The sequence below is a fragment of the Barbus barbus genome (genome assembly GCF_936440315.1).
Source record: "Barbus barbus genome assembly, chromosome: 50".
Classification (NCBI taxonomy): Eukaryota; Metazoa; Chordata; class Actinopteri; order Cypriniformes; family Cyprinidae; genus Barbus; species Barbus barbus.
The window spans coordinates 9,985,989-10,099,470 of record NC_136728.1 but is presented as its reverse complement, the minus strand read 5'-3'; the positions used below and the strand labels follow the sequence as shown (position 1 = coordinate 10,099,470).

Sequence of the window (113,482 nt, the reverse complement as noted above, 5' to 3'; positions counted from 1 at the left end):
TTAATGTTAAAATGCCTTATTGATGGATCTGTTTCTTAGAAACATGCAGCTTTTCATTTCACAAGATGTTAACTGATGGACTGGAGTCTTATGGATTACTTGTGGATTATTGTGATGTTTTTATCAGCTGTTTGGACTCTCATTCTGACGGCACCCATTCACTGCAGAGGATCCATTGGTGAGCAAGTGATGTAATGCTAAATTTCTCCAAATCTGTTCCGATAAAAAAAAAAAAAAACTCATTTTGGATGGCCTGAGGGTGATTAAAAATTGCATCAAAATTTTCATTTTTTGCCAAACTATTCCTTTAATATGAATTTACATAAATTGTATTATCGGTAATTAATCAATGTGCACATGGAAACAATCATATACTAACAAACAAGGACACTTACAAAACATTAAAAGCTAAAAATATACAAGCCTTGTGCAACTTACACAATGTTGCATTGTTTTTGAAAAAAAAAAGTACATACCATCTGCTTCAGTATTAACATCTTGGGGGTGTTTTAAAGGTTAAAAATCATCCTATCACAGGGTTGGCACTTTTATGCCTGCACCTAAAAGAAATATGTCTGTGCACCAGAGGGGGGCATTGCTGACCAATGCTGAAACTTCAGACCATCCAAACGTTTAATGTCTCTGGATGTTTGTCTACTCCCCCACCCTCTCAGTTTTCAGTTATAGACATTGCACCAAAAAGATCTGTGCAACAGTATTTGGATTTGAGCCATTTACATAAGTATTATCATCTACACTCATTATAAGCTGTTTCATTTAAAGCATGGTGTAAATATGCATTTTATTGCATTAATGTGGTTTATATAGTGCATTACTATAAAAAAGAACATTAATGTTCTGCCAGAAAGATGCAAGAGGAATTTTTAAGATCGAATTCATTAATATACTGCACACTATAAATCCATTGTATTACATGGTGAAATTGGCTGACTGAGTTGCAATGGTATTCAGACAGCAGGTTACCATATAACAGAAGGAAAGATTATATTTTCATACATACACACTCACAAAAATTGCATCCACACAGAATAATCTCACAGTTGTTTCTCCTCCATAGCCAGAGGGATGGAGGATTCCTGGAAAGGCAGTGTTTGTCACAATGCATTTTCTGCTGAAAAGGAAGAAAGCTGTCTTTGCCCAGGCGCTTACAGATTATAGTGCCATTATTCTCTCAGTATCTAGTTTCATCAGATCACTTGGTGCCCTGACTTCACCATCTGACATGTTATGTTGTATCCAGACACACAGTAAAAACCATGACATTAGATGAAGCACAGTTGTAGTAAAACAAGGCTGTGTGGTTTTTGAAAATCAAATATGCCATGGGTATATTCAAACTGAATGGCTTGAATATTTCACATCATTTTATTACTCAGAAAAATTGTCACATTTTGTGGTGAACATGATTACACAAGATAAAAACATAGCATAAATAATAAATTTAAAAAAACAAGCCCCATCTCTACTGAAATGGTTGTCTGTCAGCCATACAGCATCTGGGCTGTGAAACTCCACCAAACTAATTACCTGGATATGAATCACTTTCTTTTAAGGTGTTACGCATTTTCCATGTACTTACTGTTATAATAACACTTAATTATTAATAATAATTAACACATAATTACATGCAAGTAACCCTAAGACAAACCGTATAGTAAGTGCATGTAGTTTATTAAAATTATTCAGTACTTAAATGTATAATTACATTGTAACAAGGACACCTTAAAATAAAGTGTAACCGAATAATAAATTAGTCTACTAAGAAGCAGTGTGCGAATTATTAACTGACCTTCAGAAAGGCTAAAATTTCCGAACCAGGTATTTCGTTTCAAATCTCGCGCGACCCCAAATTCTGGCGTCCCAGATAACCTTCAATTACCATTTTAATTAGTTTATTTTATTGTGTTTTGTGAATAAAGTCACATGTTTTGCCGCTTTACTGATTCTAAATCTGATCAGCGTTCAAACTGCGAACTGTTGCTATGGTTACGTTCTCCAGCGAACGCGATTTCAACTTTTACGTTTACAGAAACGTTTGAGAACGCTGTTGAAATGCGTGAGTCCTTATGTAGAACGAATAGCATACATACTTGTATTTCTTTTGACTTCCTCGCACCCTGATAGTCTGAACCATGTCAAGCCAACTGATAAACAATACCCAGCTGTTATGGAACAATACCGATTCTTTTCCATAAGGCGTCATGACGTAATAGAACGAATGACGTAAACGCTACTTTTACCATTCAGGAATGTTTATGTTATTATTGGGCAAATCATTTGGTGAAAACAGGTAATGTCATGTCACATTTTTTTTTTTTTTTTTTTTTTTTTTTGCTACACCCCTAACAGTTGGTTTAGGTGGTGCGTGCTTATTTGCTGTCTGAGCTTCTATGGCAACGTAATAGATTATCCATCCCCACGCATGTTACCACAACTGATCTGGACATCTTTTGCACATTGGATTACTGATGTGTCAATGGCCGGGGGCTTCGTAAGTGCTGTTTGAGAGTAGTTTGGAAAGGAGGGTGCAATGATTTGTTATTGAGACACGCGTCAAATTGTTTCCCATTCAGACACGTCCCTCCGTCTTCCCGCATCCAGTGCGCGCGCTCGGTGTCTAGTATTACAGATGCATATTTGTGCATTCATATTTTTGACGACCTATTTTCCTGCCTGCGTCTCCTCTCAGATGATACCGACTGTCATTTGTTCCGTTAAGGTGGTCGATCACAATGGATAGGGTGCATTCTTCCATGCGCAAACGGCTCTATAGCTTGCCACATCAATTTGGACACAAGGGTGCTATGACTCGAGACGGCGAAGACAGCGACAAGGACACTCGGAGGAAAAGTGTCAAGATGAAGCATCTTCCCTCACCCTCCTCCACGGGGAGCTCTAAAGGTGTCAGCGAGGCCAAGAGCGGAGACGCGGAGACCGATGTGGGGAGACCCTTCAGAACCAACGTGAACGGCGACTGCCGGAGATTCAGAGGCAGCCTCTCTTCCATCACCAGTCGGCATGCCCCAGATGCGGATTTGGCGGAGCAGAGGTGCCTCATCGGGGATGCGAGCCCCGAGGACGACGGTCCCTTGGAGCAACCCGGACCTGGAGAGAGCCAGGGCGCGCAGGGCGACCGCGGCGACGGGGCACAACAGGCGCCCTCTGAAGAACAGTCGAGTTTCGTAAAGTTGGAAGGTATCGATCAAATCATGCCTGACGATGAACGGCTGTACCAGACGGGCTTTATGCACAGGCAGTTTGGCGCGATGCTTCAACCGGGGGTCAACAAGTTCTCGCTTCGAATGTTCGGGAGCGAGAAGGCGGTGGAGCGCGAGCAGGAACGGGTCAAATCTGCAGGCTTTTGGATCATTCACCCATACAGTGACTTCAGGTAATCCCATGTCTAATTATCGGCTATGCAAATGTTCCCACTGCCATCAGGCCTCCAGTAAGGAGCTCTCCAACATTAAATGATTCTATGCTTTGCTCACATGTCTGAGCAGATTAAGTACAGCCCATTTTTTTTCTTTTCATGGTTTTGTTTTTAAAAACGTTTTTTTCTCTGTGTCCTTGAGTTTGCTGAGGATATTAAAATCAGGCCCGTGCTGTTGCATTCCCTAACCTCACCTGGTCATATCACCTCTTTCCTATGTGAATGACATTGATACCATCCACAAATTGCAAGGGCAAACAGTGTCACCAACGCCAGCTGTCTAGGAGTTTCTGTGACTGTTTTACATTCATTGGTTGAAACTTTCACTGCACCAGCCACAAAAGTCAAGCGTAATCTCTCGCTTTACTGCATAGAAATAAGTCACACAATCATATTTAGCCCCTGTTCTCATGTTTTCACTCAAACAGAGCTGTCCGTTTTTGCACAGGCTGGGAAATAGGGTGATCAAAATGGGTTAACATGATGACGGGCATTATTGGGAGCAAACATCAGAGAGGATTACGACAACACAATTTATTTAATGGCACTCTGGTCCGAGTTGGAGGGGGCAGTACTAACAGTCAGGTAGCTGAAATGGACCACATGGCCTTCACACAGTCAGGACTATGTGCTTCTAATGAGAGATTGGCACATTGTTTTGGATATCAGTCGAAATAAATGATGTGAGATCAGGGTCATACAGTGCAAAGGAGGACAATGTTGAATCAACACCATTCTGTCATCATTCACTCACCCTCAGGTCACCTGTATGACTTTCTTTCTTCACAGAAGATATTTGAAATAACTGCATTTGTCCATTCAGTGAAAGTCAATGGGGTCCCAATGAAATCATTTTTGTGTTTTGTTTGGACCCCATTGACTTCCACTGTATTTGGCAAAAAAACAACCAAATATATTTTCAAAAGATCTTTTTTTTGTTTCTTTGTTTGTTTGTTCCACATATAAAATGAAGTCACACAGGTTTGAAATGACATAAGGATGAGTAAATGATGACAGAATTTTCTTTTTTGTTTTGTTTGTTTGTTTGTTTGTTTGTTTGAACTACACTGTTAAAAAATAAAAAAAAATAAAAATAAAAGTTGAGCCAACTTAAAATTTTAAGGAAACCAACTAGGGATGCACCGATACCGCTTTTTCAAGTACTTACCCGATATGATACTTTTATTTTTGGTACTTGCCGATACCGAGTACCGATACTGATATTTTCATTGCATTTGTACATTTTTAAAATATTGGGTACAGAAACCAAAAGAGTATGTATAATGTTAATTGGTTAACTTCATTTATCAAATAAATACAGTCAAACCAAAAAATTTTCAAACACCTTTAAAATTTCTCACATTATCACGGTTTATTCGCTATAGTTTAGAAAATGGTAATAAAATATGACAAGAACTCAGAGTAAAACTGTGTCTGAACAAATTCAGCTTGATAATGTCAGATAACTTTGATACATAATGGATTACAATCAACCAGAAATGATTCAGACAGCTGTTAGTATGACAATATTTACACTATCAATACTCTGTCGGGCCACCCTTAGCCTTAATGACAGCCTGTAGTCTCCTGGGCATGCTGGAAACCAGGTTCATGCAAACCTGAACTTCAGTTTTTTCCCAGACTCGGTCTGAATAATTTCAACGTGCGCACGTATTTGTACTGGTGCAGAATGAGAGGGACAAGTACAGAACATAGCGCATAAGCTGTTAGTTTCACTTTCGCCAGAATGTCGTGCATGCTTAAGCTTGAAAATAAATGATGGTTTATAGTGAATACCCCTATAAATGGTCTTATATTTACAATTTAGTTTTAAGCCAAATGATGCGTGTGCCAAGTGAGCCAACATCAATAAAGATTCAGTACCAACTTCAGTAGATTTTTGAGTTCTCTCAACTTATTTTTGTAGGCGTTTCTCAACTTTTTGTTGTTTAAACTTAAAACAACAAGTTGAGAAAACTCAAAAATCTGCTGAAGCTGGTTCAGAATTTCAGTCTTTCTTCTAATAATTTTAACATTTAATTCAGTGTCACTTGTTTAATTCTGTTTAATTATTTGTCATTATGTTTAATTACTTGTCAAATTTACTAGCTATTTCTTAGTGAAAATGTTTTTTTCCCCGGTGCACTTGAAAAAAATGGAACAATTTTCACTCAGAAATTGTTAGTAAATCACAATTAATTACAAAGAAAAGGCAGTGAATAAAACATGAAAATGTTCAACTAGAAAGAGTAAAATTGTATTTTTTATGCTCCAATAATATTTGTTTTGATAATCATTTTTACAGTGTAGAAAAATGGAAAAGATACTGCTAAATCTGCCAGCACATTATCTGTTGTATTTCATTCACCCCTAATATACAGGACAAATCAATATGTAATTCAAAATATGAGTAAAACTCATATAGAAAAAGATTAATACGGAAACTCATATTCATACAAACACAGTACGTTGGACCCTTTTTTTTTTCTTTTTTTTACAGATTTTCTTAGAATATTTCCCTTTAATATTTCCTGGCAAAAGTTTTACTAAAACCATCCAAAATGCTGGATCTGTTAACTCAAACTTCAGTTTTGTGACTATATATAAAATGAATGTTATTTCAGGAAGCATCTAGACCTGTTGAGTACCAAATGACCACAGCAGCAGGTGATTTGTAAAGTTTCACCTGTCACAAGAGTTACCATCCTTAGTCGTCTGGCATTTTCAGGTGTCATTTTCACATTTGCCCTTGTCTCCTTCCTCTTGCACTTGCTTCATCCCTCTCTCCCCGTGCTCTCTGACCTTCCTCCCCTCAGCACTGTTAGGGAAGGGGATGGGTGATGCAGGGACTTCCATTTGCTGATTGCATCACCTGGTTTGATGCAGAAAACGAGAAGAGAGTGTCAGAATGTGGATGAAGGCTGTTGAGAGGGGGGTGGAAGGTTAGCATCAGTGTTCAAGGGGTTCTGGAATAAGGGAAGCAAAGAGACGTGCTTTTTTTAATGAATCACCAAAGAGCAGCTCTGTTCTGCAGCGCATTTGGAAAGAGTAGGAAACATAATTTTCTGCTAAACAATATGGTGCATCACATCATTTCTCCATTAGCTGAACATGAAAGCAGTGCTCTCTCACAGAGCTAAACATTTCCGTCTATCATTTAGAGCAGTGGAGTCGCGTAAGCAAACATATCAGCCTGTTTATTAAATTATAGACTAAACGTATTACTTCAATGAATGTGAATTTCTGTGATATGCTTAATCAATAGGTGTTTCTTCAATGTTTTGCACTTTTGTGTCTTAGAGGTCAAGTTTTAGTCAAACTAATATATTTGTGTTTTAATTTATTTTAGCCATTTTATAACAACTTTTGAAGGATCATGAAACATAACAGCAGATGTTCTATTTTAAATATGTAACAAAATAATGTCACATATTTTTCTGAATATTAGGAGAAACGTGTTTATGGTTTATGATTTTTTTATCCATTTTGTTACAGTTTAAAAGTGTCTATATAAAATCTGAATTTTTATTAATAAAAAACAGCATCTTACAACAGCTTTGATAACAGTTACATAAAAGATATCTGAAGCTTTCATTTAGAAGAGAGAGAAAAAAAACTACGAAATCTGATAGTTATACTAAAATAAATATAACTTTAACAAATTATTAAAATGTCAGCCAACACACGCAAACATGCATTCATACAATATCATACAGACACAAATACACTAGAATATCACCTATTTACTGGGATTTGTTTGAAATATTTCTTCATAATATTATAAATAAATTGCTTTTGTCCTTCATAAAAATCTGAATTGTGACTGGTTGAGTTCTGGAGAAACGTATTACGTCATTAGATTCTCCACACTAGGAACACAATACGCGAGTGCAAAACAGAGAAAAATACAAAAACGCACAGCGTTCAGAATAGCGATTTCTGTGTACAACACTTCACATTGTTTGTTTTTTTCTGAACATATTTCACGTATATTATGACCCTCTATCACACAATAATAACAGTAAATTACCGTAAATCACTGGAACGATTTGACCGGTAAATACAAAAATGTGCTGTTCACACAGGCAACACTATTCTGTCTTTTCTACGGTACACACACATCCATTTAAAAATACTGGTAATTCTGTAACATCATTAATCAGAAATTACCTCTTAACGACTGTGCCTCCCGGCGTTGTTTCTGTAAACACGGAGGGGTATACGCGATCAGTGCTTTTGTTGATGTTTTCATTTTTGTGTCAAACGTACACATTCCTGCAGTGCTTTAGGTCCAGAGACATTGTATTACACGACTTCAAACTGAACTACACAGCGTGGAGTAAATGCGTCAAAATGTTATGATTGTCCCAGAGTAGACATCCTACATTAGCGCATTCTGATCTTGCTCATACCAGTAATCTCGTTCTGCGTTCACGCACAGCATCATTCCAGTAGTTTACAGGTAATGTTACAACTTAGCTTACTGGTAAATTACCAGAACAAATTTACAGGTATTTTTGAAAAGGTCCTGTTCACACATACAGTAATATCTTAACTGTAATTTACCACTAATTTACCAGTAAAGACTGTATGTGTGAAAGGGACTTATGTAATTGTATTGTAAATGGAAAACAGTGATGAAACCCAAAGATTGAAGAATAACGGAGTAACTACAGTAAAGTAACTACATGCTTTTATTCCCCATGCTTTAAACTGTGTGCTAGTCTGAGTAGTTCTGGTAAAAGTGATGAAGATGTTTTAAATGTTCTTCTTCAGTTTTTATTTTTACATTTTTTAATGAAAACTCATTTGATAGGTTCATAATAGCATTGTGTCTCATGATAAAGCGGATGTTTGAGAGTTTGTGGTCATACGGTGATATTTTTGAAATGCAGCAGAGGGCCCTGTTTCTTTCATCTCTATAGTTGTAGATCTTGGTTGAGTTCACTTTCTAAAGGCCAAAAATGCCAAAAGTGACAATAGTTAAAGAAACAGCATTAAGGCCTTCTGAATTGAGTTGATTCTTTTGCATGACGGCGGCATGACAGCCACCCAAGTGAATCATGGCAATAGTCTTGCATAAACCTATTATTATGTACCCAACACATTAGCTTTCTGCAGGGGACTCGAGCGGCCAGAGCGACTGGTTGAGCTGTGGTGCAGAGCGTTCGGATGATGGCTAGATCTGGTGAGTAGAGTTGACACAGATTCCACTGAGAGATCATCACAATTGGAGGGATGGGGATTGGGAAAGACAATTAGGACTCATAATATGCTAAGCAGCAACAGATAGAGAAGGAGAATAGAGAGTGTATTTTTGGCAGATTGTAACAGAAAGCTGATTATTGCAAAGGCTTTTGTTTGGATGAAATGTGTTCCCTCTGCTGTCATTTAACAGTGGCTCTCGTCTGTTAGTTGATTTTTAGCCTAAATAGGGTGGTTAAAGATCCACACAACTTCAAAATGAAGGGGAATCACAATTTACACACAAACCAGATACCTTTTTGCAGAACTATCTTCACTTTTCCAAGCTTTCTCAAGTTCTTACCCACTGGTGTCCATTTTATATTGCAAATGATATTGAATAATGCCTATTGTGGTTCCTAGTGTATGTTCTTATGATATATCATGTGAATTGAGAAGAGAATAATGTCTATAATGTGGTTACAGTGATACTATGGTTGATGTGATAGATATTGGCTATTCTCAATACAATTACTGCTCTGGTAACAGAGTGGGTTGACAGTTGCATATCCATATTGCATTTACAGTATAGACATTAATATAGATATGATGGAAGCTTACAGGCTATAATATAATCCGGAGATTAAGTGGACCAAGAAAATGCTGTGATGTGATGTGATGTGATATGATTAGATTACTAAATAATTGGTAGGCCCAGACAGAATCTGTTTTATTGTTGTTGTTTTCATTCATTTTCTGCACTGATTATTATATATATTGCTTAATTTATTTATTTTAATTATTCATTGAAATAATTCATTATTCACTACATTTATTTAGTTGTTGAACTTCTCTTGGTATCAGTGTGCCGCCTTTAGTCCTTGCATAAGAGTATGGTACAAACAGTTCAGCACATGTTGCTGTAAAATGTATTCTTTTGCCTGCTTTGACCACTGGAGCATCTGTCCAAGGGTAAATGTCAATGGCAAATCCTTTATAATCTGAAAACTGTCTGGAAATAATCTGGCAGATTTAGTGACACTTCCTATAGATGGTTTGTTCTTGTTTAATCTCCTCCAAAGCTCATTTCAAGCAATGTAAAATAGAGCGCTGCAATGCAGAAGTAGTATTTTTTCCATTTGGTTAAACCCAGATTTTATATTACATATAAAAGTAGTTATTTAACATATATGTGATTAGAGTATTAACTTGCCAGAAAAGAAGCAGATATAATATAATATTAGCATTATTTGGATTCTATTCCTGATGTATTACAGTAAGTTTGAGTGGGACATATCATAAGGCTCATCTTTCATTTATTTAATTTATTTTAAATTAGCTGGTTTTGCTAGTTTTAGCTATTTTGTATTAGTTAATAATAATCCAGTAATTGTAGCAATTTTGTAGAAATGGTCAAATGGCAATTTTCACCTGAGATTTGAAGCCAAATTACAGGGGGGTAAAAATGACTTTAGAAAGACCATGGCAGCATCATTATTGTATTTTTACACAGAGATTGACAGGTCTGTTAGTAAAATCAGTCAGAGTTTGTGCGCTTTAACTCAAAAAGTATTAAAGGTATGTCAATATTCCTTTAGATACTGGTTCTTAACCAATTTATCATTTGGACTCTTCATTTTTAAGGCCCTATATGGTTTAACAGAGAATTTTAACAGAGATGCCTTCATGAGTAAATGACATTTTTCACAAATTCAGTGGTCAAAAACCAAATGTGGGTCACTTTGCTTACAGTGAAGTCTTTTTAATGTTAAAGAGGAATGGCTGATGAAGAAATATTGTTTAAACTTGGAATGTATCTCGTTTCTCTCTATCAAAACAATTGCAAAGAACAGATGTTTGAGTGTCATAAATAGTCTTTTCCCAAAGTTTGCGTGCCTGTAACTTAAGAACTATTAAAGATACTGTCTCTCAATATCCTATGAGATTTTACTTCTTGAATTAGATTCTTGGATTCTGATGCAAAGCCATTTAATATTTTGGCTTTATTCTTCATTTATGCATTTCTTTGACCAGAAACAAAATATCAAAATGAAACTTTTTAGCCTCTGAGGACCTCTGGTTGATTTGACATGGAATGGCCCAGTTCTTTTCATATGTTTATGGTTGTTTATGCTAATATGATTGCAGATAACAGTAACCTTCAGTCATGATCCAATACTGTGTGAGATCATGGTTAATCTGCTTTTTATTATTTCTGCAGTCATTTCAGAAGCAATTTGTTAGTGAAGAAAACACAGTGACCTATTTATACACAAATATAAGGGCCTAAAATCGAATCGAGTGTTTTTTTCTTGTCTGTGGTGTCAAACAACACTTAATCCCACTGGACAACTCTGAAATGCTGAGAGCCTCGTTCTCTCTTTTCAATCCATACCGAGCTGGATGGTTTATCAACCCTCTGTGTGATCGATTTCTGCTTAATTACAACTCAGCAGCAAAGGACTGGAATCTAGTAACCAACAAGCTCTCTACCACGGTATAAATGAAGAAGGCTAATCCACAACTTCAGATTTTGGTGTAGCACGTGGGGAAAAGAGCCAGGCAAATACTGTAAAGCAGCATGAAATATTAGTAGCATTATTGAATGTTTCACACAACCAAAAAAGGCTCATTTTGGTATGTCAGGGCCAACGGGTAATTAATGCTGCGTTCAGCAATTATGGCGGCTTGTTTTTGTGTAAATGTTTCACCCAGCAGATCTTTTATTGATGAAATGGCGGTCTTGCCAGAGGTCTCCTGGATGTCTTCCAGCCCCTTTCATTTACATACGTACAACATATCCAATTACCAAACAGGGAACTCATCCATAAACGAGAAGTAATAGCCCAAACAGACAGGCGGCCATTTCCAGCGTCAGTCAGGGGCTGAGCTCATGAAGCGTTCTCAAGAATTAGTGTTTCTGATTACAGACTTCATAATACTTATTTTGAGGAAATGATGGAAGACGATTACATTCATGCATTTGGCAGACGCATTTATCCAAAGCTACTAACTGCTTGTAAGGCATGCATCTTATCAATTATATTTCCTGGGAATTGAACCCGTGACCTTGGTGTTGCTAGCGCATCAGTTTAGCTTCAGAACTGGTTGGTCTTAAATATGCCATTGTTTCTTTTTGAACCCTTACACAAATAGATTTAAAAGGTGTTTCAGGAAGTATAATAATGTGAATTTTAATTTGATATTTCTGTCATTTAAGTATTTTTTATTTATTAAGTATATTTTAGTATTATTTATATTCTATAATACCATTTTGTAATATTTTGAAATAGATTTATATCTTCAGCTTTCATTTTAGTTTAAGTTTTAGTCATTTTGTTATGTACATTTGTCATTGTTTCATTCACACACACACACACACACATATATTTAATTTTAATTTATTAAGTTTAAATTTTTGTCATTTTAGTACTTGAACTTATTTTAGTTAGTTAAAAGCAACACTTCATTTATGTTTTTCATTGTTATATTTTAAGTTTCTAATTTTATATATTTTATTTCATTTCAGCTTTATCTCAATTACTGAAAGTGATTTTAAATAGTCTTTGTTTTAGTTAAAAACAAGACATAATATGGTAAATAATTAATTTTAAAAAATATATTTAGTGATAATGTTAATTATTTACTATTGTTTTCATAAAATACAAATGTGTAATGTTTATGTATTTAATTATGTTAATTAATAATTGTAATTAATAATGATAATAATAATTATATTATGATATAAAAAATATATTTATAGTATTTATTACTATTATTAGTTAGTCATTAATAATTATTATTGATATTCATTATTTACTATTATTATATCTATAAATAAATGTATTATCCAGTTTTCTAACTGTTCAGCTAAAAATATTTCTGTACATGGGTCTCTGTAAAACAGAATTTTAAGAAGAAGCACCTCATTGTAATTTATCTTTAATTGCCTTTATTGGTTAATGGTTTCAAAGGTCATGCAGACTCTTCTGTTCCAAAGGCATTAAATAAACACTTTGTCCATTTTATGTCGTCCAGGTTCTACTGGGACCTGATCATGCTCCTGTTGATGGTGGGCAACCTGATCATCATCCCCGTAGGCATCACCTTCTTTAAAGACGAACACACCCCCGCCTGGATAGTCTTTAACGTGGTCTCTGACACGTTCTTCCTGGTTGACCTGGTGCTGAACTTCCGCACGGGGATCGTCAAAGAAGACAGCACAGAAATCATTCTGGACCCTCAGCAGATCAAGGTGAAGTATCTTCGGAGCTGGTTTGCTGTGGATTTCATCTCCTCCATCCCTGTGGATTACATCTTCCTCATTGTGGAGACACGCATCGACTCGGACTTCTACAAGACAGCACGAGCGTTGAGGATTGTGCGTTTCACTAAAATACTCAGTCTGCTTCGGCTGCTGAGATTGTCCAGACTCATTAGATACATCCACCAATGGGAGGAGGTAAGATGCACCTCTATAGACCGTTAGATTGTAATATGTGAATGTTGAAAAGGAAATGAACTGTGATATGAACCTTGTTTGATATTCCTGTACCAATAATGGAGCTGCCCATGGTTTCTTTTGGTGGTCCTGAAGCAATATTTCTGTCAAACAAATATACTCATTCCTCATAACCACATTTCTAACTGTAATATAAACCATATAAACCAGACTTAAAATGAAAATTCTGCCATCGTTTACTCACCCTTGTGTTGTTTCAGAAATTACTGAGGAATGGGGATTTGGGCTATTGTAGTCTAAAATGACAAAAAATATAAAAGCACCATAGAAGTAAGAAAAAATTGCTTATTTAATTGTATACACTAATGTTAAAAAGTTTGGGTCAGTAGAATTGTTTTTCTTGAAAGGAATTAAAGTTTTTATTCAGCAAGGATGCATTAAATTGACCAAAAGTGACATTAAAGACATTTATAATGTTACAAAAGACTTCTATTTCAAATAAATGCTGTTCATTTGAACTTTCTGTTAATCAAAGAATCCTGAAATAAATGAATCACGGTTAAACAGCAAAAACCATTTTCAAACTTGATAATATTAATGTTTCTTGAGCAGCAAATCTACTTAACAGAATGATTTCTGAAGGACACTGAAGACTGGAGTAATGATGCTTTGCAATCACAGGAATAAATTACATTTGAAAATGTATTCAAATAGAAACAATATTGCAGTTTTTACTGGTGAACATAAAAGACAATGTGGCACCTTTAGGTTTGAAACAAGCTAAAATAAATGCACACGTTGGCAGACATTTCATTTTGGATGGACTGTTCTTCTAATTACCTCTAAAATCATAGGGAAATGATTGGTAACAGATAACAGTGAGGATGTTCTAGGACCAACAATGGAGCTGATCCAAGAACACATCCTACTTGTTAAAATCAATTATAGACAGAAGGTCACATTAACTTCTCAGTCGTATCTGAAACTCAGCGACTGCTTTGCCATCACGTGGATTTAATTTGAGCTCTGCCAAAGAATAGCAGCTTCTAAATCAAGCAGCAATTAGCCACGATTACAGGCAGCAATGTGTTACTCAACCTAACCATTGTTTGTCCATGGCAAAGTTAAAAGCGTGCACCATGACCCTTTAATTGCTTCGATCCCTCAACCTTACGAGTTAACGGAAATCTATTGGATTCCGCACTTTAATTACTGCTATTTGGGAACGCCGCCTTTTTTTCCACTGAGAGGGGGGGGGGGGGGGGGGGGGGGGTACATCGGTGCCGTTATGGATTGTGGGTAACATCAGCCTCTTGTTTGGCCTCCCACTGATCTCCTAGGAACTATTAGTGACATTAGCAGAAGAGATACAGTACCTTATGTAATACTCCACAAGCCCAACGTTTTGCTACTAAAAACCAGCTTAAGGACAATGTGGCCTAGAACTGAGTGAGGATTAAATCTTAATTGTGACCCAAAGCGGCATATTCTAGTTCACATCTCTGACCTCTTTTCCTTTTAGATTTTTCACATGACCTATGACCTGGCTAGTGCCATGGTGCGCATTGTGAATCTCATTGGAATGATGTTGTTGCTGTGCCACTGGGACGGATGCTTGCAGTTTCTGGTGCCCATGCTGCAGGATTTCCCTTCAGACTGCTGGGTGGCCAAAAACAAAATGGTGGTAAGTTTGGAGGTCCGATCCGTGTCTGTTTTCTCTTTATTTTCCATTGGCACAGCTCCCAATGATTAATTAACCCCAACATCCACATTTTCAGGTTATTCTGAAAAAAAACCCCTGAAAATATAAATGCAGCAAGATAGAATAGCTGTTTATATTGCTACAAAACAGAATAAATGACCCAGATGGAACATTTTGAATTATAGCAAGCTGTTTCCACCTCAGAGTTCAAAAAAGTTATGAGATTAAGTTTACAGTAAGAATTAAAGAGTCATTTTGAGTCACAATTACAAGAAACAAAGGCACAATGGCAAGATAAAAGTTGCATTGTGATATAAAGTTGGTATTAAAAGAAATAGTCACAATTGTAAAATATAGTCCAATTGTAAGATATGAATCGCAATTATGACACCATGAAGTGGAAATTATGTGCTGTCAGATTTTGTGATATAAACCACATTGTAAATATAAAGTTGCAATTATAAGAATTACATTGAAGAGATATAAAGTCAGAGTTAAAGGAACTAGTTGCAGTTCTGAGATGTTAAGTCAAATTGCAGTATACAAAAAGACAGATTATGACATATAAAATCAGATTTTGCGATATAAATATAAATCACACTGTGAAATATAAAATTGTAAATACAAGAAACAAAAGTCACAATTACAAGTAACAAAGTTACAATGGCAAGCCACATTGTAAAGTATAGAATCACAATTGGGAGATATAAAGTCAGAGTTAAAAGAAATATATGTAATTTTGAGATCAAATTCCAAGTTATAAAGTCAAATTGTGAGATATAAAGTCACAATTACAAGTAACAAAGGCAGAAGATACAATTGGGAAATATAAAGTCAAATTTCAAGATAAAAAGCCGCATTATGGCATGAAGTCAGAAATTTGAGAAATTAAGTGGCAATTATCAGATAAAAAGTCAGATTATGCAATATAGGGTTACATTGCGAAATATAAAGTCACAATTATGAGAAGTTTAATTTACAGAAGCAAAAGTTATCGTTATGAGAAATATGAGTCGAAAAGTTATCGTTATGAGAAACACGACAGCAAGATAAAAAGTCATTATGAAATATAAAGTCACAACTGGGCAATGCAAAGTCGTAAATTAAAAGAAAAAAAAATTAAAAGAAAAAGTTGCAGTATTGAGATATAAAGTGACTTGTCACAGTATAAAGCTGCATTGTGAAATAGTTGAAATTACAACAAAGTCGAAATTATGAGAAACAAATTTGTGATCACAAGAAATTGTTGTAATTATGAAAAATAGTCCAATTGTGAGACAGAAAGCCACATTGTAATATATAAAGTCAGAATTATGACAAAAAAAGTCAATTACTATAAACAACGTTGCAATTGTGAGATACCAAGTTGTAATTACTTTTACATTTTTTTACTCTGAGGGTGAAACGGGCAAACCTATTGAACTGATATTGGTAAAAGTAATATTTTTGATTGAAATTAGGCCAGCTGCATCATATCCTGGACCTGCATGATAAGTATTTGGCCCAAAAGTGCCAGGCCGAGTGACTCATTTTACAAAAAGACGAACACTGTCCGTGACTATGCTTATTAGCATTTGTAAAACAGTACCTTCTGCTTTCCTCCATCTTCTCATATCAAGAAAGCGCATGCAGAGTTCGTAATGACCCTCCTGCTAAAGGACGTGATATTTCCCTTTCTCTCTCTCTCTGGCCTTTACTCCGGCTCCGTCTGAGTCCTGTCAGAAATATATAGAAACACTGTCACTTTTCTTCCAGTCTAACACTCTCTCGCACTCTTTCTCTCACATTCTGTCATTCGCGATGCTATTTTCTCTCCTCTCACTCTCATTGGTCCTTACCTTTGTCCCTTCACAACACGTTTTGTCCCTCTTTTACCGTCTCTTCTATTTCTTTTGCTCTCTATCACAATTGCCGTCTTTCATGCTCGTAATTATATTCATGCTTTAATTTGGGTTCTTTTTTATCTTTATCTTTTCCCCGCTTTCTCTTTCCATGTATCCCTCCCTTTCTCTCTGTCCTCACAGAATGACACATGGGGTCAGCAGTACTCTTACGCCCTGTTTAAGGCTATGAGCCACATGCTGTGTATCGGGTATGGCATGTACCCTCCTGTGGGCATGACGGATGTGTGGCTGACCATCCTCAGCATGATCGTGGGTGCAACCTGCTATGCCATGTTTGTGGGCCACGCCACCGCCCTCATTCAGTCACTGGACTCCTCACGCAGACAGTACCAGGAGAAGGTTAGTGAAAAAAGAGGAGGTGATGAAATCAGGCTAAAGTGTGGATATTCTCATGCATTGTGATGTTAAAATAAGTGTTTTGTGTTTTATTACAGAATAATCTAATGAGAGGGAGCTTGGGGAAATTTCTTCACTCATAATTAAGCTAATGATGATACATATTCTGCTCAGTAAAATGTGTGCTTTTATCATCAAATATTGAGGAATATTATTTGAGGATTTATTTTGGGATGTCTGAAATTTTAATGCCTTTGTAACCTACTTCCTATCAATCTTATCTGATGGTTAAAAGTTGCTAATGGTGTTACTGGAAATTACCATTTTATCATGGCTCTGAAGTCAGGGACCATTGTAACAGTATTTATAATTACTTAGTTCATAGTTATGAAGTAAAAAAAAAATATATATATAAAATTATTTAAAAAAGGAAAAATATATATGTAATATATATAATCTTAAAATATAATATTTAGTAATATTATATGTTGTTAAATAATTAATTGCTAAATAATATCCAGTTGCATAAATTATAATACATGAATATTAATTATATAATTTACATTTGTATATGTGCACATATTTACATATAAAAGTAGTATAATGTAATATATAAAGTACAATTGGGGGTCATAAAGTATTTCTGATAAAAAATATAGTAAGAACAGTAATATTGTGAAATATTATAATCATTTAAAGTAACTTATTTGTGATTGAAAATGTAAAAATTAAAAATGTGCAAAATTGACTTAAGTCTTCAATGTCGCATGATCCTTCAGAAATGATTATAATTTGAAACATTTCTTATTATTATTATCAATGTTAAAAATGTTTGTTTTGCCTAATATTTTTGTGGAAACCATAGTACATTTTTTTCAGGATTTTTTGATGAACAGAAAGTTCAGAAGAACAGCATTTATTTGAAATATAAATATTTAAATATTATAATTTACTGAACCTTGCTTAATAAAAGTACTAATTTATTGTAAAGATATCTTACTAACCTCAAACTTGTACATATTGTATTATTATATTATATTGATTTTGCATTTAAGTTTTAAATATATAACTGTTTATTAAACTAAATGATGACAGGTAGGTTAGTAGTAGTTAAAATGTTACAACTGTCTTCTATATTTCTTTTATAGTTGTAGAACGTATATACTAGTGGATAAACCCCAAAAATACAATCTTCACTGGCAAGCCAGCAATTAAGGCAAAGATCATTTTAATGAGGGTGGGCAGCTGCCGTTTCCCACTTTGTTGAGCATTGTAAAGATTTCCCAGCAGACGAAATTTGTTCACTCCGAGATCCGAGAACGCCTTTGAAGTCCTGTTTAAAAATAGAAAAACCAGGGTCGCATGCAGACGAGCGAAGAGAAAAAGGAAAACGATGAGGGTTCGTGAGTTTTGGGCGGTTTGCGAGTCGTGGAGGTTTCTGACCTCTGCAGTGATCGATACGTGGTTTTATCGTGTCTGTAAGTGTGCTTGAGTGGTAATTGAACTGTTGTCATTTTCTATGAGAAGAAAATACAAGTGCTTTGACCTCTGCTGTGTTAAAAAATTCAGCCCGACTGCGGTTGTCGTGGCAACTTGCATTGTTGATACAGAAGCGCGTATTGATGTGAGGTTTCCTCCTCTTTCCTCTAAAAACGATGCAGTGTTTGCAGCGAGTGTTTTGTTTTCTTGAAAGCTGAATGCATGAAGGCCAACGCTTTTGATTATGGTTTCACAGTACATAATTTACAGTTCCTCTCCACATCTGTTCGAGAGGGTTTTGAAGACACAAACACAAGGAGAGAGAGAGAGAAAGATTTGTTTAGGGAGAGTTCAACAGGGATAAAAATGTCTGAAGTTGTCAATTTGTCCTGTTAACTTAGCTGCCGATTTCATTACCTGCTGTATTTGGGCTTCCACACCACTCTCCTCAGTGTCAATGCGATTACCAGCATCCATTTCCAGCAAAAGGACGAATCCCAATGACACACTTTTTTTACCGACACCATGAGTCATGCTCGCCTTATGCTGGCATTTCGGCGAGCGACTTCACACCCTCGCCGGGCTCCGCAGTTGAAACCTAACTGTATAGCGTGACATTATTTCCTGTTGTTTGAACTCCTCCTGCTGGCTTTGTCCCCTGCCCTTGAATATGATAATAGAAGAGCCACTCAGAGAGACCGAGGAGATGTTCACAGCTGACATGGCAGGAACATTAGCATGTGGTGAAGGGCACATTGGAACCGGCTACCGTCGACAGCCGAGACAGGAGTCCATGGAAGCGGGAGAGAGAAAGCAAAATGGCTAGTGACAGAACAAAGTTTATTAGAAAGGACAGCAGAGGCATAACGTCGCCGAGCCGCAGTGCTGCAGACGCTCTCTGCCGGTTTCAGAGACACGAATGAAATAACAAAGAGACAGTACAGTAGGATCGTGGGTAAAATAAACCCCTATCAATACTGTACGTCCTTCCTTGAAGTGAAAGAGACAGGCTTGGAGAGCGGGACAAACAGAAAGACAATGATAAATGGGGAGATGGCCACTGATGTGAAAATCCTGCCGAGCTTTGCAAATGGAGCCTGGGAAGGCTGCTGTAAATATGGAGCCGGACAGATACACTGACCGAGCTATTGTTTTACAGGACATTTAGTCAATATTTATTTATCGGTAGCTGTGTAGTTAGACACAACACCTCAGGGTCTACGGACGGTTTAAAGCCTATTCACACCTAATTATAAAATCATACATGATTACTAAGAGCTTCTTTGTTCCAAGTACAAAAATAATGGAAAGTGATCCTTTAAAAAAGAAGAGACAGTTCCATTGTAAGGTGATGGTGTCATATATCATATAATATCACAGTACTTTGACATATACTACTACAGTAATGAATAATTACCCTATTTGTACCATTGTGCATATGCAAATTATGATGTTAGAAAGGTTCATTTAATTTATTTATTTTGTGATAATGAACACATTTTTTTATTTGGAAACTAGGTCATTCTTTATTTTTGCACAAGGGTCAGGTGACAATTAGATTCTTAGATTTGGTTTAGAAACAGTCTTTGATTTGGCATTAATCCTAAAATTCTACTGGATAATCTAAGAACAGGATAAACTGGAATTTCTCTGTTTGATCTATCTATCTATCTATCTATCTATCTATCTATCTATCTATCTATCTATCTATCTATCTATCTATCTATCTATCTATCTATCTATCTATCTATCTATCTATCTATCTATCTATCTATCTATCTATCTATCTATCTATCTATCTTCTTGATGTAATTTGGTTTCATATTTGATCCCCCCTAGGGTCTTTAAAAATGGTTTCAAATGATTATAGAAATCTCATGAACATTTCGGTCCACATTCCTCTGGAATTTTTTTGACTATTGTTGCTGAACATGTAGATTAATATGTAATATTCAGGTTGATAACAGTGTATATGTCATTTGTACAGTATAAGCAGGTGGAGCAGTACATGTCGTTCCACAAACTTCCTGCAGACATGCGGCAGAGGATTCATGATTACTATGAGCATCGCTATCAGGGGAAGATGTTCGACGAGGAGAGCATTCTGGGAGAACTGAACGAACCACTCAGAGAGGTTAGTGGTAACATATAAGCCAGTTAGTGTATACATTCATTGCGTAGCGAACAGTTCTGTCCACTTACAGTATGTTGACGTTTTTCGTTTACAGGAAATCATCAGTTTTAACTGTCGAAAGCTTGTGGCTACCATGCCGTTGTTCGCCAACGCGGATCCCAACTTTGTGACCTCCATGCTCACCAAGTTGCGTTTCGAGGTGTTCCAGCCAGGAGATTACATTATCAAAGAGGGGACCGTCGGCAAGAAGATGTATTTCATCCAACATGGTGTACTAACTGTTCTGACGAAAGGTAGCAAAGAGACAAAGATCTCAGATGGGTCTTACTTTGGAGGTAAGAAAACACTGATATTGTTGGATTGGATGGTTTGATGCAGCTTTCATTTGATTCTTTTTTTATTATTCTTTAAGGCAGATTCTTTTAGAAGCTAATGCGGATGAATTGGCATTTAAGTTGCAGCAAATAAGTTTGTGTTTTTATTAGAGAGGTTTTATGTGTTTAATGTTCAGGCTGGTACCGCCATGTTCTTCAGTGTTATCGGCTGGTTCTCCCAGGGAACCAAATCAGTGAATGGCCACGCTTTTGGAGCTTGGGGAAATTCCTCACCCAGCATAAGTTAACCATTCATGAAATTAATTTCCCTCACAAGATTGAGGAAGGAGGGGAAGATAACAGTTTGAGTTGAGCCTTGTCATCAGAGGTTGTTCACAGCAGTTTTTCTCATTACCATTGTACGAATCCACATAGATTTACTTTTCTTTTTTTTTTTTTTTGTCTTGTACATTTTCTGTTTTTAATTTTGCCATTTATGAAGGCATAATTTATATGTTGTCCATTATTAAATGCCTTTTAAATGGCAAAAATACAATTTATTCACATTATAGTTTACCTTGTATGCAAATAGTGAGACTACCAAACAAATCAACACGCTCAATTTTCTGAAGAAAATGAGGGTGATGCAAATATTTTGAAACAAATTATACACCACCTGGTCTCCGAATGCAAGGCTAGCTCTTTCCTGGCGTTCTTTGCCATTATAAACTCTATTACTGTCTCCTGTGTGATTCTGGGATCACAACTAAGTAGTTTGTGCTATCAGTGAGCTGCAGATTTAGTCAAGAGAAAAAATGCCATCATATTTTCCCCCAAAAAAAACCTTTCCTCCTGCCCAGGCTCGTTTGAGGTCATTACATGTTCAACAAGCCGCTCATAATCTCTTTTCTCATAAACCCTGTGTGAAAGTGCAGAAAGGAGGAGCAGGCTGGATTCTGGCCTAGTACTGAGCTCACCCAGTCCCCATATGTCATCTGTTCTTTCTCTTGTTAATCTGGTTAAGATGAGAAAACAATACTAGTACTACACACCGCAAAGTATATGCTGTATACTGTCCACTATTTTCCTATTTTAAAAAAAATAGAATGTGAAACAGTGCACAAAATTTTATATGCCATTCAAAATTTGAGGTCAGTGTGATTTATTTTTAAAGAAGCAAGGATGCATTCAATTGATCAAAATTTACAGCAAAGACAGTCATTTATATTTCAAATAAATGCTATTCTTGCCCTTCTTCTGAACTGTCTATTTACCAGAGAATCTTGAAAAAAAATTCACAGTTTCCACAAAAATATTAAGCAGAAAAACTGTTTTCAGCACTGATAAACAAAAAAAAAGTTTCTTGAGCTGCTAATCAGCATATCTGACTGATTTCTGAAGGATCGTGTGACAATGAAGACTGGAGTAATTCAGTTATTCCAATTACTAGGAAATCACAGCAGCTATATCATGGCATTATATGATTGCTATACTTTTATACACCATGAAATATGAATATGAGATTCATATTTAATGGTATATGAAAGAATAGCAATGGAAAGCCTCATAATAAAGTAAAAAAAAAAAAAAACAATTGGTATTACTATGGTAATGTGTTCAAAACCATGTTGTCTTTGAATTTTTATGCACCATGTCATTGATACTTTATTTGTATTTCTCCATCTTCCCCAACCCTCACGCCACCCTACTCCCCCCATTCCACCTCAGGATGTGTGCTAGTGAGTGTGTGTGCTCTGATGGAGTGGTTCTTGGCAGCATGTTCTTTATGACTCTGGCCATGACGACTAGACATAGAGAAAAAGAGAATGAGAATAATCTGTACAGCCTCCTCTACACCTCTGTCTTTCCCAAACAACACCACTTTATCTTTCAGATTCTTGAAGGTCCAAAAGTACCTTGTTTATCCCCATAGTGTTTTTATTTTTCAGTACCTATCATTAATATCAGCTGCACACATGCAAGCATGAAAAAATATCTTAGTAATTTCGAAAGCGTTATAACCTGTTATAATTGAAATATAACACTTAAAGACTGTCACACAACCAAAGTTCTACTGTTTAAGATGGCTATTACATTAATCGGTAGTAAGAAGGACTATTTTAAAAATGTCCTTACTACATTTCTGGGCCTTGAACGTATCAGTTGTGTTTCTGTCTATGGAGGGTCAGAAAGCCCTCGAATGTCATCAAAAATATCTTAATTTGTGTTATGAAGATGAAGGTATTACGGGTTTGGAACAACATGAGGGTGAGTAATTAATGGCAGAATTTTCATTTTTGGGTGAACTATCCCTTTAAATAAATGTTCTTACTACCTAACCAATCAATGAAATAGCTGTCTTGAGCAGTAAAACTTTGTTTCTGTGACAGTCTGACTGCCAAAATGAACCTGAGCACATGCTACATGTGTTATCCAATCAGAATTCAAATCAGAATATTTGAATTAGGTTTATTAATAAGTAAGTGTCATTGCTTGTTATAAGACATTACTAGATTTATGCTTAAAGCAAGAAAAAAGCAGCTTTAACTGTACAATTTCCATAAAGTTGTACAGAGAATCATGCAAATTCACTTCTTTAGCTGTTAAAATATGGTATGAACTAGTCAGTGAACTTTTGGGAAAACAGTAAAACTGTATTTCTTAGGTGCGAAGGCGAGATACTGACTGGGAACACCCAATTACCACATTAGTGTTGACAGTCCCCTGTGTCCTCTCCTCAGACCTCCTGCTTGTCTGTCGCTTAGAAATTTCCTCCGCATTTGAGATAGAGCTTTTACTCTGTGATCTGACTGGACAGATGATGGCTGAGCACAACTCTAAGCTGTCAAAATGGTATTTTAATGCTCTGGGTACAGATTAAAAAAAGACCATTCAAAAAAGCAACCTCAAAGTATATAAAGTCTAAGTCACTGCATTTACAACAAGTATATTTAATTCATGGTTCCCACTATTGTGAATTTATGCACATATTAATAGTGCTGGAGTGCTCTAAATTTAGGCTGAAGAAACATTTATGTTTAATGCTCAGTTAGGGGCTGGATACTAGGGTATACCCATTCATACATTCATTTATTTACGCTTCATTTTATTATTTATATACATAAACGTACATATATAAACTTGTAAAATTGTACATGTTCTTTCCGTATTGTTGCTCTTACAAGAAGAGTAAGATACATGTTCTTGCCATGTGGCTTTCACTTTGCTCATGTTGCAAAATGTCCACAGAGATCTGTTTGCTGACTCGAGGCAGAAGAACAGCCAGCGTAAGAGCAGACACATACTGTCGTCTGTACTCGCTCTCTGTGGACCATTTCAACGAGGTGTTGGAGGAGTACCCCATGATGCGACGCGCCTTTGAGACTGTAGCCCTCGATCGGCTTGACCGCATAGGTGAGAGCTGTCAGTTCAATAGGCTTATGTTTTTCACAGCTGCTCTGAGATGTCCTTGAAGAGTGGAGAGTTTAAGTTTATGTGGTCGCATCTTATCCTTTGCTTTTATTGTAATTTTTTAAAGTTTGAAATCAACATAAATTGCAGTTTGCAACTCTTTTTACTTTCATAATGTGATGTATTATAACTGAAACAGTATATTTAATGAGAAAATGTTGTCTATTAGTTAACTTAATCAAACAACGGCTGTGAAAATGTTTTAATTACCCCATGATTTGCTCACCCTCAAGCCATCGTAGGTGTATATGAATTTCTTCTTTCAGACAAATACAATCGGAGTTATATTAAAAAATGTCCTGGCTCTTCCAAGTTTTATAATGGCAGTGAATGAAGGTCGAGATTTTGAAGCTCAAAAAAGTGCATCAATCCTTCATAAGAAGTGCTCCACATGGCTCCAGGGGTTTAATAAAGGCCTTCTGAAGCAAATCTATGCATTTGTGTAAGAAAAACATCCATATTTAAAACTTTATAAACCATAATCTCTACCTTCCGCTAACTGTCGTACACGTTTTCACGAGAGAGTGATCTCACCAGATGACATAGGCGTAACATAGCTCCGGTGAGACGAATACGGAAACGAGTGAAAAACAAAACAGCAGTCACGAATTAGAAGTACAAAACCAGGATTTGTAAAGAAAAATGTCAGAAGATTCGATATAAACCAGGAGAATGGTTTTCCTTTGCTGTAAACAAAACTTGGTTCTTGCAAGACTATCATATTCGGAGTTTACACCTACGTCATCCGCTGGAACGTCACTCTCTTGTGAACGCGCGTACAACAGTTAGCGGAACAGTTACAGTTGATAAACTTTTAAATATGGATATTTTTCTTACACAAATGCATCGGTTTGCATTAGAAGGCCTTTATTAACCCCCCAAAGCCGTGTGGAGCACTTTTTATGATGGATGGTCGCACTTTATTTTGCTTCAAAATCTTGACCACCATTCACTGTCATCAAATGTATCTCCTAATTTTGTACGTTTGCCCACTAACAAAGAAATGATCAGTCTATAATGTTAATGGTAGGTTTATTTGAACAGTGAGAGACAGAATAACAACAAGAAAAATTCAGAAAACGCATTTAAAAAAAGTTATAAATTGATTTGCATTTTAATGAGTGAAAGAAGTATTTGACCCCTTCGCAAAACATGACTTAGTACTTGGTGGCAAAACCCTTGTTGGCAATCACAGAGGTCAGACGTTTCTTTTAGTTGGCCACCAGGTTTGCACACACCTCAGGAGGGATTTTGTCCCACTCCTCTTTGCAGATCCTCTCCAAGTCATTAAGGTTTTGAGGCTGATGTTTGGCAACTCGAACCTTCAGCTCCTTCCACAGATGTTCTATGGGATTAAGGTCTGGAGACCGACTAGGCCACTCCAGGACCTTAATGAGCTTCTTCTTGAGCCACTCCTTTGTTGCCTTGGCCGTGTGTTTTGGGTCATTTTCATGCTGGAATACCCATCCACGACACATTTTCAATGCCCTGGTTGACTTCAGCGCCCTGGCCCCGACGGTACATGGCCCCGTCCATCTTCCCTTTGATGCGGTGCAGTTGTTCTGTCCCCTTAGCAGAAAAACACCCCCAAAGCATAATGTTTCCACCTCCATGTTTGACAGTGGAGATTGTGTTCTTGGGGTCATAGGCAGCATTCCTCCTCCTCCAAACATGGTGAGTTGAGTTGATGCCAAAGAGCTCGATTTTGGTCTCATCTGACCACAACACTCTCAGCCAGTTCTCCTCTGAATCATTCAGATGTTCATTGGCAAACTTCAGACGATCCTGTACATGTGCTTTCTTGAGCAGGGGGACCTTGCAGGCGCTGCAGGATTTCAGTCCTTCACGGTGTAGTTTGTTACCAATTGTTTTCTTGGTGATTATGGTCCCAGCTGCCTTGAGATCATTGACAAGATCCTCCCGTGTAGTTCTGGGCTGATTCCTCACCGCTCTCATGATCATTGAAACTCCACAAGGTGAGATCTTGCATGGAGCACCAGACCGAGGGAGATTGACAGTTATTTTGTGTTTCTTCCATTTGAGAATAATCACACCAACTGTTGTCACCTTCTCACCAAGCTGCTTGGCGATGGTCTTGTAGCCGCACAACCTGATATTGCTGAGTGCGACATGTTCCTGGGTCAACATCTTTGTTGACCCTGGAACAACATTGTGATTAACCAATCAGATTTCAAGAACCAGTTTATAATTTTTGTGAAGTTTAGGATTACAATCAGTGTTTGGTGCCTGTGCATCAGTGTAATTCATCTATCAGTTCCTCTGATTTTAGGGATTACTCATGGGTAAGGTTAGGTTTAGGTGTAGGAATATGGTTAAGATTATATTTTTGGATTAAAATGTTGCTCCAGGGTCAACAAAATATGTTGACCCAGGAACACGTCTAACTCGGCAATATCAGGACGTGCCTTGTAGCCCATTCCAGCCTTGTGTAGGTCTACAATCTTGTCCCTGACATCCTTGGACAGCTCTTTGGTCTTGGCCATGGTGGAGAGTTTGGAATCTGATTGATTGATTGCTTCTGTGGACAGGTGTCTTTTATACAGGTAACAAACTGAGATTAGGAGCACTCCCTTTAAGAGAGTGCTCCTAATCTCAGCTCGTTACCTGTATAAAAGACACCTGGGAGCCAGAAATCTTGCTGATTGATAGGGGATCAAATACTTATTTCACTCATTAAAATGCAAATCAATTTTTAACTTTTTTAAATACGTTTTTCTGGATTTTTTTGCTGTTATTCTGGCTCTCACTGTTCAAATAAACCAACCATTAAAATTATAGACTGATCATTTCTTTGTCAGTGGGCAAACGTACAAAATCAGCAGGGGATCAAATATTTTTCCCCCACTCTATGTAGTTCACAATAAGATATAGAGTTCACAATAAGACAGTAAATTTGGTCAGTTTTGATTTTAATGTTGATAAGGCATGTAAGGTTAATATTTTAATAATTTAAATAATATTTGTTTAATAGCATCATTTAAAATCAAACAAACATGTTAATTTTCCCAGCCTTACGTGTTGACATGTTTAAAGCTTAAATCAAAATACATTCTTGAGTTTATTATCCATGCATTCCTGTCTTCCTTTTATGTCCTCACAGGAAAACGGAACTCTGTACTCCAGCACAAGGTCCAACGGGATCTCAATTCCGGAGTTCTGAATTACCAAGAAAATGAGATCATCCAGCAGATTGTACAGCATGACAGGGATATGGCTCATTGTGCCCACCTCATGCAGACATCTTCTTCAGCTCCTCACCCAGCACCGACTCCATCTTCTCACACCCCCGTCATATGGGCACCTCTTATTCAGGCTCCTCTACAAGCTGCGGCAGCCACCACTTCAGTCGCCATTGCCCTAACTCGCCACCCCCATTTGCCCCATACCCTCTTCCGACCCCCTGTCCCGCTGCTTGGCTCTCTAAAAGACCAACCAGGATATGTAAAAAGGTTCCCAACTGCACTTTCGAGTGCTGCTGCATTTGGTGGCTCCTCCTCAACCAGCTCGCAGTTCAGCTCTTGTATAGAGACCCCAATTCTGGACACACTCAGGGCCGAGAGGTCATCTACCTCCACACCTCCGCCACCATCCTCCAGCTCTCTGCCATCCACCATCACAACAACAGTCACCACCACCACCTCCAACATCACAGAGTCTTCCTTCTACCCCCATAGACCCCTTGCCTCCCATGGGTCCAAAGACTTCAGTATTGCCCAGCTTCATTCTCAACCACAACTTCCTCAGGCCTCTTTCCCCAGCATTGCCGCATCACTTCCTGGGTTCTTCCAACAAGGAGCAATTGGAGGAGAGGCTGTCCAGCTTGCAGTTCCCCCTGCGTCCACCCTTACTCCTTTGATTGCGCATTCAATAAGTCCCATCCTGACCCAACTGCATTCAGCTAAGCCAAATCCTCAACAAACAAAACCAATTCAAGATTTGAATAAAGTTGCAAGGACAGCCTCTCAGTCTCCTATAACAGAGTCCCCTGTCCGCCCCAGGAGCATAATTGAACAAGTCCAGAGTCCAACAAGTGTCCTGTCTCAACACGCTCAGATTGGTCTACAGTCTGATGTTCTTTCCCACCTTTCCCAAGAACCATCTGCTCTTGCTTCCCTTGCACAATATGGGTCCGGAAATGCATCCCCATGTAGCACACCTTCAGCCTGGAGCCCAACATGCCAGAGTCCTACAGTGGAGAAGATGAGAATGTCCGTGCACAGCCACCCTGCTAGCATCTCTGGATCTCAAAGCTCACTCCTAACCCCTCAGACACTCTTGCCACCGCCACCTCAACCAAGAGAAAGGGGTGGATCTCTAGTTGACCTACCTTCCCAAGACTTAAGCAACATTTCCATGTCTCTCCCCACCCCAGGACTACCTGAAAAGTCCAAGCCGGTTGGAAGAGGACCACAACCACCGGACTTATCCCATCACAGAGGATCTGCTTCAGGTTACTCACCGCTCCCGTCGCCCCCTCCCCTTATGAAACCATTTAGCTCAATACCCGGTCACTTTGTCCTATCAAGACAAACTTCCAAGTTGTCTATAACTCAGACTGGATCCTCAGGTGGGTCACCAGCCCATGGATCTAGTAACAGGTCCACCCCTGGGACTCCAAGCTTGCACCCCAAACTCCCATCGAACTTGTGAGAATGGATTGCACCCTCCTACAATGAGTGAGCAACGTTTTTAATACGTCAAAGACACTGACATTTCTCACCAGAGAAGGAGGGTGTATGTTCATCGACTTGGATTTCTATCGGTCCAATGACTTCCCTATTTGTAATGCCAAAAGAAGGAATGGACTAACAAAACTGACAGAAGAATGAAGGTGTGACTTAAATTTGTCTTCCAAGTTCTGTCAGTATTTTTTGCAATATTATTATCTGATGATAAGACTGTATAGGGATATGCAAATTATGACTTCCAAAAAAACAAACAAAAAAAACAAAAAAGTTACTTCAAAGTAATAATTCTAAAGGATGTATGTATGTTTGTGATTGTGTGTGTGTGTGTGTGTGTGTGCGAGCGATTGCTATTGTCATGTTATAATAGTGTGCTCTTTTTAAAGGAGGGAATTATGCTGGGTCAGGGAAGCAAAGCTACATTCGTCGCACTTCATCAGTCGGGCATCATCTGTCACTGTGAAAGAACACGCCGTACAGGTCTCTCTGGGCAGGTGGCACAGATACTATATACACACAGGTGCACAGAAACATTCACACATGCACAAACAAACCTAGCCCTCAACATCCCAATTATCTAGACCTAATATGATCTTTCCGCTAGACCTTGACCCCATACATACCTCCTTGCTGACGAAGAGGTACTGCTCAGTATCTATGGCCTTTCCTTTTTGTAACAATACTGCCTTAGTGTCTGGACACCAGGGAACAACACCCTCACTTCCACAAGAGAACCGAGAATATTAAGAATGTTTTGCAATCATTTTGTATGTGCTTTGTATGTTAACTTGTGCAGTACTTAAGCAATAAAACTGTATGCTTGGATTTTGTATACATGCACGGAGGTTGAACTGTAAATTGCAGCTTTCTTCCTGTCAAACAAAAGATACTGGGTGATTGTGACAATGGCAACGACACTACTAATATGACGCAGTTAAAAAAAAGCCCACTGCAGTTACCAAAGCTTATGAGTTAAAACCTGTAATTACAAAGTCACATTTGAATTTGGGTTTGTATGTTTCATTTCTGTTTTGCATCTGTTCAAATGCACATTTTGTATAATGCAGTAAGCCTATACACCACAATTTGCATGAGGTTATATATGCTTTCTGGTTGTGCAATACATGTTTTGGTTAGTATGTATTATATTTCATATCTGTGAAATTAAACATTTTTAACCATTTAAAATGTATTTCAGCAGAGGTACAGCAGACTAGAATAATAAAAACAACTCTGCTAACACAATAGTTAGCCTAGCACATGCTATGATATGCCATATGTGGCTGGTGGTAAAAGGAGGAATAGTATATTTCTAAGTGTCCTTCCTTTTGAGCAAAGCTTACACAGGTGGATCATGAAAATTCCCTGCTTTGTCCCAGGTTATTATATATTGTATAATTTATATGATTTTATATTACATGTCTATGTATATATCTATTTATTGTGTATGTGTTTGTTTTGTTAATATATATTCATAATTTAAACTATATACTGTCATCATCAGTCTACAGATACTGTCATTATGCATCACTCTGTCCTTCCACTCTCAATTCTCTTCCATTCTTGCAATATGCATTTGATTATCACATCATTATTTTCATTTTCAGACCCTGATTTTTTCCAAGTTAACATCATTCCCTGCGTTGAAGTCGGATAAATTGCAAGGCAAAATGCAAATGAGAGTGTTATACGTGATGTTGAATATTAATAAGTTAAATATCAAAGCATCAAAGAGCTTTTCGTTAGTATTACAGAGCACACAATACATTACACTGTAATATTTCTCTTTTTCAGGTCTGAGTGTGTGTGTGTGTGTGTGTGTGTGTGTGTGTGTGTGTGTGTGTGTGTGTGTGCGTGTTTTACTGTGTATTTATGTTGTAGCATTTTATAATATTCTGTGCATTTATTATTTATCATAACCAAAGTGGGGTATCATTAATGATTGTTATACAGTAGCATTTTTTAACCCCATCAACATAATTACAGAGAAGTATTGGTGGCCTGTGTTCATAAAGGATGCTCATTCCTTTTTGGTGTTTGAGAATTGTAATAATCCAAAACAGAATTTATGGTCACTGTATGGCAAAATGGTTAAGCCATATATGGCATATCCACGATGGACAAGTTACGTCATTATGCATCAGTCTACAGTGCACTTTTACTTCATCAAAAAAATGAAAAATTGTTCTTCCATCCTAACCAAAGTCCTGGAATATGTCCCCTTCAGAACTCATAGACATATTAGTGCAATATTTTCACATGGAATATGAACAACTGCCATCAGTTATTATTTGTTTATTTTTTTGAGTTGGAAGATGACCAGACTTGCCATATTTGGTCAGTGTTTCACTGTATCATGATTATAATGAGGATAATTATGGTAACAATATGTGATATGACTAACATGCTTCAGATTCAAAATATTACGGAATATAATGTTCATCATGAATACTGAATAATCATGTATGTACGAATATTCACGAGTATAGCTATATTATATTTCATTTGAACTATGTTAATCGATAAATGTAAAAATTATCTTTGTTAAGTCTGTTATGTCATTTATTTCTCTCTGACCATGAAGCATACCCATATTTTATTAGATTTCTATTAGTGTTGTTACCACATTATTATTATTTTTTACTGATATTAAATACAACAAACACTACCCAAAAATGAAAATGGGATAAAAATTAGCTCACCCATTAACCATCCAAGAGAATGGTTTTTGGAGAAATTTACATCACTTGCTCTCCAATGGATCATCTGCAGTGTATGGGTGCCGTCAAAATTATAGTCCTAACAGCTGATAAAAACATTTCAGTATTTCACAAATGACCTATGATTCCAGTCCAATTAACATCTTGTGTTTGTAAAACAATAAATAAAAAATCCATCATTAAGGCATTTTAACTCTTTAGAGCTGCTTTGGGCTGTTTTGGCTTGTTTCTGCATATTTTTCTCCTGATTCAGACCAGATAACATTTTCCATTGGAGAATATTACGGATAGAGGATACATTTGAATTTGAAAATGCCTTTTTAGAGATGAAGCATTTCACTTCACAAGACATTAACTGATGAACTGGAGTCCTGTGGATTACTGTGATGTTTTTATCAGCTGCTTGGACGGCACCCATTCACTCCATTGGTGAGCAAGTGCTGTAATGCTAAATTTCTCAAAATTACTATGTTACTACAAAGACTAACTAATCTATATCAAGGATGGCCTGAGGGCAAGTAAATTTTCAGCAGATTTTCATATTGGATGAACTGATGCTTTAATGTAAGATCACGCATGGACATATTTGTTATTGTATTATATAATTGACTACCATTAGGCTGTAATAAACATATTGATTTGCAGCACAAATAGTTTTATATTAGGTATTCTCCCACTTGTTTACCTACAAATAAATCGGAAGTCTCGCATACTCGCAGGAAATGGCTTACTTCTGCATTGCAAAATAAGGTGAATATTGATATATTTCATTACACGTAATTATTGGGACTCTATTAAAATGTTAAATCGTTTGACAGCCCTATTTTGCATTTCTAGCATTCATACATAATCTCGAGCACATGGCTTCTGTAACACTGCCACAGAAGGTCGCGTCCTTGAAAATCCAATGCACTCAGTCCTGTTTATTGAGCCTTGATTCCAGCGCTTCTGTAGCTCCAGTGAGGAACTGAGATAGCATCGTTCACTTCCCTGAGACAGGAGTGGATCACTGTCCTGCTCTCATTCCCCACTAAACTGCACTGTTTAACCTCTATCAGTATAATCGCGAAACAGAGCATCTAATCTGTGTTTCGCTCAGATCTAGCGCTCACCAGAGAAGTAAAGGGGAAGTCGAAGTCGTGGCCTAATGGTTAGAGAGTCGGACTCGTAATCGAAAGGTTGCGAGTTCGAGCCCCCGGCCGGCAGGAATTGTAGGTGGGGGGAGGGAATGTCCAGCGCTCTCTCCACCCTCAATACCACGACTGAGGTGCCCTTGAGCAAGGCACCGAACCCCCAATTGCTCCCCGGGCGCTGCGGGTGTGTGTGTGTGTGTGTGTGTGTGTGTGTGTGTGTGTGTGTGGATTTGTTCACTACTCACTGCTGTGTGTGTGCACTTGGATGGGTTAAACGCAGAGCACCAATTTCGAGTATGGGTCACCATACTTGACAATACGTCACGACTTTACTTTTTTTTTTACTTTACTTATTCTCCTTGCGGTGGATCCAAGCAGAGATTTCTTGTGAAGGACTGCTGACAGAATACACACCCAAGGCTGAAATGATGTTTATGGCAGCTATTATACTTTGTCTCCGCACTGAAGCTGGTGCTTCGTAAGAATTGATGTCAGCGAGCCCTGCTGGCGAATCAAAGCCTGGCTAAGCCTCACCCTATTTGCATACAAATTGACCAGCTGATCCCTGTCACTCTGACAATACAGCCAAGGTACACCCAGACTGCAAGCCCTGCTAATTACAGCGTGATCCCGTTATATTAATGCCAAATGGATCCCTAGTCTGGAATGAAACCTGATGCTCTGAAGTTTCCCCTTATGAATGCACTTTGAAAAGTTACCCAGTATGTTATGAATTTTAATTGCGCATCAGGACTTGCTGACTCACTCTGCATCCAAGCGGCTCCTGCACAGAAGATAAGAAGTTTTTATTTAGTTTTTTTCTTTTCTTCTTCTTCATTTTCTCTCAGTACCCTCCTCCCGGAGGAATATTCCGGACTACAGACCTTGAAGGCAAATCAGAGCTTTCTAATTCAAGCCATTAAATGTGTGAAATGCCAAGCACGTAGCATACATTCAGTATAATTTTTCTAAAAATATTGGATATTTCTTAGCATCAGAAGTTATTTAGAAGTTTAAACAGAGCAATGACATTGGACTGACCTACTTATCGAGATTCTGTATTTTCAATATAGTCCACAGGGTGGCGTTATATTTGCCTTTGACAATATATGAATAAAACTTTATGCTGTTTAATCGTTCTCAACAATAAAAACAAAGATTAAAACGTACAGGGAAAAATAATGTAATTCCATAATATCTCAGGATACAAAAAGTTACTGTAAACACATACAGTACAGTGCTGATGAAAATAATTTTCCAGTGGGATGAAAAGGGATTGATGGGAGAGGCATCACACGTCTATTTTTGGGACTTAAATATCTTCATTGGAGGCTGAACAGCTGACAAAATGTTTGCATGTGAAAACACACTGGGGGTTGGGGGTGTGGGGTACAGTTCATGAGGTTGAGCTCAAGGCACCACAACAATGCGCATGGTGTTGGTGTAGCCAGATCCTGGACGCCAGCCTGTGACAACGATGATAACGTCACCAGGCTTGAAGTACTTCCGGGCTTTGCCTGAAAATCAAAATGGAGGATGTAAATAAGGACTCAAGTACAAAGCTGAATGGTTTTAGGGCCTGATATATGATTGTCAAACAGTCTTGATCACATCTAAACCCATATTTACATTAAAAGCAGGGTAGGTGATTTGGTTTAAAAACTTTTTTTTTATGCTGGTTGAAGGTCTCTTCACTTCCCGACAGCAATCACTAAGTTAGTAGTCTACATGTATTTATATTGTCTGTGGAAGGCATTGGATGGTTGTCCAATCATAGCCCACGGTACGAGGAGTGGCTTTAGAGAGTGATTTGCAGGGAGGGTGAGATCTTATGCTTTCAAAGCTAGCTTACTATTGCTAGCCTCTCCGAAATCACCTACCCTACCTTTAACTTGATATTAAATTGCAGTTTGTGACTTTTAATACACACGTAAGCTTTTAGCTTTAGCTTTAAATGTCCTTGCACACCGAGTCTGAAATTTTCGCATGAGTTTTTTCGTATTCGTCATCCTAAAAATTCATCACGCACAGAAACCTTGCACACTGAGTCCGATGCATATTAATTTTAGTTTCGGAGGCAGTGTGTAAACAAAATAATTGACACAACGTGAGGTCGTATTTATTTTTCAACGTGCAAAAAAGACTCAGTGTGCAATGGCCTTAAAGCCGTTCACACCAAGAATGATAACTAAACAGATAACAACGATAACTATATTAGCGCACACTGCAGTTATGATGTAAAGTTAGTGGATTCTGATTGGCTGTCAAAGCTTTATCACCTGGAAAAAATCATTCTGAAAGTGATTCCAATTATATCATCCTTCGGTGTCGTTATCGTTATAGTTGTGGTGTGGAATTCACTTTGTATAGAATTAGAATTATTCTTAAAACTTTATAGTTAAAGTTGTGGTTGTAGTTATCATCCTTGGAGTGAATAATCCCATTTACACCAAAAACGATAAAGACAATTGTATTAGCATCCAAACCAACTTTCTGTTTATTATAAGCGTGCGCAACTACTGATATGTAAACTACTGATTATTGGCTACTGATAATTTTTTTTTAAATGGACTAAGTAAAGTGATCAAGTGGTTTTCTGTAGCAGCCACCAGCATCCTTTTAAAAAGTAACCTGCTCTGAATTATTTTAACTAAATCAATGTGCATCTGTTAGTGTCACACCAAATGAAGTGCTAGTTTTCTCTGGATGTCTCATTACCGATCTCCAGGGCGAAGCTGACACGTAGATCCACATCCTCAGCCCATACATCATTAGCAGGTTTGGTGTAGAGGATGGGGATGATGCCGCGATACAGGTGCAGCTGCCGGGCTGTCTGGCCGTTACGGGTCACGGCCATGATAGGAGCACGTGGCTTGTATCTGGACAGCAGCTGGGCAGACCTGAGGAGACAAAGACAGGGTGACACAAAATATTAAGACAGAATTATTATAGGTCGACACAAAATAGTAATACTTAATTATTATAGAAATAATAATAATAACAATAATAGTTAATTGATTCTTAATAATAATAAATATATTAATAATCATAATTAGTCATGGATAAGATGAGAACTAATGTTACCTAGGATTTTCATTGCTAATAAAACATGATTGTGTTTTATTGTTTTCGTGAAGCATATATTGTAATAGTTTAATATGTAACAATATATATTTATAAATACATTCAAAAGCAACCACAATATTAATAGTAGTAATAATTATTATTGTTAGAAAATATTAGGTAATAATAATAAAAATAATTATTGTTATTATTATTAACAATATTCTAATTAGTTATATTAATACTCCATTGCCAATAAAACAGTTTTATTGTTTTCACAAAGCATGTAATAAACATTTTATATAGCTAGTAGAACATGACTGTGTTTTATTGTTTTCATGAAGCATGCATTGTTTATGCATTAATTTAATATGCAACACATTATAAAATATATATGTAAAATAATTAAAGTAATTAACAATAACTGTTAATTATATTAATAATTATTATAGCTAGAAAATATCAAATAATAATAATAATCAACAACATTAATAACAATATTCTAAATAATGTTATATTCATATTTTATTGCTAGTGTATATATATACACACACAAACAAAATGTTAATTATAAATATTCATGTATTTTAAAAGTTACCAATTTAATTTAAAATTATATCAATAATAATTTATTTTAATTTGGAATTTTATTTACATGTCTAAAACAACACAGACCATAATTTTGAAAATAGACAACAAAGAAAAATGTTTATTTCTATAATAAATATATATCATTTATAATATAATTATAATATTTATTACAAAATTTGAAAATGTTGTTACATCCTGAAGAGTTTTATTTTGCAATAATGTTTGACTCACTGTGCATTATCCCCCTTAATCTGGCTTCCTACCAAATAAATAAACTTAAAAAGTTGGAATTGGAGTGGCAATTACTTTATTAAGTGACTGAGGTTTGTAAGAGGCATAAAACCAGCATAAGTATACAAAAACATCAATTATATAATTTAGTTGTCATTATACAAAATACTTGACAAGATAATGATGCAACTGACCAATCAGAATCAAGTATTCCAGACATACATGCAATAAATAGATAAAATGCAAATGCTGGGTATGAAATTGTATCTGCTCTGGTTGGAGTCAGCCGGAAAACGCACTCCTGCATACAAGCCCCAGTAAGGGTGCACTTTTGCCTCTCTGCAACCTACTGTGGGACAAGTGAATAAGGAGTTTAAATTAGCCTATGAAATGTCAAGGTTCAGGCCTGCAAAGGTCAGACTGTCTCGCTCCGGCGCAGTGACATGCATTTCGATCAGCCACAGGGCAAAACGGATAATATTTGAGAGCGAACGAGAGACAGCAAGGAAACTTAACTCAACACAAATTATAAAAATTAAGTGTTAAATATATTCTTAACTGGCAAATGAACATGTGCATCTTACAATGCATGCATATGTTTTGTCTGCTAAATGACAAAAGTAAAAAGTAAAGTAAAGTAAGTAAGTAAGTATATGTTTTACAATGTCATGTGCACGACACTGAGTAGAGGTCACTGTATCTAATATTAGAACCGTGTGTGTGTGTGTGTGTCAATGCCACTGTAAGCCTTTAGGGTTATTGAGAGTGTCTCTGACCTGCCACTCTTGGTGAGCACAATGATGGCACTGGCACAGCACTTGAAGGAAGCTTCCACTGCACCAATGGCCACGGACTCAGTGGGGTCACGAGTCAGATGGGTGGTACGACGAAGCTCTTCAAATAACTGCCTATGGAACATAGCGGCCTCGGCTTCACGGGCGATCTGATGCAACGTGAAGAAATGACACAAATGAGGAGACAAGAACCTTATTATTGTATTGCCATTGTATATATCACAGTATTACCATCTAATACCATCACTGGTATCCTGGTACCACCAGAGCACTTATTTTGATGGAGCTCTATTCAGTTTGACAATGATAAAAAACCTTTGCAGATAAATTAAGAAACCTTTGGTAGTGAGAGTAGTGCTGCATTTCCTCAAAAGCATGTGAGAAATCGTCACAACACCAGCCCAACAGACAATCTTAACTACAAATGGCTAAAAATGAACGAAAATTTACTCACCCTCAGGCCATCTAAGATGTAGATGAGTTTTAGTTCTTCATTGGAACCGTTTGAGAAATTTAGCATCACTTGCTCACCAATGGATCCTCTGCAGTGAATGGGTGCCGTCAGAATGAGAGTCCAAACAGCTGATAAAAACATCACAATAATCCACAAGTAATCCACATGACTCCAGTACATCAATTAATGTTTTATAAAGTTAAAAGCTGCATGTTAGTTGAAGAAAAATAATAAAAATCAAGGCTTTTTAATTAAAACCATTGTTTCTGGCCAAAATACTAGTCCATATTTCATAATCACGCTTCCTCCAGTGAAAATGTTCATCCCCTGTCATCCTCTCGCATCAAAATTAACAGATATATTCGCTTAAAAACTGTTTTGGACTATTTTCACTTGCAAACAATGCTTGATCTGTGCATATTTCTCTCCTGATTCAGACGAGATGACTTTTCACTGGAGAAAGTAATGTTATGAAAAGAGGACTCTTTTAACCAAAAGCAACGGTTTGAAATAAAAAAATGCATTAATGATGGATTTGGACAACTTTTCATTTCACAAGACTTTAATTCACTGGAGTCATGTGGATTACTTGTGGATTTTTGTGACGATTTTATCAACTGTTTGGACTCTAATTCTGACGGCACCCATTCACTGCAGAGGATCCATTGGTGAGCAAGAGATGTAATGCTAAACTTCTCCAAATCTGTATATTATTAACTATTGAGTATATATTAAGTGTATTATTTCCATAATAAATGTATGCTAAAGTATACTTTTTCACAAGGGTTACAGGTCATTGCACCTGTGCACAGTACCGTTACAGCTACAGCATTAGCATTTAGATAGTGTTTAGTTTTGCTAGATTTGCTTTTGGAGTTAAGAGGTTTAGGGTGAGATTACATGAATGTTCTGCTAAGCAAGCTAAACTTACAGTGTATTATTAATATATTATCATTAGTATACTTATTAGGCACCGGTCAGATAAAGCCAGAAGGTGGCGCTCTTGATGGTACAGTACCTGGTGCTGCGTGCGCACAGACTCTAGAGGGTATTCACCCTTTGCGGTCTCTCCGCTCAGCATGATACAGTCGGCGCCATCGAGCACGGCATTGGCCACGTCGTTGCTCTCGGCACGGGTGGGGCGGGGCTTCTTGATCATGCTCTCCAGCATCTGTCAGTCAAAGAGACAGTCAGATTGTGCTGGCTGAACTGAGCCGGCTCACTCGCTTCTGCATGGTGTCTGTCCTAACCTGTGTGGCGCAGATGATTGGTTTGCCAATCCTGTTGCAGCGACCAATCATCATCTTCTGAGCCAGGAACACCTTCTCAGTTGGGATCTCTATACCCAGATCTCCACGGGCAACCATGATACCATCGCTAGCCTCCAGGATCTCATCAAACCTACACAAATAAAGAAATAAAGAAATGCAAATAAAGAAGTAATCAGAGCAACAAACTCAATCTACAAACACACAGTAAGGAATGCCCACTTAAATAAATTCCAATTAATATACTGTATACATACAATATATTATGTTGCATTATATATTATACATACAAAAGGCACACATTTTTCATGTTTTTTAACGAAGTCTCTTATGCTATCCAAGGCGGCATTTATTTGATCAAAAAACAGTAAAAACTGTAATATTGTGAAATTATTACTATTTAAAATAACTGTTCAATTTTAAAATGTTTACATATATATAATTTTCAAGCTGAAATTTTAACAGCCATTCTTCAGTGTCACATGATCCTTTTGAAATTTGGTACTCAAGAAACATTTCTTATTATCATCAGTTAAGTTGAAAACAGTTATGTTTCAACTTAATATTTTAGTGGAAACTGTGATATTTTCTTTCAGGATTCTTTGATGAATAGAACGTTTATTTTACATAGAAATCTTTTGTAACATTATAAATGTCTTTGTCACTTTTGAATGAAAATTGAATGCATTCTTGCTGAAAAAAAAAATCTTACTGACCACAAACTTTTGAAAGGATATTTCTACATTGAAAATATTTTTTTAATAAATTTTTAATGTATATTTTTCAATATTTTAATTTGTTGGGGTTTTTTACTTATGAAATTTAATGATTATATAATCACTTTATATTAACAAATATTTAAATTTTATTTAATGTTTATTTATATTATCACTCACTTGCGCACACCCTCATGGTTCTCCAGCTTGCTGATGATCTTGATGTCTTTGCCTTTCTCTCCGAGCACCTTCCTGACAGCATGCACGTCAGCAGCTTTGCGGATAAAGGAGGCAAAAACCATGTCAACACCCTGCTCCACACCAAACTGAAGGTCCTGAATGTCCTTCTCAGACACTGCGGGTAGGTCAACATTGGTCCCGGGCAGGTTCACGCCTTTCTTGCTGCCCAACACGCCTCCGTTCTCAATCTCGCAGTTCAGGAAATCAGAACCTGGAACATTCAACAATGTTAAAACAACACAGTCCTGCTGTGATGTTTCAAAGGCTTGAAAATGCTATGTGGTTATGATAGGAGAGATTCATTGAACTTGAAACTCACCAATTTCCTTAACCTTGAGTGAAATAAGACCGTCGTCTACGTAAACATGGCTGCCCTGCTGCACCACCTTTGTGATGTTCTTGTAGTCCAGCCACAGAATCTTGTCATCGCAGTTGTCCTTGAAGCTGTCATCTAGAGTGAGCTTGATTATGTTACCCTTGACTAGCTTGACCTCCTCAGTGCCACTCTGAAGAAACCGCATACATACATGAGGTCTGAAACAAGAGTTTCAAATATTGAGAAGAACATCAGAAACCGAGATGCTATACTTACGCCCTTAATAAGTCCAGTCCTGATCTCAGGGCCTTTAGTATCCAGAGCAATGGCCACTGGTCGGTACTCAATGCTACCAGCTCCAAAACTCTCAATGGCTTCACGAACACTCTTGATGGTGTCAGCATGGTACTGCATTAAAAAGGTTATTTACAGTAAAGTGTCAGATGTTTGAAATATTAACTGTAAGTGAGCAGAAAATGTAATCTAAGAGTACAAATAGGGAAAATAAGTATTAACAAGAAGTAAATAGACAGTGACCAATACTGATAAGCTAAATTAGCACGTTAACACAGGCCATTAATTTAACGGTGTTAAAAATATTTAATGCAGTTAACTCAGGGGCGGGGCTAGGTTTGGCCACCCCAATCACAACTAATTTTCCTGTCCTGTTGTAATGTGCTCGTAGCACATGCTCTTCAATTGCACGCACAAATACAGCAGTGTGCTCTGCCTGTCACCTGTATCATTTCATAATAAAATGCAAATGAAACAATGAGCAATGACTGCCAGATCCACGGCACATTCAGCAGCAGCAGCTCTTAAAGTAATAGCAGTCAAATAACTTAATAACCAGCTGCTGTGATGTTTGTTCATCAAAGAACAGAAGAAAAAAAAGAGGTAATCAATAACTTTTGTAGCTTTAAGGATTCAACCATGTTTAAATTTCAATTTCAATTGATGATGAGTCTGGGCAAGGGATTAAGGGAGTCCGGGGTGACTGGTAAAGGGTATATATATATAAGATATATATATATGTTTATATCTTATATATAAGATATAAACTCTAAACTGACATTTTTTCTCAGAATTACAAGTTTATACCTTGCAATCCTGAGGTTATATCTCAATTCTGGATTTATTATCTCTTATATTGCTAAGAAATGCAAGATATATAGTCTGAATTGTGAGATGCGAAATATAATGTCAGAATTACAAAATATACAAGCAGAAACAAGCTTCCACTATATTATATTATATTATATTATATTATATTATATTATATGTGACCCTGGACCACAAAACTAGTCATAAGGGTAACTTTTTTTTAAAATTGAGATTTACACATCATCTGCAACCTAAATAAATAAGTTTTCCATTGATGTGTGGTTTGTTAGGATAGGACAATATTTGGCTGAGATACAACTATTTGAAAATCTGGAATCTGAGGGTGCCAAAAAAATCAAAATATTGAGAAAATCGCCTTTAAAGTTGTCCAAATGAAGTTCTTAGCAATGCATATTACTAATCAAAAATTAAGTTTTGATGTGTTTACAGTATGAAATTTACAAAATGTCTTCATGGAACATGATTTTTACTTAATACCTAAAGATTTGTTGTTTAAAAAAAAATCAATCATTTTGACACATACAATGTATTGTTGGCTATTGCTCCAAATATATCTGTGCTACTTAAGACTGGTTCTATATTATATTATATTATATTATATTGGCTCAACCCAACTTCATCATGTCATTTTTATATGGCACCATTTTTGTCCTTCAGAAACATTAAAAACTCTTTTTAGACTATTTTTTCTTCTTTGTTCTGCTTGTAGGCTGATTCTTGTCTGCAGAAGGAAGTTTTATCGATTGGCAGCGTGAGCTCTGAGTCCTGTAAAACTCTACTGAACATGATGTTACAAAATAAAAAGAACAAAGCGAACATGTCTTTTTTGCTGTAAAGTCTACAGCTCAGTCAGTGTCTCTGTCCTGTGTGTTCAATCACAGGCATGAGGCAGAGACAGAGGTATATATATAGAATCAGGGAGAGACAGGTTATGTTTCCAGTGACCCACAGAAACATTTGACTGCTTCTGATCTCAAACTGTTAGTTTCAGTGTATTATATGACTGGTCTGACAGCTTTACTGATAGTTAAGTCAAATTTTGGTTGTCGTCTCTGTGATTACAGACTGTGTGTAAGCAAATAACAAGACAACGTGTATTAGTGTCAATAATATAACAATGCCATATTAACAATAGAAAATTATTTCAAATTCATAAGTAACAAATACAATTTAGAGTGAAATGATACAAAAGGATAGTGTTGTATTGTGACTGTATAATGAATTTCAGATTAAAATGGATAAATATAAAATTAAAAAATGAAATCTCAGGTTAAATATGGTACATTTACAGTGATTCCAGGTCCAAGTATGATATTAGTATTAACAAATGTTAAAATAAAAACTAATATTAATGTTAGTATTAACATTTAATAATTATTAAGATAATAAATAGGATGATAAAATAAAGAAATATTTTAATGTAAATAAAAGTAAAAAAATATATGCTATATAGTTATAGCATGCATAGTATATATTAAAATAAAGTAAAATATAAATTTAGTAGAAATAGATAGTAGAATAGATCAATTAAGTTTGGTTAAACTAACAAGATTAAGAATTCCGTGAATTTTTAATAAATACCTTGCAATGTGCAAACTGTAATCGGCATATTTTTTATGTAAATAAAGGTGAAAATAAAATATAAGATTTAAACACACAATATAGTAAATTATTTGTAAGTCTTTAAATTACGTTTACATTTTTTACAAATATTTAATATTTTAATCATGATTTTCTATTTTTAAAATGGATTTAAAAAGAAGTTACCACATGAAGATGCTTAGTAATGCTCACTAGAACTCTCAATGAACTCTGTGCTAATATTTACTCGTCATATACTAGTAGCAACTTTATTAAAGACGAACATGAGCTATTGACCTTCTCAATCCCCCAGCCACAAATATCTACTGCCTCACTTCATGATAGCATGCTTAATGTAGTAATCTGTGGCAATGGTGCCATGCAAAAAAGGTAAAAAGCCATGACTTTTAAAGGGGAGAGGTCAGCACAGTCTAAACTCACCCTCTGGCTTGAGCCCAAGATGACTCTACTCAATGTATCGACTAGACAGATCAGTGCGGCTAACAAGATCAGCTTACAACTTCTGACATTTGAAGAGGCACGAGGGAAATACCACAATAATCGAGGATCTACGATTGTACGAAAGTCAAGGCTGGCTAAGAGGATGAAGACTTTTTGAACAACTCTTATTACAATATTATTAGACTGCTTGATGAAATAACAGTACATGTGTGGATCATTCCAGTGGAGGCTAACGGAAAATGTTGCATAATGGAGGAGATCATGTACCTCGTGAGTTCCATGGGAGAAGTTCATACGTGCAATGTTCATGCCGGACTTGATCATCTCCTTCAGGGTCTCCACAGATCGGGAGGCAGGTCCTGCATTAAGATAAAACATAACATTGAAAACATTTTGAGGGACAATTTGCAATAAAGGAATAATTCACCCAAAAATGAAAATTTGCTGAAAATTTACTCACCCTCAGGCCATCCAAGATGTAATTGAGTTTGTTTCTTCATTGGAACAGATATGGAGAAATCACTTGTTCACCAGTGGATCCTCTGCAGTGAATGGGTGCCGTCAGAATGAGAGTCCAAACAGCTGATAAAACATCACAATAATTCACAAGTAATTCACACAACTCCAGTCCATCAGTTAATGTCTTGTGAACTGATAAGTTGTTTTTAATAAACAAATCCATCAAGACGTTTTTAACTTCAAACTGTTGCTTCCAGTTAAAATACGAGTCCTTTATTTATAATAATGCTTTCTTCAGTGAACAAGCCTGAAATCAGCCGAGAAATTTAAAGTTCATTTGTTTTTACAAACACACAGTTTGTCACTTTACAAGACATTAACTGAGGGACTGGAGTTATGTGAATTACTTGTAGATTGCTGTGATGTATTTATCAGCTGTTTGGGCTCTCATTCTGACGGCACCCATTCACTGCAGAGGATCCATTGGTGAGCAAGTGATGTTATGCTAAATTTCTATAAATCTTTTACAAATTCATCTACAAAACAAACCAAAGAAACTCATCTACATCTTGGTCTGAGGATGAGTAAATGTTCAGCAAATTTTTGGGTGAACTATTCCTTTAAGTTCCTTAAATGGTTCACTGACCGATCGTGCAGACGATGCCTGTGTTGCGAGACACTGTAGGCTCAGAGTCGATGTCCAGCAGACACAGGTGCTCCAGGAAGGTTTCTGCCATAGCAGCATGCATCTGCTGCGCCTGAATGACGGCAGAGCCCGTAGTCTTCGTCTGAGACATGGCTGGAGCTGGGTCCGCGGCTGCTAGAAAAGTCCTGGAAGAAAAAGAGACAAAGCAGATATAGATGACTTATGCAAGGACAGTGATTATTTTGAGAGATTTTTTTTTTATCCTCAGGCCTTTGGAAACACCTTTCTTTTCTGTACACAAAAGGACAGGATATCAAAGATGCTAAAATTTTGACCTTCCTTGTGAAAAAGAAGTACACTTTACCATACTTTTAAAAAAAGAGTATTTATTATGGAAACAATATACTTTAAAAGAATATACTTAAGTGCAAACTGAATTTAATGTTTTTCGACACTTAACTGCATGATAGTTGCAATTAAATGAAAACGTATTATAGTTTAAATTTATTTTAAATGCAAGTGATTTAACTTAGCGCTTTTTAGACCCTCTTAAGCAGGACTTAAGTACATATCTTCAAGCAATTTCTTTTGCATTTGAAATATGGTTAAAGTGAACTGCTGAATATACTGACAAGCATTTAAAAAAGTGAAGTGACATACTTCCAAGTATGGTGACCCATACTCGGAATTCGTGCTCTGCATTTGACCCATCCAACTTGCACACACACAGCAGTGAACACACACACACCGTGAACACACACCCGGAGCAGTAGGCAGCCATTTATGCTGCGGCGCCCGGGGAGCAGTTGGGGGTTCGGTGCCTTGCTCAAGGGCACCTCAGTCGTGGTATTGAGGGTGGAGAGAGCGCTGGACATTCACTCCCCCCGCCTACAATCCCTACCGGCCCGAGACTCGAACCCGCAACCTTTGGATTACGAGTCCGACTCTCTAACCATTAGGCCACGACTTCCCCTGACTTTATTGTCAACTTATCATTTCATTTATATTAAATCTTGTATGTAATAAATTTTAACACATTTTGTAATTACACATTTGTAATGATAAATTAACACTTAAGTACATTTAATACATATGAACTTTAAATATAAAATCAAATAACACACTATAGTTAAAATCATCAAGTATTACAGGTGTTTAGTATGTTAGTCAGTGAATCAAAATTAGTTTACCTCTTTAAAGCACAATAAAATGATCAAAAAATACTTTGACGCAAAACTAAAATTAATGCAAAGTACATTTTTTAAAGTCTACTTGTGTTTAGAAGCAGTCATGAAAGTGCTATATCTTTTAGTACACTTAAGTGGCCTTTTCATTCATTTTATATTATCTGCAAGTACATTTTTAATATACTTTTAGGATTTAAAGTACCCTACAAGTGCAATTCATATGCAATTAAGCACAGTTCCTTTTCACAAGGCTGAACAAAGCAAGATATTCACAGAATAATGACTTAAATTTCATTCAGATGCTTGCACAAAGTTATGATATGGTTTAACGTGGTTCAAGAGAGTAAATGAGAGCCAGTGGCAGCACTGCCTGATTCAGAAAGGAAGAGTGTGTTTAAATGCATGACTGCACACACACATTCCAGCAAACTGTGATCTCAGGGTAAAAACACAACTTGTCAAAGTAATAAAATATAGTGTATAAATATAATAATTATTATAAATATCATGTCAATAAACACCAAAACATGTTAAAGTTTTAACCAAACTGATTTAAGTCAATGAATTAATATGTAAATTATTAATAACTTTTAGCTCCAATTTTCACCAGAAAATGGCAGGTTCACTTTTTTAAAATATTTATTTCTAATCATATTTAAGGTCCAAATATACGTTTATTTTATTAGCAAAAATGTCTCCAAACATCTAAAGCGTGCTTTCAGTTCATAATAGGTATCTATTTTGATCTGCACTGTTTAAATGATCTGCTAAGTTCAGTGCCTCTCCTACCTCAGAAGATGAACGCCTGCGGGAACTTCTGATCTCTTCCTCCGCCACTGTCTGAACTTATCCAGCCTGAACTGACCGGCACTACTTCCCACAGCTCAGCGTGTTCCTCCGACAGGTCTGTATAGTTCAATATTTTGAATTGAGTGAAAATTATTACATTAATAATATTAATACTACGATATATTGATATATTAATATATTTATGATATATATTGGGGACTATTTCACTTGGCGCGAACTCAGATTAATAGGAACTTGATACAGAGTGTCATCGTTTCATTTTGGGATTCAGTGAACAAAAAACACGTTACAAACATTTTCTTGTATGAATTCAGATTTCCATATAATATTTTAATTTGCTATTCTATTTGATTTTTATTGCTAATTAAAGTATTTTACGATTCTATTTCACTCCACACTGTTTACAGAAGGCCTACATAAGACTTTACTCCGAACCCTCGCCACTCCTTCATGTCATTTCATAAATACCAGCCATTACAGGCATCTGGAGTACTAATAATAGCTCAAGGCCTACAGCTGAAACTTTGATGCCCATGATAGAAGAGCTGCTTGTTTGATTTGTTGCCTATTCTGTATGCCATTTCCACAGAGTAGGAAAGGTCAGTTCATCTGACGCTTTGCATATATATCCAAATAATGTTTGTCACAATTAATCTGTCATTAAATTCACTACACATACTTACCCTTCAGTGTGTAAACTAGAAAGTCATTGCTAGTGTTGCAGACATGATGATTGATGGGTAACAGTATGGGTGACCTTTAAAAATGCATAGCTTCCTGTCTAACATTAGGCCATACAGTTTTGCCCGCTAACAGTCATGTTTTGAAATGTTGAATGAAAAATGTTGGTTTCTATGCAAAATCATAATGTTTCTTTTTGATTAACTTCTAGGGAGGCCATAGCCTACCTCCATTTCCATCCTCTGGTACAGTATGTTTTCCACGTCAAATGGCACGTCTCAAGGAAACCCTTGACAAGTGAAACACGAAAAATACATCTGGCAGGAATGGACACCTTATAGGTATGGGTTTGCTTTATCATATCACACATTGATCTGAATTACAGGTTTGCGGTTTCATACATACTTCACAAGCAGCATGTACTGGTAATGAAGTAAGTATTATAAGTAATAAGTCATTAGAAAGCATCTGCTATTAACATGAATATTACTTAATGTATTTTTAATGTCAGTCTCTTTGATGCATTCATGTAATAATATAGTCATCTAGCACACCATTTTTACCTGATTTAATTTTAAGAGAGATAACTACCTAAAGATTTGTTGTCACCCTTTTCACTTAAAAATGTTAAATATTTAAATGATTAATCATTTAAATTAAATTATTATATGACTATTAATAACAATAATAATAGTGTTGTTGTTCTGCTATGTTTAGACTTGAAAAATGTATAGGTAAATTAATATGAAAAAAAAAGAATTAAATTCTTAAAAAATAGAAGGGATACAGAAAATAAATATGATTATTATTGTTTAAATATTAATATATACTAATTGGCAGCAAGATTTGAATTCTTTGAGAATATTCTGTGGTGAAATTTTATTTTATTTTATTTTATTAACTTTTAAATATGCAAAATGAGCCCCAACATTTATTTCTAAAGTCTTTTACCTCTTCTGTTGATGTTTCTATGAGTAAGACAACCACTATCTCCCTCTAGTGGACAATAGATAATACTGAAAACATCAGGTTAACTTGGACAGCTTGTGTCTGTAAGTGTATCCTGTCTCTATATGCAGAGGTTATATTTAAACACCCTGAGCTCAAGGCACACCCTACTTTTAATCTACATCTGCAGTAGCCAGCATTCTTGTCAAACAGTAGATATTTTCCCTATACTCTGTTTAACACATCCTCTATACATTCATATCTCCAGACATTGGGAGATAAGGTTTGTCGTGCTAAATTTAGATCCATTTGCTTTTAACTGAGGTTCAGCTGTCTCTGGTGCATATGCAGGAACAAATGTGCCGTTTCATACATTCCACAAAGAACTGATTGTATTGTATAGTATTGTCGAGGCATTTAAGATAATTATTTTATTTAATTATTTATGCATAGAGTTTATTGCTTAATAATTACATAATAATTTAGTAAAACATTGTATTATTTAAATGTATTTTTAGAATTTTAACTAGTATTACTGCTTCTTTATCCCATTGTCAGTTATGTAATAGAATGACAGACAGCACATTTTCTAACCAGAGAGAGTCTTAATTAAACATTTAACATTTTAATTGTGACATTTTGAACCGTCTGTAATGTACACAGTGACTTTATGCAGTTTTAGGTGGGTGCTAGTGCTACATCTTCAGTACCTGCATTAGTGTAGGACCAAACATTACCAGGTGCCTGAGACCTGGATAATTACAGGTGAAGGCTAGGATGTTGTGTCTGAGATCACACAAATTACTTAACTTGCATATTGTAAAAGCTGATTTTGGTACTGATTTTTGTACTGGAAAGATGTATGTCTAAAAAAAAATGTGAACATGATAAAAATGGGACGGTTTGGGCCATTGGGAGGTTAAATTCTTGTGTGTTCATGATCTCCTCTGCTTTGTACCTTTCTGACAGTTAAATGGGCTGCACTCGCACAGTCTCCACCACCATCCATCTCTTTCAGATCTCCTGTGTTGTTCCCCACCCACTAGAATGACTAAATGATGAGGTACTGTCACAAAGCAACCTATTTTTATCCACTCAAAGTTCTTGTTAAAATTATAAATTATGAAAATGACTTTGTTGAAAGCTTAACATACCTGAAACAGGATGTTTTTGTTGAGGACTGAGGCCTGTCAGGGCAAGTCATATGAATATTTATAATCTTTATAATTATCATTAAGTACCAGACATTAAGTGGAGCACCAATGCTTATTGATTTGCTATAAGGAACAGAACAAAATAGAATTGAACAGAATACAACAGGACAAAAAACAAAGCAGAACATAATAGAAAAACTGAACAGAACACAACTCAGCAGATCCAAATATGATATAATACAACAGTAGTATAGAATAGAACAAAAAATAACAGAACAGAACACAACAGAATAAAATAGAGCTCAACACACCACAGAAGAGCCGAATAGAATAGAAAGCAGAATAAAATTCAGCTCACCACAGAAAAACTAAATACAATAAAACACAACTCAAAATAGAATAGAATTTAACACATCACCGAAGAGCAGAAAACCACACCACACAACTCAGTAGAGCAGGACAGATAGAATTGAAATTCAAACAGAGCACTGAATGGAATTAAACTACAAAAAGATCATAACAGAATACCACCATAAAACAGAATAGAATAAAACATTGGAACAGAACTCAACACACCACACCAGAATAGAACAAAATAAAACAGCACAGCATAAAATTAAACTTTAAACAAAAGAATAGCATAGAACAAAACAAAACTCAACACAATAGGCTAAAACACCACAGAACAGAACTTAACACACCATAAAAGAACAGAAATTTAATAAAACAGTAGATTAGAACTCAGCATGAAACAGAAAAACAAAATAGATGAGAACACATAATAGAATTCAACTCACCACAATAGAGTAGAATAGAACAGCATAAAAGGACTGAATAAAATAAAACAATCAAATAGAAAACAAAATAGTATAAACAAAAATAAATAGAATGAATTAGAGCAGAATATAGAATAGAAAACAAAACTCAACACAATAGACTAGAACACAACAGAACAGAACTTAACACACCATAAAAGAACACATTCGAATAAAAGATAGAATAGAATAGAACACACCATAAAATAACGTAAATGAAAAAATCTAATAAAATAGAACACAGCACTGCACAGACAAATAGAATAGAATGTAGAATAGAAAACATGACTCAACACAATAGAAGAGAGCAACAGATCCACCCTTTATTAAATGAATGACACACACAGTGTCAGGGAGTGTATAACACAGCATCCATTAAGAGATGAAAATATCAGGTCATGGACACGCAGGGGGTTGCTTTTGATCTTCTGTTCCATGATCTACCAGGCATGTCTCTTCTACTCACCCCTCCTCCCCTCTTGCTACTAGCACACTGGCTGTCAGCTGCCGGTCTCATGACCCGGACGGCACGCACTGAGCATGCCCAAGCTGTTGTGTGTTGTCAGGGAGAAAGCAGACAACGGAGACAGTGAGAAATGCAACCCATAAGAGGAGCCAGACGAGAAACAGGGACGGCTAGACAATAGGGGTATACATTTCTAATTAAGATTATTTGTGTCAGCTGACTCACTTTACATATATATGCTTCCTGGTGTGGGGCATTTTGGGATGTTTTGTTAAGGTTATGACAAACAGACCTCCTTCAAAGCATCTGCCTTGTCTTCAAGAGGTAAGACTGGAATTTTCTATTATAGTGCAGAACTAATGCAATTGAACTAGTTTAATATTTGATGGATTCTTATGCTCATATTCTGTTTTATTCATTCATATTTTTGTTCATTTATTGTTTAAAGAAATTATCAGAGCATCCAACAGGTGTATTATAGGAAAAATGACGTCTGTCAACATTTAATTATTAAATTTAAATCTATATATAAAAATACTGTATTTAATATAAAGTATATATATTAATAAATTGCTGTACTTAAAATGAAATTTAATTCACCACATCAAATACATACAAGCAGTAATTTAAAGTACATTATAAGTGTTTTTTAATGTATGCCACATGCGGAGTCAATATGTGGTGACACAAATGAACTCTAAATGGACGTGTAATGAATTGCCTCTCTTGCATTGTGTTGTCCCAGGGTTCCATGGAGATGACTTTGCTAATGGACCCCAGAAAATGAGCGCAGCCCTTCCTTCGTCTTTGTTCAACCTGTGTTGACTTCCCAAACCAGCCTAGCCTAACCACACTTAGCTGGAATGGATAAATGTGGCCGTGGAAACTCACTAGAGCAGCATCTATGAACAGCATGGTATGAAAGTCACACATGCTAACCATTATCTAATCCACTTAAAGCAAATAAAGTGCCTTGATGGACAGTATAGCCAGTCCAAGCTGATGATCTAAGATGTAGGCTGCCCTACTGACACAGTCACCCCGTTGAGTAGATTACAGACTGACTGATAAAGGCTATTCAGTGTCTAATGAATGGGGGATGGGTCATGAATTAGCGCATCACAGAAGAAATTAGCTGTGATTGACCTGTGATAACTTTTTCAGAGCATCGGTGAGCAATTCTGGAGCGACGAGGACTCGGATGGCGACAGCGATGGTGAGGATTTCTTCTACGCAGCCCAGGTTAGCATATTATCAAACAATCTACTTGAAATACATGCTAAACAAAGCTCATTTTGTTCATTCATTCTTGTATTTTATCCATCTATCTAGGTGTATTTTATCTATTATCTGTTTGTTTTGTCTATCTACATACTACAGTGGCTGATTATAGAATACATTGGGGTTACCAAAGTGCATTGTGGGGTTTTCAGGGGATTAGTGTAGGTTTATGGGCGGCTCCCTATTATGAGGAGCAGCAGATGGCTCCAGTTTTTCAGATTACCTGAACTTGCTTCAGATTTGCCTGTTAATGATTAACAAATGAACCAATAATTCAGGACATTATTTTTGCTTGGTTAAGCCCATAAAATGGGGCTTTCTCAGTAAAAGAACATAAAAGGTCAAATTTGGATAAAAAAAAAAAAACTATGGCAAACAATTTATCATCTTCAGTAAATACAGTGTAGTCAAGATGACTATGTTATCCAAGAACTGGCTTAGTTTAACTTGACAGGTCGACAGTTTCACCATTTCTATCATTTTAATCGCAGGCCTTGTATGGTCAACCACATTATATTCTTGATCAGGTTAACCTCAAATTTGAAAATATATTTGAATTGAAATCATAAAAATATTGGAAACCAATGTACTCAGTGTACTTGATGGTCAGTTAATATAGTCTTTGAAAACAGGTTCTTGTAAATAAAAAAATTGAGAGGGCACTTACAGTAGTGTTCAATGAGATTTTTAATTTAGTAAAGTGTTATTATCATTATATTATCATTAACTAAAACTAAAACTTAAAAATGAGTCAGTAATGTCATTACTTGAAATAAATATTAACTGAAATAAAACATAGAGAAACTAGCTGTATGTAGTACTAAAATGACTGAAACTAAATAAACTAAATGACAAAAAAACATGACACAATTACTAAAACTTTTAATTAAAATGGAGGGTGAGAGAGAATCAATTTAGTATTATATATTAATGATACTAAAATTAATTATAATTTAAAATAATTGAATTTAAATGCAGTCTAAACAATTTACAGAAGTTATAATTTAGAAATACATTTAAAATAGATATAGTTTTATGTAAAGCTCAAGACTCACTTCAAAAACAGGCACTGAAAAAAAAACTGGGAAATCAAGATAACATATGCACAAAATATTTGTGTAAGATTATAATTGGCTTTCACTAAGTGAATAAAAAAAAGTGTTGGAAAAAGTTTAATTATCATCAATGGACATGAAATGTTCCCTGAATTGACTCTTATAGTAAAGCCTGTTTCTTTGCAGGGTCATCATACCACTGACCTGAGTCGACATCCACAGTTGGACATTGATGTTGGTGCAGTGAGGGACATCTATTCTGAAAGTGCCATTTCTGTCAGGTACATTTAGAGCCACAAATCTTCTACAAGCCCCATGAAATGCTAATACAGTGTGTGAATTAAAGGAAATCAGTTGAGCTTGCGTATTTGTCATTTGTTAAGGTCATTGTTAATGTAATGATTATTTTATTATTTTTATTATTGTCCCAAAAACTTCTATAACTTCTCAGACTTTGTGCCTACTGTCTATATTTCAGGGAGTATGAGACCATTGATGATGTCGATATTGATCTACACATTAACGTCAGCTTCCTGGATGTAAGAGATCCACAGATACTGTAATATATTTAGCTAGATCCTACCTGCCACTGAAAATACATAAGCTGATATGCATATTTACATAGCAAAAAGTTCACATGCCCTACGTATGTTTGCAGGAGGAGGTGGCGTCAGCATGGAAGGTCACGAGGACAGAGCCAATCATTCTACGCCTTCGTTTCTCACTGTCCCAGTATCTAGATGGACCAGGTGAGTAATAAATGTCAGTTACAAAAGACAGGAAGTGACTCAACTGAAGCATCTCAACCTCTTCCAGAACCCACTGTGGAGGTGTTCCAGCCAACTTGTAAAGATGGTTTCTGCCTTGGGGTTCAGCTTAAAAGGTAAATAGTCTTTCTGTTCTGTTTCCTACACCGTGACATACTGCATATGCCTCAGTAATGATTACACCAACAAATATTGATGTCTTCTCCCAGAATTCTCAGCACATTTATAACTAATCAATGGAAACATCTAAGCAATGAGTTCCTGAACGCACAACAGAGGAAGAGACACAGCTGGTTTAAGGCTGGAGGAACCATCAAGAAGTTCAGAGCTGGACTTAGCATCTTCTCACCGATAACCAAGTAAGACTCAAAACACTCCAGAGAGTAAATGAGCCAGATATGCTAATAATAAAAATATTAATGATTTAATGTAATAAGGGACCAAATTTAGATATATAATATGTATATAATATGTTTTGCTCCTCAGGTGCTCCAGTGTTCCTCTGATTCAGGGCCCTGGGGTGAAGATAAGGCCAGCAGGACAGGAGTTGAGAGTGACCCGCTCCATGTCCTGCACCAAAGGAGAACTGCACACCCCCAGCCCAATTGGACAAGTGTGTTTGAACATGCCTATATATAATGATGCATATACTGTATGTATTGTTTAGACTTTGGGGTCGGTAAGACTTTTTATTGTTGTTAAAAGAAGTCATTATGCATATTAAGGCTGCATTTATTTAGTCGAAAACTAAAGTAAAATCAGTAATATTGTGAAAAATCATTGCAATTTAAAATAACTGTTTTTGATTTGAGTATATTTTAAAATGTCATTTATTCCTGTGATGCAAAGCTGAATTTTCAGTATCATTACTCCAGTCTTCAGTGTCACATGATCCTTCAGAAATCATTCTAATATGCTGTTTTTGGTAATCAAGAAACATTTCTTTTGGTTGAAAATATGCTTGTGGAAAACATTATTTTTATTTATTAATATATTAAGCAATTTATGTCAAATGATTGCTGTTTCAAAAGACTGTGGCCGTCCCAGGCTCGAGCTCCACCGTGCACATCACCACCAGGCAGCTCATTCAGCTCTTCTTCTCCTCACAAGCTCTCATTCACTGCAAGAGCATCCCAACCCTAGAGTACGGCTTCCTCGTACAGGTAAACCTCAACAGAGTTAAATGTAAAACACTTATATGAATCGCAATTAGTCTTCTTTCTTGCATTTATTTGCATACTTGATTGTGATTGGCTGTTTCAGTCGTACATCTCTTGAGCTTTCGTATAACTATAAATCTCTTTTTCTCTACATCCTTTCCTTTTAATGATATTACAATCCATCTTTTGTCCTCCAGGTTATGAAGTACTCAGAGCAGAGGATCCCCACTTTGAACGATTATTGTGTTGTCTGTGATGAACAGCATGTTTTTCAGAATGGTTCCATGCTCAAGGTACAACATATTCTTGGAAAACTACATTAAAATACACCAGTAAATCCATAAAACTATCATCTCGGTTTCTTTTGTGTACGTGTATTGTTCAGCCTGCTGTTTGTACGAGAGAACTGTGCGTGTTCTCCTTCAACACTCTGGGTGTCATGTCAGGAGCTGCAGACGACGTAGCTACTGGAGCTGAGGTATCACACACACATTTATATTGCTAAATGAAGATATACCAGAGACTTCTATTGTTTGTGTATGACCTTTATATAGGATTAGTATTTTATATAATATTTTATGTTTTTGTACAGGTAGTGGACCTGCTGGTGGCAATGTGTCGTGCTGCTCTTGAATCTGCCCGTAAAAGCATCATCTTTGACCCTTACCCCTCTGTTGTTGACCCTCATGACCCCAAGTCTCTGGCCTTCAATCCGAAGGTAGATACTTTATCAAATCAAATGAATAAATATCAGTTTTAGAATTTTCACATTTCATCTGTGACCTTCTTCATTAATTTTCCACTTATAGAAAAGAAGTTACGAGCGGCTACAGAGAGCATTAGACAGCATCACATCAATCCGTGAAATAACACAAGTGAGTAATTCAAAGTGCACTCAGATTTAAAGTAAACTCAGAATTCTGAGAAAAAAAGCATGAATTGTGAGATGTAAACTCACAGTTGCTAGTTAATAATTTGCTAATTATTAGAAAAAGGTCAAAACCAATAGATGTAAACTCTGAATTCTAAGAAAAAAGTCTCAGTTGCAAGATGTTAACTTACAGTTGCCAGTTAATAACTTGCAATTCTGAGGGAAAAAGTAAAAATTGCGAGATTTAAATTGAGAATTCTAAGAAAATGTTCAAAATGGTGAGATGTAAACTCAGAATTCTAAGAAAAAAGTCCAAATTGCGAGATGTAAACTTACAGTTGCCTGTTAATAGCTCGCAATTCTGAGGAAAAAAGTCAAAATTGCTAAATGTAAACTTACAGTTGCCAGTTAATAGCTCGCAATTCTGAGGGAAAATGTCAAAATTGCAAGATGTAAATTGAGAATTCTAAGAAAATGTACAAAAAAATTGCAAGATGTAAACTTACAGTTGCCAGTTAATAACTTGCAATTCCGAGGGAAAAAGTCAAAATTGCGAGATGTAAAGATGTAAATTTTGAGAATTCTAAGAAAATGTTCAAAATTGTGAGACGTAAACTCAGAATTCTAAGAAAAAAGTCTCAATTGCAAGATGTAAACTTACAGTTGCCAGTTAACAACTCGCAATTCTGAGGAAAAAATTCTAAATTGCGAGATGTAAATTGAGAATTCTAATAAAATGTTCAAAATTGCAAAATGTAAATTTAGAATTCTAAGAAAAAAGTCTCAATTGCAAGATGTAAACTTGCAATAGTGAGTTAATAACACAATTCTGAGGAAAAAAGTCAAAATTGCAAGATGTAACCTCGCAATTCTAAGAAAAAGGTCTGAATTGCGAGATGTAAACTAGAAGAAATAAACTCATAATTCTAGGAAAAAAGGCTATATTGTATGATATAAAATTGCAATTGTGAGAAAAAAATCTGAATTGTGTGTTTTTTTTCACAGTTTGCTATTTTTTATATTTTTACTCCATTGTGAAAATAAGCTTCCATATAAAATAGCTTCACATTTTATAGACGCAGCACTATTTGAGATATCTGCAATCCTTTTATTGTCCTTTACATTATTGTCACCAAGTTTGAAGCAATCCTGGTAAAAATAAGAGGCTGATTTCATAGCCTGTTGTAAGTGACACACTTCCTGTTTCCAGTTGGTGGCACTATGAATTCAACTCAAAATAGCTACATCAATGTAACACACATAGTCCTAGTCAAGGGAATGTGTGACACTTAAACTCATATTTTACAGGGCCCTTATGTTGAAATAAAGAAACAGATGGACAAATTGGACCCGCTTGCACATCCTCTGCTGCAGTGGTGAGGGAAACTCTGTTTCCTTTAATGGAATTCTCAGGTTTTCATTATGTTATCTGTTATCATAATGACCCTTAATCTTCTTTTTCTTCTCAGGATTATATCCAGCAACAGGTCTCACATTGTCAAGCTCCCCTCCAGCAGGGTAAGGGCGTTTGATCACATTATCTCTCAAATAACAGCGTGACTAAACCTTTATTTCCTCTGTTTCACTCCTCCGTTTTTTGCTAACAGCAACTGAAGTTCATGCACACCTCCCATCAGTTCCTGCTCCTCAGCAGTCCTCCTGCTAAAGAAGCCCGCTTTCGCACCGCTAGAAAACTCCACGGCAGCACGTTCGCTTTTCAGTGAGTTTCAGTTTAGTACAAGATCATTTGATAATCACCGGTTTATGATTACTGACTAATCACTGGTTCTCTGTCTTCAGTGGTTCTCATATTGAAAACTGGCACTCTATTCTACGAAATGGACTTGTAAACGCCTCCTACACGAAACTGCAGGTACCACAGTTACTCTTATTGTAGTGAATGAAGAACTGTAGTGTGTTACCCACAGATTTTCTGCTTAGCGTATTGGATCTTGGCCAATCTGCCTTCTTGTTCTCTTTGACACAAGCTGCATGGGGCGGCCTATGGGAAGGGCATCTACCTCAGCCCCATCTCCAGCATCTCATTTGGATACTCAGGTACGAGTTTTTGGGCTCGCTTATTGAGTGCAACATTTTTTTTAAAACACGCATGCATGTTTAGAAATTTTGGACACACTTTGGGCAGATGCCATGGTTCTATAATAGTAATAGCACTGGGCCTATTAAATATAAGTAACGGCATTTACACATGTTGTCTTTACAATATAACACATTATAAATGTATCTTTATGTATTAAAATAAACAGCTGCTTTAATATTTAAAAAGGAGGCCCCTTGCTTTTTTAAAATGTTTAAGGTATTAAACATTTTAAAAATCATTGTCTTGTAAATACCATCATATTTTGTATATGATAATCATTCTGTATGATATATATCCAAGTGCCATCAATACTGCCAGATTACTTTTATAAGGATACTTGAGCATTTGTAATAATTTATAATGTTTTACTGCAGTGTTCATTTCTATCCATACAGCACTGTTATATTAGTTTTCACTGTAGACTGTATTTGTGTGCAGGAATGGGAAAGGGACAGCACCACATGCCTACTAAAGAGGAATTAGTACAGCACTACAACCGGGTCAACACTGTCTTACAGGTATTAACTCCATCTGTAGAGACTGGACTGATATGGATGTATTACAGGTGCAATCTGTAGTTAATCAGACTAGGTGAGTCATCCTGATTGGAAACAATATAAGCAGAGTTATATGAAGCTTGCATTTGTGATTCCACTCGTTTCACTAATTTGTAAAAGAAGATACTTACCATCTTCTATTGTATGTATCACTGTTAAATGTGTCATTTTTCTTTTGCAGTGTCGACCCACACAGTCAAGGTTTCTTCAGAGTCGGAATCTGAATTGTGTTGCTCTGTGTGAGGGTACGGGGTTGTTCAATTATAACATTCAAACCAGAAATTAGCTTTTTTCTCATTCACCAAAAATGGATGTAGTCATTTTTTATGCACTATTCCTTTAAAGTTAACTAATTTTGTGTTTCTCTCAACAGTAATAACTTCCAAAGAACTACAGAAACATGGAAATATTTGGGTTTGCCCGAATTCTGATCACGTCTGCACGCGCTTCTTTTTTGTGTGAGTATTTTCACACTTTATTACATCGTCTTATTACAAATTCTTCCTCTTTTGGCTCACAATGTGTCCCACAATTGTCTGTTTTACCTCAGGTACGAGGACGGCCAGGTAGGAGATGCTAACATCAACACACAGGACGTCCGGGTACAGAAAGAGATATTGCGGGTGATCGGGGGACAATCGACCTGACTGACCCGCTTCACCACTGTGACGCTTTGAGACATTTTACAAGGGAACATATGAACTGAATATGGGAAAGATTTACCTCAAACTAGGTGTTTTTGATGATGCTAGACTCCAGTCAAGTTTGTCTTTACATGGAAAGAAGGGACACTCGTTTTGTAACTTTTTTGATAAATATTTTAGCAATTTATTTCTCATTTAGTCTGTTCATCATATTCGCTGCTTTATGGTTTTTTCTACATCTTGAGAAAAGTGTAATTCCCATTTTGCCCACTGGGGGGTCTCTATTGCCTAAAAGAATAAAAAACAGCATAAAATAACTTGGGAATGAAATATAAAAGGCTTATAATTCTGTAAACCTGCCATTTTTAAGTGTTTACATCAACCGTTATGGACAACTCCACATACTGTTTGATGTATGTGTACTAGTGTAATGCAGCCTATCCATAAGTTCATTCAGTTTATTTTCATGTGAGTGTTGTGATGCCAGTTACTTGTTATGGATCTTAAACCTCTTAACATGAAATGTTAATAAGTTTGGTGCTGTGCACTAGAAGGCATTGTGTTCAGAGACTCTTCAGAGCAGAAAAGACTGCCATTAAACGACACATTACAGAAGGAGGGTCATGGTTTCATACTGCCTATATTTGTAAGTCGGCAATTTTTCAATAAATTTGGAGCATGTTACGAATGAGTTCCTTTGTAAATGATGACCGAGGATGGAAGAAACGTGACCAAATGCTCCCACAATGATAGTAAAACTAAAATTACCTGCATTATGAAGACTTCATAACGGCCCTAACAATGGAAACAGCTTATATAGGGACTGAATAGTGTCTTAATTAAAATCTAAACTTGCCAAAACGTTTTGTATGAACGGCTGGTGTATTTCTAAGAAATATAATCAACTTTACATAAACAGTATACGTCAATGGAAAACGCCGCAAAAATGCGCGTGCCTGTTGTCATACTGTTATCTGTCACGACCCCTAAAGAAATTAATAGTGTGTTGCATCGCGCCGAAGTCCCAGAGGACATTTTGACTTCCCGGTTTAGCCAGCGGGTCTGTTTTCCTCTGAAGCAGAAACACATAATTAATAACAGTGCGCTACATCCACATGAGGCCCGCATCTGCTCCGAAACCCCTTACCCTCCCCTTTCTCATGTAAATTATGGACATATACATTGCTGTGAAAAGGTTTTTGCTCCCTTCATGTTTTTTTTTTTTTTTTTTTTTCATATTTGTCACACTTAAAATATTCAGATCGTAAAACAAATTTTAATATTACACAAAGATAACCCGGGTAAATACAAAATGCAGTTTTGAAATAATGATTTCATTTACTAAGGGAAAAAAGTTATCCAAACCTGCCTGGCCCTACATGAAAAAGTAATTGCCCCCTAAATCTAATAACTCAATCAAGCATTTGCGATAACTGGCTATGAGTCTTTCACATCGCTGTGGAGGAATTTTGGCTCACTGTTCTTTGCAGAATTGTTTTAATTCAGCCACATTGGAGGGTTTTCGAGCATGAAAGGACTGTTTAAGGTCATGCCACAGAATCTCAATCCGATTTAGGTCTGGACTTTGACTTGGCCACTCCAAAACCTTCATTTTGTTGTTCTTGAGCCATTCAGAGGTGGACTTGCTGGTGTGTTTGGGATCATTGTCCTGCTGTATAACTCAGGTGCGCTTGAGTTTGAGGTCAAGGTCACAAACTGACGGCTGGATATTGTCTTTCAGGATTTTCTGATAGAGTGCAGAATTCATGGGTCCATCAATTATGGCAATTCATCCAGGTCCTGAAGCTGCAATGCAGCCCCAGACCATCAAACTACCACCACCATGTTTGACTGTTGGTATGATGTGCTTTTTATGAAATGCTGTGTTGGATTTATACCAGTTGTAACGGGACACACACCTTCCAAAAAGTTCAACTTTTGTTGCATCAGTCCACAGAATATTTGCCCAAAACTGTTGGGCAAAACCTTTTTACAGCACTGCATATATATATATATAAATGCAACATAATTGTCACCGCTGGGGAAGCGGCACTGGCACACAAACACACACACATATCTCATTGGCTCTCCTGCCGTTTCTGCTGTCGGAGAAGCGGGTGCACATGCGATCCGACAGCACATGGACATGTTGAACATTTTTCCCCCTTTCTGTCAGTTTATGCATTCCCGAGCATGTCACACATACACAGCACACATTGTATGATGTTTTATCTTTATGTTTTTGTTTTATGTGAGCGTATGTTAGTCGGCCTCCTGGGTTGAGATCCTGAGATCTGAGAGTGTGCAGAGGTCGGCGAAACCATTGTTTGTTATTAATGGTGATTTTTGTGTATGCCAATATGTTGAAATTAAGTGTTAAATTGATTAGTTGATGAAGGTTATTTTTATTTATGAATTATATGTGGAGAGTATAAGTTGTTGTTGATTGATGGGGCATAATTATGGAAAGTATATGAAGTACTATAATATTTACCTGTCAATGGAATGGTCCTAGAATGGGGAGTAACCCGTCTTATAAAAGGGGGTACTGGACTTAAACATGTCGCTTGCCTACCAAGTCGTAGCGAGAGTGCAACAGCGGTGCCCCCCCCAACTTGGTATATTGTGGATACATGTTACCTGTGTATATAGATATTGGATTTTTCCTGTTTTGTTTTCCTCTTTTGTTGTTTCTTTGTTACTTTTGGGTTTTGGTTTTATTATTCACCTGTATATACTTCACTGTGGACCGTACATTTTTGGCACTGTAAATAAATTACACTGTGCTCGAAAGTGCTGTTGCGGGTTAGCCATCATTTTTTAACATCTTTACGGACACTTGTTACGTCCCCCAAGCGAGCTGGTGGTGCTCGCTTTATCACAATATATATATACACAGACACAGACACACACACACACACTCACATATATATATATATATATATATATATATATATAATATTCATAAAAAATATATGCAAATTAATGCAAATTATATTAATAAAAAATATTGATGCAACACACACATAAAACTGGTGCGCTTTAGAGTAAATGATGAATATATATATACCTAATTTATTATATTAATAAATAAAAATATGACAAAAAATACAGTATTTTAAATTTATTTCAGCTAATTGTAAATATTATATTAAAATGCATTTAGCAAAATTATAATGTGCAATTATAAAGCCATTAAAGCAATAATTATTGTAAGCATCATAGCACATTTTGTAAAGACATAATTTTACATTCTAAATACATTAATATGGTCCTATAGAAAATGAATATAGATCAGACTTAAATGTAACACTTGTTCATTGTTCTTGTTTAAGAATAAGAAAATAAGGTTTTTAGAAAAGCAGTGTGATATTTTGTTTTTGTCACCTACTTTAATTTGTCGATTATCCACTTGAACTAAATAGCCTCTTCCTAGGCTAAATGTTGTTTTGACTTCGGAAAGTGGTTTTGTATGATAATTTGCGTGTGATTTTTCTTCATCATTTACTCTAAAGCGCACCAGTTTTCTTCTAGTCGACGGGAAATGTGCAAATTGGATTTATGCTCAGCACATCTTTCATTAATGTAGACATAAATGGTCCACTTTCTCCTCCTTTTTCCTTGACTCTCTCTCTACCCTTGGCTGAGTGTGGTTATTATCTTTCTCTGGAAACGTTTGAATGCTTTGACCCTCACAAATGTTTTACAAGTGCAGATCACGGCTGAGCACACCTCAATCCAGCCCGGCTCGAGTCGTTCTAACACCCTCAGCAGAAAGTGTTCAAAGAGCACTCGGACCGAGCCGTGAGGGAGAACCGCTCCAGAATGCAAGTGAGGCATGAAGGAGCCCTTTTCCAATTTTTCATCAGCAAGAAAATTACCCGGGCAGTTTTCAAGCTTGCATATTTCTCGCTACAGAGGAACTTGCTGTTACAGTTTGTTTTTGAAATGCTCTTGACTGCAGCCCAATTTATCCTTCCACAGCAGCGTACGTGAAGGAAAAAAACAATCCTCTCATCCCTTTGTGAGCGAGATTGCCTCCTTAACCAAAGTTCTCAGTGAAGTCGTCCTCACACCATTAAACAAATTTCATTCTGACTTCATTTCCCTGTGGGTCTTGCAATCTGCAGTGCTCCTCTTTGAGACCTAATTTCCCTTTAATTAAATTAGTAAGACTTCCAAAGAAATCCGCCAGAGAGGCCCTGCGGCTGGGTTTCTGTTGTCGGGCAGATAACGGCTGTGAGTGTGTGTCGTCTATGGAGATTGATAAAGTAATTGAAACAGTAATTGTCAACATGTTGGCTTTTATCTGTTCTGGGAGCTTACTAAAATAAGAGCGTCTGGTTGGCAGTGCACTTGAAAGGCTATTTTACCAGCAGATCTGAAACCCTCCCTAACACCATTGAATGGTGTCCACTCTTCAGATAAATACACTTAAGATCATCTGCACACTGTAAAACAATGTAGAAAATGCTACAGAAAGAAATCCAAATATGGTAATATATATATATATATATATATATATATATATATATATATATATATATATATATATATATATATTATTATATATTTTCCTCTTCTTCTTAATATTTCCACTATTAATTATAAAGTAATATTATATAGCATTAATATTAATATTATACATTGCTTTTCTACAAGTACATAATTAGCAAAATGTAACATGTATATATTTTATTTTATTAATGTATTTCAATGTAGTATATTAACAATATTTTTTATTATTTTATGCATATTAAATTATTAGTAACAAAAGTTTGCAGTAATTTATACTTTGTAGTATAGATTCGTAATTTAAATATTGTTAAATTTGTTTAAATTGTTTCTTACAAGTAAACATTATGAATTATTATAAAAAAATACAAAATAAAATAAATGTATAAAAATAAAATAAAAACTATATGTATGTGTGTGTGTGTGTGTGTGTGTGTGTGTGTGTATATGCATATATATATATATATATATATATATATTAAAATATTTATAATTATTTTAAAACTAAATACACTTTTACAGTAAAATAATTTTGGAATTATAGTTTTTAAATTAAGAATTAAGAATCACCTTGTAATTATTTGTATTTAACTATTTTTTAATTTAAGGTATATTTCTTTTTATTTTTGTTATCAGTTATGTACACTGGAGAGTTTAATATAAATATATTAAGCATTAAACAGATATACTTTTAAAATGTATTATGTCATCTTTTACAGTAAGTTAGTTTTAATTTATTCAAATGATTATTTTATATGATTAAATATGGAGAAAAACGTACCTGCAAGAACCATCAAGTTACATATATATATATATATATATATATATAAATATATATACATATAAATTTAGTAATTTTACTATGCTGTGTTCTTAAAAAATAAATTCTTTATTATTAAAATATTTATTTTTAATTTATGTAATTTCAAATTATTAATACTTACACAGCAAACAAAAATTTAAATATTTTATTCTAATTATTTATATAAATATTTTATTATATTAATTAATTATATTATTTATTATATTAAATATATATTATTAATAAAATATTATATTAAATATTATAAATATTTATACAGGTACATTTAATTTTAATATTTTAATATTTTATTTTACATAAGATTTTAATATTACATAAGATCAATAAAAAAAGAATATTTTAAACAGAAATGTTAGGCTTCTGAAAAGTATGTTCATTTCTATGCACTCATGGTTGGGCCTCCTTTTGCATGAATTACTGCACCAATGCGGCGTGGCATGGAGACAATCAGCATGTGGCACTGCTCAGGTGTAATGGAAGCTCAGGTTGCTTTGATAGCGGCCTTCAGGTCATCTGCGTTGTTGGGTCTGGTGTCTCTCATCTTCCTCTTGACATAGATTCTCTATGGGGTTCAGGTCAGGCGAGTTTGCTGGCCAATCAAGCACAGTAACACCATAGTCATTGAACCAGCTTTTGGTACCTTTGGCAGTGTGGGCAGGTGCCCAGTCCTGCTGGAAAATGAAATCAGCATCTCCATAAAGCTTGTCAGCAGAAGGAAGCATGAAGTGCTCTAAAATTTCCTGGTAGATGGCTGCGTTGACTGTGGACTTCAGAAAACATAGTGGAACAACATCAGCAGATGAAATGGCAGCCCAAATCATCACTGACTGTGGAAACTTCACACTGGACTTCAAGCAGCTTGGATTCTGTGCCTCTTCACTCTTCCTCCAAACTCTGGGACCTTGATTTCCAAATGAAATGCAAAATTTACTTTCATCTGAAAAGAGGACTTTGGACCACTGAGCAAGAGTCCAGTTCTTTTTCTCCACAGCCCAGGTAAGACGCTTCTGACGTTGTTTCTGTTTCAGAAATGGCTTGGTAGCCCTTTTCCTGAAGACGTCTGAGCGTGGTGACTCTTGATGCCCTGACTCCAGCTTCAGTCCACTCCTTGTGAAGCTCTCACAAGTGTTTGAATCGGCTTTGATTGACAGTATTCTCAAGCTTGCAGTCATCCCTGTTGCTTGTGCACCTTTTCCTACCCAAATTCTTCCTTCCAGTCAACTTTGCATTTAATATGCTTTGATACAGCACTCTGTAAACAGCCACACCTTTCAGTAATGACCCTCTGTGACTTACACTCTTTGTGGAGGGCGTCAATGTTCGTCTTCTGGATCATTGCCAAGTCAGCAGTCTTCCCCATTATTGTGGTTTCAAAGAACAAGAGATACCCGGAATTTATACTGTGGGAATGGTCATTAATTGAAACTCAAATGTAAATATTCTAATATTTTGAGATACTGATTTTTGACTCTCATGAGCTGTAAGCTCTAATCATCAAAATTAAAACAAAAAAACTTTTGAAATGTTTTACTTTACATGTAATGAATCTAAAATATATGAAAGTTTCACTTTTTGAAATAAGTTACAAGAAAAAATGAACTTTTCACGATATTCAAATTTTTTTTAGATGTACCTGTATTTATTATAAATATTTTTTATCAAATCTAATTTTATCTAACATAATCTAATTTTTTTTATTATGAATCGCCTTTTAATTATGGAGAAACCATCACATTTATATTAAATTTTTTCTATATTTTTGTTGTCAGTTATGTGTATCATTGGAGTGTTTCATGTTGAATATGATATTATGTAATTAATATTCATGGAATTATTTTAGTGTTGTGTGTTACTGATGCTGTTTTGGTTTTGTGCTTTGTCTACATACTGACCACGGTTGCAGGAAAAGCAATTTATGAGGAACTTTAAAACATGTTGTGGCCCTCCGTTAATGGAACTGCATATAAAAAGCACATTACAGTACATTTTTACAGTGTATAATTGTGCTCTTCATCTCATTGAACAGAAAGCTTGCCTTGCCTTCTGTCATCCCAGTCTCTAGAATGTTGGATGCTCCCCTTCAGGATACAGACTGTGTATTTTGTCAAGCAGAACCGCATGGCCTTCTTCTCTGATTGAAATCACAGCCTCGGAGCTCTAACACTTCAAGAGCGTTCAGCAGCCACAGTGGGAGAAGATGCAGAAATAGACCTGAAGAAACAGCCACCTTTGGACAACAATGAATTCCTGCTCCGTAAATGGCAGTTTCTTGACCTACATTTATGTGTGCTGTATCAATTCAGCATGCAAGTTTTATATGTAAACACAATTTCATAATTTAATAAGTTGGCCCAAAGCCATATTTAAAAGCAGATGCCTGGCATAAGTCAACTGTGCTTATGTAGATAATTGTTTACTGGCTGCATTGTGCCGTCATGCATGGGAGAATGTGTTTTTAAACTCTCAGCCTTAATCAGTCACGCATGTTAATCAGCCACAGACACGCGCTGATTGACAGGATTTCATTAACACTGAGAGTTTTAAAGGGGGACCCAGGAAAGCATTTGCTAGGATGAAATTCTGATGAAATTCTATACAGAGCATTTGCTAAACACAAGTGACTGTTCCTTTAAGAGATGATTAGGCTCTCCACCCCTCCCTCTCTGTGTCCCTGACAAGCCTCAGATTGGGTCTTCAGTGCATTCTGGAGTGTGGCAGGCACCACTTAAGAGTAAATATACGAAAGGTCTCAGATTATGACCAGATATCAAGCGTAAAACGCAGTGCAGAACTTCACCTTACAGCGGAACTCTATGAGAAATCTTAAGAGCAAAAAGGTAAATGCATCACTGAAAGATTTTTCTAAATCAGTTTGACATTAATTTGTGCATGTTCCATAAAGTTGTCTTGCATTACATTTTTTTTATATATGTATAGTATATTTAATACATTAGACATATTATTAGTTATCCTTTCTATTTTATTTATTACATTTAAAGTTTATTACAAATAGTGTTTTTTAGTATTTTGCATTTGGTATTTATACTATATTATATGGCTTTTGTATTATTATTATTATTATTATTATTATTATTAGAATATTTGTTATATATAATGTTATAATGGAATTTAATTATATTTATTTTATTGGTGTGTAATTTATATATATATGTAATGTGTATATATAATATAATTTATATATATATGTTTAATTTAATTTAATTTTAATTGGATTTGTAAACACATTGGGCTTTTTAGTATTTCATATTTTACTTTTTGTATTTTATTTGTGTGCATATTTAAATACACATGGATTTTATTATTATTATTATTATTATGTGATTTTTCATTTTTGTTTATTTTAATTTAAATTTGTATATAATGTTTTAATTTTAGTTCATTTTATTTTTTGGTGTGTAATCTTATATATATTTAAATATTATTTATAACTTATTTTATATATGTAATGTTTTTTTTTGTTTGTTTGTTTGTTTGTTATTCTAATTTTATGTTACTACTTTTTTATTTCAGTTGGATTTTTAAATACATTGGTCTTTTTATTTTATTTCATTTTATTATTTTATTTTATTTTAATTTGAATATGTTTGGCTATCCTAAGCTTGGTTGCATCCATGAACTAAATGCTGACTTGAGATACAAGTTCAAATAATGTTTCATTTTGACTAAACCAAGCTTATTGGCTTTAAAGCGCGGTTCTGTCTCTGAACTCATCGTCTTTTTGCCTTGTTTGGTTACAGCTCCCTTCTCACAGAGACTGAAATATGCTTCAAAGGTAGTGACTGAGAAATTGCTGATTCTCAGCACTTTCAGCTTTGATGAATTTGCTCGATTTACAGAACAGATTTTTTTCTTTCCTTCATGTCAACGGCCAGAGAGTATAAAGTAATTGACAGCTTGTCATTCACTTCACAGCTTTGGGAATCACACAACATTTAGCAGCTAAGATCGTTCAGTTTCCCTCACGTCTGTGCATTTTTTAATGCTGGAAAGCAACATAATGTATTACAACTTCTTGAAAGTAAAAAATCCATAGTTCTGGGAAATATTATCAAGTGGTACAAGGTTCTGCAGCCCCAAGAACATATAAAATAACCTATAAATATGTTTATGCCGACCCAAGAGCTTCATGATAGCACACAATCTAAATGCACAACATCTGTCCAACCCTCTCAAATCAATCCCACAAACCCTCCTGGATCTTCTAGCAAGCCAAAGCAAGGTGGATTCAGGAAGATCCGTTCCACTGGAGAACCAATCCCGTGTCCAATCCCAGGACTACCATCTGAGGTGCTGGAAATGCGCGTGAAAGAAGGGAGCAAGATCAGGAACCTTTTGGGTTTTGCCATGTCTCGAATTCAAGGTGACGGACACATGGCTCCAGCATCGCAGGTCATGTTCAGTGGGACGGGACGGGCCATGACCAAAACCATCACCTGTGCAGAGATAATGAAACGCAAGGTGCGGGGTTTGCACCAGCTGTCAAAGCTCCAGTACAGGACAGTGACTGAGGTGTGGGAGAGCCAGGAGAGCGGCCCGCTTCAGATGACCGTACACAGAACTCTTCCTTCCATTTGTATTCTTCTGTCCAAAGAGCCGCTGGACCCGCAGGAGCCGGGTTACCAGCCTCCAGCTGAAATAAACGCACTCTCAGAGGAAAGCAAATGGCCAGATGGACCGCAGGGGGCTGAAAAGACAGAAAAAAGATCAGCGAGTCCTTGTTCTTGTGATCTTCCCAGTCTTAAAAGAGTTGCTCTGGGACAGGAAAAAATTCCAGCACTGGAACCAGGGAACAAATGTTACTATAAAAGGGAGGAATTCATATAAATGTTTGTGTGTGTGTATTTATAACTTGCTTAACTGTCGTATAATTTGGCCATATCAGGATGCAATAAATGTGAATGTATAATCTGAGTGATAAAATGCATGATCAAGTGATTTTTTTTGTGTGCTGCTTCATAATAGTGTGTAATTAAATTACAATAAAATAAAATATAAATCCAAATTATTAAGTTTTGGCTATTTCTCACACTCCTTCACTTTTTTTTATTTATTTATTTTTGCTTTATTCAATGTTTTTCATATCTCCTGTTGCACTTTTGGTTTTATCAGTGTTATTTTAGTGTAATTAGGATATTATCATAGTTTCTATAAATATTTTATTTAAATTTTTTCCATTTTAATTTTATTTTCATTTTGTTGTGTGTTTTTGTCATTTTTATTAGTTTAAATTTTTTTGTCAAATATGAAAAATAATATATAGTCTAAAATCAAATAGTTACGGTCAAATAAACTTTAATTTCTTTTGGTATTATTTTTTATTTTAGTTACTTTATTCCATCAGGATAAATTAAATTAATGAAATACAAGTTATTCAGTTAACTTTAAATGATTTATATATATATGATTTTATGATTTTTGTTTTAGTTTTTGTTAACTATAATAACCCTAGATTTAGATTTTACGTTATGAAATGTAATACTACCCCCTGCTGGCGAGAGCAACTATTTTGCAAACAAATGCTCTATTATCTTAAAATAAAATTCACATTTTGGACTAGAAGCTCAAAACTATTGCAGTTTTACAACATATTAAATTATAAATTAATTTAATAAATTAACGTGATTTCTATATTTTATCCATTCAAAAGACTAGGAAAGCGATCCCAGTTCAGCACATAAACCTAGCGCGATATATTTGTGTCTATGGTTAGCTTTTGTGGTTGGCCAGACTACATACAGAGATGCTTTTCTATCGGTGCGCGTGCTGCTGCTCACAGCACAGATCGTGAAAGCAGACGGCATCTTTTGTCATTCATTATAACAAACTAAGTGTAGAGAGGATGTAAATAATAGATTTAGTGTGCAGTGTAGAGAGCTTCATTCATTAAAATGGAAGTTTGTGAGATCACGATGAACGAAGAGTGGCAGCTTTTAATAATAAAGGGAGTTTGCAAATATGAAATTAAATTTAAAACATTTTTTATTTTATACAAAAGTTAATATTAAGTGACTTACATTTTAGGAACACTATTGTCTGATTGTGCTCTATTTAGTCAACAAAAATAGTTCCAAACAAATCACAGATTAACAGTATCGTTTATGAATGAATTTTTGCTTTTGAACAAAACTAGTGAGTCAATGATTCAATGATCCGTTCATAAAGAGAGTCATTTGCTTCGTTCTTAAATGAATCAGCTGTTTGAACGAATCGATTAATTTTTAAAGCATAAATTGAGTCATTTAAATCCTTTAAAATTTCTATATTCAAAACTTTGTTTAAAACATTAATTTAATAAAATAGTTAATATATTATATTATCAAGTGGTGCATTAAAATGCATTAATTTTTTGGCACAAAAGATGACATAAAGTCAGAGGCATTACAAAGGTGGGGGAAAAAAACATTTAAGGTGTCAAATATCACCTTTGGTAAGGTTCATTTCTCTCAATGATCAGAAGGTGTTCCTAATCACAAGTGCTCCTGAAAAGAAATGTAAGCGGCGTAGAGTCCATAAGAATGTAAAGTTACCTTTTAAAAACTAATTGAATGTAAAGTTACCTAATAAAAACTATATCTGTAATTTGGCCAGAATTGCAGGTGTCTGTCTTCATATCCAAGAAGGTTTAGAGAGAGCATGAAATAAGTTTAATGTTATTATAGATAATTAAACAGGCTGCTACTTCCGAAAGGTCATCTAAAATTACCATTAACACCCCCCACCCCCCTTCTAAGCTAGAGCCCCCCAGTGAATTTTGGCCATTTCCACCACTAATATTTCAGTCACATTACAGTCAATCAATTGCTACGATTTCAAAGTGCATAATGAAACTGAGCAATTTTGATCAAAATATTTGTATGATAATAATGTGATGATGCTGTACCGATATTGTCTACTAATGATGGCCTAAATGTCATATAAATGTTGACGAACTGCTTGTGTGTTTATTGGAATAGATATGGATGCAACAGATGCAGAACATTGCAGCTGTCGTGTGTTGTTTTATTTAGATGTTTTGCGTTATCCATTATTAAATATCAATATAAATATATTAATCAATAATGCATATACAGAAGGTTAAATATAACTGTGCTCATACTGGATGCAGCTCATAGAGAAGGACTGTGATTTGTATACAGTACAGAAATGTATCTTTTGTCCTTCATGCTCTTTTATAATCCTCTTTAGCAAACTTCCTCGCTATACATCTCCATGAGCAGCCAGAGTCCATGCTCGGCTTTATTGCTAAACCACTGCGCATGCGCAGTCACACATGTCCGCAGCTCGAGCTTGTCGTTCTTCAGTCCGAGCTGCGCGTGAGTCCGGTGAGCCGCACTATGTTCAGAGCCGCCCTTAGACTCTCAGTCTCCGGTGCTCGGAGTTTAACAAGGTCACGGCCACAATATACAGGTAAATACACAATTTGCCTTTAATTATGAAACCGCTGATAGGAAAAACTACAGTAAGAGACAGAGTTAACGGAAAAACCTTGAATGTAGCTTAGCACATTAGCTAACGATAGCCTTGCAAGAAAGGTTATACCCCGCAGAGGATATCACACGCTAAGTTATCGTCTGTATAAGAGCATTTCTATGTCATAATCGCGTTTTCCCAGTCATTTATGAAGTCTTGTGAATGTTTTCTCACAGTGTCCTTGTAATGACCCATAGATATATATACTGACGTAATGACCCACTAGAGTGAGGCTTCGGCCCAGCGCGAGGAGGAAACGCGACACTCAAACTCAAAGCATCCCAGATTGACACATTTTTCTGTCAGGTTGACATTTCATTGAAACAACTAGTCTAGTATATAAATACGTGGGTTTTTGAAAGCTCTTCAATTAGGCTGTGTGGTTTACAAAAATAGTCTTCTGTAGCAGTTTCATCATGAAGTGAATGAATACGTGCGCCGCAGGGTTGCATCTATGAAGAATGCGCATAAATTCATGTTGCATGTCGCTGTAGTTAATACTGTCAGCCAGAATGATGTCTGTGACAGTGCCCTAACCTCTGTGAAAACCCACAGCACATATGCAAATGAAGTGTCATCAGTATATACTTCACTTCATGAACATACAAACATCTAGTTTGCATGTTTGGTATATTATACATCTCATTTTTGGAATATCAGTTGAACTCATTGATATCAGATGGTTAAGCGTTAGCTCAAATAATACTCCCCCAACGGACCATGTACCAGTCAAACAAGAGCACTGGACCAGGTCCAACTGGAACAAAGCCTATGCAAAATGTCACTGCACTATTAAGTGTTTTTGACCAACACTGATTCACAGACGAAATGATTATAGTGTCTTATAATGAGATTTATGGCAGTTGTATGCCTACAGGAGTTCCCGGAAGTACTTTAGCTGTGATAGAGTCAAAGTGTTTGTCTGGATGTCATTCTCTAAGGCTAATAAAGTGAATCATTTTTGCTTAAAGTCTCTTCTGATGGTCTTTCTCTTCCACAGCTTCAGTAGCTGCTCGTTCTTATTCCCATGGCAAACAGGAGACAGATGAAGAGTTTGATGCCCGCTGGGTCACTTACTTCAACAAGCCAGACATCGATGCTTGGGAGCTGAGGAAAGGTGGGTGACGGCAGCGCTTTGACCTTATTATTGAATCAGCAGCTGTGCATTCGACTACAGAGCTTGAAAAGTAAAAATTTTCATTATTTATACATTTATTTTAGTGGCCATATGTTCTAATTAGAATCCCCTTGAATCTGAATAGTAGTAAATTATATTTCCTGAAATGTTTTGTTTGTTGTTTGGTCCCCATTTTTTTCTGAAAGTTAATATAATAATAATAATAATAATAAATATTAATAATTTTGATGTAATAATACAATTCAAAATTATCATAATATAAAATACACACACACATATATATATATATATAGAACTGTTTTATCTTTTAACACGCATATTATTTTACATTTAAGTTTATTCATATTTATTTCTATATTGTATGTTATTATCTATAATGCACAATTAAACAGACCGTTTCCATCAGTAACAATAGTGTTTCTGTTTGCTTTTGTATTTGCTAACCTGTAAAGCTGGTTTAGTTTGATCCGTTAGTATCACTTCTTCAAAAATTTATGAGTCCGTTTATCATAAACCTATAAAAATCTTTGGAACAAGGAAGTATGTTTTTATTTGCATCAAGGAAGAAAATTCCAACTGACTGTGGAGTAAATGCATGTCCCCTTTGTTTCGCTTCAGGAATGAACACTTTGATCGGTTATGACTTGGTACCTGAGCCAAAGATCCTGGAGGCAGCCCTGAGAGCGTGTCGGAGGCTAAACGATTTGGCCAGTGCCATCCGCATCCTTGAGGCAGTCAAGGTCAATAAAACTCTCAGGACAATTGCAGAATACGCCACAGTGACATTATTAAATTCATGTCTTGAAGCTGCATAATTTAACATGATTTTACTAAATTGTAATTAGAATTTATTTTACTCATACTCGTTTATTTTAATTTAATATATTTATTTACACAGGACAAATCTGGCCCACACAAAGAGATCTACCCCTATGTTCTTCAAGAGCTGCAGCCTACCCTCAATGAGCTTGGTATCCCTACACCTGAGGAGCTTGGCATTGACAAAGTGTAGATGTCTGCGATTGTGGTGAGTATCAGCTTTTTTTTTTTTTTACAAAATTCAACTAAGTGCAAGATGTATGTTTCCTTACGCATCTTTCCTATTTATCTACAGAGTCTTCCAGGAGACTGCTGCTCTTCTCTGGACTGAGTAGACCACTGTACTTGAAGTCTTTGCCTTGTGTCGTGGTGTTTGTGTTATATTTAACTGGCCTTTATTATGTTCTTTTGCTTGTAAAATATTGATGGACCTAATAAAGGGAGATTTATCTTTACTCAGTCTTGTTGTGTTTTTATCTGATGCCTCAGACTTTGCTTCAAACTTGTATTAACTGTATTACATTTTTTAAAATAAGGGTTAAAATCAATCGCAAAAGCAAAAAAATCTATCCTCTAAATCTTTCAACATGGAAAACTATTTCTGTTAAATGTATTGAGAACCTACTAAATTGTTTTATTTGGAATATAATAAAAAAGCAAAGTGCAAGACTTCGGCTTCATTAACAGCTATAGGTAAACGAAATAATAAAAGTGCAGTAAACGGCTACACGATAATAAATGAACATGATGGACTGGTTTTGCACAGCTAAAATAACTGGAGGCGGCCAACACCGGAAGTCTCGCACATTCAAGGTAAAAATTGCCGCACGCGCTGTTACGTTAAAAATAAGGTGGACAGCAACCCGTTTTCGTTTTTCTGCTTGACACCAGCTATAATTATATAGTAAACGTTACAGCACTTTTGAACCAGTGGAGGGCGTAGCAGGAATGCGTTCAACTTAAATCAGATTAAAAAAAATTCAAATCACAAATAATTTAAAGTTGCTGTGCATGCTTATTAAATAAAAAACTTTTCCCCATCGTACCAATAATAATTCTTAATTTCCATTTCTTTTATAAACATATGTATAAGTGGCTAAATTGGGGTCAGAATTTCCAGACAAAAATAAAAAATGTCAGTCTAATATTAGATCCATGAAACAGCCGCGTAAGTGTATGTTAACTCCTATCGGTTTTTGTGCTATAAATATTTTACTTACTTGCTTGCAAAGGGGAAACGTAAGAACTTAGTAACTTGTTGCTCGAGCCTGTGGGGCGGGATTTAAATGTGCGTTAATGTGCGGGGGGTTTGGCTCCGGCTGGAGGAGGAAGAGTCGAGGGGACTGCGGGAGTCCCTCAGCGCGCAGTTCGGGAGGTGAGGTCAGGCGTTTCCCCTTTGGCTGGCCCCAGTGTCGAGTGTTTTTTTCCTCTGCAAACACCGAGAGGTTTATTACCGGTCTATCAGAGGGGATATTACACGTTCGGGTGGATGCACACGGACTCGGTGCGCTGAGCAAAACACGCACGGTGGTTTATCTCGGAAAAGTGATGGTGGACAATTCCAGTAGCAGCAAAGCGCAAGTGGTGAGTTCCGTCCAGCTGGCACAGAGCCCTGTTGAATGTATTGATAAGCTACTGTAATATTTAATCAGCAGACCTCGAGTGTATAAAATATATCGCATGTACATTTACGAATTTTTTATATAAACTCAATGAGTCGGTCTTTATTCTAATTACTTTCGTGTGAGTGGTCAAGCTATTATATGTAACAGTTAGCGAAAATCCACATTGTACACGTCATGATTTCAAGATTTTTTTTTGATACAAACTCGCGCTGTTTATCAGTTGTTAAAGTTCCAAATCGCGTGCCGCCGGATTGGAAAAGTCTAAAACCTCTCCGTTTGTTTCCATCAGAACGCGATACTTTGCGTCGTGTGTTCGTTCTCTCTTTTAATAGCTTAATTGTTTTTGGAAGAGCGCCATACTTTGGGGCAGCAATGAACTGAGTAGCTTCTGTTATTGCGCTCACTTATCAAACCGTGATTTAATTAGTTATATAGTAACATCATAAATCGACTGGATTTGGCTAAATATTAATTATTTAACTAAATGAAAAGCGACACGCCGTTTTGGCCGGACATCCGGTCGTTCTACTATCCATACTATTGTGGTGGGGGGGTCAAAGGTTGGCTTACTGGGCAATAAGCAAGCAGCGGAATGCGACGTTAATCTTTTGAGACATATAAATACTGTTAATACGAATTAAAATTCTTGTGACGTTAATTCGAATTCCAATCGGCCATGTCCGTTGTGAAGATTTGCTTACATGTATTTGTTTTTCATTTAAATTAAACAAATTTGAATTCTTCCGTCATGTAGTTTGTGCTTATTTGTTTACGCGTATTTGTGTACTATTTGTATCTGATTCGAATTAAGTTCATTTTAATTACACGGCCATTTCATAATGCGTCTTTAATTCGAACTTTAATTCCTGTTAGTTCGAATTAAAATAATTCAGATTACTCAAAAACAGTGTGAATGTTTTGTTTACACTTTAGTTGTCTTGCGTGAGCCTTTTAAAAACGTTACTTTCAGTTATTAAAAAATATTTCGTATTTTATATTTATTTATATTTTCACCCCATAATGAAAATTCTGTCACCCTGAAATTGTTCCAAACCTGTATGATTTTATTTCTTCTAAATATCAACAAAACATGATATTTTGAATAATGTGAGGAAACAAAAGTTGCTGGTCCCTATTGCATTCGGTAGTATGAGGAAGACTGTTTGGTTACCCACATTCTTCAAAATATCTTTTATGTTCAACAGAAGAAAGAAGTTAATTCAGGTTTAGAACAACTTGAGGGTGAGTAAACGATGACAGAATTTTCATTTTGGAGCAAACTAGCCCTTTAAATGTTAATTATAAATTATATTGAACTCCTGTTTTGGAAGAGTATGCTGTACTTTCTTCATCTTAAAATATATATTTTTTAAAAGGGGAAAAAAATGGAGTTGGCTTTTTATAAAATGTATTTACAGAATTATTTTACTTACTATCCTCCACAATCCAGCCCAGCTTGTCTCAGGACAGTGGTTTGGCTGGTGCATTTTCCCAGGCAGCTTTCGGAAGTGCGGCTGGAGTCAAACTGGAGGCGGTTATGGAGCAGCTCCAGAGACAACAACAAGCTAAACTGGAGATGGAGCGCAAGGAGAGACACTTCAGGGAAGCCCATATTCTGTATGCCCAGCAGCTGGCTGCACAGCAAGCTATCATGGCCTCTGCCAGAGCTCAGGGTACTCCCTTAACCCCTGATTTCTACAGCAAAAACTCCAGAGACAGAGCGCTGAGAGGCGGCCAGGGGCCTCAAGCTGCCAAGGGACCTATGATAACCGTCCCTGACCAAGTACATGAGGAAGATGCTGCTGATGAGTTGGACAGAGGAAGAGGGTCTGAGGGGGATGAAGATGACGACGATGAAATGATGGATGGGGAGGACGGTAGCGAAGAAGAGGAAAGCGAAGGCTTGGAGTTCCTCAGGAAGCAAAGCCTTGCGCTTCAGCAAGCATCTGTCGGAGTTCCTCCGTATCCATTCCCGGTCTACGCCGCATCGCCATCCGCTGCAAAAAAACGGCCTCTGTCTCCGACCACTAAGGTGAAAGATGAGCCTGACGACTCTCTTACTGACCAACAATCATTCAACACACCAAATGGACTGAATGATTGGAGCCTGGATGACTCATTCAAACAGGTTTGTGTCTATATTTCTATGACCTGTCATTAATCTCAAGGGGTTTCAGTATGTCAGGCATTTGCAGGCATTGTGTATACTCTCATTTTATCACCAATGACCTACAAAAGCAGCGATACAGCATATTTTCATTCATCACTGCATGATTTGAGGAGTGGCACATCATGAGATGAATTGTAAAGAGTCTTTACATGTTCATAAACCGTGAAACCACTAAAACAGACTCATCTCGGTTTACTGAAACGCAATCGGCTCTGAATAGGACATCTAATCCAGTTTTCTCGAGCGCAACAGGAATACGTGTTCTCCCAAATGTGAACAAAAGAATTGGGTTGGACTTCTAGCTCTTTAATAAGAGGGAAGGGTTTAGTGAATGAGCTTTATAGAGTCACTTCTTAAAGAGTGTAATTTTTGTCAAGAGATTTTCACCAAAATACGACAAGAAAATGTCCAGATCACTCAAATCAAAAGAAAAAATTTGAAATTTTACTTTGCTTTAAGGAAAATAAACTTATTTTTGCAACCATTAAAGCTTTCTGTGTTTTGACATTATTTACTTAAATTAAGCAGAATTCCCCATAAATTCTCATTAACATAATGCAAAAAAAATCTTAGTTTTGTATCATCATCGTATTAATGAATAATGTTATATTATTAAATTAAAATGTTTATAAATGATGGTAGCATTTAGTATACTGTCCTTAATTATGCTGATTTGAATAAAGATTTTAAAAAAAATTGCTGCAATTTGCTTATGATAATCATAATAATAATTTAAAGAAATAGACATAAATTGTCAAATGCCTGATAAAACTACTGATAACGTTTTTTTTTTTATCCATTTATCCACATTTTGTAAACTTGTTTTCATATTTTATTACCGTAATGTAGAAAAATATTACATATTTATAGTGCTGTCAAATGATTAATCGTGGTTAATCACACCCAAAATAAAATTTCTTGTTTACATAATGTGTGTATACTGTGTGTATCTAAATACGAACACATGCATATATATATTTAAGAAAAATTTTAAGTTTATATATTAAATATATTTATGTATAATATAAAATATATGAATATAAATAAATATAGACATCTAAATGCATGTCAATATTTTCAAAATATATACTGTGTGTGTGTGTGTATTTATGTATACATAATAAATATACACAGAACACACACAAATTTGATGCAAACAAAGTTTTATTTTGGATGCGATTTAATAGCGATTAATCGTTTGACAGAATTACATATTTATAAATAATGGTAGTATGTTATACTGCCTTTTAATTTTGCTGATTTCATGAAAAATTTCAAATCCAATTTTTTTTTTTTGCGCACGAGGACTGCACATTTCTCTAAAAGTTCTCAAAAGACATCGGGCCTCAGATTTTTCCCTTCTCGTTGCGTTCTACTTCTTTCTGAAGCTATTGTTCTCCTCTTCCCTTATCGTCAATAGTCTCCTGTTGTGAGCCAAGCTGTACCCTCAGACATGTTCTTACGGCTCTGTCAGTTAATTTCTCCGTTTGTTCATCCCGAGTCTTTAGGGAATTCTGTCCTGACATAAGGCTTTTGTCCTTGGATATCCCTGAAGTGTGGCGTTCTGGCAGGCGGCCCAACAGGAGTGCGCTTTCATTCTCTCTTTCTTCCTGCCATCTCACTTTCCTCTGTCATTCCCCCTACCGCTGGTGTTTCTTGAGAACAAGCTCTTGGCAGTGTGCTGTAATGCTGTCTTGGCCTGTGACCAGAGAGGCATGCTGTCAAGTTGCAATACAAGAGGCAGAATGTTACAGGCGCGTGCTGTTGGAGAGCTGCCCTGACAGTTCACACGTGGAACTTTCCCACAATTTAGGTCGTTGAAACTGGACCGTGTGTGGGACTCTTAAATAAGCATATTTAAATGGATTGTTAATCTAGAAATGAAAATTCTGCCATCATTTACTCACCCTCTTGTTGTTCCAAACCTGTATGAACGCATAAGAAAACATTTTGAGAAATGTCTCAACGTTCCATATAATGGAAGTCAATGGGGTCCAAAGTTGGACATTGGACATTTGTCAAAATATAATTTTGAGTTTGACAGAAAAAAGTAATTCACACAGGTTTGGCACTATATGAGACGACTTCTGAATTCTGATGTTTGGGTGACGTAATTTTCGTAAACGTAATTTCGTCCTCACGTCAATCACGATAGGATGAAGCCGTCTTTCAGAAGACCGCTTCGGTGGGTTTAATGTGGAGAGAGACATTTCCCTGTAGTGCTGTCATCCATTTTAGTTGCCTAAGGTTTGAGCTCTTTGTTTGCTCAGCTGCTCTTGAGTGACTGATCAATCAGGGAAAAATGGATTGCTCTAATTTCATACGCTCACACTTATGGCATCTTCAGCCCTTGATATTTGTATGCTTTCAATCAAAGCCCATTTACCATGCTTGTTGAATAATACAACATTAAATATATCAAAACCCCCAAAGCACCGTTTAGCAGTGCATCGATTTTATTCCGTACGTCGTGTTGCTATCTTTATGACCGTGTGTTTTTACGTAAAACATCCAACGTGGTTTTATCGACGGTTACTGACATCAAACATGTTCAAAGCAGTTTTATTTGTGGTAGATCAGTAACAAGCAGCAAAAGTCTGTAAAAGTATGGTGATGTTTGGGAAGGTTGTGTGTTGACAGACAGGTCTGTAATGTTTTCATCACACCCATGTCATTATATATGTATTTATAGAGTGTAATGGTCTGAGGGCTTGTATACTGCTTTTCAAATATAGGCTTGTCCACGTGTATAGGAGACAATAGGTGATTCAGTGCTCTGAAAAGGCTGACGTTTGGACTTATACCTCATTACTAGTAGGGAAGGGTTTAGTGAATGAGCTTTATAGTCACTTCATGGTGAGTGTATTTTAGGGGGGTGATTTTCACAAAAATTAGATAATGTCCAGGTTGCTCCAAAATCAAAAGGAAAAATAGAACGTTATGTATTGCTTTAATAAAATAAATCCTGTTTTTACAAGTATTTGTATTTTTTGCATTATTTGAAAACTTATTTTACATGATTTCTATAAAAATTAAGCACAGTTCTCCCTTAATTTACATTACTGTCAGGCACAAAAATGTGTGTGTGTGTGTGTGTGTATATATGTGTGTGTGTGTGTATGAATGTGTGTGTGTATGAGAGTCATCTTTATTACTGTAAAAAAAAAAAAGTTAATTAAATTAAAATATTTATGAATAATGGTAGAACTTTTACTGCCTTTAATTTATGCTGATTAATTAATTTAAAACATTTATGCAGTAATGAGAATCATCATTGGAAAAAAAATTAAATAGTAAAAGTAAAATGTCAGATGTGTAATGGTAATGAAAATTAAAGGGTAAAATGTGCTTATTGTTCAAAAAGTAATTATTGGTCCTACATGTGGTGATTGTCTCTATGCAAAGTATTATTTATATATATATATATATATATATATATATATATATATATATATATATATATATATATATAATTATTATTTTTTTTTTTTTTACAGGCTTTGTGAGATAATAAAATTTTTAATTTAAAATAAATAATAATTTAAACAATCAGGTTTAATGCAAGGAACTGAAATAATATTTTATAAAAAAATAATACACTTTAGTTACTAAGTTAATCTGATTCACTTTTTTTGTTTATTTAGATTTTTATTTAGTATTTTTGGTTTAATTTTAATGCACTAAAAGCAAAGACAGACTTCTTTAATAAGCAATGTTTTACAGCTTGAGGGGCTTCAATCCCACCCCCACCCTCTTTTTTTTTGGTCCCACCCGTCTTTATTTCTGTCTTTCAGTATTTAATGATGTTCTCTGTGGTAACAGTATCAGATTGCAGGGGGGGGGGTGAGAAGAGACTGGTTTAATAGCACTGACTACACAAAAGAGAACAGATGCCACAAATGGCATTTTTAAATGAGGGTTGGGGGTTGTCATTTTGAAGCTTTTCACACTTTAAATGGATAAGCCTCAATCAGTAAACACCTTTGGTAAAAGCGCAGTAGTCTGGTGTAAAGTTGGCGTCAGGGTTTACTCATAATCTTAGCGAACCAGGGAATTAATTGGCAGTTTGCAGATAAAGGAAGTTCAGAGCAGCTTTGTTTAGAATCTCCAAGGGGAAGGACTTTAAGATTTTTCAGAGAGGCCCATGGATGGAGATATTTGCTTAGGGGATATTATTTCTATTTCCTGTGCTTGAAAAGTTGAGTTTTTGGTTGTTGCTGATTTGTTTTTCGGGTTTAGTAGTGTTGAATTCAATGAATCATCTCCCAAGTCAATGAGGAGGTCAAATGGCCGCCATTAAACTTTTCATTGAACACATGGCTGAGGCCAGTCCAGATAGCTTGGCGCCCTTTAAACCTAGCGTTTTTAGTGGTAGCTGACACAATGCCCTTTTTAGGGAGCTCGGCATGGTAATCTAGGGTGATTAATGGAGTTTTAATCAGGCTCAGTTGGCATCGGCGCATGCATGTGCCTTGAGTTACAGCCCATTTGGCGTGTATGATGACCATATCAAAGGCATCGGGTCAATAGAAACACCCCCACTACTTTGATTCTACATTTGTCAGGAGAAATATATGGAGGCAATTAGCAAAATCTTTTAACCAAGTACCTGTTTATTATTTTAGAGGCCAAATATTAATTGCAAGTCTTACTTTGAAGCCTCCCATTGCTTTTTTGTCACATTCTTTAAAAATAAAGGTTCTTTTCTTGGCATCGAAGGTTCCATGAAGAATCATACTTTCTTAAAATAAAGGTTCTTTTCTTGGCATCGAAGGTTCCATGAAGAATCATACTTTATTAAAAATAAAGGTTCCAAAAATGTGTTTTCATAGCATTTTTGGTTCCCTGAAGAACCTTTCAGTGAACAGTTCTTTTCTTGGTGTGAAGGCCATTTTAAACATCTAAAGAACCTTTTTCTACTATATAGAACCTATTGTGGAATGGAAAAGTTCCATGGATGTGAAAGGTTCTTCACTAAACCGTTGATGCCAATAAAGAACTTTTTATTTTTAAAAGTGTAGAATCTTTCCATTGCACAAAAGGTTCTTTATAGTCTAAAATGTTATTTAGGTGTTTAAGAAAAATGGTTCTTTTAAGAACTGTTCACTGGAAGGTTTTTTTGGAGATCCAAAAATTGTTCTTCTAAGGCTGCGAAAACCTTGTGTACCCAACATGGATTGAGTTATATTATCTTCTTTACAGTTGCTATGGCAAAAGTGATGTGTACGAATAAACAAAAAGACAAATGTGCTTTAGATGGCACACTCTTGGCATTCTCCCTTCCCACAAAAGAGCTTGTTTCTAAACGAACAACAGGAAATTTGTCCTTGGGTTCGGGAGCAATCTTGTTTGTCGAGCTCTTTTGCATTATTTAACTGTCAGCATCACCTTGACAACATTTCACCCCCACGCCAACGATACAATCCAGCCGGTGGCAATCAATTCTTATTATATCAGGGATTGCTGTCGCAGTGGAATGATTTTCCATATAAATTATCAATGACCCGATGGCCTCACACTTGTACGTTCGCTCCAAATGTTAGCATGACATCTGGTGCGTATTATTAGCTTATTTCTCTTGAATGTTACGGGTGTTAATGCGCTCGTGAGGTCTGTCAATTTTTCTCTGGTAGCTTTGACAGAGTTTGGTGGTCCATCTTGATGGAGAAGTTTCAGTCAGATGACCCTCCTGGGTCCTATGATGATCTAATCGCTGGTGTCAGCTCGAAGTGCAGCCCATCTGTGCGATAGATCAGCGCAGATTTAATTAGCAATGGTCTTTGCTCTTAAGAATATCATCTCGACAGGCGGATTCCATGATAAAACATTGTTTATTTGAATTGCAAGCTGTCAGATGGATGTTTTATAGCCTTGTTTTGTTGCCATTTCGCCCTTCCCGTTTTTCAGTGTGGTGTGAACTATCTGGTCGGTTGGTAACTCTAACCCTTGAATAGGAGGCATTTGATAGTAAAAATCTTTAAAGGCCAGAGGCAAGAATGTGAGGTTGGTGAGGGTCTGGCGTCTAGTTTGTCCAGCCCCACCCAAAGGAAACATTCCAAGTGGAATTAGTTTCTTTTCTTCAAATGGTGAGAATTCCCATTAGGGGCCTGTGCATAAAGGGAGAATAGAGGGAGTGTCTTCGTCACAGCCATCCTATGATTTGTGACCGTTTCTAGTCCATTTCACCAAATGTAACAGAAGCAAGTAATGGAGGGGGGGAATAGTAATCAACCCAAAAGGTATACGGGGAAGGGAGGGGTGTTTTCTTATTTGTCAGTCCATTTCCTATCCCTCTTAACAAGTGTAGAATGTTTGTCCCCAACCCCCCTCAAAACCTGTTCCGACTTGCCAGAGGTTTTCACAACTTTCGTTTTACCAAAAGCAGCTTAGGGCTTTATCATTACATAGTATCTGATTATCAGCGTCACTAGAATGTGGAATTTCAAGCACACCTAGGAAGAAATAAAGTGCTAAAAAACGCATACCTACCCATAACCCAGCGGGGTTGAAAGTGAGTTGTTTTTTGTCATCAGTAAAAACGTTTATATTGGTTAAAAGTACATTTTGGGCTACCAATAACATTATTTTATATTTTGTTTTTTGTTAATCCTGTTTATTTTATTATTTTCATTTTTATAACTTGAGCATCACCATTTATTTATTTATTTTTTGTAAATGTTAGGACCTTTTTTGTTTTGTTGTTTTATTTTTAATTTTGTTTGTTTTTATTTTTGGTTTCGTTGTGTTCTTTGTGTTTTTGTGGAAAACGTAGTCTCTACAAGTGTTTTCAAATAACTTTTTTTAGAAAAAGTGGACTGCAGCTGTTGTTAGTCCAGTTTGACTACAGTAATGAATGTGTTGTACAAAAGTAGACAATGCAAGAATTGCAAATTATTATAACCGGGACATGCGAATATCATCATGCTCTGAATCCTGAAAGGCCCCAAATCTCATTCTTGAGGGATTATTGGCATTTTAAAATTCTTAAATTAAGTAGAAAACCTGCATAGGACAGGTATGCTTTTGGGATCTGTCCTCCTTCAGATCCTAACTTTCCAAACGTTCCGATACTGAGATAAAGCTATGGTGGACTGAGATCTTCACACCTGTGTCCATTTGTTTGAAAGACAATCTGTTTTCTCATGTAGCACCCAGTCAGGACAAAGATAATGGATGTGAACTCTGCCTCAGGCCTTTGCAGGATGTTCAAGGATTTGGACAAGCAGTTACAGGCCCTGGCTTTGGGCCTTTTGTCTCCGTTTTGGCTCTTCTCAACTATGTGCCATTTGTATTGTTCAAAGGGCCATATCAACCAATAAGGCCTAATAAAGCTACTTTGTATTTTTTTTTTTTTTTTTTTACTCCGCCTCCTTTTTTTCTTGTACACAGTTGTACAGGCTGCACATCTTGCTGAATTTTTCTCACAATGGACTTCTTATTGTGGGAGAATGGATAGCCGCACACCTTAAAGAATCACTTGGCATAGTACGGCATACAACCACGAATTGCTCTTAATGGATCCATTACAAATTCCCAGGGATTTAAAATCCCTAATCTACTCCCTCCCCCTCCTCTCCAGCCTCTATTTCTCCTGGCACAGCAAGGAGCCAAATAAGTGAGACTGTGACTTTTGGCTGTGGAGACCCAATTATTTGATTTGGATTAAAGATCCAGGCCATCCCCCATGGTGCTGTTCAGTGCTGTTGCCTATGGAGCAGCTGCAGAGTTGTTGAAAATCTAATGGTTGCGTGGCGCTTGGACATAAGTTCCTATTTGTTTTTTTTCTTTATGTAATATGGTTATTGTAAAATAGAGGTGGGTGGAATGGCAAAAATCTTCTAGCTCTATAGTAGTAGTATGTAGTACGCTAATTTTTGCTGAGAACTGCCTGTACATTTCTTTTCTGTTTGTTTGTTTAGAACTTGACTGTATTCTTTTTAAAATTAATTTGTCGTCTTGGTTTTATTTTGCATTTTGTTTGTATTTTGGGAACTCGAGTGCCTCTTGTTTCTTTGTTTGTTTGTTTGTTTGTTGTTGTTTTGGTACTTTTTACCATGAATCTCTCTTTTCTTTTTTATTTATTTATTTTGGCAGACTGTTTTTTTTTTTTTTTTTTTTTCTTTGTTCTTTTGTTTTGATTGTTTTATGTGGGTAGTTTGAGTGCCTCTGTCCCTTTGTTGTCAGTTATTTCTTCTTTTTAATCTGTTCTTGTTTGTTTGTTTGTTTGTCTGTCAATTGTATGATTTGGCATTTTGTAGTGTTACTTAGTGACTACAAATGACCTACATTTACGCTAAATGCATATGACGCATCAAAACAAAATTGCTTCCAACAAAGCTGTTCCACCATTTGATTTGATTTTTACCGTCCTTATATATTTGCACCACAGATTTACAGTATAGGAGAATCTTTACATACAGTCATACTGCCCAACCCTGTTGTAAAAGAATCCTTTAAGAAGAAATCAAACAACCTAAGCGTCTCAACTGAATACTGACTCATGGTGAGTGCTGAAGACAAAACTGCTCCACACAGCATGCTCTCTAACTTATCAAAATGCAATTACCACCCATTCCTATCAGCATACTGGTATATTTGCATTAACACCCAAAGAGGTCTGCTTGATAGGGGAAGGTAACCGTTTCATCTCGGTTGAACAATCCCATCTAGGTGTTGATAGCACTTTGGGAAGCCCAACCTGTTATAGCATTACTGCCTGTTGACTTAATGTCTCTGGTTTCTTAATGGTAGACTGTATTCACATTAGAAGATCTCTGTTTGGGCTCTTTTGTTAGGATATCACTTATCTAGTAGACTAATGCTGTTGTTTCCACCCGTATTGATTTTTTTTCACTAAGTTCAAATGTTTTTCATGAGTTACACTTTTACAAATAAAGGTTCTTTATTGGCGTTGACGATTCCATGAAGAACCTTCAACATCTGTGGAACCCTTTCTTTGCACAAAAGTTTTTAAAAGGTCATTTATATAGTGGAAAAAGGTTCTTTAGATTTTTAGAATGTTCATGGTTCTTTTAAGAATGTTTAACTCAAAGGTTCTTAGAGGATCCAAAAATAGTTCTTCTATGATATCAATTTCAAAAAACTCCTTTGGAACCTTAATTTTTAGGAGTGTGGAGTTGAATTTTGTGTCCATCCATTCAGCCCAAGTCTTTATTTGCTACATTCAGATGTGACAAACACTGGACAAGCCATGTGTTTGTTCCTCCCACCCTAGTAATTATTTGCCATGGCCAGTTAGGGCAGTGGTTTCTGTCGAATTAATATGGGGGAAGGGGCTTTCATTTCCTTCGGGTGGCCCAGATGGTCATCTGCTTCCTCTTCTCAGCTAATTTGGCCACTAGCCAATCAGTTCTCCCTTAATATGATTAGTAAGGCCAAAGCCTGACCTGTAAGCCTGATAACAGCTTGCGCTGTTCTTGTAAATGTCTTCAATGTAGGATAATGTTTTGCGTTCATCTCGCGTGTCGATGACATTTGGCTTGACACGTGCACCGTAGAAGCCTGAGATTTCTCTTAATCCTTTTATAATGGAATTCAATACACAAGTGCTTGTTGTTTTCAGATTCCCTCAAGGTAATACAGAAGACGGTCATTCACTTGACACATCACAATAGCACACAGCATGGATGCCCACCGCAGTTGATTCCCTGCCGGGTTCCCGTTCCCGGGCCCAGCTGGTGTGTGTTTGCTGTAAATGTGGAGAGGGCCTGGCTGTAGAGCGCGCTCTTACCCAGCTGTGATTCACTTAGCATATTAAAGAGTGGGGCAGTGGATGAGTCCTATAAACTGCTTTATTGCCACTCTGTTTTTTCCTTTCAGACTTTGTGTAAATGAATACTGGAGCCACAGTGAATAACTTGTAATCAAGCACAGGGCATGTGCACAGGGGGACTATTAGATTTTATAACTGTTTTGTGGTCATGACCTCTGGGAAACAAGGGTGACGCAGTGCTAAAACTGATTGCCTTCAAACATATGAGCTGAAAACATTGCATGTATCTTAATACTAGAGATATATGAATGTACAGTAACACTGGTTATTGGCTGATAATTGAGATTTTAGATTTATCATTATTGCTCCATATTAGATGCATGTATTTCAGTTAATTATTAGTTTTATTTATTTAATTGTTAATTTTCATTTCTCTATATTCAGATTGAAAATTAATCATTAAAAACACTAACAAACCTAAAAAAAAAAGTTTTCATACTATATATTATGTTGTGATGCCTAAATTGACTTTTGCATTCAAAAAGTGTTTTATTTAAAAAAATATATTATTTTATATAATTTTTTTTTTTTTACAAAATGATTTTTAGTTATAACATTAATCATCAACCAGAAATTTTCAAAAGTTTGCACTTTGTACTTTCCTTGTAGCTTCTGTCCACTGTCAGCCAGCCATCAGCTTTGTACCCCTTCATGTTCACACAAGGAAGACCCTCGGAGTTCAAAGGTTAGCGTTAAGGAACGCCTTCCTGACATGCAGACAGGAGCCTGCTTGTGCATCTTGACTCCCGACACCCAATAACTCACTTTCTAGTCTGTCCTTTCAAACAGTGGCCCCCAAAGTCATCCTCTCCTGTCACGTTGTTTTGATAATTGTTTTTCTCTTTTTTCTTGTAGAATGGAAATTCAAGTTGGAACGAGGAAGGCGAGGGTGGGAGAAGCCGAGGAGAGGCCTCCAGAGACTTCGCCAAGGTAAACATTCTTTCTAAGCAATGGTCATTTAGTCATTGCACATTTTGTCAGTGACACACTAACACAGTTTCGCTGAGTTATTAACTTTACAGTAACGTGTAGAAGAAATGTTTTGTATAGTTAGGGTCTGTCAGTTTTTATTTTATCACAATTAATTTGCTTATTCAGGTCATTTTTAAAGAAAGAAAATTAGTTATATACAATTGTTGGTTTCTAACATTTTTGTCTGACACATTACAGAATATTTGTACACTACTGTTCAAAAGTTAGGATTAAGGTCTGTAACATTTTTAATGTCTCTTTTCTAAAAGTCTGCTTTTTTAAAATTAATTACAGTAATAACCGTAATATTTTATATATATATATATATATATATATATATATATATATATATATATATATATATATATATATATATATATATATATATATATATATATATATATATATATATTTTAAAATGTAATTTGTTCCTGTGATCAAAGCTGAATTTTCAGCATCATTACTCCAGTCTTCAGTGTCACATGATCTTTCAGAAATCATTCTAATATGCTGATTTGATGCTCTAGAGAAACATTTCTTCTGATCAGTGCTTAAAACAGTTGTGATTCATATTTTTGTAGAAACGGTAATCCATTTTTTCAGGGGTTTTTTGATATCTAGAAACTTTTTTTTTTTTCCATTACATTATAAATGTCTTTACTGTCACTTTTGATCATTTTAGTACATTTTTGCCGACTAAAAAAATATGAAAATTGATAGATTTTGAACAATTATGTATATCTAAATAAAGACCATGCAGTGAGTGCAAATGACTTTACTTTTATTAAATATGCCATTTTGGTTTGATTTATGAATAAATTACCAGTAAAGGTGGTATTTTATTTACTTTATTTGAAGTTTATGGTAAAATTTAATGATATTAACAGTATTACATTTATTTAATTACATACATTAACAAATTGACAGCCCTTATATTGATATATATTAGTCAAAGACGGAGTTTAACGATTGAAAGATTTTACTAAATATTTGTTAATACTGTTTTCAGTTCAAAAGTAAATATGCACATAATGTAGTTATTTTAATATATTTTAAATTGTTATTTTGTAAATAAATTAATAAATACTTTATAGTCAAACTTACTAAAGGCTTCCCCAATCTCATTTGCGTAAGACATTGTCCCATGACGCATCTGCATTTTGGTGGAAAATAGCCTATGATACTGCTTGCCTGTTGCATGGCATAAATGGATATTTAGAGTTTTTTTACAACATACAACAACTGCAGAGGAATCTGAACCTAACCAAAATAAAGTCAGATGAAGATGCCAGTGCTTAACGACTCCAGACTCGGACAATCTCATGAAGTTGATCCGCAAGACACTCCGTTGTAGCAGCTCAGTGTTTTACATTTATGCCTGGGAACGGGCCATTAACATCCAAATGTAATTTAATCCACACAGAACAAGACCTAGAAATAGATTTCAGAATATAAACTATTTAATCGACCATTTTCAGTAAGTACTTTACAAAATATTTTTTGCTTTTGTGCATTTAACTTGAATCCCCTGTCCAACAGACATCTGTTTTAAAGCAGTGGGTAATTCACTCGTTGATTTGCTTAAAGTCTATATTGCGGTCCTGTTGACAAATGTTTATAGTGCATTATATTTGACGCGTTTATTGCTAGGTCAGCAAAAATAGACAATGCAGCCTTTACAAGTAAATTGTACTTGTAACGTACATCCCCCCCCACCCCCAAAAGCTCAAATGTCAAGATACGCGTATGACATTAGTATATTAAATTCTGTATTTTATTGAACAAACAAGGACTTTTGTTCGGCCTTAAGAACAATAGCTTTATGTCTAAAAAGAAGCTGATATTCCGAAAAGATGCTACAATGATTGATTGATTAATTCTTCACAATTTTCCTTAAAGCTTTACGAACTGGACAACGACCCAAAACGGAAGGAGTTCCTTGACGACCTTTTTGCATACATGCAGAAACGAGGTAGGACTGGTTCTATTAATCCTATTTCAAACATTAATTTCCTCCCAAAGGGACCTACATCTTGTCTTTTATAGGACAAGTGTCTGTACAAATAATTGAATCCACTTAAGCATTGCTCTTTGGCGATGACCGATTTAATCGGACACCTACACCTAGTGTGGAGATGGCCCCCTTAGTTAAGTGGAATCATATGTCCCCGGTCTCAGATTAGCATACTGTGACAGAAAGATGGGCCTGACAGCGTCATCTGACTAAGACTAAGCTCTCAGCGACACAGCTTGACGGGGCTATTAACCCCATACCACGGGTTTAAACTCAACCAGATGGAGAGCTGTTTGTGTTGGTCTACCATCAAACCCCCCTTACCACCTACTAGTGTGCGTAAGTGGGGTTGTCAGCTGAGACTTCATAATGGGCGGGGGATGGGAAATAGTGTGATCTTGCCAAATGTCCATCACGGAGGTCCCCTCAGCCATGATTAATGATGTTTTTTTGACTGATGGAGTGTGTGAAAAGGACTTCTGTGGGTGACGGTTGGGTGTTTTTCAAGTGTTGAAAGTGTTTCAGCGTGCGACTCGACTCGTCCGGGATGAGTAGCTGGTTTTGTGTAGATTGCAACCAATTTCTACTCAGCAAACAGACGTTTGTTTTGTTGTTTCGGTTGTCTGATGTTGCTAGCTAGTCACTGATAACATGCCTCCAGAGACTTCAGACCAAGCATTTCTTATTCTACTTCACTTTATTCTAGTGGTCGACCAATATGTATGTTTTTATGACTGATGCCAATTCTAATATCTTAGAGAGCAAGGTAGACAAGTATATACCACACCATTTAATTGTAAGATAAAATACCAGTAAATAACAGCTGTAGCAATAATATGGTAAATTTTTGAATTATAGATAATTCTTTGAAAAATGAACCAATATGAATGAATAACGTAATTAAATCTGTGAAATAAACTTAAATGTATTCTTTGTCAGCAACTTTGTTTAACATTTTGTCTTCTAATTTATTAAACTGAACTGTTAAACAAAAAGTAATGTAAATGGAGAGCGGGAAATTGTCAAAATAAAAGGTTAAAACCTTTATTTGCTTTAGACGCATTTCTTGATATTTGATGTCCAAAATAAGTTAGTTGGTGGCCTTTTTATGGTATGTTTAAAGTAATATTCCAGGTTCAGTACAAGTTAAGCAATTATCCGTTTTCCTCCATTGCAAGTGCTTCACTGTAATCTTTTTTTTTATTAGGAAAATGAGGTTAAATTTATTTTTCTGGTAATAAACTGAGCTTCACTTGCATTAAACCCGGAATGTTCCATAAAATGCCTCTTATTTATATATTTATATATAAATAAAATATATTAGGCTTTGATCTTTCTAACTTTACACACACGCATATAAAAGTTGGCCTCTGCCCTGTGTATTGTCCACATCAGAGCCCTTGAAACTTGATAAGATGGGAGGAGGACAGGAGCAGTGGCTGCAGGGGAGTTTTGTGAGGGGATGTTCGGTGTGTGCGTGTTGATTGGGGGCTGCGAGGGGGGTGTCTTGCTCTGGGCCTGGGGGGATCAGATAGAGGGTGGCTAAGGTGGATTAAGGGGCCCCTGTCCCTCTTCTGAAGATTAATGAGACCCTAAAACTCAGGGCCCCACCTTTGATATTAGAAGAATGACAGACAGTAGAAAAGCAAAGACAATGGAGTGACTGCTGAGTAACAGCGGGATGGGGAGGGGATTGCATGGATGAGAGGAAATGATGACAAGATGAGCAGAGAGAGAGAGAGGGGGCATAATAAAGTTATAGGAATGCAGAAAACCGGCTAGTAAAGTTCTACGCCAACACAAGTTTAAAAATGGAGAATATGAAGAGTTTATTTCCAAAAACCGATAAACGCCACTTAAAAAAAAGAGCTGATTGCCGTGCATTATTCTCCACATATAGCGCGATCTGAACCCTAAACACGTTTTGTCAAAAAAGCCTGTATTGTCCACTTTCAAGGCATCGCGAGTTCACGTTTTACTGCAGAAGCCGACAAGCGCACTTGTTGTTTTTGAACAGAAGCCGATAAGTCCATTTTAGCGAATCAGCGCGCTGTATTCAGGTCAGGTGACAAGGCTGCTTTCACTTTGGAAAGATGTGCTAGCTGAGAGGAGTTTCCGCAAAGCTGACTAAAAGTGATTGAGGATGGATCATTTCAATGAACTTGATGAACCTGTGATATCTTCACGGCGTAAAAGTAAAATAAAAGCTGAAACATTTTCACGGAACTTTGCAAAAGCAGCGTGTTACAATGGTGTGGGAAAAGCTCCGTGTATTGCTTGTAATCACATCCATAAGTTTATGATCACAACAACAACAACATTTGTCAGGCATCAACATTGTCATCTTAGGACATTACAAAGACTAAGAGTTTTTTTTTTTACTCTAAAACATGAAATGTGGTATTATCTGCTTTTGCCAAAAAACGACTGTTGGAGTTATCTGCTTTTGCTATAAAACAAACTTTTAATATGTAAAAAAAAAACATACTTTCAATCAACTTTAATTTTGTAAATTACCTGTATTTAAGTTATTATTACTTCAAATCAAAACAACCCAACTGCAGTCTGATTGATATGACTTGGAATGCGCAATAAAAAAAAGTGATTTCTGAAAATAAATAAAAATGGAGTTATCCGTTTTTGCAAATGAACTCTTCATATATAAGCCAGAGTTGATTAAGTTATGACGTACTTGTTGTTTATAGAACAATGTAAGAATGCTTACGCTGTAGATGCTCTAGATTTATTAATCTTACTAAAACGTTAAGGGAATTGATAAAACCATGGTAAAAATCAATACAATACAACCTAAATGTGACTGTTACTTACTTATCAGCAATATGAATAGAGATATTATCATTAGAGCCCAACCGATATATCGTTTTGCCGATTTTATCGGCCGATATGAGCCTGTTGCAGATATATCTGTATCGCAAATTGATTTTAAAAAAATTTAACAGAACATATAGACCTTTTTCCTGAGTAAATGATGAGCACCGTCGTTACGCAGATAAATGGTGTCTAAATGGTGTAATTACTTAGTTTGTCCAGCAGAGCGTGCTCCATTGTTTGCTACTGGCGACCCAGGTCATTGTAGTGTAGAGATGCCCGGATGAGCTCAAACTTCACCTGAGTCCACTGCTTCAAATGATCCGCCCATCACCCACCCACACGTATATTTGATCCTCACATTACAGTAATTCTAATTCTTAATTTTGCATGATGATATGCTGAATGGATGGTTCACTTTTAACAGCAAACTTTAGAGCTGATCTGCGCATCACTGCACACTTCTGCGGCGCACTGGAGCTGATCGCGGCAGTCAATGCTTGTGTTTATAACAGAACTCATGCTCATCACATCGTGATATCACTCATGCTTACACAGCATAGTTTGTCAGTAACGTAACAGATTGAAAAGTTAGTATCTTTCTGCAGTCCAATAGATGGCAGTGCGTTGGTGGCTTGAGTCTGTTGAATGGTGATTTAACGCCATGTTGTCACCTAGTTGGTGAGACACAATGCTATAAAGTAAAACAATGTCCCTGTCTTTTACTCTCACGATGAGCTTATCATACTCGTTTGTTACATTAGTAGGGCCCTATGATTTCCGCGATGCAGAAAACATTGACAGAAGTGCGGGATCCAGTCATAAAAGCGGAATTTACTGGATAACCCGAAATTTAATGGAATCTGTCATATTTGTGATGAATAAATAAAAAACAGGTCGGTACACTTAAATCAAATCGCGATATAGACTAGTGTCTGTGAATATTAAATTGCAAAAAGTCTATTTAAATATGAATCCTCATGTTCTGCGTGTTCATTTGATTACCAGAAAATACACAACACACAATTTGTGAAAAATATATTATTCATTATTATTATTTATTCATTTTAGATGTTTACATTTGAAAAAGCTGTGCTTCCTCCACAAACCTGCCCCTGTTGGATTGGCAGTAGCTTGTTGCCCTACACATTTACCTTGTTTATTTTCTTAATTCAAGTTCTAGTTGAAGGTCATGGTACTGTACTATAAAATGCACATTTTTACTCCCTAATATCGGTATCGGATAAAGCCCCAAAAAACCCATATCAGTCAGGCACTAGTCATCATAATCATTATAATAAAATAAAAAAAACTGTTCTCGTGACAAGTCATAGTTATTTAGCCTAACACATTTTTTTGAATTGTATTCACTTTATTTATTTATATATTTTATATCTTTTTTTTTTTTTAAGAAGAAGAAGAATAAGATCTTAGTCAGAACAATTTTTTTTTTATCAGTAAAGACTATCTTGTCATTAGGGGTGTGCAATATATTGGTGCTTTATCAGTTATTTAATATCATGATTATTATACTGAGCTTAAACTGAAACTTTAAATATTATATTTATATTAAAAACAATTTCAGCTAGTTGCTAGGGTGACATTACAACTTGTTGTATTAACTAAAACTGAAATAAACATGAATGAAAACTATATAGAGATGTAAAAAAAAAAAAAGACAAACACACAAAATAAAAACAGATTCAAAATATTAATAAAAACGATAATAGTTGATATCATATTAATTGCATAATATCAGCTGATTCAGAAAGTGTTATTATATTTTTAATAAATCATATTGGTCCATATTTTATCTTGCAATACTGCACAAATCCCAACATTTAATATTGTTTTTTAACTCTGTACGTTTACAACGTAGCATTTATTTCTATTTCATTGTTTTTTTTTGTTCATAACATGACAGTGATCAGTTTATCGGTATTGATTTTTAATATCAAAGTTTTAATATTTTAACTTTTTTAATATTAAATCATTTAATTGTTGTTTGTTTGTTTGGTTTTTTTAATGACGTTTTTTAATAATGACATTTGTGGATGCAAAAAAGTACCTGTTACTGTACCAAATATATAAAAATAGCCATGAGTTTTCAAAAGAAGCATATAGTAGTTTCATATAAACGCATCTGTCGAACACTCTTCCAAAGTCATCGCATGACCCTTTGTTGAATTATTTAACTGGCTCATTTTGTCGCCAATTTAATGTTTGTAGCTTCTCAGTGGTAACAAAGAACAGTTTTGAATTATGACTAAGAGCATGTGTCGTCCAGTTGAATTTATTGTTGACAGCGAACAGCTGTGATAGAAGTGCTGCTGGGTTTCCTATAGTCAGCACGGACAAGGTTATATGTGAGCACGGCCTCTATTGTGTGACTTCATAATAAGTGTGGCATGTCCTGTTTGGAGCGTTTGTCTTGTCACTCCTGAGGCTTGTTACTCTCCTCAAGCATGTTTATGACATCCTTGGCTTGAAGTGGGCTGCTCTTTTCCCACCCAAGCGCCTCTGTCCTTTTATGACCACCGACTACAGATTTATCTAGGCGAGTCAGGAAGATCCCCAAAAAACTCTTTCCTGATCCCTTTCTCTCTGCCTCATTGTTCTCTTGCACTGAGCCCTCGATCTGTTTGTTTTTATGTCTCAGCGGTAAAGAGATGTGGCCCTCCTAAACCAGTAAACATGCTGAAGTCTTAATCAAATGCACTAAATCAAGCATGACAGCAAATTCCTTGTGCAGCGTTAAATCCAGCTAAATTACGACCCAGTGGCTTGTTGGATAGGCAAGCTATATATATAATATATATAATAAATATTGTATATATTTCACAAAAATAAAAGTGTGAAATTAGTTCACGTTGAGTCAGGGCTGCATATAGGCTACTGTGTTTTTAGAGTTGTGGAACGGTAGATGGTTGTCGGAGGAAACATGAATATTTCATACAAGAATGGAAAGTGCTTATTGCCAAAGAAAATGAAATATGACTCTCAGACTCCCTGTTTGTTATGATTTGGCTGTTGTCAAGGATGTTGTGGATTGAACACATTATATATAGTTAAATATGTACATACTTTATATGATACTTACATATAAAATTATACATTATGTAAATATACATTCACTCATAAACATAGGCTACGTGTGTGTATATAAAACTACTGTGTGTGTATACAATATAAAATCCCACCAAAAAATCAGTCTTTTCTTTACAATGAAGCACAATGCAGGGTTATTATAGTTAACTAAAACTAAAACATTTGTTACTTTCGTAAATAAATTGTTAACTGAAATAAAAGAATCAAGTTTTTTTTTTTTTTTTATTATTTGCAAAAGAAACACTCATTTTCATTTAATTTTATTTACTGAAATAGCTAAACCTAAAACTGAAATAAAAATAAACTATAAAGGCCTTTAGAAAATACAAAATGACAAACACAACAGAATTACTAAAACTAGTAATTACAAAAAGACTACTGAAGTTAAAAAGAAAATGGAAACTTCAAAAATATAAATAAAACTATAAAAGTTTCTCAATGCAAAAAAAGAGATTAATTTGAGCGATTTATATCTTTAAATTTATATGTAAATAAACATTTAAATATTTTTTTGTAAAATAAAATAAGTGTGTGGTGGTAGCATTTATTGTTTTAAATTAAGAAAAAATATTACATTGTGTCACAGTAAAATTTGCGTAATGAGAATCTAATGTAACCATTTTAATTTATCTTGATGAATTAATTAGTTTTTATTTTGTCTTTATTCATAAAATCTGTTCTAACACATCTGTTCATTCTAACCAACATCTGTTCTGTTCTTGCAGTAATGAGAATTTGTGCTTAAATTTCATAAATAATGTGCTCAAATATTAATTATTTTTGCAAAATGCAGTTTCTTGTTTTTTGGTTTTTTTAACTGGTGTGAATTACGATCTGGCATTACTGAAACGTTTTTCAGGTTATCTAAACAAAAGATCTAGCCACACAGCATCATCCAGCATCTTTCGTCGGATATTAGACCATGCACTTCCTGTATGCCCCCTCACTTCCTCTCTACAGCTGCATTACAGTAAGAATGGCAATCATTGTTTAGGTCAGAGAGTGGAATTTCCTTCACCAGCCCGGCGTGTCTTATTGGTTCATCGCAGAACGCTGGCTTCTTAATGTGGGCAGCTGTTTCCTCCTATATTTAGGGCAGTGGCCTTTTTTTTTTTTTCTTGTGAACAAATGGAGGAGGGGATGAAATTAGATGGTGTAATAAAAAGTAAATTAGTTAGAAATTGCTTCCATTTCCTGTCAGCAGACAGATTAGCTTTCTCTATGAAATCAGAATCTACATGCAAAACAATGACAGCATTATGTTAGTTTATAGTAGATAAACTACTAGCATTGTTGCTTTAGTCACTTTACTAGTAATGTTTCCGTCATCTTCTGGAATCGAGTGTGAAACTGTCCTGCTTTTTTTTCCACAAGTCTTTTTTTAGTTGATAAGTTGAATTTGCTTACACTCTCATAATAGATATTGTCCGCATTTATAAGTTTGCATACCCTGCAACCTCATGCTTTTATTTCCTTAACCCCATCTGACGTGTCTCATTGCCCATTTCTTGAGATGCATGAAGGGAGACAACATGATATCAATTAGGAGTGCAATGCTTCAGCATTAAGCCGTAGCACAGCTCACATCAATCAATAATGAAGCCTCTTTAGCAGGGAAAAGGCTTCCAATGACTTTTCCATTCTTGAGTTTGAGCTAAATTGGTTTTGCAGTTATGGAGCGTATCACAAGGTCGCTCTCTAGACGCTGCTGCTCCACGCGATTTCCTGTGGACCTGTACCTGAATCTCCAGCTCGGTGACCTAGCGCTAACCTTTCATTCGAATCGGAGCAGTGATTGTTTGATGAATGAGTAATGTCATTCCCAGCATTAAATAACTGCCTTTCAAAGGCAGCTCTTGCTCTGGACTCTCCGGGGGGTGCTGGGCCTTGTCTTGGAGGCCTGGGCTTCTAAATTACACCGGGTAAATAAACACTTTATGGCTGTTTGAGAACAAAACATTGTGATCCTGATCATTCAAGAGCAAGCAAACAGACATTTCGTGTTTGTTTGGAACTAGCGAATATATTGCATATTTGTGACCATTGAGACCACTAACGTTTTTTGAACGTTAAGTTATTAGCAATGCATATTACTAATCAAAAATTAAGTTTTGATATATTTACAGTAGGAAATTTTCAAAACATGATCTTTTATATCCTATTGATTTTTGGCATAAAATAAAAATAAACTTTTTTGACCCATACAACGTGTTTTTTTTGCTGTTGCTACAAATATACCATAGAGACTTAAGACTGTTTTTTTTGCTCCAGGGTGTGTGTGTGTATATATTAACATGGATTCAATCCATGTGTGTGTATGAAGAGTTCAGATGCAAAAGCTGCTAAACGCCACCATGAGATAATGACGTTGAGCGAATGCTTACGGCACATAATACACGTTCAAGAAATATTTTTTGCTTCAAATCCTCTAAATCCCAGTGTCAGCCCATTCAGAAATATCAGTTTGTTGGCAAAAGCCTCTAAACGCCACTTCCCTTTGGCAGCAAAAGCCACCATGTTCCGAGAACCAATCAGAAGGCGAGAATCAAATCATATGATTCCAAAAACTCATCACCAAACACCAATGACTTGTACATAAGGGTATTGTCATTTAGACACGTCCAAAAAACTGTTGCAACAGAAATGGAAATACAATTTTTAAATGCATGAATTGTTTCCATCTTTGTTGCCACAGTTTTGTTAGTGCCTTTTCCTGTTCTAAAGAAGGGGGTGTCCCAACACTTTTGTCCTTATAGTGTCTATACAAGTCATTGGTGTTTGGTGATGAGTTTTTGGCTCAAGGTCTGCATTTAAAGTCACACCAGAGGAGTTCAGCTGGGATTAGGACTTGGCTTTCTGCAGACCAGTCAAGTTCTTCTACACTGACTCAATCAATCATGTTTTTTTGAACCGTGCCTTATACACAGAGGCAATGTCATGTTAGAATAGAAAAGGGTCCTGTCCAAACTGTTGCTATAAAATTAGAAGCACACAATCCCCTAGAATATCATTATATGCTTTAACATTAAGATTTGTACTCCTAGAAATGACCAAAGTAGTCATGTTCATTAGAAGGTGGTGACCCAATACTTTTGGCAATATAGTGTATATGTGTATATGTATGTGTAAGTGTGGATAGATGTTTTTTAAGCCACAGAATTGGTGTTACTCGTTGATATTTATTTCGTGCACAGGTATCCATCTATGCATGTGAATCCATGTTGATGAGAATGGAGTGGCTAAATTAGGGCATAATCCTGACCTTAAATCACCAGGACTATTTAAACCCCCCTCTTCTCACAAAGCGCACACACACATACATTAATTGGTTTTATTCTAGAATAGGCCCAGCGTGGTATGTGGGGGGAGGATTTGAGCATGGCATTATGGGGGGTCAAAGCCCCTCCCTTCCTGTTCTGTACACACTTTTGTAACTGCGCTAACAGAGCGTGTGCATGCAGTTTTAGTTGCCGCAATCCCTCCAAATGAGCTTCATTGCACTGGCCTACCCACACCAGTTCATTGCTCACAGATTAAAAACTCAATCACTTCAATCCCTGTTTTTCTGGAAGGGGTGGGCGGCACAGATGCATATGCATTTTTAATGCTACAGCTCTGTTTCCTCAGCTGGCTTCATGCGATCCATCACATAAAATAGCTAAACTCAGCTGTTTCTCTCTGTTCTGTCTCCTCCAGGTACTCCTGTGAATCGAATCCCTATCATGGCCAAGCAGGTGTTGGATCTGTACATGCTTTATAAGCTGGTGACTGAGAAGGGAGGTCTGGTGGAGGTGATAAACAAGAAGATCTGGAGGGAGATCACCAAAGGCCTGAACCTGCCCACCTCCATCACCAGCGCCGCCTTCACCTTGCGCACACAGTAAGATCGCATCTCTGAAAAGTAGACCATTTACCTTCAGTTACATTGTAAGCTGACAGTTGTTGGTCCTTTCATAGGTATATGAAGTACCTGTACCCATACGAATGTGAGAAGAAGGGTCTGAGTTCCCCTGGAGAGCTGCAGGCGGCCATCGACAGCAACCGCAGAGAGGGCCGCCGCCCCGGGTACAGCAACAGCCTGTACCGCTTCTCCCCTTCTCCCAGTGCCTCAGCCCCTCACCTCCTCTCTCCTCCCAAAATGCACCTGCCTGCCACGGGACATAACGGACTGCAGGCCACCCCCAGTCCTGCCCTGAAGAAAGCCTCAGGTGTGCAGTCTTTTTAACAAGATTATCGTTCTTGCTTGAGAGAATATAAACCACATTGAATTTCCTTAATTTCCCTGAATAATTTGTTTAGGCAAAGGGAAAACATTGCACATCATCTTAAGCACTTGGTGTATTTGCACACCCTAGTGGTGAGACAGAGAGCCACAATCTTATAGCTACGTTTTGTTCATTTATTGATGGCTCAGTTGGACTGAAAAACCTTCATGTAAATGCCTCAGTCCATCAGAATGAGTTTGAACCAAAAACATTTTTGATGCGAGTGGTGTAGACCTGAAATGATCTGATTAGTAGGAAAAATTAGCATGTAAACACTTGAATCTGAAACCACTTTGAATTGTATTTGAATTGCGCATGTCCTGTAATGCTAATGTTTACATTTTGCATCTTATGAACATGCGTATGTTTATTTACATCTGAGTATTTACTAAATATTTGGTAAAAAAATTCTTCTGGCATATGTAAACATGCCTACTAAAAATATAGCCATGCAGTGAAATTTACATTTAATTGATATGTAAATTTCACTGTATGGCTAGGATGAAATGAATACATTTCATTACATTTTTAAATCATTAAATGTTAACACTTTACATAAATCAACTTTGATGTAGAATAGTATCAAACCAAAACCAGGCAGGAAGTGTGTGTAGGAAATGGAGCAAAATTCCTGGTGTGATTGGGGCAACTCCGAGTGCAAAAGCCATTAAGAGACTGCATTTTCTTGTGAGGGTCTACTGACAGCGACAAACCTCAGGGGCCAAAGTAAATGAATTGCTTATCCAGATGTGTAATATAGGGAACTATGCTCATGTCAAAATATCTTGCTTCATAACTTTCAGTTGACTAATGAAAAGTTCCCTAAAACGTACCAAATTGCTAATCTCCAAGTTAACTTTGCTTCTATGCTGTCACCAGTAGCGAATTGTAGCCAATAGTTATTAGACGGACCTAATAACATCTACAAGGTTGTTAAAGGGTTAGTTCACCCAAAAATGAAAATTCTGTCATTACTCACTCACGCTCATTTTGTTCCAAACCCATAAGATATTAACATTTTTGATTAAATGCGAGACCTTTCTGACTCTGCATAGACAGCAATGCAACTGACACGTTCAAGACCCAAAAAGGTAGCAAGGACATTGTTAAAATAGTCCATGTGACGTCAGTAGTTCAACCATAATTTTATGCAGCTACAAGAATACTTTTTGTGCCAGAGAGAATTTTTGGGTGAACTAACCCTTTAATCAATGGTATATGCTTCAGTTGAAGGTGTCAGTCTTTGTTAATTTAGCTAAATTACCCATGATTCTGAAGCAAAATCTCCACCAATCAAAGAATCAAAACAAGAAATCTATCTACCAACATCTGTGAATCAGTAGTTTTATATTTCTGCATCATTTTTAATTTGATTGTCATTCACAGTGCTTCATGAGATTGTAGTTTTTTTTTCTCACTAAAGCCATTAAGTACACAGTCTTGTGCCTTTTGTCTTTTTGTCCAATTTTCAAATGTTTTGCTTCAAATCAAAGTTTTTAATGTTGATAATTACCTTGTAGCTGGTCGGTTTGATTCATGGCTCATAACTCCTTAATGAAGACTTTTTAAATTCCTATGAGAGAAATACTTATAAAAAAAATAATAATACCACTATAAAGTTATTTCTGGCATTCATGAGCCGATAAATCACATTCCTATGCTTTTTTTCCCCCTCCATTAAATAACCTGTTTAAATACGAAAGTGCAATACGTTTCAAGTTCATATGAATCAACAGAATGTGAGGGATAGAACTGTTGTGAATAACATTATGGATGTGATATAGTAATGGATAGAGTACTAAATTTCAAGGGTTTTGTTTCCTCTCCTCAGTCCCAGAGGACGGTCCAGCCTCCATGTTGCCAGGTCGACTCCCCTTAGCACTGGCTCTCGGGCATCAGCAGCAGCTGGCTCGCGCCGCCACCCTGGAGCAGCTGAGGGAGAGGCTGGAGACCGGCATGGGCGCCGGAGCGGTGAACGCGGGGGCCGCCGCACTGGAGGGGCCCGAGAGAAAGATGGCTCGTCTGGCGGAGGAGCAGCAGAGGCTACTGCAGCAGGCTTTCCAACAAAACCTGCTGGCCATGGCATCACAGGTGAACCCTGCCAACCTGCGGATGAACAACACCACCACCAGCACCCGTGGTGAGTACTGTGACGCTTTTATCCAAACATGTTCAGTGACTTCGAAAGTGAGACGTGTGTCAGTGACACTTGGATTATGTTTTCAGAGGAAAAACAGGACCTGTCTCTCAGCATTTCTTCTAATGGCTCTGCTAGCATTACCGTGTCTGTGGAGGTCAACGGGATTATTTACTCAGGTGTGTATTATTGTATTTGTGCAAGTGTGGGATTGTCCAATATTGTCTAACGTGCTTAACCTCAGGTTACTGCAAGACCCCCTTTCCATTTCTTTGAAACCGTTCTATTCTTAAAGGAAAAACTGCCTCTGCATCTCCTCCTAAAACCTGTCAGACTTATAAAAAAAAATCCTTTTTATTCCTAGAAAAAAATCAATCTTGATGTTGTTTAAATTGTATGCAAGCATACTCCATTTACGAATGAAATATTTGGTAACCCTTTACTTTAAGGTGTCTTAGTACAGAGTAATTACCTAAGTAAGTACTTAGATGTAGCTGTTGTACTTACATGAAACAATATGTACTTACCATGTAACGAAGTTATGGAACAGCCTGTAATTAGTTTGTAATTATGTAGATGTAATAGGCAGCTACTGATACACATATGTAACAGGCCGAGTCTGTTACACAGCTACTTATACACTTAAGTATAATCTTGATGCACTTTATTTTAAGTAAAATAAAAAATATCAAAATATTTTAATGCAGTTAAGACACTGGCCCTGCCCCAGACCTGTATGTAATCTTACATCTCATACAGTTGACTGTTGACAAATGTGATGCAGGGTAACAACTCCATAAATGCAGTTATGTCCTAAAATTCTAAATTTGGGGCACAGCGCTGTTTAGTTTCTGAATGAATCCACATTTAATGAATGCATTTTTTATACCGTTTACAGGATCCTTATATGCTCAGAAATCTGGAGCTGTTCCCCCCACCGCTGTCACAGCCATGTTCCCAGGCCAGACCTCCACCCTCAGTCCTGGTATCCCCTCTTCCTCCTCAAAGGGCCCTGACTCTGTGGAGCCGGCCACAGGAGTGTCACCCTAACGGTCACCAGCTCCCTGAACCAAACGGCCAGTCAGTCCAACCCAAACTACAGTCTTTTCTCCGAGCGCTTTCCTCTAGCCCTCTAGAGGGGAATCCCAGTCTGCCTCCCGCACAAACCACAGCTGTGTTTTCCTTCCAGTGAAGGGAGGACCACACACATACACTTTTACAAACTCATCAGCTGTTGAAGCTCATCACGGACCCCACCTGCTCTTTTCTACAAGATGTTTTCTCAGGACTGAGAAGGTTTTTAGAGATGTTTGATTCAACAGAATACCTCAGCTGTCTTAATCTCAGTGCTATCGTAAGTGTAAACACTTCGGTGATCGTGTAATCATGCCTTTCCGCACCCACAGTCATTCAGTCACAGAGATGTGCGAAGCAGTCATGGCATGATCAAATCTACTTCTGCCAAAGTCATATTTGTGAGGTTGTGTTTTTTTCCTCTTTTTTGCTGTCTATTAATTCTCTTATTTAAAGTTTGCTGAATTTACCTCATCTGCAGTGAATTTAAAAGACTCAGGATCGATTATGATACTGTGTTGCTCTTTGTCTAATTTGATGGATTTTAAAACACGCTACAATCCCCATCGAGTGTTGCAAAGTTGGTTTGGTAAGAAAAGGGGTCACAGATATTTTTCCTTTTTTTAAAATTATTTACTTGATTTTATTGTTTTCTATTTCCGTTGTTTTTTAGCTTCTAGATACAGAAATATTAATATGATTTGAAAAGAGTTTTGAGTTTGAAACTGCATTTTACACAGCTGAAAGGTTTTTTTTTTGTTCTTATTTAGACATATTTACAGGCAACAGTTTGGTTGAAAGATTTTACTCTACCTCAGACACAAGACAATGTATGGTTGAAAAGAAATTATGTGGACACACACGGTTTGTGTCGCACATGTCAATAATTTCTGTGCGTTGGACGATCATGTACAGGCTCGTAAATATAAGAGCCTTGATTTATGTACTATTCTTCTACTCTGCTGCGCATACGAGTTCTTTAAAACGAACCAGGTCACGGAAAAGCAGGATAACATTCAAGTCAAAGGAAGATTGGATGTTTTTTATTTTGTATTTTTAATTGTTGAACTTCAGACCTCACGTATCTTTCCATATTGGAAAGCGAGTTTCTCAGGAATTTAATTTTTTTCTTCATAAAATTTGAACTTCAGAACCTATATGCAGTCTCACTTGTGAAACGAATGACACTAGATATAACTCGGTCAGTGTGGGACTGAAATAGCTACCTCAGTCAGGATTTACCTCAGATGTAGTTCAACTGCCTGCAGTACGTCACTGAAGTACTGCTGTCTTTTAATGCAAAAAGTCTCTCAGGTAATGGTAGCGTAATCCTCAGTGAAAGGCAGAACAATGTTAATACAAGTGCGAGATGAGATTATTGTTTGAAGAGTTAGATGCAGTGTCTCATATGCATGAAGTATTGATTATCGCATGTCAAACTGTCTTCCTGTACTTCCAATACACTTCCAGTAGCAATCGAGGCTTGTTGGCTGGTTATGTTCACATACTCGTGCTGATTTAGCCTTGTCAGCAATTAGCTTTACATTTTAGCTGTTTAGAATCCTGCATTTGCTTGACCCTGGGACCCTGCTGGGATACAGACACTTTTAATTTCTTCTGTTTTAATTTCTATATTCTTCAGATAACGGCATAGCTGAAAACCAAAGATCATGTGTTTGTTATCCTCTTTGATGACCTCACTGTATAGACACATGCAACTTTACACAATGAAATTAAAGTCTGATCTGATGCAAGTTTTTTTTCCGTAGTGTGTTTTTCTTCATGTGTGAGAGAAATGGCTCTTTTTGATTTAACTAGTTGATGGCATTCCTTCTGAATTGTCTAAATGTAGAATTTCATTTAATAAATAAATATATATATATATATATATATATATATATTTTACACGCATGCAGACACACTGATATATATCAGTTGCCACAGAAACGGTTCTCATTTTCATTTAGCTACTTAAATTTAATGCAAGTTTTAGTTATTTTATTATTTTAAGAATAGACATTTTTAAAAAAGTTAAACTAATATAGTAAAAAAAAAAAAATACTTAAAAAAAAAAAACCTGTAAAGTCCAACAAAAAACTTCAAAACAATTTTAAGGAAAGATGCAGTTCATGTCTTAAAACACCAAGAGGCAGTACATGAATCATTTGCTTTCAATGATTAAAAAAAAATTTTTTTTGATTTCATTATGTCCACACCTCAATCTAATTTGAATCTGATTTTGTAAATCTGCCTTCATAATCCTTATTAAAGCCTTTGATGAGTGTAAGTGCATGTAATATTGAAATGCATGCATATTTACTTCTGTAACTGCTTAAAACAGCAACATTAACGGACTAGAGATTTTGATTACGTGCAGAACTCACAGTGGATGTGACAGATGCTGTTTTGTGGGGGTGGTGGGATGGGATTGTTCTGCTGATGCCCTTTTAATAGGCACAGTCTGGGACACATGGCATAGTTGTCCTTGACCTGTCACCAGTATAGTGTCTCTTCTCACCATTTCTGGCATGTCCCGCCCCTGTCCTGAGCAGGACCACCCTCTAAACTCATCTCAGTCTCTCACCAAGGGAGACAGTGGAGAGGATTACTACCCTGGACATAATCAAAAGACAGATGTAATAGAGGAAAGACCACAAGAGGAGAATCAATGGGATTATTTTAGACTCAATGACGATTTGGATTTTAATTATATAGAAAAATTCTTCGGACTACTTGATGGATGGTATTACACAGCTGGTCTTGCTGCTTTGCTTTGGGAAACTGGTTGAGGTTCATCTTAAAGCATTCTGATAAAAGAAGGACTCAAAACCAGTTGAGACTTCTAGCTAAGAAAGCACACAAGTGTCCAGTAGAAAAGAAACCAGTTGTTCAGCTCTAGAGATGCATACAGACGAGAGATCCTGCTTCGACTAGTGGAGTTCAGCTTCACAGTTCTGACGTTACCTCTTTGGAAATACATGATGTTACTTCAGAAGATAAAGATGGCAGTGAGTGCTGTGGTGTTCTTTGGTCATCATGCCTACTGAGGAGGAGGAGAACTCTGAGCAACCTGTGTGGCAGTCTGTCCTGCTGTTTGGCTGTAAGGGAATGATTGAGGGAATCATTGTCCTCTTGTTTCTCTGGCTGCTGGTGCAGGTGCTCTTCACAAAACAGCATGAAGGTAAGGTTGATCTAACCTACATGCACACTTGGGATGTGTTGTCAGGCAAGTAGTAGACAAGTTGTCCGTTAAGTCTGAGACAGTCTGAGATTTCAGATACAAGTACTGCAGTTCACGTCTGGTTTTTATTGTTCTGTTACTGAACACTGACTTTATGCGGATTAAATTGTTTCCTTTGTTTGCGGATTACGATTTAACAGTTGTTCTGACATTTGGAATGATAGTTACAGATTAAAATGCTGTTCTAACCCTCCTCTGTCTCTTCAGTCCACTTGCAGATTCTGCTGAGTGTGGGTTTAGTGGTCCTGTGTTTTTCCCTTATCTTGGGCTGCATAATTTGTTGGTTGAAGACCAGACATAAACCACCCGAAGAAAAGACTGTGAGGACACCCCCTCCTCCTGATTCTGTGGATCATGTGACAGTGGCTTTGAGTCCTGCCCCTTTATCTGGAACCACATTTACCAAATTGCAGTATGAGGAGCTGGAAGGAGCTGTTCAAGACTATCCATCTGCTTTAGAGAGCTCTACACCATCAGATGACGAGCTGACTGCAGTCTCTGACGTTAACAAGTCATGCTTCCAAATGAGACGGCTCAGTTCACCATCAGTCTCCTCTTGGCCCATGGCCAGTGGCCGCTCCTCTCTGCCCTCTTTCCCAAGACTTAGTCTTCTCACAAAGACCCAGAAGGTTCTGGAACGGCACTGCACTGTGGCTGGAGATAGTTACTCATTTAGCAAACACAGAAGGCTCACTATTCCCAACCCACGATCACCCTGTGCCCTTTCTCCCCTTCAAACCCAAGGTCTACTACAGGATGAACCTTTGTTTCCTAACTATGGTTCAAATTCTTGCAGCGAGACCTCAGATCCCTTCTTGCACTTTACCCTGACCTTCTCTTCAACACAGAATACACTCACTGTATCTATAGTGGGTATAACCAATGCAGTCCATCGTCTAGAAAAAGTGACTGTCCAGGTCAAGCTGCCCCCGCTTTGCCCTGGACCTCTGGATATATTTGCCCAGGATTACAACCTTAGCTCTGGACTCTATAAAAAGAATTTGGTGATCAATGTCGGATCTCTAGAGGGGCTTAAGGGTTGCATGCTCAGACTGGCTATCTTCATGCAGGATAATCCAAAGACATCCCTATTTGAGGAGCTGGAAGTTTGCTGCAGTAGTCTGAACTGGACACCAGACAGGCCTGTAAACTGTGTTAGAGAACTAAGGCAAGTCGTTGACAAGTCTAAGAAGGACACGTCATAGCTCTTGCTACGAGACTATATTGTCTTAAACATTAACCCAAACATTTCAAAAACCTACACCTCGTGTTCTCTTTCAAAGGACAAGAGTGGCCCATTTTTTATTCAACAAGCTCAACTTTAATTGGATATGGACACTGATGTCCCTCCCAGAATATGACCTCCCAAGAATCAGAAAGAGGTCACAAGGTCTTTGGTCAGCTCTTCATTTTGTTGCAGTACCAGTTCATTGGCTGAAAGTCCTCATCCTGAAAGCAGACAATCTTACCAACCAGACTCCAGGTGAGATTACAATACACTGTTCTCACCCTCTCCCAAATGGTACCCTTGCCCTAATATCAGTTGGACTGATAGCTATACAAGTTTATAGATCATGTTGACCACTCTGATGTCCAGAACAGAGGAACTCTCAAAAGGGGCATTGAGAGCAATCAAAAGCACAATTCTGAACCCTAAAACAGGGTTCATCAATTCCAACCCAGGAGGGCCAGAGCTTAGCTCTAACCCTAACCAAACACTCCCAGTCAGGTTAATCAAAGTATTGATAACTACTCACAAATAACAACAGGAAGTTAAACTGGGATTGATACTAAAGTCTGCAAAACACTGCCCCCCAGGACTGCCGCAGAAGAGTCTTCTCTCTGAAGAGTCTACCCTAAAATTATAAACAGGATACTCTACTACTGGGGTAGCCAACCCTGTAACAGAGGCCAGCTGGTAAGAGCTGTGCAGGTAAACCTCACTCCCCTAAACTCAAGAGGTACATTAGAGGCTGTGGTCTTTAGCATCCTTGTCAGTTCGCTCGCCTCCCATGCCGGCGACTCGGTTCCGTGTCCCGCTCGGTGTGGGACGGTTAGGCCAGAGGGGTTGCTCCTGGAGGCCTACCATCCTGCAGAGTTTTAACTACAAACCCAATCAAACACCTAAACCAGTTAATTAAGGTGTTCGGGATTACTTGAAAATAACAGGCAGGTGTGTTTGAAGAGGGTTGGAGCTGAAGTCTGCAGAAGGTAGCCTTCAAGGAGCTGGATTGGTTACCTCTGCCCAGACAGTAATTTTCTGCCCCCAAATGGGTTCAAAATCATTTTATAATTCAGAAGGGTGCTCACAAGCTAATATATACCATCAGTGTCCCCTTTCTCCAAGGCCATACTGGTGCGGACTTCACAGTAGAATTCTACCTGGTGTTTTTTGTGAATCATATCACCCAAATGTGGACTTGGAGGAGGAAAATGTTAGTAATGAGGGTGGCATTTAGAACAGGGCAATTAATAGGCAAAGTTCCATTTCTGTGATCGAGTGGGGCCAAAAAGATGACAAGGTGAACGCATCTGTGTTTCATGACTTGGCAGAAGTGGCATGAATTTATTGTGTGATTGGAGATTAGAGTTCATACTTAATCTCCATCTTCTTCACAAAACACACTACATTCCTCTTCCTGTCTTAAATTCTGCATTAACCAAATTTCACACAAAAAATTACACAAAGGTTAAAATGTCAAGAGGTGCCATATTGTCAGTGTACAATGCAAAATACTTCCCAGAGAACTGTTTAATGCAGGAAAGCATACTGAACCACAAATCCCTCCTATCAGATAAATGAATACATTTATCATGATATGACAGCACGTCTGCCATATGGATACGGCAGGTCCAGCTTACGTGACTGTTATGTAAAAGCAAGAGGATTTATCCATCATAAACTAACCCTAAATGTTTGCTTTTAATGTTCGGGATTAAACGCTTGTCTTACGAGAGCCAAGATCCACAGGAGATCAGCCTATTTTAATGACATTGTAGTTTAATCCCCCTCCCTCTTCAATCCTTCAGATGACAGTCCGATCCCTTTCAATTCAGACCTGCTCAAACCTCAGCAATGGGAGGTCACGGCCATGAGGTCAATTCAGCATTCATCTCCATAGATAACACATATGAAATCTCATGGTTACATGTCTTGTACGACTACGTACTCGTTTTGATATCTGAGTATAGAGAATCATGGACATGTACATGTTTTTAATAGACTACATGTTGCTATAATAATCTGGCAATTTCTTTCTTTATAATGCATATTTTATTCAGTATTTCATCTTTTTCTTTTGGCAGAGATGCACCTGCTCAATGTCACGGAGGCAGGTTCTCGTTGGTTTTGAGGCCAATGAAGAGGGATAGATTCACTGTGTAGCACAAGTCAAACAGAAACTGTTGCAACAACATGTTTTTCAACCATAAGTGCAAAATGAAAAGCTGACAAGACCTCAAGTCTGACCCATTCTGTATCCTATGTTAGTAAGACATTTTTGACTGAATATCTTTAAATATCTAGAAGTAAATAATATAATTAATTATTATAAAGTTACTGTTGTATAAACTCAGTACAAATGTATGTATTAGTGAAATCAAATATCTCATAAAATAACATGTAGCTGGCATTCAAGACAATAAAAAGTCAGTATTTATGGAAAAATTAGATAATTGCAAAGATTAATAAATATAGTCTGTTTCATAAGACATGTTGGTTTTTTGTGTGTGTGTGTAATTTAAATTTACCTCAAAATTGTTTCAAACACGTAAAAGCTAAACAGCAACATGCTTATGAAAATTTGTTTCATTTTTAATAGCTGTACTGTATAATTCATAATAAATGGCAAATAATAAAGAAACTGTCAGTGCAATGGATTCTCATCACTCCAGACATTGGCTCCCCTCTCCTCTTCAAATGGACCCTTCCGTATCTTCCAAATCTGAGTCCCAAACCTCAACCTGCCTTGCAAGGAATGTTCCATCACTGCAATCCAGGAGAAATTTGTCCTGTTGTAAGTTTGGTTGAGGAGATGTTACTTTGGCTGGACCAGCAAGACAGAAAAGACACGCAATTACACCATAATAAAAGACTGCTAACATTGTGAGAAACTAAAATAGTAGGTCCCAAAAAATTTCCAAAAGTTTAACAATCAAATTGGCCTGATTTTTCCATATATTGATTGGATTGGTCACACTTTTCACCTTCAAGCAGATTTTCATTTTGTCTCTTTTAGATTTTCCATTGCATCTCTCACAGCTGACATCTGTGAAGGAAGTAAGTGTGGGACATTTCGAGGTATTTATTTGAATTTTTTAAAATTTACCACGTATTAGACAGGGTTCATTGATTTTAATAATATCGCACCACAGCACTAAAGCTTTTTATCCCATTGTACTTCTATTTTAAGTGCTGTAAGGATAAAACAACATTTGGAATTTCATTCAATACAGGGTTTCTGATGTGTTTTATCCCTGCTTCAGACCACATCTCCGCAGACGCCCTCCTGCAATCCTAAAAGCTGCTTGTGTGCCCCTTCATCCCAGCATGCTCTTCGATTAAGACAAAATGTGAGATCAGGACACTCCAATTAGAGTCTAAGACCTGATGTGCTTATGCATGGATTGTTTTGTTTGTAAAACTTCCCTCTTTGAGATATCACAGATTTAGAAACAGAACAATTCCATGAATCATCTTATTAAAATATGACTGGTAGGGCAGGTTTTATATGTATGTTTTTACTGTAATCATCATCATAACATACCTGGTTTGTCTTGCTGTGGTTCTTCAGATTCGTGGGCTGTTTTTGCTCCTCCCCTTTCTCCGACCTGGTAGATCCCCCCTGAGAGACTGAGATCTGGGATGAAGACTTCTTTGCTCCCCCCTGCTGGAGTTCTTGCTCCAGTTTCTGTGTTTTTCTTCCCTGATGTTTTAATGTGTCAACAGCAAGTATTCACTACTTGAAAATGATGTAACTATACGAGATGCTTACCCTAATACTTGTAGCATTTTGGACCCTGTTGTCAACCAAACCAGATCTTCTTGTGAAAACTGGAGACCTAGTACACATATAAAATACGAAAACATTTTTTGTCAAATGTCAATAAAATCTGATTTACAGCCTCTTCTCTAAGGTGCGTTTTAAGGTCCGCTCCTGTCAAATGTGAATTATGACACTGGGAAAATTCCAGCATTCCCACCCCCACTCCTCTTCCTGAGCCAGGATTCATGCAGATCTATTGAGTAAGAGTTAGGAGTAGGGTTACTGTAGTTAATTAAAACTAAAACCATAGAAAATAACAATAACAAATTTGTTACTTGAAATAAAGTATACAACAACTCAGCAACTCAAAATTCAGCAAATTGCAGAGGAAACATTTTTCGTTTTCATTTAGTTTAAACTGATGTACTAAAATAACTCAAACTGAAATAGAATTTTTTTTTAAACTATACAGACACGTATAAAAAAATATAAAACTAATAAAAAATTATTCAAACTTTAATTAAAATTGAAATGGAGAATATAAGAATAAAAACTATAATAGAATCTAAATGATACTAGAACTAAAAAAAACTAATGAAACAAACTAAATAATTAAAGCTAAATAAATAAATGTATTTATTTTTTAGTTTTCTATACTAGAACTACTGTTTTGCGGTAGGTAAGTAACCATTACAAAAATTAACCATTACTACAAATAAAAAAAAAAATTAAAAGTTACTATAGTTAAACCATGGTAGCTACAAATTAACCATGGTTTTGATGCACTAACGGTATTTGTAGTAAAACTGTAGTCATACAAATGGTAATCAATACGCCAAAAATATTGTTACTACACTTTTACTGTAATAAAACCATGATTAATATTTTAATGAAAATAAATGAATAAAAATAATATTGCTGTAACAAAAGAATTTTGTAAATATAACGTTCCTTAATTGGTTTTTCAAATATCTTTTTTTTTTTTCTGGACCAGAATTGCTGGTTACCAGACAAAGACAAACAAATTAATAAATATACTAT

The 113,482-nt window shown here is 36.4% G+C and overlaps 6 protein-coding genes across 7 annotated transcripts; 5 read left to right on the top strand and 1 right to left on the bottom strand.

Annotated features, from left to right (window-relative positions):
- Positions 1–2,753: 2,753 nt before the first annotated feature.
- Positions 2,754–29,111, top strand: hcn4l (hyperpolarization activated cyclic nucleotide-gated potassium channel 4l; the record flags this gene model as incomplete). The annotated part of the gene is made up of 8 exons (XM_079414175.1): positions 2,754–3,412; positions 12,677–13,100; positions 14,623–14,784; positions 16,827–17,045; positions 20,509–20,655; positions 20,750–20,990; positions 24,219–24,383; positions 27,562–29,111. The coding sequence occupies 8 exons, from the start codon at positions 2,754–2,756 to the stop codon at positions 29,109–29,111; spliced, it is 3,567 nt and encodes a 1,188-aa protein (XP_079270301.1).
- A 4,926-nt stretch (positions 29,112–34,037) lies between these two features.
- Positions 34,038–47,010, bottom strand: pkmb (pyruvate kinase M1/2b). The gene is made up of 11 exons (XM_079414827.1): positions 46,922–47,010; positions 44,946–45,130; positions 44,108–44,199; positions 40,949–41,080; positions 40,676–40,862; positions 40,297–40,567; positions 39,383–39,533; positions 39,151–39,303; positions 37,661–37,827; positions 35,718–35,899; positions 34,038–34,516 (listed from the first exon to the last, which is right to left on the bottom strand). The coding sequence occupies exons 2-11, from the start codon at positions 45,094–45,096 to the stop codon at positions 34,410–34,412; spliced, it is 1,593 nt and encodes a 530-aa protein (XP_079270953.1). The 5' UTR covers positions 45,097–45,130; positions 46,922–47,010; the 3' UTR covers positions 34,038–34,409.
- Positions 47,011–51,076: 4,066 nt separating this feature from the next.
- parp6b (poly (ADP-ribose) polymerase family, member 6b) lies at positions 51,077–62,231 on the top strand. 2 transcript variants are annotated; one of them, XM_079414826.1, is made up of 23 exons: positions 51,077–51,330; positions 51,752–51,922; positions 52,171–52,248; positions 53,529–53,623; positions 53,821–53,881; positions 54,001–54,091; positions 54,159–54,225; positions 54,319–54,468; positions 54,596–54,722; positions 55,141–55,272; positions 55,467–55,562; positions 55,655–55,747; positions 55,862–55,987; positions 56,079–56,144; positions 57,449–57,516; positions 57,610–57,658; positions 57,748–57,860; positions 57,941–58,013; positions 58,129–58,198; positions 58,680–58,759; positions 58,980–59,043; positions 59,172–59,256; positions 59,349–62,231. In XM_079414826.1, exons 2-23 carry the CDS (start codon positions 51,878–51,880, stop codon positions 59,443–59,445), a joined length of 1,926 nt encoding a protein of 641 aa, XP_079270952.1. In that variant the 5' UTR covers positions 51,077–51,330; positions 51,752–51,877; the 3' UTR covers positions 59,446–62,231. The 2 variants fall into 2 exon arrangements, 1 of the variants encoding a protein (XP_079270952.1); XR_013784111.1 differs by having other exon boundaries at positions 51,105–51,330; positions 58,680–58,832; positions 59,349–60,125.
- A 6,677-nt stretch (positions 62,232–68,908) lies between these two features.
- rpp25a (ribonuclease P/MRP subunit p25, a) lies at positions 68,909–69,625 on the top strand (the record flags this gene model as incomplete). The annotated part of the gene is made up of 1 exon (XM_079414452.1): positions 68,909–69,625. The coding sequence occupies one exon, from the start codon at positions 68,909–68,911 to the stop codon at positions 69,623–69,625; it is 717 nt and encodes a 238-aa protein (XP_079270578.1).
- A 2,247-nt stretch (positions 69,626–71,872) lies between these two features.
- On the top strand, positions 71,873–74,683 carry cox5aa (cytochrome c oxidase subunit 5Aa). The gene is made up of 5 exons (XM_079414837.1): positions 71,873–72,208; positions 73,272–73,388; positions 74,028–74,149; positions 74,308–74,436; positions 74,524–74,683. Exons 1-4 carry the CDS (start codon positions 72,028–72,030, stop codon positions 74,419–74,421), a joined length of 534 nt encoding a protein of 177 aa, XP_079270963.1. The 5' UTR covers positions 71,873–72,027; the 3' UTR covers positions 74,422–74,436; positions 74,524–74,683.
- Positions 74,684–75,471: 788 nt separating this feature from the next.
- arid3b (AT-rich interactive domain 3B) lies at positions 75,472–105,968 on the top strand. The gene is made up of 9 exons (XM_079414836.1): positions 75,472–75,812; positions 77,304–77,981; positions 88,672–88,746; positions 90,688–90,760; positions 100,436–100,619; positions 100,697–100,947; positions 102,836–103,144; positions 103,231–103,320; positions 104,040–105,968. Exons 1-9 carry the CDS (start codon positions 75,525–75,527, stop codon positions 104,189–104,191), a joined length of 2,100 nt encoding a protein of 699 aa, XP_079270962.1. The 5' UTR covers positions 75,472–75,524; the 3' UTR covers positions 104,192–105,968.
- Positions 105,969–113,482: the final 7,514 nt, after the last annotated feature.

What these genes read in the sequence shown, in the direction of transcription:
- arid3b (XM_079414836.1), top strand. Translation starts at nt 75,525, where the DNA reads ATGTGCGGGGGGTTTGGCTCCGGCTGGAGGAGGAAGAGTCGAGGGGAC. An exon ending in TGGATGACTCATTCAAACAG is followed by an intron (nt 77,982 to 88,671) that starts GTTTGTGTCTAT and finishes TTTTTCTTGTAG; the next exon opens with AATGGAAATTCAAGTTGGAA. An exon ending in CACCACCACCAGCACCCGTG is followed by an intron (nt 103,145 to 103,230) that starts GTGAGTACTGTG and finishes TTATGTTTTCAG; the next exon opens with AGGAAAAACAGGACCTGTCT.
- parp6b (XM_079414826.1), top strand. Translation starts at nt 51,878, where the DNA reads ATGTGGCCGTGGAAACTCACTAGAGCAGCATCTATGAACAGCATG. An exon ending in CCAGTATCTAGATGGACCAG is followed by an intron (nt 54,092 to 54,158) that starts GTGAGTAATAAA and finishes AACCTCTTCCAG; the next exon opens with AACCCACTGTGGAGGTGTTC. An exon ending in GGCAGCACGTTCGCTTTTCA is followed by an intron (nt 57,861 to 57,940) that starts GTGAGTTTCAGT and finishes CTCTGTCTTCAG; the next exon opens with TGGTTCTCATATTGAAAACT.
- cox5aa (XM_079414837.1), top strand. Translation starts at nt 72,028, where the DNA reads ATGCTCGGCTTTATTGCTAAACCACTGCGCATGCGCAGTCACACATGT. An exon ending in TGCTTGGGAGCTGAGGAAAG is followed by an intron (nt 73,389 to 74,027) that starts GTGGGTGACGGC and finishes GTTTCGCTTCAG; the next exon opens with GAATGAACACTTTGATCGGT. An exon ending in GCATCCTTGAGGCAGTCAAG is followed by an intron (nt 74,150 to 74,307) that starts GTCAATAAAACT and finishes TTATTTACACAG; the next exon opens with GACAAATCTGGCCCACACAA.
- pkmb (XM_079414827.1), bottom strand. Translation starts at nt 45,096, where the DNA reads ATGTCTCAGACGAAGACTACGGGCTCTGCCGTCATTCAGGCGCAGCAG. An exon ending in TCTCCCATGGAACTCACGAG is followed by an intron (nt 41,081 to 44,107) that starts GTACATGATCTC and finishes TTTTTAATGCAG; the next exon opens with TACCATGCTGACACCATCAA. An exon ending in ACTCAAGGTTAAGGAAATTG is followed by an intron (nt 40,568 to 40,675) that starts GTGAGTTTCAAG and finishes TGAATGTTCCAG; the next exon opens with GTTCTGATTTCCTGAACTGC.